Source organism: Alosa alosa, chromosome 1 (genome assembly GCF_017589495.1).
Source record: "Alosa alosa isolate M-15738 ecotype Scorff River chromosome 1, AALO_Geno_1.1, whole genome shotgun sequence".
In the NCBI taxonomy this organism is placed as follows: domain Eukaryota; kingdom Metazoa; phylum Chordata; class Actinopteri; order Clupeiformes; family Clupeidae; genus Alosa; species Alosa alosa.
In genome coordinates, this window is record NC_063189.1 from 47346972 (window position 1) to 47453931 (window position 106960).

At 41.1% G+C, this 106960-nt stretch overlaps 3 protein-coding genes, 1 long non-coding RNA gene and 2 pseudogenes across 6 annotated transcripts; 3 read left to right on the plus strand and 3 right to left on the minus strand.

The window, feature by feature from the left end:
- Positions 1–8922: 8922 nt before the first annotated feature.
- LOC125293049 lies at positions 8923–10799 on the minus strand (annotated as a pseudogene).
- A 3948-nt stretch (positions 10800–14747) lies between these two features.
- LOC125293053 (5-beta-cholestane-3-alpha,7-alpha-diol 12-alpha-hydroxylase-like) lies at positions 14748–16376 on the plus strand. The gene has a single exon (XM_048240685.1). The coding sequence runs from the start codon at positions 14748–14750 to the stop codon at positions 16281–16283; it is 1536 nt and encodes a 511-aa protein (XP_048096642.1). The 3' UTR covers positions 16284–16376.
- Positions 16377–31537: 15161 nt separating this feature from the next.
- LOC125293023 lies at positions 31538–33360 on the plus strand (annotated as a pseudogene).
- A 3752-nt stretch (positions 33361–37112) lies between these two features.
- On the minus strand, positions 37113–37805 carry LOC125293120. The gene is made up of 2 exons (XR_007193329.1): positions 37739–37805; positions 37113–37230 (listed from the first exon to the last, which is right to left on the minus strand). It is a non-coding gene; the product is annotated as an uncharacterized LOC125293120 (long non-coding RNA).
- Positions 37806–38926: 1121 nt separating this feature from the next.
- Positions 38927–70111, minus strand: LOC125293097 (G2/M phase-specific E3 ubiquitin-protein ligase-like). Of its 3 annotated transcripts, none has more exons than XM_048240786.1 (4): positions 68384–70111; positions 68074–68246; positions 67597–67811; positions 38927–39100 (listed from the first exon to the last, which is right to left on the minus strand). In XM_048240786.1, exons 1-4 carry the CDS (start codon positions 68501–68503, stop codon positions 39090–39092), a joined length of 519 nt encoding a protein of 172 aa, XP_048096743.1. In that variant the 5' UTR covers positions 68504–70111; the 3' UTR covers positions 38927–39089. The 3 variants fall into 3 exon arrangements, with proteins under 3 accessions (XP_048096743.1, XP_048096734.1, XP_048096726.1); XM_048240777.1 differs by lacking the exon at positions 38927–39100 and having other exon boundaries at positions 67407–67811; positions 68384–68560; positions 69142–70111; XM_048240769.1 differs by lacking the exon at positions 38927–39100 and having other exon boundaries at positions 67407–67811.
- Positions 70112–79938: 9827 nt separating this feature from the next.
- LOC125293040 (5-beta-cholestane-3-alpha,7-alpha-diol 12-alpha-hydroxylase-like) lies at positions 79939–82096 on the plus strand. Its single transcript, XM_048240661.1, has one exon. The coding sequence runs from the start codon at positions 80222–80224 to the stop codon at positions 81755–81757; it is 1536 nt and encodes a 511-aa protein (XP_048096618.1). The 5' UTR covers positions 79939–80221; the 3' UTR covers positions 81758–82096.
- Positions 82097–106960: the final 24864 nt, after the last annotated feature.

Below are 106960 nucleotides of genomic sequence, written 5' to 3' on the forward strand. Positions count from 1 at the left end.
TTATGTAGCTGAGGGTGGAGGGGGGAGAGAGTTCAGCATCCTTACAGCTTGGTGTATGAAGCTGTTGGTGAGTCTGGTAGTGCGGGAGCGCAGGCTTCTGTACCTCTTCCCAGAGGGCAGTAGATCAAACAGATTGTGAGTGGGGTGACTTGCATCACTCACAATTTTGGTCGCCTTGCGGGTGAGGTGGGTGGTGTAAATGTCCTTCAGGGGGGAGTGAAGCACCAATAATCCTTCCAGCTGTGTTCACTATGCTGCAGGGCTTTCCTGTTGTATTCAGTGCAGCTTCCGCCCCACACAGCGATACAGCTGGAGAGGATGCTCTCAATGGTGCCTCGGTAGAATGTGGTCATGATGGCTGGTGGAGCACTTGCTCGCCTGAGTTTCCTTAGGAAGTACAGGCGGCGCTGAGCTCTCTTAAGCCAGTGATGCAGTGTTGGTGGTCCAGGAGAGGTCTTCACTGATGTGCACCCCAGGAATTTGGTGCTGCTCGCTCTCTCCACCACAGCACCGTCGATGGTCAGTGGCAGGTGTTGGGTGTGACCTCTCCGGAAGTCAACAACAATCTCTTTGGTCTTGCTGACGTTCAGCAGGAGGTTGTTGTCCCTGCACCACGTGGTCAGATGGTCGACCTCCAACCTGTATTGAGTCTCGTCGCCCTTAGTGATGAGACCCACCAGAGTTGTGTCGTCAGCAAATTTCACTATGTGATTGTTGCTGTAGGTTGCAGTGCAGTCATGCGTCAGCAGGGTGAAGAGCAGCGGACTGAGCACGCAGCCTTGGGGGCCCCTGTGCTCAGTGTGATGCTGCTTGAGGTATTGTTGCCAACACGTTACTACTTGGGGCCTCTGACAGAGGAAGTCCAGTAGCCAGTTGCAGAGGTAGGTACTGAGTCCCAGTTTGTCAAGTTTGCAGATGAGTTGTTGTGGTATTATGGTGTTGAATGCAGAACTGAAGTCTATAAACAGCAATCTCACATATGAGTCTCTTTTTTCCAGGTGGGTGAGGGCTGGGTGGAGGGCAGAGCAGATTGCATCCTCTGTAGACCGCTTGGCTCGGTATGCAAACTGGAAGGGGTCCAGGGTGGGGGGGGAGAATGGCTTTGATATGTGACATGACAAGCCGCTCAAAGCACTTCATGATGATGGGTGTCAGTGCCACAGGGCGGTAGTCATTGAAGCAGGATGGAGCAGTTTTCTTCGGCACAGGTATGATGGTGGCAGCTTTGAAACATGATGGGACGATGGCTTGCTTCAGGGAAGTGTTAAAGATGTCTGTGAAGACATCCTTAAGCTCCCCTGCGCAGTCCTTCAGCGCCGCGACCTGGGATGTTGTCTGGACCTGTTGCCTTCACGGGTGTTGATAGCAGCAAGTGTCCTCTTCACGCTGTCGGCAGAGAGGCACAGGGGCTGCTCATGTAGAGGGGGGATGGGTCTTCTGTGGGCAGGTGCTGTTTTGTGCTTCAAAGCGAGCAAAGAAGCGGTTCAGGTTGTTGAGCAGAGGGATGTTGCTCTCACAGCTCTGTGGCGGGGCTTGTAGTCCGTGAGGGCCTGAATGCCCTGCCATAGGCTTTGTGCGTTCCTGCTGTCTTTGAAGTGGGTGGTTATCTTGTGAGTGTATTCCTTTTTGCTTCCTTGATGCCACGGGACAGGTTGGCTCTCGCTGTTTTCATGCCAGCTTCATCCCCAGCTCTGTAGGCTTTGTCTCTGGCCCTCAGCAGCCTGAGGACATCTCCTGTTAGCCATGGCTTCCAGTTAGCCCGAGTGATGATGTCTTTGTGTGGGTCACATCATCGATGCACTTGGTGATGTAAGAGGTTACAGTGTCTGTATACTCCTCTATGTCTGTCCGGTTGTTGTAAGTGGCTGCCTGCTTAAACATTTCCCAGTCTGTTGTGTCAAAGCAGTCTTGAAGAGCATCGGAGGCTCCCTCAGGCCACACTTTTACCTGCTTACGAACCAGTTTGTTCGCTTTTACCCTTTGTCTGTATGCGGGCATTAGCATAACAGTGATATGGTCTGAAAGTCCAATGTGGGGGAGGGGGGTGGCTTTGTATGCCCCTTTGTGTGTAGTGTAGACCAAGTCCAGGATGTTATCTCCTCTTGTTGGAAAATCAACATGCTGGTGTAGCTTTGGAAGGACAGTTTTGAGATCAGCATGGTTAAAATCTCCAGTGAAGATGGTGAAACCGTCTGGGTGTGCCGTCTGTTGTTCACTGACAGCCTGGTACAGTTCACTAAGAGCCGCGTTCTTATCGCTGTTGTTGTTGGTGGTAGCGGGATGTATACTGCGACTAGCAGAATCGCAGTAATTTCCCTTGGCAGGTAAAAGGGCGGCACTTTATGATCATAAACTCTGCCAGTGGTGAGCAGTGTTTGCATACTACTACAGTGTCCGGCACCATTAAAGTCACGGATGTAAACACAGATTCCTCCTCCTCGTGATTTACCTCCCTTTACAATGGCCCTGTCTGCTCGATAGCATGCTAGCTGCTCCAGTTGTACAGCAGAGTCGGAATGTTGTCATTTAACCAAGTCTCAGTGAAGACGAGCACACAGCAGTTACTTACTGTCGGTTCGTTGATCTCAGCAGTCGTATGTGATCCATTTTGTTGTCCAGTGATCGTTACATTTGCCAGGAGAATGGGCGGTATGGCTGGGCGAGTTAGGCTGGCCGCTAGCCTGGCCGGACGCCTCAGCTTTGCCCCTCTTCTGCTTCCTCGCACACCGCTTCCGGCGCTTTCTTTCGGGGGAGGAGTAGCAGGCGAGTCGGTGTTGTTGCAGGCGGGTAGTAGTCCGAGTTCCTTTAAGCGTCTCTGTTGCAAAGTCCAGAACGGCTGCAAAACTTGCTTTTGCAGATGTCAATTAAAACTGCCTGCTGTACTTGTAGTGCGGCGTAGTAAGGCAGAGGCGAACCGCGTAAAACTTTTCGACAAACACTTTTAAGCGAACAAAACACCGTGCGGTTGGGACAGAGAGGTCGCCTGCGTGTTAATGCGCGCCGCCATCTTGGAAAGAATTATCACTGAACTATCACTATTCATCTACGACAAAGTAAACTCGGTTTTGCATTCTATGACCCCTTTAATTAAGTGGTTCTAATGAGTTATTATGACCACCGCGCAGCGAAGCGGCAGTCATATAGGTTTACTCAGATTTAGTCAGTCACTGAAAGACCGGGGTACACAAAACTTGGTGGGCATGTAGCCCCACATGGATAGCATGGAACCATTGTTTTTCGTTTTCATCTGTAGCCCCCCCGCTGGACTGGACCCCCCGAAAGGAGGGTAGAGCAGACATAGTTTTCTGTGAATATCTTGAGAACCGTAGGGCCTAGGATGACCAATTTTTTCCGTATGTTTGCCTCCAGGGGTCATGTTAACCCATTCCATGTGTACACATGTGCATAAACAGATACACACGCACACACATACATTTACAGTAATCATACGTATGACACACAGTAGACATATGTACGCATGCATGCACATGCACAAACACACATACGCAGGCAAACACACAAGCACGCACATACACACACACACACACCCACACACATAAACATAAACTTACATACTTACGCACATACACGCACACATGCACACAATTCAAGAATTTTTCCCGTCATCTACTTCCTGAATTTTTGGTCAACGATACCCGGGACACCGAACCACCAGGGTACATGAAATTTGGTGGGTATGTAGCCCCACTAGACTTTTACGGAAAACTTTTGTTACCACCCCTGCTGGGCCCCCCGAACCGCAAAAAAAAACAGTTTTTCCTAAATAACTACCTGAACCGTGGCACTGAGGATGAAGAATCTTTTATGGTATGTTGGTCTCAAGGGCCCACATCAACCTGGCCCATAATCACTCATTTGTGATTTGCACCCCCTCCCCCCCCCCGGTAAAAAATTAAAATGCAATATTATTCTGCTTTAATCGCCCCTATCTTCAGTTAAGATGTTCAGAACTGCACCAAATTTTATGTGTATGATTGACCTGGCATTCTCTGGGGGTATGCCAAGTTTCGTACAATTTCATCCATGGGGGGGTCTAAAAAAATTAGGTTATGTGTACATTTAGTGACTGTACACTCATTGGCCTGTAGATGGCGGTGCACACATATACACATGCACACACACACAGGCACCCACATACTATTAGGTATTAGAACGGCCGATACATAATTACAAATTCAGTAGGATTAAAAGAAAGCCAAAATAAATATTCATCATCATCATCATGGCTGCATTTTCAGTATTGGCGATAAGTAGTCGTTTGTCCACTAGATGGCGCATCGTTGCAGTGAGACGTCATTTTGTTGGAAGTTAAAAGTGGGTTGGAAAAAAAATGGACGCTTCCTACAAGGACTGTAATTTACCACAGCGAACATCTAATAAGGATAGGACGATGTTCACATGAAGTGTAATTCCCATTTCTTCTTGAAGCCGAAATAAATCTGAGGATGTTTATCGGACATGCTTGGTTTTACTGCAGGTGCGTTAATCTTGTAATATCAATAAGGACCTAGGTAATGTTACCGTTAGCGTTGGTTGAGTGATGGAGGCCAATTTGATTGATTGCATTTGTAGAAAACTATAAATGCGGTTATACCAAGCAAATTGATAGCAGCACTGTTTGTATCTTTCGATTGTCATTTATTATTGCACGTGCTACAAAATCATTCTGTGCAATGGAAGATTTACCAACGTTACACCGGTCTGATACAGTTTTGCCTATACATCGTGAGACTGAGGCGCCTGTTTATTTTGTTTTAAGTGCGTGCAGGGTGTGAGAGGGGAATCGATGTGCTTTGATTCCAGCTTGGTAGTTGTAGTCTGTGAAATTAAAAAGCACGTGTGTGTGAAGTATCCAAACAATGACACCTTCATTTCATTATGGCTGCTTTAGCAACACACCTTAAGCTACTGTGTAGTGGGTCCCATTTAGAAGTGGCTACTTCATTCCGCGCTTTCCTTGACTCATGGAGCTGCGTGAATGTTATTACAACTTTTCGCCCCGCGATATGGCAGTTTAAGTCCGCTTGATACTGTAAAGCGTAAGCCATTGGTTTCAAAGGAGATTTTATTTGTGTAAGCCAGCATAGCCTATTGACAATTTATGTTGTAAATAGGCCTACCTTATAATCCTACCTGTAGCTTAGGGAAGCTAACAGCTTTCTAGTAGGATCTAGTTTGTTAGTTACAGTTTTGTCATAACTCCCTGATGCATTTTTGCATTTAGAATAGCCAGAGCGTGTATATCTCAATCGGAAAATTAAACAATATCGGGTGCCTATGGACTAGGCTGGGTGAACCCAGCCTGATCTGCCCGCTATTTATTTTTTGATTTCTTAAAAGATTGAGCTTGGTCTGATGAATGCCAGACTAGCCATGGACCTCAGTTACACAATGCAAGGGAACATGAATCAGCCTATATTTGCACGAACAATAACGGACAAAAGCTCTTCAACTTTGGCCCGTTAAAATGTGTATGAACAGTCTAGCGACGCATTTCATCAAGGCCCATTTGGACATGTCAGTTATTTGCACCACTGGTTAGATGTAAAACAGCATTTCGTTTCAGACTACTGTTACTTAATTTGTGCATTAACAATAACGTTTCAGACTACTGTTACTTAATTTGTGCATTGACAATAAAGTATTACATGAACTAAAGATTACTAAAATCTTATGTAGAAGAAGAAACATTCACAAAAAATCCATCCATCCAAAAATGACCTTTGTTTTTGATAGCTGTTGAAAACGGCATGGAACTGACAGAGATGTTTTTTGTTTATAAATACATAAAAAATAAATAAATAAATAACATTATGCTGATACCTTTTGCTTTTCCCAAATACAATGTAGCCTACAGGTGTAAGTGACCTTTCATCAATCCAGTTGCAATGGATGAACTGCCCTACTTGTGATTGATTAGAGATTTTAAAGGTTTTATAACAATGCTACATCTTCTTTGGCTATTCTACAATCTATTCACCTTTTCAGCACCAGTAGGCTACTTTCTGTGCAGCCGCTTTTGCACACACTCAGGCATGCCAAACAAGCATACACAAAAGTTTCAAGAGTGGGGGATGGAGTAAATATGGAGACAAATTGAAGTGTGATTTATTTTCGCGGAACGGATGTACAGGACTGAGCGGCGGTCATATTTTGTAACGCTATGCGGTACATCTAGTTATAATGGCATTGTATAACAACCCTCATAGTAATAGGTATATTTTAAATTTTCCAAATGTATTTATTTTTTGCTTTTATTTTTCCTTCAAAACTGGCTGAGGCCCCCCTGACACCCCCTCGCGGCCCCCACTTTGAAAACCACTGGGCTAGTGGACAGTACATACTCAAACATGTAGAAGGAGGAGAGGCAGACAGACTATGCAGAGAAGTCTATCTCTCCTCTACCCTTAAGTGAAGCATTGAACAGTTAGATGGCCCTGGGGAAAAATGACTTCCTCAGTCTGTCAGTTGTGCATGACAGTGAGCGAAGTCTCCAGCTGATCAAGCTCTTCTGCTTTGTAGTGCTGTGGAGTGGATGACATTCATTGTCCAAGATGTTGATCAGTTTGTTCAGGGTCCTTTTGTCTGATATTGAAGTGATGCACTCCAGTTCGGCTCCCACGACAGAGCCAGCTTTCCTTACCGGTCTGTCTAGTCGCCCAGCATCCTTCTTTTTTGGAAAAAACTTTCATGTCAAAATATATTTAATTGTCATAGCAACTATCCTCTGCTCCTCTGTTTGGCCCTTGCATTGCTGATTAGAGATATACTTTTCTTCTTCATGTCATAGCAGGCATTTACCAACTTTGCTACCCTTATCCTTAGCATAAACAATGTTTTACAAATGAAACAGTAAAGGTATCAAAGTACACAAAAACACGTACATGCACGCATGGCCACACATGCACGCGCACCCACACATACACTTAAACACACACACACACACAAATACGCACAAACACATAAAAACACACAAATGCAGGCATGCAGACACACACACATAAACACACACACACACCCCATTACTTCCACACACCCACTCACAAGCGAATTAACACACACACAGAGAGAGACACATAAAACACACACACACACATGCATGCAAGCAGACACGCGCACACACACACCATTACCCCCCACACACACTCACAAGCGAACACACACACAGAGAAGCACAGATACACAAAAGCAAACGCATACATGCACACACTCATTTACATACACAAAAAATGCAAGAGTAGGGGATGGAGTAGAAGATGGAGACAAATTGACAAGCGTGATTTATTTTTGCAGTGAGAATGTGCAGGACTGAGCAGCAGTTATATGTGTATCGATTTGCGGTACAACTAGTTTCCTTTACTAATTTTAGATGTGCTAGGGAAATGTACAATATTAATATTTATTCTGTGTATGAGGGACTGTGAAATATAACTGTTTAAGCGTGTCTTTACTCAGATTTTGTAAAAAGAATTGTGCATATTCTGTATTTGTTTTCTTTGTTTTCTGTGTTGCACTGGTTTGTGTCATATTGTAAGCAGCTATGATGTACTTTACAGACAAGACTAACTTCCCTCCTGGGACATTAAAGTTTATCTGATCTTATCTTCAAATGTGGTGGGGATGTCTGGTATATGCTGTAGAAATGTCAGACTATAGGGAAATGCAGATGTTGAGAAGATTAATATTTTGATTTGGCTAAAATTCATTACAAACTAGAACTGAGGATTTAAATCTTGATTAATGGAGTGTTACGGTTTCTGTACTGAAAAAAGTATGCAAATTATTGCATATTTCTGTAATGATGGCTCATTTACACATGTATAAATGTCAGAAAACTTGCAATACAAATATTATTGACTGAATGTGAATATTCAGCTGTGGTAAAATTGGGATATCTATTAGTTCCATTCTAGGGTAGTACACCTTGCTCAAGGACTAATGGGATTGTAGGTTTGTTATCTGGGATGAAACCTCTGAAAAATGAAAAAGCAGCATTTAAGGAATTACCTCAAAGCATGGTGCTAGTTAGCTTTTATCAGTGCCAACCATGTTTTTGTTTTTGCAATACAAGCCTTTTGGGTGTTAGAAATTGCCCATAATATGTGTTACTTAAAAGCTCTCTGTGTTATGTTATGTTACATATATATACCGGTAAATAACTAAATAAATGTGGGTGGGGAAATTGGGGGCAATTACAAATGCTTAGCAAATATGGAATATAGAAGTTACCTGCGTACCTGCAGTCAGATATTAATAGAGCAGAACACACTAACTCAAGGACACACTAACACACACACTAATTCAAGGACAAGGTCAAGGACCTTGAAATGATGACATTTTAATGACATAATTGTCATAGCAACTATCCTCTGCTCCTCTGTTTGGCCCTTGCATTGCTGACACAGAGCACCTTACCTTACAATGCACAGTGAATCACAGTCCATGCCTCAGTCCATGCCTCAGTCATTGCAAGCGCCTCTTGATTAATCACCCACTATGTGGATACTGTTTTAGAATTGATTTATATTGTGTTATTTAGTATAATTTGTATTTTAGTATATTCTTTATCTTCTACTGTCCTTATTGCTTAGTTGTGTTTTTTACATTGTATACTTTTTTTTTTTTCTACTTTTTTCTGCTGTTGGTGAATGTGTGTGTGATGTCTGTATACTACTGAGACCTTGAATTTCCCCTTGGGGATCAATAAAGTATCTATTCTTCATATCATAGCAGGCATTTACCAACTTTGCCACCCTTATCTTTAACCAGAAAAATGTTTTACAAATAAAACAGTAAAGGTTTAAAAATATAATTTCATTTATTATTTATTTTTATTTCCAAGAAAAAAATAATTGCAGATTGTATTTACTTATTTAGCTTTGTTTTTTTTAATCAAACCAATGGTGATGATTCATAATGATATTAGCAAATACATGACAACCACCAGTATCATTGATACTTGTGGTTTTATGAGCCTTCAACCCTATGAATAAAGTATATACATTTTCTGTAGATTAGTTCTTGGAAATTGCATAGATTGTTTTCATACAACTTAAGACAAAGTTTCATGATGTCAGAATTTCAGCCTGTATCTGTATCAGAAGGGAATGTTTGGGGAATGTAATTCAGACAAAGATATATAATATACAATTTGTTGGATTCAGATCTTAAGAGACAAAATTAATATTATTGTGTTACAAGGTTTCTGACAACAATTGATCATAAGAAGCACAACTCAGAATTTCAGCCTGTATCTGAAAGAAATGTCTCGGGTGGGCTGCATTGATCCAAAGCCCCAGCGCCTTACATCAATATCAGGCATCTTCTCATCAGGGTCTTTCAACTCAAAGTCAAAATATGAGAGCATGAGGAAGATAAACTGCTTCAGCTCATTGGTGGCAAAAAAGCGCCCTGGACACATGGTGACACCAGCTCCCCAGGGCATGGTGTAGTATTTCACCTTTCTGCCATTTTTGTAGAAATCTGTCTTTCTCACACCATCTGAAGCCAGGAAACGGTCATATTTGAAAGTAGCTGGATCAGGGTGAACCTCTGGATCCATATGCACAGCTGTATAGGGGAAAAGAGCCACTCTGTCTCCCTTCCGGATGCTATACTCCACCACCATCAGCCATCTTCAAGGCCATGTCTTGCAGTACAGCCTTGGTGAGGACAGGTGCAGCTGTTAAGCATAAGGTCTCCTCCACAGTGCTGTCTAGGACCGGCGTCTTCAGGAGCATGTCCCTGGTCAGGTCAATGAGGGGTCCTCCACGCTTCACTTCCTGTCCTGTCTCCCGCAGTACCTGCTCCAACTCAGCTCGCACCGCCTTCATGGCTTCAGGATGCTTCATGAGAAAGAGGAGCAGCCAGAAGGCAGAGGGGCCAGTGTTTCCCTGTGACGCCCAAAGGAGCAGGAACATAAATCGGTCTTGCATGCTTTCTTCCATTCCACGTTCAGCTCTTACTTGCTGCTGATCCAGGACCCAACCACTGATGTTGTCTCTGGTACTCACTTTCTGTACTGACAGCATATTCCAGAATAGTCTCTTCAAACGCTCTGCCTCCATCTTCTCACTGGGGGCAAGGACGCCATATGCCAGATTAGGGAACAGCTGGTCATACTTACGGAACTCATGAAACAGTTCATCTGACTCTAGACGATCTGCCTCCTTGGCTTTCTCCAGCCCCTCTGGCTGTGTGGGTGTCTTATTACCAAACAATGCCAGATATCCAGCTCGAAAAACAATGTTGTAGCTGTATTTGAACAGCCCATCTTCCTGCCAGCCATTTTGATGGTCTCGTGAACCAATACTGTGCAGCATGAGATTCTGAAGGTTGCTCATCATGGCTTCAGTCATTACAACTAGCCCGTCACCCATAAGATGCTTGTTGTTGTACTTTTGGAAGTCCTTGTGCCCACTTTCAGGGGTATAATATCCAAAAACCCTTTGAACAAGATGTTTGGCAAACTCATTGAAATCCAGTTTGGCTCTGGCCTCCTTCACCACTGATCCAAATGACAAAGGGTCCATGATGAATGTGAAATATAAACCACCGAGCAGCACTGTAAAGATATCTCCATGTTTTCCTTTCATGCGCTCTAAAAACTTTGCGGTATCTCTTCTGAATTCAAGAACATGTCCCAGCCATGGCAGAGGGCCTTTATCGAGGGGAGGCTCACCGGGACGATGTCGACGGAAAGCTCCCAGGAGGTATAATCCACCTAGAACAGAGAGTAGCAGAGCAAACAAAACTGGCACAATCAGGCCCATAGCTGTTCTCTCGCTTAATCTCTGAGCTACAGTAAATGACCTCTTGTTAAAAATCCTCTGAACACGCAGCAGAGCATGTGCTCCTCCCCTTTAGAACAGAAACACTAGTGTTACAATCAAATCATCAGATGACTTATAGGCAGAAATATTTCCATGCTGCATTAACCCTTTCAGTTGAAGTTCTTACGTAACATATGACGCAAATCAAAGCGGGAACGATGCTTTTGGGGTTGAGTCAGCAAAACTGGCAGAATCAAGCCCATAGCTGTTCTCTTGTCCACCTCCTCCAATTCCTTCTGAATTATAATGAATTATCAGTAAAAGTTCTCTCAAATATCACAGCTTTTATTCCTCCCCTTTTGGCAAATGACAGGATTGCCTAAGAGGAGTTTGTTTATCATTGTAAGTTAGGCCTTCTCACTCACGCGAGGATAAAGGTTGTGATGTTACAGACACAGATCAGTGACGTGATAAATGATGCCACAGTCAATGATTAAACACAACTAATGTCTGTGGAATTTACAGCAACCTTATCATTAAAAGATATTTGTACATCAATCTCCTCCATGTTATTTTAGTTTAACAGCTTTCCAGATTACATTTCAAGCAACATAGACATTAACCCGTTTAGGAGATACATTAAATGGTCTTTAAAAAAAGTTGTTTTGTGCAATCCTGCTTATAAAACAATAGACCTGAAAACATAACCTTCTTGAGGAAAGTAACAAGAGGAAGGATTTTGAAAGGGGCTTATCAGATTGACTGTACTGGTTGGATATCGTTTGGACAGCAAACCACTTATTTGCTTGTTGTTGTGGAATTGTACTGGGACTTTTCCATACCATTTAAGGTGGAAGATATTACAATAGAGAGTGGGCACCAAAGGAGGAATAAATTCTCCTTTTTTCTCCTTATTTTTCTCTGAAAGAATACAGCATATATCATTTATAGTTACTTAATGCAGGAAATCTATTTTTTGCTAGAACTAGTAGACTACCACAACGGAAAAATATTTTTTGCTAGAACTAGTAGACTACCACAACGTTGCTGAATGTATGTTATTTCAGGTTTGTTTGCAACAATATATAAGTTTAACCAAAGTCCTAAGCTGCTAGCTAGCTAGCGAACATTCCCATTCACTTTCTGTTTACTGTGCTAACGTTAGCTAGCTCGGTTAACGGGACAAAATCAAATGATTCATTCCGTGTCCGAAAGAGTGTTTCATTGGCATCACACACAAAGAAATGACTGTAAAATAGTATACAAAATTATATTTATATGTTATTATTGCTTATTCAGAGAAAAGTTTATGTTTTGACACGCCTATTTAGGAGTCCGGAACTAGTGCCATTTCGTTCCATTGGTGAATCGTCTTATGATTCATCTTAGTTAACTATAGAATCTTTGATTGAACCCTTTAAACTACTCAACTTTTTAACTGTTCAGCCATTCCAACTGTCACTTGACATCAACTTTGCCTCCAGTCAAACATATTAAACCACGGCCTACCTAGCAACCAACATAGCAACCATTGCAATGTAACCATTGTAGCATTGTTATCATATGGTACGGATACTATCTGGCTCTTGATAACCTGTGGAAAGGGACCTGATGAAAACCTTACTGTTTGGAAATGGACCATATGACCAAAGTATTGTTAAAACACACTACATAGCTACAGAGTATGTTTACTTGGCCTAGGCTACTCATTTCTGCATTATTCTGGCCTATAAATTAAAGCTTCCCAGTTGTAGTAGGCTACATCCTAGAGTAGGCCTACATCGTAATCTGTAGAAAAAATGTGGATGACAGACCTAGCAAGCTGTAAGCTATAGTGTAGTTGGTCATCAAGATACTTAATATCAGAATGGTCCATCCTTAAGACTTAGTTTATGATTATCAACAGCAACAACACACCCTTTGCCTACAAAGTGTTTTAAGCTGTTTACTTTAAACTGTTTGGCTATCAACTATCCTTAAACAGAAATGAATAAAACACAAAAAGTTGCTTTGTTTGCAGTGAAATACTATAGGCTAGTATATTGAACTACCATTACAGATTTATGGTACAACAACCTCACTTAAATATCTAAGTTGTATTGAACAATTGTACACATTCCTTGTTTTTGGTATAACTCTATAACTTGTTTGCTTTTGTCTTTTAGGAACCAGACCAGACCAGTGTGGTGATGACCGTGTATTACATTACGTGTGTGCCTGTCTGTGTGCACATCCTGCCAACCATACATCGCTGACATTAACACTAACATTAATTCCTAAAAACATGTGTCCATATATCAACATATCTGCACATACCTTTGAACTATACTGAGACGTAGATCTGAGATCTACACTGAGACATTCTGAGTATTATATTGTTGCAGGAGGACTATGCCGACAACTATATAAGCATGCATACATTTGAATCATACCTGTGCTGTGACATCTGTGAAACTTAGCTGTGCTGTTAGACCTCTGTTTTTAAACCTGAGCTGTGCTGTGTGAAAATTAAGATTCTAACCTAAATTCTGTCTAAAATCATCTGAAGGGCTGAATCTTATTCTTCAGTATATATAACCATCAAAAGTGACCTATTTATTACAATTAATTGATACCTCTAGCTCTTGCTGCCATTTCAGAATTACCACTGATAAATAGATCTGTCTTAGGATAATATGATTGGCATTATCAAGTTCTGTATATATATATACACACACAACTGTAATTTTTTTGACTTCAAGCTTACATTGCTTGTTAAGTGTTCATTAGTGTATTCTGAGTATCATTCTGCTGTATTAAAACAAAGAATGTTGATCAATATTGAATTAACAATTTATTTTTACTGACTGTCATATAGTCTAAGCTAACATCTAATCAAGTAAGTGGTTTTCAAGAATACTGTACACGTCTATGTAATCTGAATAATCTTAAGTAAGTAACTGTAAGTAATTTAATGTTATACACAGCAGCTTTTTTGCATTTACATGCAATGGTAATTCCCTGGAATTACATTTTCTAGTTTCTATCTGAAATTATGATAGAAATAATATATTACTTAGATTAGTATGAATGCATATGCATGACACGGAAAAGCGCAAATAGCCATTCGCAGCTCCCACGACAGGCAGTCTCTTGGCAGCTTTTTCCCTCAGTCTTGGCCTGTTTTTTTATGTGCACGTTGCGAATCAAATATGCCTAAAGTGGGCGAAAAAAAGTTAGTACATATGGCCCTCGGTCTCTCCACTCAAAAAACCACAGCTCGAACCCTTAATTTTACTCCCTACCCTGCAAGAAAGAAGGAAATGAAGGATAAACATGGTGTGCAGAGGGATGCCTGAAGTGTGAAGACTGAGAGCTAAAAATATGCACAAAGCAAGCCACTTTGAAATGTTGCTGTTTTCATGAATACAAAAGTTAGGAGACCCCCCTCCTAGACTAAAAACAGTTGGGTGACCCTCCCCTCAACAAAGAACAGTCCCTAAGACATATGCAAATATTATCAAATCATACTTTTCCAGATCTAAGTAGCCCAGACTGTCCTGAAAAAAAAACACTAAAACAACAACAAACAAAAAAGATATAACCTAGAATAAACAGTATAGTCAGCCATAACTATAACCACAATAAGATCTTAAAAGTAAAGTTAACTGCAATTAGCCTAGGGCCAATCAATGAGGTTAGACTACATAACAATTACTGGAAGAAGACGCATGTACTGACTCAACCCCAAAAGCATCCTTCCCGCTTTGATTTGCGTCATATGTTACGTAAGAACTTCAACTGAAAGGGTTAATGCAGCATGGAAATATTTCTGCCTATAAGTCATCTGATGATTTGATTGTAACACTAGTGTTTCTGTTCTAAAGGGGAGGAGCACATGCTCTGCTGCGTGTTCAGAGGATTTTTAACAAGAGGTCATATACTGTAGCTCAGAGATTAAGCGAGAGAACAGCTATGGGCCTGATTGTGCCAGTTTTGTTTGCTCTGCTACTCTCTGTTCTAGGTGGATTATACCTCCTGGGAGCTTTCCGTCGACATCGTCCCGGTGAGCCTCCCCTCGATAAAGGCCCTCTGCCATGGCTGGGACATGTTCTTGAATTCAGAAGAGATACCGCAAAGTTTTTAGAGCGCATGAAAGGAAAACATGGAGATATCTTTACAGTGCTGCTCGGTGGTTTATATTTCACATTCATCATGGACCCTTTGTCATTTGGATCAGTGGTGAAGGAGGCCAGAGCCAAACTGGATTTCAATGAGTTTGCCAAACATCTTGTTCAAAGGGTTTTTGGATATTATACCCCTGAAAGTGGGCACAAGGACTTCCAAAAGTACAACAACAAGCATCTTATGGGTGACGGGCTAGTTGTAATGACTGAAGCCATGATGAGCAACCTTCAGAATCTCATGCTGCACAGTATTGGTTCACGAGACCATCAAAATGGCTGGCAGGAAGATGGGCTGTTCAAATACAGCTACAACATTGTTTTTCGAGCCGGATATCTGGCATTGTTTGGTAATAAGACACCCACACAGCCAGAGGGGCTGGAGAAAGCCAAGGAGGCAGATCGTCTAGAGTCAGATGAACTGTTTCATGAGTTCCGTAAGTATGACCAGCTGTTCCCTAATCTGGCATATGGAGTCCTTGCCCCCAGTGAGAAGATGGAGGCAGAGCGTCTGAAGAGACTATTCTGGAATATGCTGTCAGTACAGAAAGTGAGTACCAGAGACAACATCAGCAGTTGGATCCTGGACCAACAGCGAGTAAAAGCTGAACGTGGAATGGAAGAAAGCATGCAAGACCGATTTATGTTCCTGCTCCTTTGGGCGTCACAGGGAAACACTGGCCCCTCTGCCTTCTGGCTGCTCCTCTTTCTCATGAAGCATCCTGAAGCCATGAAGGCGGTGCGAGCTGAGTTGGAGCAGGTACTGCGGGAGACAGGACAGGAAGTGAAGCGTGGAGGACCCCTCATTGACCTGACCAGGGACATGCTCCTGAAGACGCCGGTCCTAGACAGCACTGTGGAGGAGACCTTGCGTTTAACAGCTGCACCTCTCCTCAACCGCGCTGTACTGCAAGAAATAGCCTTGAAGATGGCTGATGGTCGTGAGTATAGCATCCGGAAGGGAGACAGAGTGGCTCTTTTCCCCTATACAGCTGTGCATATGGATCCAGAGGTTCACCCTGATCCAGCTACTTTCAAATATGACCGTTTCCTGACTTCAGATGGTGTGAGAAAGACCGATTTCTACAAAAATGGCAGAAAGGTGAAATACTACACCATGCCCTGGGGAACTGGTGTCAGCATATGTCCAGGGCGCTTTTTTGCCACCAATGAGCTGAAGCAGTTTATCTTCCTCATGCTGTCATATTTTGACTTTGAGCTGAAAGACCCTGATGAGAAGATGCCTGATATTGATGTAAGGCGTTTTGGCTTTGTGTCACTGCATCCCACCCAAGACATTACCTTCAGATACAGGCTGAAATTCTGACATACAGAGTCATAAGTTGCTTGACAACAATGTATAGATCTTCAAGAATTACAGCACATTCATACAAAACATGCATTCATATAATGTAATTGAAATCACACACACATACACATATATCTGTATCAATCATTGCCAGTGTTACATTCAAAAATTCAATAAAGTAAACAAATTCTACAAAAAAGTTATTATCTTTGCTTGAAAAGAACAAAGAAATAGGCGTTTGTGAACCTTTTATTTATTGGTCTTTGCATTTATCCCAGTCCGTAAATTAGTGAAACACACAGTGAGGTGAAGCACACACTAATCCCAGCGCAGTGAGCTGCCTGCTACAACAGCGGCGCTCGGGTGGGGTGATTGAGGGGTTAGGTGCCTTGCTCAAGGGCACTTCAGCCGTGCCTACTGGTCGGGGTTCGAACCAGCAACCCTCCGGTTACAAGTCCGAAGCGCTAACCAGTAGGCCATGGCTGCCCCAATAGTATGTGTCATACCATTGCAAAAAAATTCTAAATTGTTGGCTTGTAGTCTTGGGAATATTGCAGGCCATTAACAAATGTAATTTTATGTAATTTTTTCACAACATTTACTATCTCTATATTACAATCCAGTTTTCTACTGTTTTATTTAACCCTGCCACATGTAACCTTTTCAGTTAGGTGTTTGTGGTCATTTATAACATTTTAGCCACACAAACATTAAAGGACACGGAATCTGGCATATGTCACTTTGCTGTATATTATTTTACAGTGTGTTGCAACAATTGGAGCCGGTATATTAAAAGTTACTCCAGAAATTAAAGTTTTATTGATAAACTAGAGGAGCACAACTCGGCCAGCATGGTGCTCAGCCAGCAGACCAGCAAACGTCAGAAAAGGCCCAATGTTGCTATAGTACAATCAGAAGATGCAAACAAATTATATTATGTTATTGGTCTTATTTGGGCATATTAGAATTCCCTGAGCCGGTCCTCAGATCCACCCCAAGATCTAATGGGTTCTTCAATGGGTTGGAGTGGAAAAGACAAATCCTTCTCACAAGCTAAGTGTGGCATTAACTGAGCATGCATGGCTGGATGAAAACACCTAATTTTTGCTTTTTAATTTTTAACTAGGTGGCGCTTATACATGAAATAAGTGGTAATGGATGGGTTGACATGCCCCTTAAGACCAACATACAAAAAAAGGTGGACCTCCTAGGCCCTACGGTTCTCGAGATATTCACAGAAAACTGTCTCCGGCCACCTACAGGCCAGTTGGTGTATAGTAACATAAATTAATTTATTGTGTGGCCCCCATGAACGGAATTCCACGAAACTTGGCGTGCATTCAGAGGGTGTCATAATGATCCTACACTTTAAATTTCGTGCAATTTTGACCATGTCAGCCAGAGATATTGTGATGAAAACACCTAATTTTTGCTTTTTAATTTTTAACTAGGTGGCGCTTATACATGAAATAAGTGGTAATGGATGGGTTGACATGCCCCTTAAGACCAACATACAAAAAAAGGTGGACCTCCTAGGCCCTACGGTTCTCGAGATATTCACAGAAAACTGTCTCCGGCCACCTACAGGCCAGTTGGTGTATAGTAACATAAATTAATTTATTGTGTGGCCCCCATGAACGGAATTCCACGAAACTTGGCGTGCATTCAGAGGGTGTCATAATGATCCTACACTTTAAATTTCGTGCAATTTTGACCATGTCAGCCAGAGATATTGTGATGAAAACACCTAATTTTTGCTTTTTAATTTTTAACTAGGTGGCGCTTATACATGAAATAAGTGGTAATGGATGGGTTGACATGCCCCTTAAGACCAACATACAAAAAAAAAATGGTCCTCCTAAACCTTACGGTTCTCGAGATATTCACAGAAAACTGTCTCCGGCCACCTACAGGCCAGTTGGTGTATAGTAACATAAATTAATTTATTGTGTGGCCCCCATGAACGGAATTCCACGAAACTTGGCGTGCATTCAGAGGGTGTCATAATGATCCTACACTTTAAATTTCGTGCAATTTTGACCATGTCAGCCAGAGATATTGTGATGAAAACACCTAATTTTTGCTTTTTAATTTTTAACTAGGTGGCGCTTATACATGAAATAAGTGGTAATGGGATGGGTTGACATGCCCCTTAAGACCAACATACAAAAAAAGGTGGACCTCCTAGGCCCTACGGTTCTCGAGATATTCACAGAAAACTGTCTCCGGCCACCTACAGGCCAGTTGGTGTATAGTAACATAAATTAATTTATTGTGTGGCCCCCATGAACGGAATTCCACGAAACTTGGCGTGCATTCAGAGGGTGTCATAATGATCCTACACTTTAAATTTCGTGCAATTTTGACCATGTCAGCCAGAGATATTGTGATGAAAACACCTAATTTTTGCTTTTTAATTTTTAACTAGGTGGCGCTTATACATGAAATAAGTGGTAATGGATGGGTTGACATGCCCCTTAAGACCAACATACAAAAAAAAAATGGTCCTCCTAAACCTTACGGTTCTCGAGATATTCACAGAAAACTGTCTCCGGCCACCTACAGGCCAGTTGGTGTATAGTAACATAAATTAATTTATTGTGTGGCCCCCATGAACGGAATTCCACGAAACTTGGCGTGCATTCAGAGGGTGTCATAATGATCCTACACTTTAAATTTCGTGCAATTTTGACCATGTCAGCCAGAGATATTGTGATGAAAACACCTAATTTTTGCTTTTTAATTTTTAACTAGGTGGCGCTTATACATGAAATAAGTGGTAATGGATGGGTTGACATGCCCCTTAAGACCAACATACAAAAAAAGGTGGACCTCCTAGGCCCTACGGTTCTCGAGATATTCACAGAAAACTGTCTCCGGCCACCTACAGGCCAGTTGGTGTATAGTAACATAAATTAATTTATTGTGTGGCCCCCATGAACGGAATTCCACGAAACTTGGCGTGCATTCAGAGGGTGTCATAATGATCCTACACTTTAAATTTCGTGCAATTTTGACCATGTCAGCCAGAGATATTGTGATGAAAACACCTAATTTTTGCTTTTTAATTTTTAACTAGGTGGCGCTTATACATGAAATAAGTGGTAATGGGATGGGTTGACATGCCCCTTAAGACCAACATACAAAAAAAGGTGGACCTCCTAGGCCCTACGGTTCTCGAGATATTCACAGAAAACTGTCTCCGGCCACCTACAGGCCAGTTGGTGTATAGTAACATAAATTAATTTATTGTGTGGCCCCCATGAACGGAATTCCACGAAACTTGGCGTGCATTCAGAGGGTGTCATAATGATCCTACACTTTAAATTTCGTGCAATTTTGACCATGTCAGCCAGAGATATTGTGATGAAAACACCTAATTTTTGCTTTTTAATTTTTAACTAGGTGGCGCTTATACATGAAATAAGTGGTAATGGATGGGTTGACATGCCCCTTAAGACCAACATACAAAAAAAAAATGGTCCTCCTAAACCTTACGGTTCTCGAGATATTCACAGAAAACTGTCTCCGGCCACCTACAGGCCAGTTGGTGTATAGTAACATAAATTAATTTATTGTGTGGCCCCCATGAACGGAATTCCACGAAACTTGGCGTGCATTCAGAGGGTGTCATAATGATCCTACACTTTAAATTTCGTGCAATTTTGACCATGTCAGCCAGAGATATTGTGATGAAAACACCTAATTTTTGCTTTTTAATTTTTAACTAGGTGGCGCTTATACATGAAATAAGTGGTAATGGATGGGTTGACATGCCCCTTAAGACCAACATACAAAAAAAAAATGGTCCTCCTAAACCCTACGGTTCTCGAGATATTCACAGAAAACTGTCTCCGGCCACCTACAGGCCAGTTGGTGTATAGTAACATAAATTAATTTATTGTGTGGCCCCCATGAACGGAATTCCACGAAACTTGGCGTGCATTCAGAGGGTGTCATAATGATCCTACACTTTAAATTTCGTGCAATTTTGACCATGTCAGCCAGAGATATTGTGATGAAAACACCTAATTTTTGCTTTTTAATTTTTAACTAGGTGGCGCTTATACATGAAATAAGTGGTAATGGATGGGTTGACATGCCCCTTAAGACCAACATACAAAAAAAAAATGGTCCTCCTAAACCTTACGGTTCTCGAGATATTCACAGAAAACTGTCTCCGGCCACCTACAGGCCAGTTGGTGTATAGTAACATAAATTAATTTATTGTGTGGCCCCCATGAACGGAATTCCACGAAACTTGGCGTGCATTCAGAGGGTGTCATAATGATCCTACACTTTAAATTTCGTGCAATTTTGACCATGTCAGCCAGAGATATTGTGATGAAAACACCTAATTTTTGCTTTTTAATTTTTAACTAGGTGGCGCTTATACATGAAATAAGTGGTAATGGGATGGGTTGACATGCCCCTTAAGACCAACATACAAAAAAAAAATGGTCCTCCTAAACCTTACGGTTCTCGAGATATTCACAGAAAACTGTCTCCGGCCACCTACAGGCCAGTTGGTGTATAGTAACATAAATTAATTTATTGTGTGGCCCCCATGAACGGAATTCCACGAAACTTGGCGTGCATTCAGAGGGTGTCATAATGATCCTACACTTCCAATTTCGTGCAGTTTTGACTATGTTAGGTCACAGATACCTGCGATTACAACACCTCATTTTACTTTTTGTTTTTAACTAGGACATGGCCCCTTGAGATCAACATACAAAAAAAGGTGGACCTCCTAGGCCCTACGGTTCTCGAGATATTCACAGAAAACTGTCTCCGGCCACCTACAGGCCAGTTGGTGTATAGTAACATAAATTAATTTATTGTGTGGCCCCCATGAACGGAATTCCACGAAACTTGGCGTGCATTCAGAGGGTGTCATAATGATCCTACACTTTAAATTTCGTGCAATTTTGACCATGTCAGCCAGAGATATTGTGATGAAAACACCTAATTTTTGCTTTTTAATTTTTAACTAGGTGGCGCTTATACATGAAATAAGTGGTAATGGGATGGGTTGACATGCCCCTTAAGACCAACATACAAAAAAAAAATGGTCCTCCACATAAATTATTTGATTGTAAGGCCCCCATGAACAAAAGTCCACAAGACTTGGCATGCATTCGGAGGGTGTCATAATGATCCTACACTTTAAATTTCGTGCAATTTTGACCATGTCAGCCAGAGATATTGTGATGAAAACACCTAATTTTTTGCTTTTTAATTTTTAACTAGGTGGCGCTATACATGAAATAAGTGGTAATGGGATGGGTTGACATGCCCCTTAAGACCAACATACAAAAAGGTGGACCTCTAGGGCCCTACGGTTCTCGAGATATTCACAGAAAACTGTCTCCGGCCACCTACAGGCCAGTTGGTGTATAGTAACATAAATTAATTTATTGTGTGGCCCCCCATGAACGGAATTCCACGAAACTTGGCGTGCATTCAGAGGGTGTCATAATGATCCTACACTTCCAATTTCGTGCAGTTTTGACTATGTTAGGTCACAGATACCTGCGATTACAACACCTCATTTTTACTTTTTTGTTTTTAACAAAAAAACTTTTTGGTTTTTTACTTTTTTGCTTTTTTGTTTTTAACTAGGACATGGCCCCTTGAGATCAACATACAAAAAAAAAATGGTCCTCCTAAACCTTACGGTTCTCGAGATATTCACAGAAAACTGTGTCTGCCCTACCCTCCTTTCGGGGGTGTAGTCCAGTGGGGGGGCTACAGATCAAAATGAAAAATGATGGTTCCATGCTATCCATATGGGGTTACATGCCCACCAAGTTTCGTCTACCCCGGTCTTTCAGTGTCCCGGGAATCCTTGACGGAAATTTGGACATGCGAAAAAGAACCTTTATGAATTTTATTAATAGCATAATAAAATTAGATTAAAGATATACTCAGCTGTACAATTGAAAGTAGAATGTGCAATAAGCAGTGTGTCAATAGGACAGGCCCGTAAGACACAACTACTCCCTGGGTAACTACCTCATGCATTTATTATCAAGGGCTTTTGCAGAGGTGTGACTTCCTGCATGACAAACCCAATAGGCATTTCAAAAGACTGTAAGGTCATGCCACGTTGTACAAAATCATGGTTTTCACTTTTAAATCATGTAAAAACAGTGTTTGCTCCTAAGTAATCTTGGAATGAAAAGGTTACCCCAGACCATGAGAAACTGGGAGACATATGGCACCTGTCCCACCAGTTGGTCTGTAAAGGCTTGACATGTAAAACTGGCAGTTTGTATTACACTGTAGACTACTTTAGCATGCATCTACAATATAGTTTCCAAAGAAAAGATTGAAAGTGTATTTTCACTTTTCATTAGTGGTTGTTGGTTATAAATGGCCACACCAAACCAATTACAGTTTACTGCTTAAACCCTAAACCGTGATTCTTATAGCACAATTTCTAAAACTGTTAATACTTATAGCAAAACTACTCACTGAGTTTGCAAAACTAAAAGCACAAACACTGCTTTTCACTCAGTTTGCAATTTTGTGACACACACTTTGCAAAACTGTAAGTACAATTCACTGCACACAGCAATCTTTGCGGAACTGTAAACACAACTCAATGCTTTACACTCAATGCTTTACACTCAATGGACTTTGCCTCTTTGACTTGTGATGACTTGACACGTGTCTCGAATCAAAAACTTAAGGTTACTCACGTAACCCCGGTTCTCTGATAGCATGAGTGAGGTATCTCACTATGGGACACGCCCCCTCGCCCGAGTTCCCAGAAGCCATTATTTCATTCGCCAGCCACCATTGGCTGGACGACTGGCGATATCTTGACGTGGAGGAGGTACTTCCTCCTCCCTTATATTCTGCACGGCGTCATTGCTTCAGTCTGGCTAACCAACCTCTTCTGCGCCACCGGCAAGGAGGGTGGTCTGGTGAGATACCTCACTCATGCTATCAGAGAACCCGGGGTTACGTGAGTAACCTTAAGTTCTCTTTCAAGCATTCATTAGGGTATCTCACTATGGGATATCGTGACTCGGATTGCCAGACAAGCTTGCGATCCCCAACAACATCAGCGCCCCCGGCCCCAGTGCCTAACACTGAATGTGCCAAAGTCGGGGGCAGTGACATCAAGTCTGTAAAACCTGACAAACGTTGTCGGGTTTGCCCAACACGCTGCCAAGCATACATCCTCTATGGGGAAGCCCTGAAATAAAGCCCATGATGTCGACATTCCTCGAGTGGAATGGGCTCGTAAACCGACTGGGGGTTGTAACTCCTTAGTCGTATAGGCCAGGGCAATAGCCGCCACAATCCATTGTGATAGACGCGGCTGCTTAGTGAGCGGTCTACCCAGATGTGACTTTGCACAAGACACAAACAGCTGTTCCGTTTTTCCTTAACTCCGCTGTTTTGTCCACGTGCGACGCAACCCTGACCGGACAGAAGCATTCAGCCGCCCCTGCTCCGGGGAGGCGAAAGGCGGTGGGTTAAATGCAAATAGTTCAATCGGCCGACACGACAGTGACGGGTTGAAAACCTTCGGAATGAACTCTGGGTTGGGTTTTAATACAACCCTCGAGTCACCCGGGAAAAATTGCATACAGGCTGTATTCACAGATAGGGCATGAATATCGCTTTTAGTGCGTTTAGGTGGCGTTTAGCCGTAGCCAAAGCCACCAACAAAGCCGTCTTGAGTGAGAGCACTTTAAGATCCAACTGTTGTAATGGCTCGAAGGGAGGGCGAGACAGAACATCCAAAACCATCGGCAGATCCCATGAAGGGGCCAGTGGTTTAGAAACCGGACGGAGGCGTCGAGCCCCTTTCATAAATTGATGTATGAGAGGGTGCTGGCCCGCTGTTTTGTCCCCAAAGCCTACATGGCAGGCCGAGATGGCAGCCAGGTAAACCGACAGTGGAGAAGGACTTGTTTTATCCAGTAAGTCTTGCAGAAACGTGGGATAACGTCCACAGAGCACTGGAAGGCTATCGTCCCTGTTTTAATACACTAGTCATTAAATACACGCCATTTGCTATCATACAACGTCCTAGTTGATGACGCCCTAGCGCTCTGAATGGTCGCTATGACATTGCAGGGCAGTCCTGCAGCTGTCAGATTCAGCCTTTCACGGGCCAGACCCAGAGGGCCAGGCGCTCTGGATGAGGGTGAAATATTTCCCCGTTCGCTTGGGACAGCAGGTCCCTGCGGGGGGGCAGCGGCCACGGTGGGGAGTGGAGTAACGGGATTATTTCTGCTAGCCAGGGTTTCCCTGGCCAGCGTTGGGCTTCGAGAATGAGTGAGAGGCTCTGTTCCCGCACCCTGGCGAGCGTTGGAGTGATCAGTTCCAACGGAGGGAAGGCATAGAGCAGGACGTGTGGCCACTGGTGTGCCAAAGCATCTATCCCTAACGGGGCTTTCTGATCGCGCAGGGAGAAAAACATCGGACATTGCGCATTCTCCTCTGAGGCGAATAAGTCCACTTTCGCTCGACCCGTTCGCAACCAGATTTGAGCCACCACATCGCTGTGGAGTTTCCAGTCTCCGTAGCGGGGGTTGCCCCTGGATAATAAATCTGCACCCAAATTCAATACACCGGCGACGTGTGTGGCTTTCAACGACAGGAGCCGTGTGCTGCTCCATAAGATCAGTCTGTGTGCCAACGTGTGCATATGACGAGACCTCAGTCCCCCCTGCTTGTTGACATAAGCCACCACAGTGGTGTTGTCTGTTCTGACCAAGACATGATGCCCTCTCAGGATGGGCAGAAAATGTCTGAGTGCGAGCCAAACCGCCATCAGTTCTAGACGGTTTATGTGCAAAGATTGCATGTGTGAGTCCCACACCCCGTTTATCGACCTGCCCTCGTGAGTAGCTCCCCAGCCGCTCAGCGAGGCATCCGTCGTCACTACTTTCCTGTGTAGGACAGCACCCATCGTAGTTCCCTCTGTGAGGAAGAGTGGGCGTTTCCAGGGCCTTAGCGCAGCGCAGCAGGCTGCTGAGATTGCGACAGGGCGATGGCAGTGACGCGAGGGATTCAATCCCAGCGACGCCACCCATCGCTGAACAGCCCTCATGTATAAACGGCCGAGGGGAACGACCACCAAGGCTGACGCCATGAGGCCCAGGAGTCTGAGGCAGACCCTGAATTTCACAGTAGCCCCCCTGCGGAAAAGCGTGAGGCATGCGCGGAACGCTTTGACTCGTTCCGCTGACAGGCGCGCTCTGAATGAGACGGAGTTTAGAGACAGCCCTATGAAGGTGGTGATCTGACACGGGCGCAGCACGCTTTTCTCCCAGTTTCATCTGAAGCCTAGTAACAACAGGTGCTCCGTTAGGAGAGCCGTGTGCTGCTGCGCTTCCTGGTATGAGTGCGCGGCCACCAGCCAGTCGTCGATAAAAGTAGCCAGGCGTAAACCTTTTTCCCGAGCCGGGCGCGATAGCAGCCGGTGACCTTGACGAAGACTCTGGGGCTGAGCGCAAGGCCAAATGGGAGGGCAAGCCACTCGTAGGCCACACCTCGAAAGGCAAACCTGAGGAACTTTCTGTGGGGCGGATAGATCGGGACGTGTAGGAACGCATTGGTCAGATCCACTGAGGTGAACCAATCGCCCGGGCGCACAAAGCGCATTAATGCGTCGTTGGTTAGCATCCTGAACCTGTACTTTCTTAGGTATCTGTTCAGTGCACGCAGGTCCAATATCGGGCGCAAGCCCCCCCCCTTTCTTTGGGACCAGAAAATACCTTGAGTAAAAACCGTGACGGCTTTGCTCGAAGGGGACTACCCTGATCGCTTGTTTGTTTAACAGGGAAATTATTTATAATAATTGAAAATAACGCTAGCGTTGCCCATCGCCCCCGGTGGAGCTTTGGCTCCGCCTGGTTGCATTATTAGGGAGTGATTGCACGCCATTGCCACTGAACATGGCTCGTGACTTTTGTTCATTTGACAATTTGTTGCATTCTTTTGACGGATACACCCTCGGCCCGGCTGCGCACCGAAACATTTATTTTTGAAGGGGGGCACTGGTGTGTGCTTGTGAGACTCTGTTGGGGCTCGAACTGGCACTCCAGGTCTCTTCTCCGCTTCAGTGGGCTGTGAACTGCGAGCGCCTCTGTGGCCTCTGCACGCCTCTTGGGGGGCAGTGAACATGCCTCTTTGAACAGGCCCAGGAACGGGGCCGGTGTGAGTCGAGGAGGGGGGAGCGTCTGACTGGATCCGTCCCCCCTCGCCTGCAAGGCGCGTACTAGGCGCGCTTCTTCTTCCTCGCCCCCCCTTGCGGGTGGGGGGTTTGCTGACCTCCCTGTGTCGCTAGCGTTAGGGTTAAAGGCCCAGGCACCTTTGAGCTCGGGAGTCTTACCAAGGCTCTGAGTGGCAGTCTGGGTCGGGAGCTGACGTCTCGGTATCTGGTACTGCGGCGGGCGTGCCGCTGCCTCGGAGAACGTCTGTCTGGGTGCTTTGGGACCTTTCTGGGGAGGCACAACTGCAGCGCTTCACCGTCCCGTTTCTTTTCCTCACACCGCTTTTGCATAGTGGCCACGGCTGGTCCAAAGAGGCCTTTGGGGTCCACGGGCACATCTAGCAGCTGGGTCTTCTCCTTGTGGGAGAGGCTGGAGAGGTTGAGCCAGCTCTCTCTCTCTTGAGAGACCATGAGGGCCATAGCCCGTCCCGCCGTTTGCACCGCACACCTGTGTAGCCGTAGGCAGAGGTCTGTGACCACACACATTTTGTCCCACACAGCTGGCTGGTTGGGGGCGGACGAGAAGTCTTCCTCCAGCTCGGCTTGGTAGGCCATGAGCAGAGATGAGGCGTTGAGAGCTCTCACCGCCGACGCCACTGCTTTGTAGCTTTTTCAGTCACGGGCGGACTGGAAATTGTCGGCTTTGGAGGGGAATGCGGGTTCGAGGGGTCATCGCAGACTTCTGGGTGGGTGGAGATGGGAGGCCAGGAGCGGTTCGACAGGGGCAGATGGGAGAATCCACTGCTTTCCATGTCGAGCCATTCCAGAGCCACGAGCCCTTGAGCTGGGTTTTCCGCTGAGAATGGGCTGCTCCATGAAAGTGTGGCTTCCTCGAGGCACTCGGGGAAGACGGGCAGTAGTTGTCTGGTGGAGCTTTTAGCCTTCGGGAGCCTCTTTCCCTCGTAGCGAGAGGACACGGTCTCCTTCTGGGCCTCAGGCCAGGGAACGCCGAGCTTTGCAGCTGCTCTCTTGCAGACGTCGTGAAGGCCCACGCTTGCGGCTTCATCAGCCTCAGTGGCGGTGCTATCACTTCTCACGCCGCTCGGGCGAGCAGCCTGAGTGGCTGGGATGAATAAGTTGTCGCCATCCTCATCCCCCAGGGATAGTAGGTCGACGGAGTCATCCTCTGAGATGAGTTCAGCTTCGCCAGTCGCACCTAGCATCCCCATTTGGCTGTCTTCGGTGTCGGATATAGGAGATAGAGCGTCGAGCTGGTCGCCCCAGCTAGCGCCCAGTTCTCCAGCGCCGGTCGGCTCCTGGGAAAGGGTTGCTGACTCAAGGGGAGGGAGGTCATCCGCTCCTAGCATGGGGTCGTCGTCGGTGAGACTAGCTAGGCGTGCTAGCCTAGGTCAGCGAGACCGGAGGGAAAGTCGGGCGCAGTGTTCACACACTTCCAGGGATGTTAACGCGGTCTGTGCGTGTTGCAGCCCCAGACACGCGGCACACACCTGGTGGGTGTCAGCGGCCGAAAACTTGTTCCCACACAAACACATCCTAGCCGGGGCTTTGCACTTCTTCGCGGGGAGGGGGGGCACTGGCGTCGACATGTTGTTTCGCTACTGTTTGAGGACAGGCTAGCGGTTGCTACTGTTTGGTGACAGACTAGCTTTGGAGCTACTGTATGGAGACAGACTAGCTTTGGGGTTTGTAGGCTACTGTTTGGAGACAGGCTAGCGGGCTACTGTTTGGAGACAGGCTAGCATGCTACTGTTTGGCGACAGGCTAGCAAGGGAGAGGCTACTGTTTGGCGACAGGCTAGCCAAGTCCAAACCAGTGCTCTTCGAAGATGAAGCGGCGTTAAGGTAGCGTTCGGGGAATGAACAGTTAAGCCACCAAGCCACAGCACCTGTATACGAGAGAGCAAGCCTCTGGGGGCGAGAAGAGGTTTTAGACTAAAGCAATGACGTTGCGCCGTAGAATATAAAGGAGGAGGAAGTACCTCCTCCACGTCGCATACGTCAGTCGTCCAGCCAATGGTGGCTGGCGTAATGAAATAATGGCTTCTGGGGAACTCGCGAGGGGGCGTGTCCCATAGTGAGATACCGAATGAATGCTTGAAAGAGAACTAAATTTTCTGATCGTGGACCAGTCACCCCAGAGACGCTTTCCCTCCGCGACTAAAAAAAAAAATTAAAAATAAAAATAGCGGAGACAAGTGGCCAGAGCACAGTTCAGTGCTGCCGCTACCCCCACACGCGTTACGCACTGTGTGTAGGGTACCAAGACCGAGGAAGGACCAACATTTAGCCAATAAATAGTAGCTTTACTGCAAACTAATTTGCACTCTTGTTAGAGAACGTTTAATGTTAAAATGCACCAACAGCATGTTACATAAAGATGAACATAAAGATGATACTTTTCGAGACCTCTCCATGAAGATCCAAATTGAACTTATGCTAGCCTACTGCATTTAATTGAGAACGCATCTAAGCATGCACGAGAGGGAGAGAAAACGAGTAGGTTCCAGCTGGCTTGTCATTGTTGATGATAATTGATATTTTCTTTTAAAAATATAAAAAACGTATAAAAGGAAATCGTGAAGGCAACAAACGAGATTAGAGGAGATTGCGAATTTATCCGGTTCTCACTAGCCTACTGTTATAAACTATGAGATCCAGGTCACTATGACATACTAGCTGCACTCACTGTGATTTGGAAAGTGGACAAGAATATGAAGAGTTGTCTTTGCCTTTGTGTAATGGAACTGGTGAGTCTTAAAGTATTCTATAATTTATTTACATGAAGCACATGATATGCCGATTGAAACACATTCCACTTAGCTACTGTAGCTAGGTGGCTACTGGCTACCAGGCTCATAGGCTAATTCACTTTTAATTGCAAACAGAAAATGTCAAGCAAGCGTCATGTCATACATGCTTCTCTTTCCAAAGAAATGAAAGCTGTTTGTGCCAACTTAATATCATGCTTATCATTGTTAATATTGTGCTATACATGTGGCACAAACAATGTTTGAGTTTTGTGGACTAGCCATAGGCTGAATGGAGCTGGTAAAAAAAGATCATTATGAGAACGTGTGGTGTGGACAGTGGCACAATGGGCTTAAAGTGACAGTGCTCATTACAGTGGGCTCCACAATTTGGGAAAACAATATATATATTAGCAGCTGTGCTGAGTGTCATGTACGTTTTGTACAGATTACTCAGGTATGCACATGTGTATATTACGCAGGTATGCGCATGTCGTAAAAGATTGCAAGACAGAAACATTGAACATGTTTTAATCTGTATTTATAAAAAAAATACTGTGGATTAGATGTAAGTGCTAAAATTATGAGCGATAGTCTAATAATGGCATTATTAAGTGAAGAGTGCATGAGCCTGCAGTGCTGCATTTGTTTTGTCTTGTCCAGAGAGTGATGGAGTTAGAGGCAGATGTCATGGGTCATGAGCTGCTTTTTGTGGATGAGGCAGGTTTTACAGTAACTTCACTAAAACAAGGAGACGTGGCATGAAACATTTCTGGACACTGTGCCATAATCAATGTCCCAGGACAACGTGGTGGTAACATAACTATGTGTGCAGTTACAGTACAGTATAAATTCAAAATGGTGTTGTTCACCATTATGCAACCCTAGGCCCATACAACACTGCACACATTATTACATTCCTGGACACCTTACATGACATGCTCACTAATGTTCAGAGACCAGAGCAGACCAGATACATCATCATATGGGACAATGTTAGTCTCCATAGGGCTGCTTTGGTCCGCAACTGGTTTACAGAACACCCACTCCTCACTGTACTAAACCTTCCCCCATACTCTCCATTCTTGAATCCAATTGAAGAGTTCTTCTCTGCCTGGCGCTGGAAGGAGGAGGCATGTGGGGATATTGACCAGGCATCATGTCAGGCCTGGATACGGCATTCCAGAAGATATTTTTCCCGGTCCCTTGATGCACACGGAATTTTGTGGCAGGACCCAGGGAGGCGACACGAGGACTGATTTTTTTTTTTTTTTGTCTCAGTGAAATTACTATTTTGTGTTTCGACTTGGAAAAAAACACCTGTGTTTGTTTTGATGTGTGTAAATAAACACCAATACTTGATGTTTGGATCCATATGTTTACAGAACTATGACAAAAGTATGACCTCAAACTGACATACAGTACCCTACCATGTGCACAGAGAAAGCAAAAGCCATATGTGTTTTTTATTCATACCATCAGTGTATAGTTGGAGCATAGTGTGCTTATTAATGTGATGGCTTGTGTTGACTGTTTGTTATGAAAATACCATTTTTACGAAGGTGTGAAGATTTAAGCAAGGTTTATTAGCTTTGTGTGTAGAGTTTTGCAAAAATAGCCAATAGTTACAAAACATCTGCTTAAGCAATCAGAAAAAAACTGTAAGTAAAGATAAATCTCACATGGGGGCGCTGTGGTGCAACTGGCTACAGCGCCCGTACCACGTGGGTCCAAGTGCCCATGGGAACGGGGACACCCCGGGTCATTTCCTCATCCTACCTCATCACCTGCTTCCTGTCTGCCTCTCCACTGTCCTATCATGATAAAGACAAAAAAGTCAAAAGCATATTCTTTAAAAAATAAATACATTTCACAACACGAGTGGGTAGGTTATGGATGAAATATACTAGTTTATCAACTGCAGAAAATTACAGAGCCGCTGAAGTGTCAAATTGTGCTCTCATTTTAAGATTTGTAAAATGGGCTTGTGGAAAGTATAGTTTCTGCCAGGGATGAGCAAAGACATTTTGTGGGGCCATTGCTTGTACCTGAAAGAGGGCACCCCTCCCCCTTCTTGTGTGTGCGGGCAGGGGTGGAATGACTGAACCCCAAAGGCATTCTTTTCCGTTTTGATTTGCGTCATATGTCACATGAGAACTTCAACTGAAAGTGTTAATGCAGCATGGAAATATTTCTGCCTATAAGTCATCTGATGATTTGATTGTAACACTAGTGTTTCTGTTCTAAAGGGGAGGAGCACATTCTTTGCTGCGTGTTCAGAGGAGTTTTTAACAAGAGGTCATATACTGTAGCTCAGAGATTAAGCGAGAGAACAGCTATGGGCCTGATTGTGCCAGTTTTGTTTGCTCTGCTACTCTCTGTTCTAGGTGGATTATACCTCCTGGGAGCTTTCCGTCGACATCGGCCCCGGTGAGCCTCCCCTCGATAAAGGCCCTCTGCCATGGCTGTTCTTGAATTCAGAAGAGATACCGCAAAGTTTTTAGAGCGCATGAAAGGAAAACATGGAGATATCTTTACAGTGATGCTGGGTGGGTTTTTATTTAACATCCATCATGGACCCTTTGTCATTTGGATCAGTGGTGAAGGAGGCCAGAGCCAAGCTGGATTTCAATAAGTTTGCCAAACATCTTGCTCAAAGAGTTTTTGGATATTATACCCCTGAAAGTGACCACAAGTTCCTTCAAATGTACAGCAACAAGCATCTTATGGGTGACGGGCTAGTTGTGATGACCCAGGACATGATGAGCAACCTTCAGAATCTCATGCTGCACAGTGTTGGTTCAGGAGATGATCAAAATGGCTGGCAGGAAGATGGGCTGTTCAAATACAGCTACAACATTGTTTTTCGAGCTGGATATCTGGCATTGTTTGGTAATAAGACACCCACACAGCCAGAGGGGCTGGAGAAAGCCAAGGAGGCAGATCTTCTAGAGTCAGATGAACTGTTTCATGAGTTCCGTAAGTATGACCAGCTGTTCCCTAATCTGGCATATGTCCTGGCCCCAGTCCTTGGCCCCAGTGAGAAGATGGAGGCAGAGCGTCTGAAGAGACTATTCTGGAATATGCTGTCAGTACAGAAAGTGAGTACCAGACACAACATCAGCAGTTGGATCCTGGATCAGCAGCAAGTAAGAGCTGAACGTGGAATGGAAGAAAGCATGCAAGACCGATTTATGTTCCTGCTCCTTTGGGCACTTTTCCCCTTTGGGGAAACACTGGCCCCTCTGCCTTCTGGCTGCTCCTCTTTCTCATGAAGCATCCTGAAGCCATGAAGGCGGTGCGAGCTGAGGTGGAGAAGGTACTGCGGGAGACAGGACAGGAAGTGAAGCGTGGAGGACCCCTCATTGACCTGACCAGGGACATGCTCCTGAAGACGCCGGTCCTAGACAGCACTGTGGAGGAGACCTTGCATTTAACAGCTGCATCTCTCATCAACCGCGCTGTACTGCAAGACATGACCTTGAAGATGGCTGATGGTCGTGAGTATAGCATCCGGAAGGGAGACAGAGTGGCTCTTTTCCCCTATACAGCTGTGCATATGGATCCAGAGGTTCACCCTGATCCAGCTACTTTCAAATATGACCGTTTCCTGACTTCAGATGGTGTGAGAAAGACAGATTTCTACAAAAATGGCAGAAAGGTAAAATACTACACCATGCCCTGGGGAGCTGGTGTCACCATGTGTCCAGGGCGCTTTTTTGCCACCAATGAGCTGAAGCAGTTTATCTTCCTCATGCTCTCATATTTTGACTTTGAGCTGAAGGACCCTTATGAGAAGGTGCCTGATATTGATGTAAGGCGTTTTGGCTTTGGGTCACTGCATCCCACCCGAGACATTCCCTTCAGATACAGGCTGAAATTCTGACATAGAGTCATAAGTTGCTTGACAACAATGTATGAATCTTCAAGAATTACAGCACATTCATACAATATATTCATAGAATGTAATTGAAATCACACACATACATACATACGCTTGTAGTCTTGGGAATATTGCAGGCCATTAACAAATGTAATTAAATGTAATTTTTTCACAACATTTACTGTCTCTATCACAATCCAGTGTTTTCTACTGTTATACAGTTTTTTCTGATTGCTTAAGCACATTTTTTGTAACTATGGCTTTTTTTTACAAAACTTTACACACAAATAGGAAAACCTTTCACCCAATCAGCAAAACATTGTAGTTCTCTTGCAAAAGCTAACACACCTTGCTTAACTCTTCACACCTTCGTAAAAATGATGTTTTCGTATCAAACAGTAAACACAAGCCATCACAATAGTAAGCACACAATGTGCCAACTACACACTGATGTATGAATAAAAAACACATCTGGCTTTTGCTTTCTCTGTGCACAAGGTACAGTAGACTATGTCAGTTTGAGGTCATTCTTTTGTCATAGATCTGTAAACATACAGGGATCCAAACTTGTAACTATAAAGCATTGGTGTTTATTTACACACATCAAAACAAACACAAGTGTGTTTTTCCAAGTCAAAACACAAACTAGCAATTTCACTGAGACAAAACAAATCAGTCTACATCGGGTCGTCTCTCTCAAAATTTGATCTACATCACATGCAATGTCCTAGTCCAAGGCACTGGGGAAAATATATTGGAATGCCGTATCCAGGCCTAACATGACAATATCCCCACATGTACTGTAGACTGATTTTTTTGCCTGTAAAAGGGCTATTTCTTTCTCTTCTTACCCTTCCTCTTCCCCCTCCTCGTCCTCCTTTTGCTCCTCCTTGTCCTTATCCTCTAACTTCACCTCCTTGTCCTTGTCATTCTCTCCCTATCACTTCTTCACCTCTGCGTCCTCTTCCTCCTACTTCTTCACCTCCTTGTCCTATTCTTCGGCCTCCTATAATTCTTACTCTTCTCACTCTTCCGCTCCCTCCATTGTACCCATTGTACATTACCTGTGGCTTATTTATAATGCTTAGGCTGACTGCAAAGTGAACTAATTATCTGAAACAGTTTTCACACGAGAAAGTGCGCCACAGAGTTATAGCCATACATGTGTATAGATTTGTGGAGTGTGTTGATTATTTGGAAATTGAGTGTAAAACATGAGTTGTGTTTACAGTTCCGCAAAAAGAGTGCCGTCAGTGAATTGTGCCTACAGTTGTGCAAAGTGTGTGTTACAAAATTGCAAACTGAGTGCAAAGCAGTGTTTGTGCTTTTAGTTTTGCGAACTGAGTGAGTGGTTTTGCTCTAAGTATTAATAGCTTTAGAAATTGTGCTATAAGAATCACGGTTGTGTTTAAGCATTCAGAAAAAACTGTATTTAACCCTGCCACATGTAACCTTTTCAGTTAGGTGTTTGTGGTCATTTATAAACATTTTAGCCACACAAACATTAAAGGACACGGAATCTGGCATATGTCACTTTGCTGTATATTATTTTACACTGTGTTGCAACAATTGGACCCGGTACATTAGGAGTTTCTCCAGAAATTAAAGTTTTATTGATAAACTAGAGGAGCACAACTCGGCCAACAGATGGTGCTAAGACCAGCAAACGTCAGAAAAGGCCCAATGTTGCTATGGTACAATCAGAAAATGCAAACTAATTATATTATGTTATTGGTCTTATTTGGGCATATTAATTCCCTGAGCCGGTCCTCAGATCCACCCCAAGATCTAATGGGTTCTTCAATGGGTTGGAGTGGAAAAGACAGTTTGAATGAAGTTTCTACGTTAAACGGTTGAAGCTGCATTAAATGCGTTAGAAGAAGAATAATAATCAGAAGAAGAAAAAGCCTTGGAATAACAGTACAGTGCATTACATATTACAACATACATAGTACATAGTACAGTGCAGTACAGTGCATTACAACATATTACAGTAATAACAAGCCTAGGAAGAACAGTACAGTGCATTTTCATGCACTGTAATAATAATAATAAGAAGCCTAGGAAGAACAGTACAGTGCATTTTCATGCACTGTAACTAGAAAAGCATTTCCTGAAGGAAATACAGTGCATGAAAATGCAAAAAATATGATGTAAAATATCATACAGAGTAAAAACAAACTATATTGGTTGCTAGGTAGATGAGGTTTAATATAGTTGGAATGACTGAACAGTTAAATAGGTGGATAGTTTATATAGTTAAATGATTTGCTTGGTAGATAAGGTTTAATATAGTTGGAATGATTGAACGGTTAAATAGGTGGATCATTTAAATGGTTAAATTATTTAGGTAAATAATTGACGATAACTGACAGTTGGAATGGCTCTAATGTTTGCTAGCAGTTATGCTAACTATGTTATCAAAGATAATAATGTTAACCAAGTTACTTAACTTAGTTAACTTAGCTAATGTTTTCATTTTTAGTAGTTATGCTAACTAGCATGTTAGCAATGCTAACATGTTAACTATGTTAACCATGTGACTTAGCTAACCTAGCTAATCATTTTTAGTAGGTATGCTAACTATGCTAACTAGCATGATAACATGTTAAGTATGCTTACCATGTGACTTAGCTAACTTAGCTAATCATTTTGAGCAGTTATGCTAACTATGCTAACTAGCATGCTAACTATGTTTTAGCAGTTTTGTTAAAAATGCTAGCTAACATGCTAACTATGCTAACCATGTTACTTAGCTAACTTAGCTAATCATTTTTAGCAGTTTTGCTAAAAATGCTAACTAACATGCTAACATGCTAACCATGTTACTTAGCTAATCATTTTTAACAGTTTTGCTAAAAATGCTAACAATGTTAGCAATGCTAACATGCTAACTGTGCTAACCATGCTAACTAGCTACAGTGGGTAGGAGTCATAGTTGATGACAAGTAACAGTTACAGTGGCTGAACAGTTAAAAAGTTCAGTAGTTTAAAGGGTTAAATTGTTTAACAGTGAAATATTGTAGTGAGGACTTTTATTTTGAAACAGTTTTTGGCAGAGGAAGCAGTTGAAAAGGATGTGTAGTCTTAATAGGGCCAGTTTGTATGCTTAAAGCCTGAGACTGGCAGTTGGGCCAGGTGGCCTGAACACCTGCCATAGGATTCTAATTGCTGTGATGTCATAAAGGGCAATGTTAAGTCAATGGGGAAATTTTGATAGTTTTTAATTAATAGTTTAAAAAGTATAAAAGTTACAAAGCTGAAAAATACATAGCACTCTTGTCCCAGATAGCAAAATGTATTTGGCCCGGATCCGGCCCAGATCCACCTTCAGATCTGGGCCGGATTCGCAAAACGGACCTGGGCCGGTGTCTTTTGGCACAACGGGCCAATACCGCTTCGATCCGTTTTCATGATCTGGCCCAGCTCTGAACCGATGTGTTTTATTTGGCGGATCCGGGCCAAATGTGCAAATTATCGTCATGATCTGGGCCAGATCCGACCAGATAAGTGTTCGATAGTGGCGATTAAGGGCCCTTATTTGGGCCAAATGTGCACTTTAACATAATGATCTGGGCCAGATCCGGACCAGATGAGTGTTCGATAGTGCCGATTGCGGCCCTTATTTGGGCCAAATGTGCACTTTATCATAATGATCTGGGCCAGATCCAGACCAGATGAGTATTCGATAGTGCCGATTATGCCCTTATTTGGGCCAAATGCGGACCAGCTCATTTTACGCCTGGCACCCATTTGTACTATATAGTCAATGTCACTAACAAATCAAGGAGTTACAGTATTTGTTCAGAATTTCAAGCTTTAAAAAGTTAAGATTGTCAAATGTATAAAGGATTACTAATAAAGCTTTTTAAACAGTAACATCCAATACCCCTAGTTGAACTCAGTAGCCAGTAGTTTGATCATGTATATTGAGTGTTAAATTATCAACATCTTGGAATAAATTATCTAAAAATCAAAACCTTGTACTAATGTATTTCAGAAAAGAAGCACAAATTCAAAATTTTACTTACTTTATTAAATTTCATTTATCACACACACTTTCCCTCTCAATTTATTACACACACATATGTAGCATGCACTGGGTGGTGGGTGGATCTTGTCCTTACTGCCCCTTTTGAGACAAGAAAGGCAAATCAGCACACATGACAATCCTTGGTTAATGCTTCCTTTACAAAAATGACATTACTCAACATTATCAAGATAGTTAATTAATGATTTGAGTTGAATTTGAGAATGAATGATTTGCAGTGTGTAATGCTTCCACTAGATTGGAAATGTAAAAATCTTGTTTGAGAAAGATGACAAGTCTTAGTCTTGGAACAAGAAAATTTGAAAAATGTGAAAATGGAGGGTACAAATTAGAAGACAAAGTGGAATGTCTATTTCTATCCCTGTTCAAACAATTTAAGCAAAAAAAACAGCGTTCCACATTCAGTTTTTAGAGAGACAGTTATCTTTGATTATGAGTGCATCACCGGGACTCAATTTCCAAATGACGCATTGTCCGTCATACTTAACGAGAATTTTAATCCTGATAACACCTTTATGTAATATATTTTGGTTTTGAGTTTTAAATGTCAGAAACATAGGCTAAACAGGGCTACAAGACTTACACTTACCTTACTGAAAGGCAGGATTTGCAGACAGGGCACGCCGAATTCACGCCAGTCACGCCACCTCAACGCCTTGGTCCTGGGGCTGAAGACAGACATTTTATTAAATATCTTTTATTTTATATCCTTTATATTTTTCTGAATGACTGATATTTATGACAGCACACTTTATGCAGATTAGCCTATAGCCTAGGCCTACTGTTTTTTATTACAACTCTACCTCTTTAATTCAGCTGTCTGGTTGAAGCCTGGAAATGTTGTAAACAAAGTAGCATAGTTGGCTGGTTTAGCCCATCATAGTCTACTGATTGGACTGTTCAGTTTCCCCATGTGTGTAGAAGTTTCAAGATAATACTTGTTCTCCTTGGGACAGGCCCTTTTGGGAAACGTTGGTATTGAGATGATCAGTCAACTTCAATGCAAGAGTTTTAAACAAATATGTGCAGCAATGATAGCGAATGATGCTAAGCGGATTTAATAGTAATTTAGCTAGTCGTCTTCTATGCGATTCTGCCTTTTCACACCGCGAGATTCTAAAGTGAAGCATGTATCCAGCGTTCCACGTTCAGCTTTTAGAGAGACCGTTATCTTTGATTAGGAGTGCACCACCTGGGATTCGAATTTCCAAATGACGATTGTCCGTCGTACAAACGAGAATTTTAATCCCTGATAACACCTTTATGTAATATATTTTGGTTTTTGAATTTTAAATGTCAGAAACATAGGCTAAACAGTGCTACAAGACTTATCACTTACCTTACTGAAAGGGAGGATTGCAGACAGGGCATGCCAGTCACGCCACCTGAATGCCTCAGTCCTGGGGCTGAAGAGATGGGGGCGGAGGGAGAAGGCATGATTCATTTGATACTTGGATACACGCCTAGACTGCTAACTGTATAAAATCATTATTTTAACATACAAACACGTATCTCACTACATAGAACACATCTCAATTATTTTCTGGCTTACAGAGGATGCAGTAGCGGTTAAGGAATCAGGCTAGCATGCTAGCCTGGAAATTGTGAGTTAAAATCTCAGCCTAAGTTGCTCTAAGGGAGACTAGCCCTGAAGTAACAAGTAAATTGACCAAATTAAGTCGCTTTGGATAAAAAGCGTTGCTAAATTAATTTGTACATGGATAAAATTTCATTAACCCTTGCTTACCCCAAAAGCTAACGTTAACTAATTGTCCAAGACCAGTTTAAAGTAGCGTAAACGTCAAAAGGATCCATTAACATTATATGAAAGCAAAAATAATGTATTTCATTCTAATATAGTTGAAGCAAATAGGCTTACCTGAAACAAATCAAACAGTTTGAAGGTGGAGTCTGTCCGGAGTCTACTGCTATCTGGGGTCCTAAGTAAGACCTATGTGACAATGTTTGAATGAAGTTTCTACGTTAAACGGTTGAAGCTGCATTAAACGCGTTAGAAGAAGAATAAGAAGAACTAGAAAAGCATTTCCTGAAGGAAATACAGTGCATGAAAATGCAAAACATATGATGTAAAATATCATACAGAGTAATAACAAATAATGTCGATATAGTTGCAATAGTGTTGCTATGGTACATATGTTGGTTGTTATGCCAGGTTGAAGCTGCATTAAACACGTTAGAAGAAGAAGAATAAGAAGAACTAGAAAAGCATTTCCTGAAGGAAATACAGTGCATGAAAATGCAAAACATATGATGTAAAATATCATACAGAGTAAAAACAAATAATGTCGATATAGTTGCAATAGTGTTGCTATGGTACATATGTTGGTTGTTATGCCAAATTAAGTGGTTGCTATGCTGGTTGCTAGGGTAATCCTGTTGGTTGCTATGGTGGTTGCTAGGTTGAAGTTGTGATGGTTGCTAGGCTGTTGCTAGGGTGTTTGACATGGTTGCTATGTTGTTGCTAGGGTACATGAGTGGTTGCTAGGCTGTTGCTAGGTTAGTTGTGGTGGTTGCTATGCTGGTTGCTAGGTTAAACCCATTGGTTGTTATGTTGGTTGCTAGGTTGTAACTGTGGAAGTGGTTGCTAGGCTGTTGCTAGGGTATTTGACATGGTTGCTATGTTGTTGCTAGGGTACATGAGGTGGTTGCTAGGCTGTTGCTAGGTTAGTTGTGGTGGTTGCTATGCTGGTTGGTAGGTTAAACTCATTCGTTGCTATGTTGGTTGCTAGGTTGTAACTGTGAAAGTGGTTGCTAGGCTGTTGCTAGGGTATTTAACATGGTTGCTAGTCTGTTGCTAGGGTACTTGAGGTGGTTTCTAGGCTGTTGCTAGGTTAGTTGTGGTGGTTGCTATGCTGGTTGCTAGGTTAAACTCATTGGTTGCTAGGTTGTAACCAGGGCTTTGAACCGGTTCAAGGAACGAAAACGAAAACCGGGAACTTTTTGTATTTTACAGGGAACAGGAACGAAACCGGAAACGTTATTATTTTTTATGTTCTGGAACAGGAACACTTATTTAAAAATAATGGTAACCGGTTAATACCGGTTTTATTTCGCTCCTCAAAGTTTTCGCCCTAAAAAAAAAAAGTAATTATTTTCCCAAGACGCTACCATGACGGCTGAGGTTCACTTCCTGTGTGACATCAGACATTCGCTGACTGAATGGAGAGAGAGCGGTGGATTACAAAGTCTCCACTCCACATCTTAAATAAGAGGTAAATTACGATCCATCGTTAATTAAAACGCTCATTCCAAACACAATAACAATAGATATATTTGTCGACTCCATCGCTAATGATGGACTAGCTTAACATTTGGCTAAATGGCTTTTCAACACCTCTGTTTGCCTAATGCACAGATGGCTTGTTACTGGTATGAGTAGGCCTACTGGATGGTCTTTCCCCGACAGTTGGAATTTGTTGTTGCCCGAAAGTGGCATAACCACGGTCTTAATAATGTTGTTACGTTTGTGTGGAAATTTTCTCTTTAACAATAAACTACACATTTGAAATAATTGTAGGCCTATTTAATTATTATTATTATTAATAATATAATTATTATTATTTAATAATGGTTGTAATATTATTACATTTGGTTTAAGCTGGATGAGATAGATGTGACATAATTCTATAGCATTAAACAGCTGACAGGAACGAAAATTAACCGCCCGAACAGTATTTTTTGTTCTAACCGGTTCGGGAACGTCAATTTATTGGTGGTTATAATTCCGTTTCTGTTCGGAACGAACCGATTGGGGGAAAAAATCGGTTCAAAGCCCTGGTTGTAACTGTGGAAGTGGTTGCTAGGCTGTTACTAGGGTATTTGACATGGTTGCTATATTGGTTGCTAGGTAGATGAGGTTTAATATTTGGAATGACTAAACAGTTAAATAGGTGGCTAGTTTAAATTAGTGTTTTTCAACCACTGTGCCGGCGCACGCTAGTGTGCCGTGAGAGATCATCAGGTGTGCCGCAGAAAATTACCCAAATGTCACTCACTGGTCCAGAAAAGCAACTGTTGCAACAAAGAATTTATAACCACATGCTCTCATTGATTGTATGATTGCACTATTTGTGGTATGCAGGCATTGTACAACGGGGCCCCCATATCCAGTATTCACAGAATCATCACATATCCAGTTCATAACAACAATTAAATTTTAGATATAGTCACCTACAAATGAAACAGAGGGCGCTTGTTTTATTGAGCAGGTCTTGCATAGAAGCCATAATAAGGCCGTATCTGTGTATTATTTTAAATTTTAGGCTATGGTATGTTTATTTTTTCTTCACACAGGATGTTAGTGTGCCGTGGGACATTTTAAGTGTCAAAAGTAAAAAGGTTGAAAAACACTGGTTTAAATGGTTAAATTATTTGGCGAGGTAGATGAGGTTTAATGTAGTTGGAATGCCTGAACAGTTAAATAGGTGGATAGTTTAAATGGTTAAATTATTTGAAAGGTAGATGAGGTTTAATATAGTTGGAATGACTGAACTGGGTAGATGAGGTTTAATATAGTTGGAATGACTGAACAGTTAAATAGGTGGATAGTTTAAAAGGTTAAATTATTTGCGAGGTAGGCCTAGATGAGGTTTAATATAGTTGGAATGACTGAACAGTTAAATAGGTGGATAGTTTAAAAGGTTAAATTATTTGCTAGGTAGATGAGGTTTAATATAGTTGGAATGACTGAACTAGGTAGATGAGGTTTAATATAGTTGGAATGACTGAACAGTTAAATAGGTGGATAGTTTAAAAGGTTAAATTATTTTAAGGTAGGTAGGCCTAGATGAGGTTTAATATAGTTGGAAATGACTGAACAGTTAAATAGGTGGATAGTTTAAATGGTTAAATGATTTGCTAGGTAAATGAGGTTTAATATAGTTGGAATGACTGAACAGTTAAATAGGTGGATAGTTTAAAAGGTTAAATTATTTGCTAGGTAGATGAGGTTTAATATAGTTGGAATGACTGAACTAGGTAGATGAGGTTTAATATAGTTGGAATGACTGAACAGTTAAATAGGTGGATAGTTTAAAAGGTTAAATTATTTGCGAGGTAGGCCTAGATGAGGTTTAATATAGTTGGAATGACTGAACAGTTAAATAGGTGGATAGTTTAAATGGTTAAATGATTTGCTAGGTAAATGAGGTTTAATATAATTGGAATGACTGAACAGTTAAATAGGTGGATAGTTTAAATGGTTAAATTATGTTGTGGACAGAGGAAACGAACAAGATGTGTAGTCTTATTAAGTGTGCTTGCAAAGCAGCACACTTATTGTTAAGTGTGCTTGCTGCAAAGCAGCACACTTATTGTTCTTCTTAAGTTTTATTATTATTATTATTTTTCCCGTCTCCCTAATTTTTTGTCAGCTCTAGCGCCTAGGCCCTTTGAGACAGACACCGTTCCAACTTTAAAACGTCCGGTCAGTACCGGTGTAAGTTGGTCGCGAAGATGACGTCAGGTGGGTGTGCCGTTCGTCCGCCATATTGGATTGAACAGAAAGCGAAACTAAATTTTCACAGGTCACAAATTTGATCTGAACGCCACGAAACTTGACGTACATTATCCTTGGACCAAGCCTCACAAAAGTTACCGGAAGGATTTTTGATTTTCAAAAGCGTTTGCCCGTCACAGCCAAACAAAATCGGACAGAAACCGAAACCGAAAACCGAAACAGGAAGTCGTCCATATCTCAGGAACACTGTCACATATCGATACCAAATTTTGTATATGAACTGGGGACTCCAGTGTGAGGGTGCATAAGCTAAAAAAAAAAAGAAATATTCTAAAAGTTTCCATCATTTGGCAAACCACCCATCCATTTTTGGTAATTATCACCTTTCACATTTGCAGTTGTACTGCTATCACAATGCCTTTCAAGGATGCACAATCTCTCTGGAGAACCACAATATCTCCAGGTAGCCTTACCCAATCATGGGATAGTATGGACTTACGAACTGAAATAGCAAGGAGAACAGTAGCTATATATAGCTTACATAATAGAGTTGTTTTCACATTGACGGCATTCAAATAAAATTTTTCCTTATTGTTAAATGTCATGACGGGAGATTATTATTAAAAATGTTACAAGTATGCAAATTCATATGTTTACGGGAAATTAGGTTTTACTCAGAGGTGGAAAGTAACGAAATACATCTACTCACGTTACTTTATTGAGTAGTTTTTCTGTGTATTTTGTATTTTTTAAGTAGTTTATAAAATTTGTATTTTAAATTTTACTTGATTACATTTTGAGTGAAGTATTGTACTTCGCTACATCAAAAATCCCATCCGTTACTTGAGTAAAAAAAAAAAGTTAAGACTAACGAAAACAGAAAGGGAGAGAAAAAATCGCCTACAACAGGACATGAATCAAGCTGGCCCATGCAGTCTTTCTGAAAGTGATGGAGATGGAGCTGGATCACGAGATGCCTCAGATTACATGTGTAGCCTAACCTATGAAAGTGTACAGTATTTTCCGCTATTTCAATGGGTTGTCTCAGTTCGTTTTAGCACTAATGATTGCGGAGATAGCCTATTCAAGCAAACACCATGGGATTTCGTGTTTTGACGCTTTGTGCTCACCTTTATTTGGAAAGAAGTTTATTAGTTGTTTCCCCTCATTTTGATGTCTATTTTTCCTGTTTCGGCCTTTGTTTTTGGTAACCTGACTTGGCTTTCTTGGAGAAAGACATTGCACCAGCAGCACAACAATTAGCGGTCCACTACTAGCGATGCTCAACTAAATAAACAAAAGATAGACTATCGTGCAGGCGGACTAAACCATTTAGCTCTTTAGCAAGGGGAGAGTGAGAGTGACCTTAGACAGTTTTCACTATGTTTTGTATACAAAATCCAGTCAGTCCTGTCATTTTGACATTTAATTTGGAAGTTAAAATATTCAGGTAAAATAAATATATGGTGGAAATAAGTATTGAACACTTAATTTTTTTTTTCAGTAATTAGCCTGAACTTCCTAGGGTTAGGGTTAGTGAGTCTATTCAAATTTTTCACTACACATTATATTAACACATATAAAAAATCCAAACATAACAGTTATGTGTAAAAAAGTGGAATGACACAGGAAAAAAGTATTGAACGTGCCTACTGAAATTTCTTCAATACTTGGTGGAAAAGCCTTTGTTTGTAATGACAGCTTCAAGACATTTCCTGTATGACAAAACTTATTAGTCGCAGTATCAGGTGTGATTTTGGCCCATTGTTCTAAACAGATTCCAGGGGTCCCTCTTGTGAATCCTGATCTTTAGTTACTTCCAGAACTGTTTAATTTAATTTAATTTAATTGGCTGCCTTCAAGTCTTTCTGAAGCTTTCTCAGAGTGGTCCTTGGCCCTTGGAATTGACTATCCTTCTGACTCCCTGGTCAGAAATATTGCGAGGAGATCCTATGCATGGCCGGTTGATGATGCAGTGATGTTCCTTCCACTTGCAGATAATGGCTCCCATGCTGCTTACTAGAAGATTCTGAAGTTTTGAAATGCATCTGTAACCAGTTTCATTGATATGTTTTGCAACAATAAGGTTGCAAAGGTCTTGGGGGAGCTTTTTGCTTTTATCCATCATGAAATGTTTCTTGTGTGACACCTTGGTAATGAAAAACCTTTTTATAGCCCATCAATATGTAGGCTACTAACCAAGCTTATATTAATTTGCACAGATAGAAAGGATAACTACTCTCTAACTACTTACAGATTCCAGCTCGTTCCTTCCCTTTCCTTGCCTTAGTGCTTTTTCTTAGCGTGTTCAATACTTTTTCCCTGTGTTATTCCACTTCATTACACATGACTCTTCTTATGGAGTTGTTTGGATTTTTTATGTGTGGATTACCTGAGTTATTACTAATGCCTGGTGAAAATGTTGTGCCCCCCGTATTCCACTTTTCAAGGGCCCTCTCCTCCATTGGGGCCCTATACTTCCCACTTTCCCCAGTCTGACGCCCTTTAATGTGCTGAACCTTCTGCTCGTTTCCAAATCTAAAAAACTCTGCAACTCAACATTGGCCTGCCTGCCTCAGCTGCCTGTGAGAGGCATTTCAGTTGTGCTGGATTACTGTTCACTGCAAAGCGAACAAAGATGAGTGCAACTAACTTTGAAAATCAACTACTACTCAAACTTAAAGGAGAAGTCTTTCACATTTTTTCACATAGATCTCCATTTCTCAACGCCACTGAGTACTGTCGGGTATGAACAAAACTCGATTTTACCTAGCTCGAGTTGCTCCAGCTACAGCGCTACATACTGGGAGCATGAACATTGCTGCCTTAGCTGCTGGCTGCAGCAACTCGAGCTAGGACCAAAGTCCTTTTAGGCAAGTCCCTCCACTCGGCAGGCCATATTACAAACGCTTTTTGGGCACTTATCGTTGCATCTATTTCAGCAGAAATGCGTGTGCGTGGGCTTCACGACACCAATCTTGCTCCAGCGGCAAGATCACAACAGATGACATGATTGGCTCAATGTATTTTACAACACACCACATGATTGGCTCAATGTATTCACATGTCGACGTTTTGCCGTGGAAGGGTTGTGATATGTGTAGACAACTGCCATATTGGCGTTACAAACCCCCATGCATTACTATGGAGGATTTTTTGAGTGCTATATCTCCTCATTAGAAAGTCTCTGGTAAAACTGGTTGTTCTGGTACCCCCACCCCCCCTCAAAAAAAAAAAAAAAGTAACTAAGTAACTTTTACTTAAAGTACATTTTAAATGAACTGCTTTTTACTTTTACTTGAGTACAGTTTCAGATCGGTATTTTAACTTGTACTTGAGTAATATTTAATCAAAGTATTGGTACTTTTACTTGAGTACAATATTTTCATACTTTTTCCACCTCTGGTTTTACTGGGTTGTTTTGTTGTAAAGACATGCAAGGCATTCTGGGCCATGTAATAGACAAACAGTTGTCGGCAGCGTTAACTTGATTTCCATAGCCTATGTATTAATATTAATAGGTGTTTCTGTAAACCTAGGGACAATAAACAGCCATCTCTGTTACAAAAACGACCAGGTAATCGCTCACTGAAGAGGAAACTATGATAAAAAGATTGTTTTCCTAAAAGCATGGTGTTGACAAAAGAATAAGCAGGAAATGCCACGTTAATCTTAAATAGCCTACATCTGAACACTAGGTGGCAACGTTGTATTACATTTCACTAAATGCGGTGGAATTAGTAGGAAGTAAGGTGCAAATATTATGTAATTTATCATGGGAAATTATTGGAAATGTTATTTCTTGTTTATTCTAATTGCAAACCACACACATCCATTCGTAATCACACGTACACATTTAATACTGGAAGACTCATTTCGTTTATTTGATTTTGCCTAGCAACGGGAACAGACTTCAGAGCAAAGATTCTAGAACAGAGCTTCAGAGAGACAGGTTTTGAGTTCGTGGCTAAGTACCTAAAATATCGGTTTCCATGTGTATGTGCTGGATGGTGTGCTTCCTTTATGAAAGTAAGTGTTTTATAGAGTTACAGACATAATGAGTCATGTTGTAGTGGTCCACATAAATGTGCCCCTTCTGTTATTAGAATGCTAAGCGGACATTTTAACATCATTCATTTCTTGTGTGGCTAGAAGCTAGCTAGCTAGGTCATAGGGAGGAGATGTTGTAACGTTATGAGATTTATGTTGCTTAGCGTAATGCCATGGTCATTTGATATGAGATGCTTGTACTCCGTCACTCGTAACTTTAGGACTCCTATTTTTTTTTCTAAGAGTAATTCAGGAAGCATTTTAGCCCTAAAAGTAGCGCCTGAGTCTGTGACAGCTTAAGCGAGGACTCCTAATAAGACCGATTCCCAAACAATGTTTTGTGGTGGCATTTCACGTCGCGAGGGAACAATTTTGCATTGTAGGCATAACTAAGGGATGCAGTAACACCACCAACAACAACCAAAACTAGCCTACTCATTGTTTACATGTACATTAAATGTAACGTTTCATTGTGAATCAAATTAAAAGATTCTCCTCTTTGCAAACGTTGGCATAGGCATATGGTGACAGATTAATTTAATAATGTTGCTGCGTGAATCACGGTAAGCTGAATGAAGTGGCCACTTCTTAATAGGAGTCACTGTATGGAAGTAGGCTAAGTAAAATAGAGATGTTTAAAATAAGATAAAGTTAGGATATGCCCGCTTGACAACGGCAGAGATAACTGGCCTTTGGCCATAGCATTCAACCATCCATTTAGAACGACTGGCCTTCATAGCAACCAAGGATCTTAGCTGTGATTCATGTAGCTACAGTATGCATACAATGTGATGCAAAGTATAGAAAGGTGATGAAATATACAGAGACAGGTCAAGAAATATAGTGCAATGTAGACAGTAGTATACAGTTGATTTACAGAAGGTGGTTTAGAGTAATATGAATTAAATATAAATATGTGCAGTGTATTAGCAGTTATCTCATACAATAAGTAGACTAATGTATGTAGTAGTAACATTATAATAGTAGAAATAATAATATAGATATATGCAGTGTATTAACAGAATATAATAAAACAGAATAAATATGGATATTCAATATGAAAAATATATAACAGATATGTACATAACATACAGCTATGTGCAGTGTGGAAACAGTGTCATTGTAGTGCAGAAACAACATTATAAGAGTAGTAAGAATAAGTTTATGTGCAGGATGAATAGTATAAAGATCAGTAGAATAACTATGTATAAATGTAATTACAGTAGGCCTATGTACATTTGTAAATAAATAGAAAACTATGGGTGAGAGGGATAAATGAATTTTATTTAATCGTAAAAGTAAATTGCATTCAATTAAATTGCAATTAAAAATCTTTCCAGTAGGCTTTAATGTCACGCAAAAAGTACAACCAAAGCTGAGCTTGATCAACTAGAACGTCTAAAGAACCAAAACTTGAGTGTAGTTTTTTGCTGGGTCCCAGGCCATGTTGGTCTGAGGGGAAATGAGAAAGCGGACAGTGCTGCTAAGCAAGCCCTCAATGAAGAAGTCACAGAATGTCAAATCCCTGCCCCAGACCTTAAACCTATACTGAACATCTCAGATAAGTGGCAATATGAATGGGATTAATGTACCAACAACAAGCAAGGAATGTGAATTTTGGCACATTTTCATGATCCACTGGGTCGTTATGGGCCACACAAAATACGATGTTGCTAAAATTACTCCTATTGTGGCTACATTCACACACAAAAAAAACCCCATCACTAATGTTGTGGACATTCCTTTATTCTGAGATACATCAATAGGCTCTCAAAACAATCCCAAACATACATAAGGTCTTTATAGAGCAAATCCATATAGATTATTTGTCAAATAAACCAGTAAAACAGAATTAGGGGATGGAATATATAACATTCTCACTCATAGCTCATATTTCTAAAATAAATCAGTGAAAAAGTATCCTGACAAACAAGCAGCATTTTAATGCCTTAGTCATATTTCATAATTTCACATTTTTAATTTCTAGGTTACCTGATAGCCCAGTTTGAGAGGTGCAAGACGTGTGACATTATTTATTTTTGCAGCCAATCACTGCTGTTGTTTTATTTTATTGATTTGATTTTAGTCATAGAAGCTAAATTCGAAGGCAGGCCACAGGTAAAAGCCAACGAACCGCATTCACCCCGCAAGGCAATAGTTGAATAGAGCTTTTGAGGTATTGCCACTGCTCCATCGCTGAAAGGCACTGTTAGAATGCTTGGATCAAGCCAGGTTCAGCATAGCGTATGTCACTGTCTGCTCACGTTGGTGACCGGACCAGGGCAAGCACACTTTTGCAGTTCCCGCCGGAAATGCAGTCTAGTTAAGAGCATGAGACTGTATGCTTAAAGCCTGAGAAACTGACAGTTGATGTAGGTGGCCGGAACACCTGGCCTAGGATTCTAATTGCTTAAGTGCTCTATTATGATGTCATCAGCCCATGTTAAGTCTATGGGGAAATTTTGAATAGTTTTTAATTAATAGTTTAAAAAGTATAAAAGTTACAAAGATGAAAAATACAAAGCCCACATGTCCTTAGTAAGACCTACGTAACATAGTTTGAATGAAGTTTCTATGTTAAACGGTTGAAGCTGCATTAACTGCGTTAGAAGAAGAAACAGAAGAATAAGAAGAAGCCTAGGAAGAACAGTACAGTGCATTTTCATGCACTGTAACTAGAAAAGCATTTCCTGAAGGAAATACAGTGCATGAAAATGCAAAAATATGATGTAAAATATCAGAGTAAAAACAAACTATATTGGTTGCTAGGTAGATGAGGTTTAATATAGTTGGAATGACTGAACAGTTAAATAGGTGGATAGTTTAAATGGTTAAATTATTTAGGTAGATAGTTGACGATAACAGTTGGAATGGCTCTAATAATGTTTGCTAGCAGTTATGCTAACTATGTTAACAAAGATAATAATGCTAACCAAGTTACTTAACTTAGTTAATTTAGCTAATGTTTTCTAGCAGTTTTTTTTAAAATGTTAATAATGTTAATGCTGTTAACTATGTTAACTATGCTAACCATGTGACTTAGCTAACTTAGCTTATCATTTTTAGTAGTTATATTAACTATGCTAACTAGCATGCTATCAATGCTAACCATGTTACTTAGCTAACCTAGCTAATAATTTTTAGCAAGTCAAGTCAAGTCAGTTTTATTTGTATAGCGCATTTAACATGCACAGAGTGCAAACCAAAGCGCTCCACATATGAGACATTGTCATTGACACATACTAACAAAGACAATAGCAGACGGAGCGGCGTAGTCGCCAGCGTACCTGTGACACCAAGACATACAAGACAACAAACAAATTAATAAATAAAATAAGTAAAATATAAAAATAAAATTAGTCCAATTTCCAGCCGGGTTGAAAATGTCCAAGGGCAATGATGACTCAAGGTGGAAACTGCGCGACAGCTGTGTCTCCACAACCGATGCAACGCCAACAAAGTTCTTTACACTCACTGGCAGTCTGGAGATAACGTGAACGTTAGGCCTTGTTAGTCTGGAGATTACTGGAAGCAAACCAGTCCGAAAGTCGTGAGCGATTGGCAACTCGGTGGACTTAGCTGCTATAACAGCGACAGTTTGTTGGTCCGTAATGCAGAGTTCTTCAACATTAACGTTAACGTTAGTCTGTTCAATCCAGACTCCAGTTGGCATGGCAGCTTACAGGTCAGAAACAGCTCGGCGGCCTCGGTAGATCTTTTGCAGAGTAGCTCCAGCTACTGTCCCGAGAAATCCCCGACCAGACAGCCGGGTGCAGCACCGCTCACAGATGGATTTGAAGGATGTAAGAGGCCCAGGGCAAAAGCTAGCCATAGCAAGCTCCCAATGGACAGACGTTAACAACATCAGCCAACTGGAAAGCAGTAAAAAGGACTAAGAGAATAACACGAAAACTATCAAAAATAACATAAATAAAGAGAGAAAACATTTAACTAGACAAATTAATACAAAAAATAAACATGACATTACATAAAATTACGAACATTACATAAAAACAAACAAAAACCATGATGCCAGATCCTAGCAACAATCTAGCATAGCAACTATCCTAGCAGTTATGCTAACTAGCATGTTAACATGCTAACTATGCTAACCATGTTACTTAGCTAACTTAGCTAATCATTTTTAGCAGTTTTGCTAAAAATGCTAACTAGCTACAGGGGGTAGGAGTCATAGTTGATGACTAGTAACAGTTACAATGGCTGAACAGTTAAAAAGTTAAGTAGTTTAAAGGGTTAAATTGTTTAACAGTGAAATATTGTAGTGAGGACTTTTATTTTGAAACAGTTTTTGGGAGAGGATGCATTTGAACAGGCTGTGTAGTCTTAATAGAGTCAGTTTGTATGCTTAAAGCCTGAGAGGCCGTTTATACGAGAACGATTGCGAAGGAGGACGACAAAATATTTTATCATAAGTGCCTTTTGTTTACACGGCGACCCCGCCATCGGGGCTTGAAGATGCAAAAATCTGAAGACTCATTCCAGAGTGTAGAGTTTTGAAGATGACCCGGGTTGCGTCTCCGTCTAAACGGCTAAACCAAAGAACCTTGATTAACTCTCTGGCTAAACTGTCAAATTCGAATGTCTGCGCTGTGGACGCACCGGGTTCTATCACACCACCACCCAGCGGTCTGGAATGCATATCCAATCGAATATCACATACTCTTAGCGCCTTCATATAAAACAAAGATTTCCCCTGAGAAAGCTTGTCTAAACGCCAATAAAAAATGAAGACGTGACGCCACTTCTGCGTCTTCTCTTTTCATCGTCACCGTATAAACGTAGCCTGGCAGTTGATCCAGGTGGCCTGGCCACCTGGCAGAAGATTCTAATTGCTGTGATGTCATAAAGGGCAATGTTGAGTCAATGGGGACATTTTTATTAGTTTTTAATTAATAGTTTAAAAAGTATAAAAGTTACAAAGCTGAAAAATACATAGCACCCATGTCCTAAGTAAGACCTACGTCACATAGTTTGAATGAAGTTTCTATGTTAAACGGTTGAAGCTGCATTAAACGCGTTAGAAGGAAGAACTAGAATGTAATGCCAAAGGAATTACAATAGTGGATGGAAAGCTGCTAAAGTTGGTGGGGAAATTCTTGAAAAAAACCCATTAAATCACTTAATCTTTGAGTTGATACAAACCCTCGTACCAAAAGACCTTGTGTGTCAAGGCGTTCTTGAGATATAACACTCAAGGTGTTTTTCACCTTGACATTTGACCTCTGACCTCCAACATCAATTCACTTCATCTTTGAATCCATACAAATACTCATACCAAATTTCAGGCATGTATGTCAAGGCATTCTTGAGATATCGCACTCAGAGTGTTCATTGACTTGACCATTGACCTTTGACCTCCAACATCAACTCACTTCATCTTTGAGTCATACAAACACTTGTACCAAATTTGAAGCACATGCGTCAAACCGTTCTGGAGATATAATGCGCAAAGCATGAGATATGGCTGTGACTTTTATTTTGACACACGGGAAACACTTGAACAGGATGTGTAGTTTTAGGGCGCACCAGATTGTATGCATTAGAAGCTGAGACAGTTGATTTCACAGGTGAGACCTGTGTCAGTGTTCTAATTAGCCCGGGAACTACTCTGGGAGCTTAACAAGCGCAGCTGCCTTTTGGCCATTATGACATCACAGCCTTTGAAGTCTAAGGGGGAAAATTGAGCTTTTTAACATTTTTAATCCCCTATTTCTCAAAAAGTATAAACTGTATAAAAAATCGGAAATAATAACTCTCTTGCCCCACTCCAGACCTTCAGAACGGTTATTTCAACATGTCTGTACGTTAAGCGGTTAGGGTCGCATTAATTCTTGAAAAGGTAAAAAGAAAAGGTTATAATAACTAGAAAAGCATTTCCTGAAGGAAATACAGTGCATGAAAATGCAAAAAATATTATGTAAAATATCATACAGAATAAAAACAAACTATATTGGTTGCTAGGTAGATGAGGTTTAATATAGTTGGAATGATTGAACGGTTAAATAGGTGGATAATTTAAATGGTTCAATTATTTAGGTAGATAATTGACGATAACTGACAGTTGGAATGGCTCTAATGTTATCAAAGATAATAATGTTAACCAAGTTACTTAACTTAGTTAACTTAGCTAATGTTTTCATATTTAGTAGTTATGCTAACTAACATGTTAGCAATGCTAACATGCTAACTATGTTAACCATGTGACTTAGCTAACCTAGCTAATCATTTTTAGTAGGTATGCTAACTATTCTAACTAGCATGCTAACATGCTAACTATGTTAACCATGTTACTTAGCTAACTTAGCTAATCATTTTTAGCAGATATGCTAACTATGCTAACCATGTTACTTAGCTAACTTAGCTAATCATTTTTAGTAGTTTTGCTAAAAATGCTAACTAACATGCTAGCATGCTAACTATGCTAACCATGTTACTTAGCTAACTAGCTACAGTGGGTAGGAGTCATAGTTGATGACAAGTAACAGTTACAATGGCTGAACAGTTAAAAAGTTCAGTAGTTTAAAGGGTTAAATTGTTTAACAGTGAAATATTGTAGTGAGGACATTTATTTTGAAACCGTTTTTGGCAGAGGAAGCAGTTGAACAGGATGTGTAGTCTTAATAGGGCCAGTTTGTATGCTTAAAGCCTGAGACTGGCAGTTGATCCAGGTGGCCTGAACACCTGCCATAGGATTCTAATTGCTGTGATGTCATAAAGGGCAATGTTAAGTCAATGGGGAAATTTTGATAGTTTTTAATTAATAGTTTAAAAAGTATAAAAGTTACAAAGATGAAAAAGACAAAGCCCCCATGTCCTAAGTAAGACCTACGCAACGCAGTCTGAATGAAGTTTCTACGTTAAACGGTTGAAGCTGCATTAAACGCGTTAGAAGAAGAACAAGAATCAGAAGAAGAAGAAAAAGCCTTGGAATAACAGTACAGTGCATTTTCATGCACTGTAATAAGAAGAAGCCTTGAAAGAACAGTATAGTGCATTTTCCTGCACTATAATAAGAAGAAGCCTAGGAATAACAGTACAGTGCATTTTCATGCACTGTAATAAAATGCCTTGGAATAACAGTACAGTGCATTTTCATGCACTGTAGTAAGACATTTTGGAAGAACAGTACAGTACATTTTCATGCACTGTAATAAGAAATTTTGGAAGAACAGTACAGTGCATTTTCATGCACTGTAATAAGCATAAGAATAAGAAGCCTAGGAAGAACAGTACAGTGCATTTTCATGCACTGTAATGAGCTATTCATTGTCGAAGGTGCATGGTGAAGTGAAATTCTTACTTTGGAAAACAAACATTTGCCGATATCATCACGATCATCAGAATATTGCAACAGATTCTGTGTTCTGGACTGCAGGTAACTTGTTAAGCCAGTGGTTCTCAAACTTTTATTTCATTCCCCACTTTGATCAAGGGGCATGACTGATGATAGTGGAGATAACGTGTTATCCCGAGGCTTTTGCAAGTCAGCATCTATTAAAAATATAAGTTTTCGATGTCCCAAACGGAGAGCCATACTTTATTGTTTTTAACAATCTCTATGCTACTCACAAAAATGTAGGCATGGGGACATGATGAAGTAGGCTATCCAACTGTCGTGTGTTAAATTATTGTGATTACGAGCCAGTGGTTTTCAAACATTATGCGTCACTCGGACATCTAACTAAATGCAACAGGCTCATATCGTCCTCGCATTCGCAAAATGAGGACCAGTGTTTTGTCAAATTGCAAATGCTATTCGTTTTAACGATTTTTTTATGATAGTATGAAGTGCTTTTTGTATAGGCTACTATCTTAATCTTGGAATATGGGGAGGGAAGTGGCGCTGGCAGTCAGCCAAATATGAATGTAATTCCGCGGCATAAAGCAGATGTATTTGTTTATTGTACAGAAAAATAAAAATGACATGTCAAGCAGTCAATTGACTACATTGCAGTCAAGAAGTAGGGCAAATTAAGACACTGTTTTGATTTGCGTAGTTACAAGTTACCCCCAACACTGACAATAACATAGACAGCAAATTAAGATATTTTTTTTTTTGTGGAGCGGCACCGGTAGGCTATCAAAAGCAGATTTCGATTTTCGCTACCACCGTGTAGTCAAGCCTTAAGCCATACCCAAATAGCCTTAATCGAGGTAATGTTTAATTAACAAGCACAGTTTAATTTGCAAGCACACTTAATAATAGCCTATTGCTATTCCTTTTTTGGTTATTCTTTGGTTATTTAATAAATAGAGTTTAACCGTTTAAAACCTCTCCTGCACCTCCTTTTCCACCTACAACCCCAAACTCACATCCCAACTGGTAGTACAAGAAAGCAGCAAGTATGGCTACAATTTCTGTAGTTGCTGCACCCATTCATTCTCTCTCCTGCTCAAACGAATGTTGTGCGTGCATTAAGTTGATGATAAAGTGTTTGCAAACTCTACTTAACAGAAAATATTGTAAATAGCCTACTGTCATGCAGTTAATGGGATATACTGTGCGGAGTTGAAAGTTAGGTCAATTTGGAAACTGTTTCTCACAGGCCGCCTGTGCTGCGCAACGCACACTTTGCTCCACTCATCTACAACGTAGTTCCCATTTTGGTAAACCATACATAATTTCAAAGAAAATATACCACTCGAGGAAAATCAGTGTGGTGTCCATTAAGATGTGAAAAATAGGCATACATCTAGCGTACACATTTTCACGAATCACGGATGTGTTGATGTAAATTAGGAAATATTAGAGGACTTAAGGAGACGTGATGTTGAATTGCATGCCGATGCCATTTAACCCAAATGCCACAGCGGCAGCACGGGAGAGAAGAGATTAACTGACAGAAGATATGCATTGTCTATAGAGAGGTAATGTTAGATTACATTGTACATAGCAAAAATATCACCATGCATTCATAATCTCGTGATTCAGTGAGAGTGATCCCAAAACATCGGAAAGTATGTCTTTGTGACAATTCTGTATTACATTTTGTCAAGAGGAAAAATCAATAGCTGACAGTTCCTAACTGAACAGTAAAATTATAGCGCTGTGAACGCTCCTGGCTGCGCCTGGCAAATACGCCACCATAATAGCAATCAGCTATGGAACAAGCGTGCCTGTTGTTAAAGGCAATGTGATATGACGCCCTGATTGGTTTATTGCATGTTATGCCCAAACCACACCCATGATTAATGTAGCTACTTCAGACCACCCCATTTTAGATTTGCGTCGTGCGCAACAGTCAAATATCCCGCCGGTAAAATAGCATCAGTGCCCAAGATCCGCCCACAAAGTGACTTGCGTTTTGCACAAAGACACTTCCGTTTCAGACCGTTAAAATATAGCCCTTACTTTCATAAAGGACGCATACCATCCAGCACATACACATGGAAACCGATATTTTAGGTTCTTGGCCACAAACTCAAAACGTGTCTCTCTGAAGCCCTGTTCTAGAGTCTTTGCTCTAAAGGCTGCGTTGCTAGGCAACATCAAATAAACAAAATGAGAGTCTTTTCAAGGTATTAAAAGTGTACTTGTGATTACGAATGGATGTGTGTGGTTTGCTATTAGAATAAACAAGAAATAACATTTCCAATAATTTCCCATTATAAATTACATAATATTTGCACCTTCCTTACTTGTGAAGCTCACACGTATTTAGTGAAATGTAATACAACGTTGCCACCTAGCGTTCAGATGTAGGCTATTTAACATTAACGTGACATTTCCTGCTTATTCTTTCGTCAACTCCATGATTTTAGGAAAACAATCATTTTATCATAGTTCCATCTTCAATGAGCGATTACCAGCTCGTTTTTGTAACAGAGATAGCTGTTTATTGTCCCTAGGTTTAGAGAAACACCTATTCATATTAATACGTATGGAGTGCTGCCGACCACTGTTCATTACATGGCCCAGAATGCCTTGCATGTCTTTACAACAAAACAACAAAGTAAAACCTAAATGCCCATAAACATATGCATTTGCATACTTGTAACATTTTTAATAATACTTTCCCATCATGAATTTAACAATAATGAAAAATTTAATTTGAATACCGTCAATGTGAAAATAACTGTACTACGTCAGCAATAAATAGCTAATGTTCTCCTTACCATTTCAGTTCGTTTTTTCGGATTTCATGATTGGGCAAGGTTGCCCGGAGACATTGTGGCTGCCCAGAGACATTGTGCATACTTGGAAGGCATTGTGATAGATGTACCAGTACAACTGCAAATGTGGAAGGTTACCAAATACGGGTGGGTGGTTTGCTAAATGCTGGAAACTTTTGGAATGTTTTCTTTTTTTTTAAGCTTATGCACCCTCACATTGGAGTCCCGAGTTCAAATACAAAATTTGGTATCGAAATGTGACAGTGTTCCTGAGATATGGATCTACTTCCTGTTTCGAGACTTAAGCGCCCGATTTCGTTTGGCTGTGACGGGCAAACGCTTTCGAAAATCAAAAATCCTTCTGGTAACTTTTGTGAGGCTTGGTCCAAGGATAATGTACGTCAAGTTTCGTGGCGTTCGGACCAAATTTGTGACCTGTGAAAATTTAGTTTCGCTTTCTGTTCAATCCAATATGGCGGACGAACGACACGCCCACCTGACGTCATCTTCGCGAGCAACTTACACCGGTACTGACCGGACGTTTTAAAGTTGGAACGGTGTCTCTGTCTCAAAGGGCCTAGGCGCTAGAGCTGACAAAAAATTAGGTTGACGGGAAAAATAAAACTTAAGAAGAACAATAAGTGTGCTGCTTTGCAAGCCTATTGCTATTCCTTTTTTGGTTATTCTTTGGTTATTTAATAAATAGAGTTTAACCGTTTAAAACCTCTCCTGCACCTCCTTTTCCACCTACAACCCCAAACTCACATCCCAACTGGTGGGCTGGCTGCCTCGGTCGCTCACAGCACTATTTACTAAAATTAGATTTTTTCATCAAGTTCATTTCAAATCTTTTAACCAGCACCCTAGGCTATGCAGATTGTGCTGTTTAGCACATTGTTACCATGTGAAAACTCTGACAAACAAACCAGACTTGATTAGAAATACATTGTGGACAATGGCAGCTGACTGTATATGAAAGCAGGCTTTAAGGACGTTTTGGTCGATAAAAGGATTTACTTTCCTCCAGAAGCTATCAAAAGGGACTTAATTATGCTATGGAGGGGTGTATTCAAAACTTTAGAATACATACAAGGTGACAAGCAGTTGTGGCGAGTAGCCGTGCAAATCCTACTGACGTTAATGCTAGCTAGCTAGCTAGTGGAAGATTGATACTAAGATATGTTAGGTTACGTTAATATTTGATGTAGTAAGAATATAGTAGTTGGTTAATGAGCATTTTCATCTTGGGATTTAACAGGGAACCTGTGCCCACGTTGTTGGCTTAGTTGCCTACATTACGTCGAGCTGTTGCAAACGCGAGAGACGTCCTGTAGGCTACTTTTGATGAAAATATACCCCGCTTTCTAGCCTCTCGGGTACCGCTATCAGTATTACACGCCCCCAATGCAAAACGTTTGACCATGGTTATCCGTCGGGGTTTTTTGAGTTAATAAACTCCATAAATAACCATTAATTTGTCATTTTATGCCTGCCCCCTGTTGTTTCCTATGGAGTTGTCCGAGCTGATGTCCGAGTCCCGTTGAGGCTGGACTGTCATTGGCTCATCAGCGTTCTAAGGGTAGCGCTTAGCGACAGGTCAGTTGGGCAGCGCGGCGCTATCCGTTCGAACTAAGTTTATGCAAAACAGGACACCACCCATCCAGCTGAACATAGCGAGAGATCCAACTGGGCAGCGCAGCGCTATCCATATTGGAACGTTTGACCATAGCGAGAGATCCAACTGGGCGGCGCAGTGCTATCCACATTGGAATGTTTGAACATAGCGAGAGATCCAACTGGGCTGCGTGGCGCTATCCATATTGGAACGTTTGAAATGAATTAATAAACTAGACGTCATTTCCGGCGGGAACTGCGAAAGTGTGCTTGCCCTGGTCCGGTCACCAACGTGAGCAGACAGTGACATACGCTATGCTGAACCTGGCTTGATCCAAGCATTCTAACAGTGCCTTTCAGTGTTGGAGCAGTGGCAATACCTCAAAAGCTCTATTCAACTATTGCCTTGCGGGGTGAATGCGGTTCGTTGGATTTTATCTGTGGCCTGCCTTCGAATTTAGCTTCTATGACTAAAATCAAATCAATAAAATAAAACAACAGCAGTGATTAGCTGCAAAAATAAATAATGTTATATATTCCATCCCCTAATTCTGTTTTACTGGTTTATTTGACAAATAATCTATATGGATTTGCTCTATAAAGACCTTATGTCTGTTTGGGATTGTTTTGTGAGCCTATTGATGTATCTCAGAATAAAGGAATGTCCATAACATTAGTGATGTTTTTTTTGTGTGTGTGAATGTATTTAACTCATTGAATGTAGCTGGATACTCATGAACGCATGTCTCTAATAGCCACAATAGGAGTAATTTTAGCAACACCGTATTTTGTGTGGCCCATAACGACCCAGGATCATGAAAATGTGCCAAAATTCACATTCCTTGCTTGTTGTTGGTACATTAATAACTGCTAATTGTAAGGCCCGTCTTTTGCCCAAACCATATGCATTTCTAAAGAATGCCTTTTTGCATTCAATTTACATGTGTGGATGCCTGTGTTTGATCTGTATTGTCTTAGCTGGCCATGGCCAAAGATCCCCAACACCCGCTCATGCATAAAGTGACCATTTGCCCCTTGTTCTGGCCCCTCTACTGAGAGATAACTCAGTCCTGGGCCTACTTGATGTCTTGTGGTGAGATAGGCCAACCTCATTATCATACAGTATTGCTCTGTAAATATGTGTTGTGAATAATACATTCATGTTTGGTCTTGAATTAATACTTGTAATGTGGGCAAATAGTCTGATTATGGTTTTGGTACAATTGAATGTATCTGTGCATAGTTGTAGATTAAGAATTAAACTGTAGCATAAAGTTATGATATCCACCTGGGCCACACCCATCCACCTCAGACAACAAAGGCTCTGATGAGTCGGGGGTGGCCCAAGTGAATGATAAAAGTGGAGGCTCTGGTCCTCCTGGCTCTTCTGTCTTCTTTCCCATCTTGGGGCTTCTTTTCCCATCTTCTCTTCTTCTTGGACCTCTTCTCTGGGTCTCTCTTTTCCCCCTCTCTCTCTCTTCCTCTCTCTCTCTGTCTCCCTTTGTCTTTCTCTCTCTCTCTTTCTCTCCCCTTTTCTCTATCTCTGGGTTTGTATTGTTTTATCTGGTGTATCAGTTATCTCTAACTTGTCAAGTTTACCTCTGTGAATTGGTTAAGTTTCCTTTGTTACCATTTGCTACTTTGTTACAGTAGACTATGTGAGTTTACTTGTACATTCAACTGAAGTGATATGGGTTACATTTACCTTTAAGACTTAATGCCTATTAAATTGTTCATTTGCCTACCAATCGGATAACTTCAATTCTCGTAGTGTGCCATGCCATTCTCCTCCATAGCTGATAAACTAGTTACTTGGTAATTGATTGGTGATACAAATGGAGTCAGATTAACGAGTATGTAATAACATCATTGCCATTTAACTCTTCACCCTACTTGTCCACACAAGCTCCTTCAAGTGAGGATATAGCTCGACGTCTCTATGTTTCCGAGGCTATATATATATATATCATTACGGAAGGCTTCTTACATAATACACTGTACATATTTATATTTAATTGATATTACTCTAAACCACCTTCTGTAAATCAACTGTATACTACTGTCTACATTGCACTATATTTCTTCACCTGTCTCTGTATATTTCATCACCTTTCTATACTTTGCATCACATTGCATGCATACTGTAGCTACATGAATCACAGCTAAGATCCTTGGTTGCTATGAAGGCCAGTCGTTCTAAATGGATGGTTGCTATGGCCAAAGGCCAGTTATCTCTTCCGTTGTCAAGCGGGCATATCCTAACTTTATCTTATTTTAAACATCTCTATTTTACTTAGCCTACTTCCATACAGTGAGTCCCATTAAGAAGTGGCCACTTCATTCACGCTTACCGTGATTCACGCAGCAACATTATTAAAATATAGCTGCAAGCAGCAATGTGGGGGCCAAGCAGGCAGTTCAGCAGGCCAGATTTGCCATGCAACTCAATGCTGTGGTATCAGGCATATAGAATTAAGCAGTCACAGCAAGTTCCATGCAAAACAACCCAAGATTGGCTGAGTTACAAGGTCAAGTTTCGCATCAAAACATAACTGATTTTGTGTGACTGAACCAGGGCTGAGTGTCGCCGCCCCCTCAACCAGCCAACTCACCGCCGCAATCACCCCTGCCCCGTCCCACCCTTGCACGCACGCATTAGAATTAATTGAATGGAACTCGCTATATCAGTTTCACATCAAAAATAAAAGATCGATTGAGATATGATCATGCTTGCTGTGATTTCAATGCCCCCATAGAGGTCAAAGGTCACCAAATTATTTGTGCATCATCAGGATGAACCAGACGGTTCTATGGGCTGCCATTGACCTCCAGTGCAGAATAATGCAGCAACTACAGGCCAAAATACATTTTTGCCAATTACAGAGCCCCCTAGAGGTTAAAGGTCACCAAATTTCTTCCCCCTAATTGGGTCCTGAGTCCATGCACCAATTTTGGCTTTGATAAATGCAAGGGTTGCTGAGATATGAGCTCACTTCCTGTTTGGCGGCTTCGCAGCAAGTTTCGATTGGCTGTTACAGCCGAATGCTACTGTCAAATGTTCCAAAAAGCAATGCACTGATAAGGCATGGTCTGAAGATGGTCTCTGCCAATTTTGGTGAGGAGCCGCTGAAATTTGTGACCTGCGAAAACTTGTATGTGTTTTTGATTAAATCCAATATGGCGGCCGAATCAATTACGATGACATCACAAATTGGCTCGGCCTAAGGACATTCAACAGTACTACCAGACACCACTAGTGCATTTTAATTCTAAGCAAAACTGCTGCTACAGGCCAAAAGGCATGATTCTTAATTACAGCGCCCCCTAGAGGTCAAAGGTCACCAGATTTCTTGAGCGTCCCCCTGATTGGGTCCTGAGTCCATGCACCAATTTGGGCTTTGATAAATGCAAGGGTTGCTGAGATATGAGCTCACTTCCTGTTTGGCGGCTTCGGCCCAAATTTTGATTGGCTGTTACGGGCGAACGGTAATACTTCCGAAGACTAAAAGTGATAACTTTTGTGAGGCTTGGTCTGAAGATGATCTGTGTAAAATCTGGTGGGAATCAGAGAAAGTATGTGACCCCTGATACATTTTAAGTGTTTTTGATGAAATCCAAAATGGCGGAAAATCCATCATGGCGGAAAATGACGTCATAGGGTGCGTTGAACTCGGCTTGGTCTAAGGATTCCAACGATACCTGACTTTTGAAAATCAGACTTACGGGTCAAAAGTTACGTGAGTGAACACACTTCCAAATTTGGCCTGTTGGTGGCGCTAGAGGGTTCGAGTTGCCGACTTGAAACTTGGCATTGCATATAATAATAATAGGAAAACGTAGAAACACAATGAGGTCCTCGCAGCTTCGCTGCTTGGCCCCCAATTAATCTGTCACCATATGATGCCAACGTTTGCAAAGGGGAGAATCTTTTAATTTGATTCACAATGAAACGTTACATTTAATGTAGCCTGCTACATGTAAACAATGAGTAGGCTAGTTTTGGTTGTTGTTGGTGGTGTTACTGCATCCCTTAGTTATGCCTACAATGCAAAATTGTTCCCTCGTGATTGTTAGACGAATTTCAAAACATCGCAACATGAAATGCCACCACAAAACATTGTTTGTGAATCGGTCTTATCAGACATCCCAAGTCTCCCGGAAGTTCCGGGAGTCTCATGCATATTGATAGCGTCTCCCTGACGCCCGCAAATTAGAGAAAAACTCCCGGAATCTAGAGCGAGCGATCAAGAGCGTGCACGCGAGAGGGAGACCTAAAATCGCATGTGCATCTGAGTGTAGCGCGCGCACGACAGGGGAGAGAGAGAGGGGTGGTGCGCATAGATAATATTATGTCTATGCGTGTGTGTCTGAGCACATCCAAGACAGAGAGCATCCTGATTGGTTGATTTAGCGAAACAGGCCAATCAGTTTTCAGTGTAGGCGGTCTTTTTATCTATATTCTCCCGAACTAAATCAGTTCAGTGTATCTAGGAACAGGAGAGTCACGACAGAGTCGGTGCCCCCAAAAAAGGAAAATGTAAGACCCATTTCAAAGTGTACCCTTACCCTTAGTAAAAAATAATGATAGGCCTAGTCTTGCATGCTGCACTGTTTGTAACAGTGTTAGCATTGCCCATGGTGGGTTAAATGATTGCAAAACTAGTGTCAATTCATGTGCATTATTCAGGCCTATACTATATGGCTAGTTGCCAAGGCTACATGAAAAGACCAAACTGCAAGATCTACATATTTTATTTTCACAATTACTTTTTTGGTGTACTGACTTTTTAGTATTTATTTATTTTATTATATATATATATTTATACCATGGTCTAGGTTGAAAAGGGTATCGTTTAAAAAGTGATATAGGCCCTACTACACCTATAAAAAGACGTTCCGTTCGAATTGCCTGATGACAGTTCTAAATCACTGTGCTGGCTCAAACGCTAGTTGGTAACCAAGGCAGCATTATCAACGATTTTAGCTCTAAAACTCATTTAGTATTAATAATTGATTTCATATTTATTTATTTCATAAGTGACCATGGTATAAACGGGATAATGCCCTTTGATGCGTCCATTATCAGAAATAAATGGACTTCGCGGAAGCAACTGTCCTCTGTTTTGCGTCGGACAGTTCACGCCTCCGCGTCGTCCATTTATTTCTGGGCATTATCCCTTACGACAAATAAGCCTGAAAAAAGGAATTTAAAAAAACTTCAAATATCATCCCTAAAAAGTGTTTATATGTGTTGCTGTATCTCTAAACTTGACTAATATACATTTTTTTTTTTTCAAAAAAAAGTGAAATATATATTTATATGTCAATTTGTCATGTTAGTGCCTAAAATTGTCATATGGTGTGACGTGAAAATAATTTGAAATAAAATGAAAATTAGATAAGTTTTTCTACTTTAATTTATGTCACTGTACATTTTAATCACGTTTGCTTTGATTTGCAACATTTCCTTGTGAATATTTAGAAGAACAACCTAAAATTTAACAAGTTATTTTGTCAAGGTGGAGAATGCTCCTAACTGTAACCAGATATTTTAGCTTAATTCTGATATTTCTTGTAAGAACTCACTCAAAATTCTTGAGATTCTTGCAGATACCATTTCCTTTGTGTGCTATTGATGTTTTAATGATTTTTCAATTATAAAGTATTTTTTGTGACATTATTTAATGTCACACCAAATGACATGGTGTCACGCCATATGATGAACTGCACCACTCCACCATGTGTCAGAGCAAAACAGGGTTTTAATGACAATAAAATCATTAACAATGAATTTTTGAAGTCACTCTATGAATGGTGTATGCGTGTCACAGCAAAATAGATGAAAGTTTAGTATTTATTTTTAAACTTACATGGCATGGTAACATAAAAGAAAAAAAGTATGAGAAATATGAATTGTACAGATACATTTTTTTTCCAATTATCACAGATTTAACAAAAACATATAATATCTGAATTTAAAACATGTTTTTACAAGAACTTTTATGTAAAAATGCAATTTGGTCATATGGTGTGACAGAAATGTCATATAGTGTGACTTGAAAAAAGCTGTCACACCATATGATGCAGCGTCACACTATATGACATTTTGACAGTTAAGCTAATTTTCTAGACAGTTAAATACAGCTAACTATTATTTAGCATGCAACTGACCACATGGCAGCAGTGCTTTTTAAGAATTCATGAAGAATATTTGTGGAAAATAGCTACTTTTTAGGCAAATGATGTCACACCATAAGACACTAAAATTTGGCCACGATTGATGATGTCCAATTCAAAGCTTTTTATATAAAAATCTAAAAAGCAGAACTCACCTCTTGACCATGCCAATTACTCCTGACATTCTATTGTTACTTCCTGATTAAGCAGGGTCCTCTTCACAATAATAATGTCCAAATGAATGCCCAGTCAAAATATACAATATAGTGTCACGCCATATGACAACCATTTTATGGACAAAATATATTTGATTATAACTTAGTTGGACAGCATGCATAAACATCAAAACTTTCTGTGGTTGTAAAAACATCCAATTATTTTATATGCATGGTAAAACTTTAAAAGTAATTATACCTTTTATGGATATACACTCTTTTTTAGGAAGTTCGCACACATGGTGGACAGTCACACCATATGACATTTTTTATGTTTGGATGATTATTTTAAGTCAAAAGTGAAATACAAATCCAATAAATTTAATATGACAGAACTTGAACCTACCAGACCTACAACATTTCCATATCAATTCTTAACAATTGCCATTTTTTATAAGTGTGTGACACATGGACAGTCTGAATTCTGCTATTTGTCATCTACCCATATATATATATATATCCTGCTATATATATTCGCTTCGTGATACCTCCCTGAAATGACTTTTTGCAGGTTGAGATGTCTGCTCACAGGCTCAAATGTGTAACCCATGCCATTAAAATTACTAGTTTTCGTGTATACATAATATGCTGCAGCTGTTGCCAATAGAACTTCTCAGGTCCTACCATGCCAGTGACGTTATTGAAACTGGCAGCGTTCTAATACTAACAAACGCAATTTTGGTGTTACTTAAAAAAGGCTACGTATTGATTTTTAATTACATTTTTTAGTGTCATTTATTTTTAATTGTCATAATCAACACATTATCAATGTTGATTCTTTCAGTTCAGTTCATCTTTAAGATAAGATAAAATAACACAGAGTAATAATTACAAACATTATAGACGTAAAAAATGACGTTAGTCCGCACACTGAAAACTCCTTATGAAAAAGATTTAATCACCACATTAGTGTTAATTTTATCACCTATTTTTAATTTAGTCTTAGTCTTAGTCTTGTGACGAAATGTCCTTTTTAGTCTTTGTCATATTTAGTCATTCAAATATCATTTTTGTTAGTCAAGTTTTAGCTCCAATTAAAAAGTCTCTGTCATTTTAGTCTAGTTTTAGTCAAAAGAAAACTAAAGGTATCTTAGTCTTAGTCAGTTTTAGTCAACACATTTTAGTCTTTTTTTATAACAAATTATTTCTGATTACCATTTGAGTCAAATAGTGTTTCACACATCTCAATTGTCCAACAACATTGTGTGTCCACAGGGCTACTCGTCTGTTATAATTACTCATTGTGATTTTTTGTCAGTCAGTATGTTTACATGCACAGGTAAGTCGAGCTACAGTTATAGCTCGGCTGGGATTTGACCATAGACAGTAAAAGATTTGACTGGACCACTGTCATATTGTCATATAGACCAGTGTTTCTCAAAGTGTGGTCTGGGGATCATTGGTGGTCTGCAAGCTATCCCAAGTGGTCCGCGAGCAGACGTGGTAAAATATAATATAGATGAGTTGTTTGCAATATAACTTGTATGTAAATCCAAACAGTTCTGCAACACTGTCTATGTAAGATATGCCAATTTAAATCATACAGTATGAATCCTCTGACACAATAAGCAAAGTGCAAAGACAATAAGCAAGGTGGTTCAGTGAATAGGCCTATTGTGTAGACTAATTATAGGCCACTGTTGAAGTATAGTATAGTATAGTTTTTTTTAGCTAGGGTTATTTAAGTGGTCCTGAAACTGAAAGAGTTTGAGAAACACTGTTGTAGGCCAAACTATTAATGTTTTACTCCGCCTCGCTAAATGGCGATATGCGCCCAAACACAACACATTCCCCAAACAGACTCTCCATCTTAGCCATAGCTAACTTGCTAGCGAACTTTCCATATTAGCTTACTTGCTAGCAAACTTTGCATCATCAGTCTAACTAGATGAATAGTTGACATTACATGCTGAACATTTTCGTATGGACATTCTGGGGGATGTTAATTTGTATGAGAGAAGCTTCAACTTCTGGGTATGTAGCATTGTGGCATAAAGCTTAGGTAGTTAGCTTGCTAACTCTGGCAGAAATCTCCAGTGTTCTTGTTCCATGTAGTTTTAGTGTTGCAGCCACAGGGTTGCAGCAGCAGCACGACTAGCCTCCAGGAAAGCTGTTCGCATTATAAACTCATTGAATATTTTGAAAACATAACAGCTAGATATTCTGTCTTCTCATTTTGTAAGCGAACATGAAGGGAGATTTTATCTTAGTTTTATTTCATGCAAAACATTTTAGTCTTGTCTTTTTTCGTCAACAATAATGCATCTTAAGATAGTCTTAGTCAGTGTTTCAGGACATTACTGCCGTCTCGTCATCGTCTCGTCTGAGTCATGAAAAAAAAAGGTAGTTGACGAACATATTTCCTCTCGTCTCGTCTGACGAAATTAACACTGCACCACATGTGACGTTTTGGGCTGAATGCCTTTCTTCAGACATGATTATCAAACATTATAGACTTGACAAATAAAATGGTGTTCACCGATTGTGTTGTAACCACTTGGCTCGGGGTGAGCACGACAGTGGAGACCATACCAAAGTATATTTTAAGCAAAAGTATATTTATTAAATGAGATATTTACAAAGTCAGTATATGTAAGGCAAAGCAAACTGTGGTGTAGGTCAGCATGTGGATGTGTAGTGCAAAAAAGTACCATGGTAGAGCTGGGGCGTCACAATTGTAACTGTAATTGACCATTGCAATTTTATTCAAATAACTATCTGTGATCCCCATATTTTCCTACATGTGCCATAGTGAATACATAGTGAACACATGTTTACCTTCAGTATCCTGTAGGAAATCCCTCCAAAAGGTCACAATTTGACACTCTACATTTAGTCTGTTGCTTCCTTCCACTGACCATTGGATTTCAAACAAGTCATCCAACTTGTCCGCAGTTAAATGAACAGGTTGGTGGCAAAGGATGGGATGGAATGCTTGTGGATGTTCTTGTATCTTCGAAAGTATGCCCAAGGTCTTCAGTCCTTCTCGGAATCTGAAAACCAGAACCATACAAAGATTATGTTTTCTCACCAACATCACTCAACATGAGCATTACTATCATCACACAGGCTCATATCCAGTTAGCCATGTTAGATTACTTCAAGCAAGGCTCACTCTAAAGAACGGAGTAAAGTGAGTGTTTTCTGTGATGAAATAATAATAACTTGATTTGTGAGTGTTGAAACTTGAAGTACAGTAGAAGTAGTCCTTCCAAAGAAAAAAACCCTGCACATTTCCCTATAGTCACAACACACCTTTCAAATGGTGCACGGACTCTATTTACGACTTGGAAGAGTAGAACATCCTCCACCAGCCTTTCCTTGTGTGAAATGTTTGTCAGCTGTCTCAGACAACCTGCATTGGCAAGGTAGTCCTGTAGGGGTCCTGTGGCATTTTTGAGGTCCTCCAGGGTTTCAGACTCTGAAACCTGAAAGACTTGGTTAAACGAGTTAATTACTCATATACACACATACACATTTACAAGTAGAAGATGCTGATATGTTGGCGCCAAACTAAATAAGTTAAATAACACAAATAAATGAAGAAATTACAGTGCAAACTAACCCTTTTCAATTTTCCACGTAGCTCAAAATCAGCTATATCCTCCAACACAGGTTTGCCCAGGGCCCTTGACAATGCTTTCAAACAATGTGTTTGACAAGAAATTTGGTGGAGGTCCACCATGGACCAGGTACACAGCAACAGCCCTTCCAGCTACAAAGTACCTGTCTTCCCTAAGAGCTGGAAAAAAATAACAAAACAAAATAAGATAAGGGTGGATGCAAAGTTCTAATGTACATAAGTGCTTATGTTTTTAAAAATGTACCTGTTGCGTTTAGTGCCAGGTTCAGGTTGCAACTACACGCTAAAAACGGTAATGTTAGCATGGGCTGAGTTGCTCTTCTCTCTTGATTTGGCACTCAAGAGCGCAACATGACATTTTTGGGGATCTGGGAACTGGTTCACACCATAGACTGTATACATGCTTCCATTTAGAATGTAATTGTGACGTCTGCTTGCGAGTCGACCCCCAGTTTTTCGCGGTCTGAGCGTGCGGGTGTGTGAATGTAAATGTGTGTGCGCAAGTGTTTGTGTATCTCCCGCTCCCTCTCATGTCAAAGAACGTGTCAATCATTTTTGATGGGTTTGTGATTGGGGGGAGGTGTCCGAGGGGTGGGGTCATTGAAGGGAGTTAGACGTTAAGTAAAGTTCTGATCAGAGTTGAACAGAAGTAACTAACTGCCCGTTTCCTTAGAGTAGACTTTTCAATGACGTTACATTACCGAGTTACTTCCCAAGTCGAGATGGAAATAAAAACTTACTGTGTATATTCGGTAATTTTTGTCTGAAAAAGATGTCGGATGTGCGCCAACACCTGTGCCTCATCCCAGTCTTTCTTGAAATTGACCCCGGAGAGGATATGGCCATTCTGAATTAGTTGAAGCCTCAGCTGTCCCCTTGGCACTGTGCCATGGCCAGGTGATGGCAGCAAGCATACTTCTCTTCTCTTGATGCTCCATCACTTCTGACACGTCTTCTGTAGACATGTTGAAAGATACAAAAAAAGTAAATAAAGCAACTGATCATTCATATCTATAACCTATGTGTTGTTCTAGACTAGCGTCACTGCTTTGCTAACAGGTACTAGCTTCAGGTTAACATTGGCTACTGGTCTTTTTCAAATGTCTTTTTCAGTGTGATTTCAAACTTTGAGCTAGCTCGAGCAATACGCTTATGTGATGTCACTAAAAGGCTGATGTCCGGACAAGGGAGCGAAGATTTACTGTTTATCGAACACTTTCAGCATTAACATACAAGGACATTTAGCCTACTGTGCACCGGAATATAATTTAGTTACACACTATCTAGCCTGCTGCTACATATTTAACGTTAACCTTAAGCCTACATTGACATCTACAGGTCATTTATTTTATGACAGTCCCACTAACGTTAAAATGTATGCCAGCTATCAGACTTCATAGCAAGTCACTTCATAGAAAATAATGTTAATGGACTTACCTTCTACGGGAGTTTACAGCGCCAGCTGAGGCTTCGCAGGAAAAATTCCTGGCAAATTGAAATCTTGGTGCTGGTCGCTGGAAGATCTGGCGTACTTCGTCCACGCATATCTGAGGAGTTGTACAATTGGCTGCTGATGGTGATCGTGGTGGTTGTGGTGGGGTAAAAGATGACGGCGAGGATGATAAGGCTGTTTCTAATGACATTAATATGTCATTGTTGTTTAGTATACTCTCAATGACTCGTCATGCCATCCCCCCTGACATGTCTAATATACAGTATATTCTAATGAATAGCTTATTACCTAATAACGTTCACCAACTAACTTTGTGAGTGACAGATATATATATATATATATATATATATATATATATATATATATATATATATATATATATATATAGCCTATACAGTAAGTTCTATTTCTGCTTCCATGATAACGAGTTGTACGGAAGTTGACCTGAAGTGGTAAAACGATAACAGATTAGCCTACTCGAACAACATCCTACAATAGGGCTATAGATTAAAAACTGTAAATTCCCCCACTTCATTATGAGTTGTTTTCATTGATAATAATAACCTCCTGGGAACCAAGAAAAAAGTGTCCAACAATTTATTTTTTGTTGTGATTTCCTTTCTATTTAGGATTTAAAAAAAAAAACCTCTTACAATTTTTATTTTTTAAAAATGTATTTTTATTTTACATTTTATAGCATGTCCCCTGTGGTGGACAAAAGGACCGTTTTAGTATGAAAAGGTAGCCATGAAAATAGACAAAAATGGACAAATTATGCTTTTAGTAGTATTAAATAGGGTAAACTTAACCAAATATAAGGGAAAAGGTTATTTATCCTTCTAGACTACTTTATTTGCCTTTTTGGACAGTTGTATTTATTTTTTCATTTCATTTTCATGTTTTTCTTTTATCTGCGATAATTCATTTTTTAGTCTTACTCTTCCACGCTATCTTCTTGAGGCACAGGTTCATAGTCCTCATCTCTGTTTCACTCACTCATCACCTGAGAGCTCCAAATCTGACCCCCCCCCCCCCATTCATCCTATACAAATGATCTCCTAAATTTCCCAGAAAATCTAAATATTTTGGTCCTGGTGTCCATTATAATGGACATTCATAAAGTCACTATTATTTCAAAATTTAAATAACTTAACTTCTTTCAAAATGAATCATGATTCCTGACATTTTCATTAACAAGACCATATATTGCAATCATAATGAATGCTTAATAAGGAGACACTATTTGACTTCTCCTTCCATAAAATGTGCTTGTTTTGATGTCAACCATTTTGAGAACAAGAAAGAGGAGGTTCCCAGCAACCCAGCCAATCACATGATATATCATTAGAAAGCCCAGGATGTCCTCTATAAAAGACCACAGGAATTGATAGAATAGCTCAAAGGTGTAAAGGGGTATGCATCTAGAACTTATGTCCACTACAGAGGACATAGGTCTATGGATTCGGTCTCAGGAGAGATCAGTTTGATGTGAATGTACTTTGTAGCATGTGACTCTACACACATTGAAAACATTGCAATCCTGTTATTGATATTTTAGGCAGCGCGAGATGGTTATAGCGCAACTTGACTAGGCGGTGTCTGTGTTTGCCAACTCGATAGCGAAGTTGTTGGACAGCGCGCGATGGTCTCTGGTTAGCGCAACTTGACTAGGCGGTGTCTGTGTTGGCCAACTCGATAGCGCAGTTGTTGGACAGCGCGCGATGGTCTATGGTTATGTTAGCGCAGATTGAATAGGTGGTGTCGGCCAACTCGATAGCGCAGTTGTAACATTGGACAGCGCGCAATGGTCTTAGGTTAGCGCAGCTTGACTCAATAGCGCGAAGTGCAACTGAATGGGTGGTGTCTGTGTTGGCCAGGCTTTTGATTTGTTTGGCTCGCCATAGTTTAGTTTGTTTAAAGTAAACCTAATGTTGTGAACTGTGCCCTTCAAAATAGTCAGTCGGATTGTAGGGACACTCCAGAAGAGGCTATTTCGAGGTTTCTGCTATAAATGACATTTTAGCTACGGAGCTAAAGGTGACATGGAGAAAAAAAAACATGGAGGAAAAAAAATACAGAGCCCCTAGAAGGGGAATTTTTTGTGGCATACTTCTGCGAGATCTCACAAAAGTTTTGCGGGATCCCGCAAAAGTTTTGCAGGATTTGGAGATGTGGAATTTTTTTCTCCATGTCACCTCGGGGACGAAAAGTAGCCAGTGAGTTCTGTGGACAAATATTTATCATAAGTTCTGTGATTAATCATCCAGAGAAGCATCTTTTCACAGTAATTTCCCGACAAACACGGGACGTCCCCCGGACCTCATGCCGACATTCACAACATCCCCGATTGGTCCCGAACGTCATGTTCTCTAGCGGACGTTCCGGTGACCTTATTGACGTCCGGTGCAGGACTTTCTGGGGATGTCACCGTCAGGTCCCTTGGATGACATTTGCATTTGGTCATTTCAAATACCTCCTAAGGACCCGACAATAACGTTATACCGGGGACATGGGGCGTTTGTTTATTCACACATGGCAACGGAGTTGAGAGCGCTGGCTGCCTGCAGGATGGAGACATCACATCCATGCACGACTTCACGTTACACGTCTGGGGATCTAAAGTATCTATCTATCTAGTCTCTAGCAGTAGCTGCATTAGCGTACCGTAGTCTAAGGCAACATATCATACAGTTTATGAAGTTCTGCGTCTATGAGCAAAGTATATGTCTACTTTGCTCATAGACGCACAACTTCATAAACTGGGAAAAAGGTTACGTTAAACTCAAAATGTTTGAGTTTAACGTTAATGTATAACTAGTCTTACAAACTAGGGAAGGGATTTCATCAAAATCAGGTAGCTGATGTGATGCTTGGTGTAACGTTAGCAAAGTCGCTGTTCTTAGCTTGTAGCTTAGCCTACAATGCGCATTTCTTCAGATAACCGTCATTACGTGATGCATGTAACATGCTCTAAATAGGCAGTGGTTTATTTAACGTAGTCACATACTTATTATCTGTTTTATTTTCAGAAACACACAGACGGCCGAATTGGGACTGAACCGGCTTTTGGAGCTGAATACGATGCAAAAACTACAGAAATGTTAAAAACAGACCACGTAGCATTTGTTTAGGGTTGTCTAGCAACAGAAGTGACTACCGTATTTTCCGGACTATAAGTCGCACTTTTTTTCATAGTTTGGCTGGTCCTGCGACTTATAGTCAGGTGCGACTTATATATGAAAAAAATTATATAATTGAACATGTTTTTAAATGTTAATTTATATTAACTGACATGAACCCTACATGAAACATTATCGTCTACAGCCTTGAGAGAGCGCTCTCAAATGCACAAGTCGTGAAACACACGTGCATACTTAAATCCTCAAATTACTGCCGGGATTCTATTTATAGCTGGGCCTCAGATTCGGACAAATAAAAGCCAGTATAATTTTGTTTCAATTTAACTCATAAAATAGCTCTTCTTAATAATTTATATTGTTGGTTGGTTTAATATTGTTGCCAACGAAGTCATTGTCCTACACCATGAGTCTCCAACACATTGCTCTCAAGCTACCAGTAGCACGCAGCCCCAGGTTAACCTACATTTAAACACAATTGTTGCTGCCAGGCATCAGCCTACGAATTTTATAAAAAAGTAAACCATGCATAATTTAAAAAATAACTAAATTTAGGCTATCTTAGACCTCTTTGGCTATACGGAATAAGGTTTCCCTTGCAGCACAGCACACGTTCCATGAATGAATGAATGAATGAATGAATGAAAGCGGATGCCTTATCTCTCAATAAGCGGATGGACATGCCGACACTCTTTCATACATGAAACTTAATAGTGACCCAATGCCATTGATAGCCTACCGTATGCTGCTCCAAACAAACAGTAAAACGCAAGAAATGAAGGCCTATAGCTGACTCGAATAGGCTACAAGCCATGGTCCAAATAAAGGTGCTGTGCTTTGCCCAGCCATAAATTCAGGATTCACAATAGTCTGTCCCCTAAACATTCCTCACCCGTTATCTGGACATGCATGAAAACATTAGAAAACAAAACTCACTGCCATGTAATATTTGATCGCTGTTTTGCTACTAATTATCTTTTACGTGAATACGCACAGAAAGTGAAAGTAGGCCTATATGCGCTCCGTGTCTGTAGCTGTCTGTTCACGTCCGCAATCGATTATAACGTTCCTCAAATGGAGAACACATCCATGTTCTCTCGCGTTATATTATAGGCGGTCATGCTTCTGTGTTTGCGGTTCCTGATCGCTAAACGTTTGTTTTCCTTTCCTGTCGATAGCGGTTGATATAGAAGCACATAATAGGCTATAGCCTAATAATTTGACTTTAGCGGTGACAAATCCTGCTGAGAGAGAGAGAGCAAAGAGAGAGAGGCACCCCCAAAGTGGTCCTGCGTGTGTGTGTGTCTCTGCATGGGGTTCAATTGAAGTCAGAGTTGGTCCGCTTTCAGGCCGCTCCATTATTAGATTAACGTCAGACAGCGCTGTAAAATGTGTGGGAATTTATCGCATTATGATGGCTAGCGTTGCGGGACTTTTATTAGTATGCTCAATACTTAGTAATAATTTATGCGCAATCCCACGCTGAAATTTAGGCCCTGGTTTTAAATGTGCATCTTTTTTTCTCTCACTCTCTCGGCGAGCATTTGTTCTGCTGCCAGCTTGTGCCAATACTATATCGTCCAAAATGCTTGATTGCATTGCATTCTCCACACATTTTTAGCTAAAATTTCATGTACCACATCAGCATTTTTGTTCAGTGAATCTTTTGTAAATTGCTTTACAATTACCGTCGGGCCTATATGCCTATTGCCTGGCTTGCCTCAGCTTCGGTCACGTCCTTTTAAAACTGTCTTTTTCTCTATCGTGAGCATTTAATCTGCTGCCAGCTTGTGACTCCACATCGCCCAAAATGCTTGATTGCATTGCATTCTCCACATTTTTAGCAAAATTTTCATGCATCATATCAGCATTTTTGTTCAGTGAATCTTTTGTAAATTGCTTTACAATTACCGTCGGGCCTATAGGCCTATCGCCTGGCTTGCTTCAGTCACGTCTAAAACTGCATCTTTTTCTCTCTTGTGAGCATTTAATCTGCTGCCAGCCTGTGACTCCACATCGCCCAAAATGCTTGATTGCATTGTATTCTCCACATTTTAGATACATTTTGGTGTACCACATGGTATTTTCTTTCAGTGAATCTTTTGCTTTGCAATGACCTTCCTGCCCTCCTCTTGGCTGCCTTCACTCCTTCGTCTTCATTGGGGGCCAAGCAGCGAAGCTGCGAAGGCACCCATTGTGTTTCTAGCTTTTCCTATTATTATTACACATCTTTCCTCTGCCATTGAAGTCTATGGCAGCCCATAGAACCGTCTGGTGAAAAGTTGTGAAATTTGGCACACTAATTAGGCTGCGTCCCAGAGTTTCGAATCCGCACCACGAGCGCTCTAGCGCCACCAACAGGCCAAATTTGGACATGCGTTCATGCATGTAACTTCTGACCCGTTGGCCCGATTTTGAAAAATGCCATTGGAATACCATTCCATTCCAGTACCATTGGAATCCTTGGACCAGGCCGAATTCAACGCACCCTATGACATCATTTTCCGCCATGATGGATTTTCCGCCATATTGGATTTCAGTGAAAGTGAAACTAATTTTTCACAGGTCACAAATTTTGTCCGATCGTCACCAAACTTGACATACATGATCTTCAGACCAAGCCTAACAAAAGTTGTGGTGTTTTGTCTTCGGAACTTAAACCGTTCACCCGTAATATCCAATTGAAACTTGCGGCGAAGCCGCCAAACAGGAAGTGAGCTCATATCTCAGCAACCCATTCATCTATCATAACCAAACTAAGTACATGGACTCAATCAGGGGGACACTCAATAAATCAGGTGACCTTTGACCTCTAGGGGGCGCTGTAATTAAGAAACATGCCTTTTGGCCTGTAGCTGCTGTTGTGTTTGGAATTAAAATGTACTAGTGGTGTCTGGTAACACTGTTGGAGGTCCTTAGGCCGACCCAGGCCAACTTGTGATGTCATCGTTATTGATTCGGCCGCCATGTTAGATTTAATCAAAAACATCAAAAAGTTTTCACAGGTCGCAAATTTCATCTGATCTTCATCAACATTGGCACAGACCATCTTCAGACCATACCCTATCAATATATTTTTCTCTTGAACAATTGACAAAAGCATTCGCCCGTAACAGCCAATCGAAATTGGTGACGAAGCCGCCAAACAGGAAGTGAGCTCATATCTCAGCAACCCTGCCATATATCATAACCAAACTTACTACATATATTCATGACCCCATTAAGAGGACGCTCAAAAAATGTTGTGACCTTTGACCTGTAGGGGGTGCTGCAATTAGCAATATTGCATTTTGATGTCTAGTTGCTGATGTGTTTTATCAATCTTTTATTTTTTGATGTGAAACTGATGACAACATGTTCCATCCAGTTAATTCTAATGCGTGCGTGCAAGAGCAGGGCAGGGCAGGATGGGGTGGGACGGGCTGGGGTGATTAGGTGGGGGGGGGCTGGCTGGCGGAGGCAGTGGCGGTGGCAATACTCAGCCCCGTTTCAGCCCTGTTGATCCCGGGTGTCTGCTGAGTTCTATCTTGTCGCCGTGGCTACTCCGGCCTATTCTGCTTGGCCCCCTCATTGCTGCTTGCAGCTATATTTAACATTAATCTTTTTGGCCTCAATAATCCAGTTACGTAGTCTCTGTTTTTGGTTTTGGATTTTGTGAAATACATTTCTAAATAAATGCGACTTATAGTCCTGTGCGACTTATATATGTTTTTTTCCTGTTCATGACGCATTTTTTGACTAATGCGACTTATACTCAGGAGCGACTTATAGTCCGGAAAATACGGTACTTAATTGTAAAGCAAAACGATCTAGCTCTACATTGCAGAAGAGTTAAGGATACTGCTTCTTCATAACTTGTTTAAATGTCAATTTATTTGACGCATGCTCGGGTTTAAAAGTGTCACGCATAGGCCTAGCTGTCCCCGATGTTACAGCAGCTCCTTGTGGAGTGCACATATCCGATGAGATTTCTAACGAGGAGCAGAAGCTCTCTGCCTCACCAGAGCCTTACTGTTTATTAATAAAACAATTATAGAGAATAGAAACATCTGGAATCTATTTATTTCATCTTAAAGTTGGCTACAAAGAGCATTCATAGCCTAGAGAAAACGATACATTTTTCTTTATCTGCAATGTTCAAGGAAGATAGGCTTACATTTATAGGCTGTCCCTGTTTGATCACAGGTCCAAGAAAACGAGTGGATATAACGTCAATGCATTCTAGTTATGTTTCATGTACTTTATTTCATGTTGAGTTTTGCTTCCCAGCATGCATTGCGATTAATTTAGTATTTTTGGCTATTATTAGTTTTTAATATTTTGAAACAATATGGTTTGAACAATTTATCTTAGGATAGCCTAGTCCTAGCCTACTCTGATGATGTTTGGAACAATATGCTACGGGATATGCCCATTAAAACGTCGTATTAGGCCTAGTTTATTAAGAAAATGACACCGTAGATGTGAAAGCAGCATATCCTAGCCCGGTATAAGTGTCCATGTCTACTCATCATTAGTGTAGCCTAATGCATTCGGAGGACGTGATTTCATACATGCGTGAAAATATGAGGTGAGTGAAGTTTATTTCTGAGTTGTAGAACAATTCATTAATGCGTGTTCATGTTCCGTCTACCTCTCTCCTATCAACGCTGAGACTTACGGGATGTAATACCATACCAAATCGCGCTTCATTTTTTTTTTTACCATCGCGGAAATATAAACGTTGCGCGCATAACGTCGCGGTGACCATTACAGGACGTCCTCTCAAAGTCTCGTGGACGTCTTTTACACCATCGGTCCCCAACCACCGGGCCGCAGGATATTCCTTACCATGTTGGAGGGATACTCTGGGGCTGAGCAATTTACAGAAATATGTGGTGTGTGATTTACAGAAATAAATGCCATTTTTTATTTAGCGATGAAAAATGACCATTCTGCACTCCATATCTGTGACACGAACTGATCTGACCTGACTTGACCCAAGTTTGCCTGTTAGGATGTGTGACTATGGTGTATGCACACATGATGATTCTCAACTTTTTACTGCATTGCCATGAACAAAGTAAAGGCAAAAAAGGTGTTTCTTTGTTTAACAAATTGGGATGCAATGTGAGCCTTGAATTGGATGCCATGCAGGAATTTGCTAGGATCTCAAAACCGGATTATGAACATGTTTTGCCATAGAGAAACACATGATAGCGTTGGATTATAAACATGCTTTGCCACAAAAACAGACAAAAACGTGGGGTAAGTCCAGCTATATGAAGTTATTATTTTGCTGTCACTTCGTCTGTTTTATAACCCAGAAAGATGTATTTGGTATCAAATGATAGCTCTGTGTCTCCTCTTTCATCTAACATACGTTTCATATATATCCGATCACGGGTCCGCGAGTAATTACTCCGAGAGTAATGGGTGTGCAGCGTTGGTTTGTGTACATGACGTTAATATTTTGCAGTCACTTCGTCTGTTTTTATAAGCCATGAAGATCGATATCCATGGTACCAATGGATAGCCCTGTTTCTCCTCTTTCATCTGATATGCTTGCCATATCTATGCGATCACGGGTTCGCGAGTAATTCAAACGAGAGTAATGGGTGCGCAGGTGAGCATGAAAGTATAGACTGTAAATATGATGCAATTTGATTTAATTTCATGATTTTTTTTTATTTTCATACTTGATCGTACAGACAAGTGCGTAGTCTCTTTGGAAAGCCCTACTTCTTCTCTGTCATGCAATAAAGGTTTTATCTCGTTGCGATGAACAGTCGCGGAGCAATGTAACAAGGAAGAGAGGGTGTGTTTTTTGGGTTCTAAGGGTTAATGACCTCAACCTGTCACTCCAGGGGAGAATGACGACTGTCTTTAAACTGGCAGATAAAGTCGCTGCATTTAAAGCCAAGCTTGATTTGTGGGGACGACGAGTGGACCGGGGTGTATTTGATATGTTCCAAACAGTGGTGGGGGTTTTGGGAGAGACTGAGGCAGGGCCCTTTCTCTCGCAGCTGGTGCGCGATCACCTTGTTGCGCTTTCAAATGAGTTTGAGCGTTACTTCCCATCCTCCAAAGATCCACGGCAAACCAATGAGTCAATTTGTCAATATCCCGAATAGTCCTAACTTGTCAGCGCAGGAGGAAGAGCAGTTGATCGAAATTGCAAATGACGGTGGTCTTAAGAGTGTGTATAAGGAAACCTCTCTGGCGGGTTTTTGGATCAAAACCAAAGCAGAATATCCCGAGATAGCCGTAAAAGCGCTGAAAAAGGGTGTCATTGTCTTCCATCACCCCCAGATGGAACTTTCTTGTTGCAGGGAAACAAGCACAGGGCTCCCACTGATTATATTCGTAATGCACGTTTAGTTCCCATGTTTTGTTCCCAACACATATGGAACATGGAACAATCCGCACTAGGTGGCACTATACATGAAATGAGTGGTTATGGAATGGGTTGACATGGCGCCTTGAGATCAACATACAAAAAAAAAATGGTCCTCCTAAACCCTACGGTTTTCGAGATATTCATAGAAAACTGTGTCTGCCCTACCCTCCTTCCGGGGGGTCCAGTCCAGCGGGGGGGCTACAGATCAAAACGAAAAACGATGGTTCCATGCTAACCATGTGGGGTTACATGCCCACCAAGTTTCGTGTACCCCGGTCTTTCAGTGTCCCGGGAATCATTGACGGAAATTTGGGCATGCGAACAAAAAAAATAAAAAAAATCTGACTAAACCTATATGACCGCCGCTTCGCTGCGCGGCGGTCATAATAATACATAAATGTTTAACTTTGATGACTTTGAAGGCGAAGGAAGTGTGAGAAGAATTTCTGTGTATCTATCATATGAGTTACAAGATTCAGTTCGATGGCTAACGTCACGAAGTTAAGTGTGAGTCTGCGCAGTACTGGGGGGGACCAACTGAAAAATCGTTCTATTTGACTCAGTGCCTTCCCATTGAAAACGACGGAGTCTGTTCGTCCATTTCTTTTACTGTCTATGGGTTTGTGTCACCCACCTCATAAAGGTGGACTTGAGTCATTTGAGCACTTTAAAGGGGTTAATTCAGTCAGGAAACTTTGCTCTTTGCAGACACTCTTTGCTCTTTGCAGACACTCTTGATGTTGTTGCAACATTGGTGTTTATCTCCCAAAGGGGAGGAGCATATGGTCTACTGTTTGCACAAAGGATAACAAGAGTTCAGTGTAGCTCAGAGACTAAGCAAGAGAACAGCCATGGGCTTCATTCTGCCAGTTTTGCTTGCTCTGCTACTCTCTGTTCTAGGTGGATTATACCTCCTGGGAGCTTTCCGCCGACATCGTCCCGGTGAGCCTCCCCTCGATAAAGGCCCTCTGCCATGGCTGGGACATGTTCTTGAATTCAGGAGAGATACATTAAAGTTTTTTAGAAGCATGAAAGGAAAACATGGAGATATCTTTACAGTGCTGCTTGGTGGGTTTTATTTCACATTCATCATGGACCCTTTGTCATTTGGATCAGTGGTGAAGGAGGCCAGAGCCAAACTGGATTTCAATAAGTTTGCCAAACATCTTGTCCAAAGAGTTTTTGGATATTATTCCCTTGAAGGTGATCACAAGTTCCTTCAAATGTACAGCAACAAGCATCTTATGGGTGACGGGCTAGTTGTGATGACCCAGGCCATGATGAGCAACCTTCAGAATCTCATGCTGCACAGTTTTGGTTCAGGAGACGATCAAAATGGCTGGCAGGATGATGGACTTTTCAAATACAGTTATAACATTGTTTTTCGAGCTGGATATCTGGCATTGTTTGGTAATAAGACACCCACACAGCCAGAGGGGCTAGAGAAAGCCAAGGAGGCAGATCGTCTTGAATCAGATGAACTGTTCTATGAGTTCCGTAAGTATGACCAACTGTTCCCTAATCTGGCATATGGCGTCCTTGGCCCAAATGAGAAGATGGAGGCAGAGCGTTTGAAGAGACTATTCTGGAATATGCTGTCAGTACAGAAAGTGAGTACCAGAGACAACATCAGTGGTTGGGTCCTGGACCAGCAGCAAGTAAGAGCTGAACGTGGAATGGAAGAAAGCATGCAAGACCGATTTATGTTCCTGCTCCTTTGGGCGTCACAGGGAAACACTGGCCCCTCTGCCTTCTGGCTGCTCCTCTTTCTCATGAAGCATCCTGAAGCCATGAAGGCGGTGCGAGCTGAGGTGGAGCAGGTACTGCGGGAGACAGGACAGGAAGTGAAGCGTGGAGGACCCCTCATTGACCTGACCAGGGACATGCTCCTGAAGACGCCGGTCCTAGACAGCACTGTGGAGGAGACCTTGCGTTTAACAGCTGCACCTGTCCTCACCCGCGCTGTACTGCAAGACATGGCCTTGAAGATGGCTGATGGTCGTGAGTATAGCATCCGGAAGGGAGACAGAGTGGCTCTTTTCCCCTATACAGCTGTGCATATGGATCCAGAGGTTCACCCTGATCCAGCTACTTTCAAATATGACCGTTTCCTGACTTCAGATGGTGTGAGAAAGACAGATTTCTACAAAAATGGCAGAAAGGTGAAATACTACACCATGCCCTGGGGAGCTGGTGTCACCATGTGTCCAGGGCGCTTTTTTGCCACCAATGAGCTGAAGCAGTTTATCTTCCTCATGCTCTCATATTTTGACTTTGAGTTGAAAGACCCTGATGATAAGATGCCTGATATTGATGTAAGGCGCTGGGGCTTTGGATCAATGCAGCCCACCCGAGACATTTCTTTCAGATACAGGCTGAAATTCTGAGTTGTGCTTCTTATAACCAGTTGTTGTCAAAAACCTTGTAACACAATATTAATTTTGTCTCTTTTAAGATCTGAATCTAACAAATTGTATATTATATATCTTTGTCTGAATGAATCTTTCTGTTTTTTGTTTTTCATGAATTACTGTAATACATAATAAACATGTAGCCTACTTTTACTTTCTCCAGTTGTTTTGAAATGACCGAAATTATATTTTCTGCAGCTGTAGCATTTAAATTCACAACCTATGATGCAATTTCTGGACATTTCTGGTAATTCAGTAACTGAAAAAGGCTGTGTCAGAAAGAAAATGAAAATTAAAAAGGGAGTTTATTTTTAATTGAGTGACAAGAGTGATATTCTTGCTTATTGTAAGTAGCAGTTTTTTCTGAATGCTTAAACACAACTGTGATTCTTATAGCACAATTTCTAAAACTATAATACTTATAGCAAAACCACTCACTGAGTTCGCAAAACTAAAAGCACAAACACTGCTTTGCACTCAGTTTGCAATTTTGTAACACACACTTTGCACAACTGTAGGCACAATTCACTGCACTTACACTATTTTGCCAACTCTCTGGCACACTTTCTCATGTGAAAACTGTTTTAGATAATTAGTTCATTTTGCAATCAGCCTAAGCACTATAAATAAGCCACAGGTAATGTACAATGGGTACAATGGAGGGAACAGGAAAAGTGAGAAGAGAAAGAAATAGCCCTTTTACAGCCAAAAAAAAACAGTACATGTGGGGATATTGTCATGTCAGGCCTGGATACGTCATTCCAGAATATGTTTTTCCCGGTGCCTTGGACTAGGACATTGCATGTTGTGATGTAGACAGAATTTTGAGAGAGACGACCGATGTAGACTGATTTGTTTTGTCTCAGTAAAATTGCTATTTTGTGTTTTGACTTGGAAAAACACACTTGTGTTTGTTTTGATGTGTGTAAATAAACACACTGTAAAAAATAATAAGTAATGGTTACTTGAAAAAAGGGTGGAAACTCGTTGCCTTAAATAAGTTAAGTAAACAAAACTTTTCTCTTCCAAGTTATGTTTACTTGATGTCTACAAGTAATGCTTACTTAGAAGAAGTTATCCTTACTTAAGACTTTAAAGTTCTGGTTACTTACTTCCAACTAGTAAAGTTTACTTCATGCCCTCAAGTAAAGCTTACTTGAAACAAAGTTGTATTTACTACTGTTAAATGAGTTACCCTTACTTTAAGTTGTAAAGGGTACTTTTATGTTGATAGTAAAGTTTACTTGCAGAATATACACAAATAGTTGGCACTATTAGATTAGATAACTTTATTGTCATTTTGCAGAGTACAAGTACAAAGACAACAAAATGCAGTTTACATCTAACTAGAAGTGCAAAAAAAGCAGAAAAATGCAATCTGATATACAAAGACAGGTGGTGCATAGACAGTATAAGAAATATGCGGTGTAAACAGTAGTATACAGTTGGTTTACAGAAGGTGGTTTAGAGTAATATAAATTAGGTATAAATATGTGCAGTGTATTAGCAGAATAAATATGGATATTCGGTATGAACCATATAGACATATATGTACAGTATACAGCTATGTGCAGTGTGGTAACAGTACTGTAGTGCAGAAACAGTAACATTATAACAGTAGTAAGAATACGTGTATGTGCAGGATGAATAGTATGAAGAGCAGTAGAAAATGCCATGTATAAGTGTAATTACAGTATGTACATTTGTAAATAAATAGAACACTATGGGTGGAATAGGGTAGTGCAATTGTCGGCGGGGGTTGGGTGTCCCCCGTCAAGGTTTCCATGGTCATGGTGGACACCTCAACAGGCACAGGCAAGGAGGCATTGGGCGGGGGCTTAGTTGGTTGGTTGTCACCGGGATGCAGAGCTAGAGTTCAGTAGGGTGACAGCCGCAGGGAAGAAGCTTCCTCTGAACCTGCTGGTTTGGGTGCAGGGAGACCTGTAACGCCTCCCAGAGGGGAGTGGGGTGAACAGTCTGTGGTTGAGGTGAGAAAAGTCTTTGATGATGCTGCGGCGCCTTTACGCAAGCATCACTTGCCCTGGATGGCCTTGATGGAGGGGAGTGAGGAACCGTGATCGTTGGCCAGTTTTCACCACCCTCTGCAGTTTTTTTTTTGGTCAGATTCTGGTGTAACCTCCATGTTTCAATCAGTAGTGTTTGAGCAACTGACCTCTGACTTCACATCCAAACAAGCACAACTTACATGTCCAGTTCATTGCTCTGCATTTTCAGTTTTCCAACTGCAAAAAGAAAAAGAGGGCAACATTATTATCAATATGCATCTATTGGCCATGTTTAACAGCTGATTAAGTTTATCACATTAAATGTTAATTTAAATTATTTCTCCAGAGACCTAATTAATACTGTTAAGCTAAAAATATTATGATTTGGCAACTTAATTTTCTCTATTGCTTCAGGCCTAGTACATTTATCACAATAGAATTCAAAATGTCAATCATACCTTGGAATTATTAAGGTTTTGCACCTACGTCATAATGTCATGTGACCGTTTGTTTACAACTAGAGTGGTAGGCAAGAATGGTAGGCAAGGCACTGCAGAGAGTGGTAGGCAAGCCTACAACAGTCGGGTTGCATAGGCTACACATAGTTATAAATAGCTTCAAAATTGAAATTTTAATATCAAATATTGACCGGGATGCCGACCACTTGTGTAGGCCCTAACAGTTGGTTTTACAATAAGAAGCAAAAAGGCGAAGCGAATCGTTTAGCCTACCTATCCCTCGTGGTTGTGGAGGATGATCGTTAGCAGCTGTGAAGTCTTTTATTTTCAAGATAGCCTAATGGTGTAGCCTACTGCCTACGAAGACGTAGGCTAAAATACAACTATCTACAGTCATCCAAAAATGAATTGCCAGAGACAGGCTATGAAGGGAAAAAGTGCAGCATTTTAAACATGGCAAGATTATTTTACCGAACAGTTTGTTCTAATTTGTCTGGTGAAATACGTGCTTGTGGACATCAATCACCTATCTTCTGTCCTTCTATTTCAAGTTATCATGTGTGTCATTTGATTATATAATCACAACAAATGCTAATAAATGAAAACAGAATAGGCTTTTGTGCTATAGGCTAACGTTACAGGTCACTTAGGCTAACTCCGTGATGTCAAAATAAACTGTTTTGATCATAATAGTTTAGCGATCACACACAACTTAACACAGCAACCTCAAACACCACTGTTGAACCTAGGCTACTGCTTCAGTCATGTAAGAAATAAGCAGTTTATGAATTATCTTTACCCGCTTAATCAAGTCCACATGACCAAAATAACAACATATTTAAAGGCTGAGCTAGCATAACAGCTAATATAGGCTTATGCTGCAATGGATAACTAATAAAAAGTTTCACACAATTAATGAACTTTATCACTCATTCTGAGTTTTCTGGGTGGTTATATATCCATGCAGATCGCCTTGGAATAAGCCATCGCTGTTATATGATATAATATCTTACAGGATTCATGACTAACGCCATTAATGTTATGATGCTGACTAACGCTGGCTATACCAGTAGCTTCTAGGCTACCGTTTTAAAGTCTACTGCCTACCAAAACCTGTCGCTGTTCAGTTGAAGTTAAATGATCAAATATTGTTTGATTTTGTGTCAGCTTTCAGAAGGAAGACATGTTCCTTTCTGGTCAAATTTCACAGCTTCTAAGAAAGGCTATCGCCTAAGAAAGGCTATCGCCTTCGTGTAAACCGAAGTTTTTGAACAGAGAAAAAAAGTTAGGCTACATGCAGGTTCTCGATACAGATCAATGCACCAAATCAGGGCGATTTTAGCGAAACAACGTTCCTGTGACAGGCTATCAAATATTGAACAATGGGATAACGTTTCATCATCACCTTTATTGATGCCTGAAATGTTGACAATGCTGAAATACAGAGATGTAGCCTACTGAGAGGCAGCTGCAGACAACGATGTTCAATGGGTTCAACTTGTCCCTTGCCTACCAGCTGGATGTAAACAAAGCTATAGAACCTAGAATACGTCACATGAAAAACGTTAATATGGATGCCATTTTGCACCTCAATAATGGCACATTCGTTCAAATTCCACACACTGCAACCTAAGTCCTCTTGCTAAATCACAACGAAAGATTTTAGATAAAAGACCATGGCTTTCTCAGTCAGTAAGGTTATGAGTCCAATTATCCTAATTGTTTTATCAATACAGTAGGAATATCGACGTAAACCATACACAGTTTAATCTTTACACGTTTTGAATCAACTTAGCATGCTAGCAAGCGTTTCTCATGAGAAATGGCTAACGTTAGAACTAAACTTCATTAAGAGAGCTCATGAAGACGACTGCTATTGGCAAATTTATACAGCCTAGTTCTAGACCCCATGCGCCACCACTTCCTCATAACTTCGATAACATAAAAAAAATATCAAAGGGCTTGAATACCTAGAATATTTGTTTCTGCTCTGCATGGTCTGAGGCAGTGTTAACAAAGATCTTTGGTGTTAACTCGCGATAGCTGCTATCAGTTAGCTGCAAACTGTTAGCAGCTAGCGATATATCGCCACTTAGCAAGTTGAACTTAACATTACCCCAGCTGTTAATGAAACCGAATGTACAGTTTTGCACAAATGCTGTTAGTTAAACCTATACTGTAAACATTTGACACATTAATACATACTGTAAACTTACCGGACAGAGCAAGTCACTGGTGAAGCTGCGTTACACTCCCACCCCAAAAGTCAGCCACACCGTAACACTGCCGACCGTTGGCTGTGGAATCCAGAATGCTCCCTCTGCTAACTGTGCTGCGCGTGTGCACTGTGTGAGTCCAGTTTACTCAGGTCTGAGTTGTGAAGCTTTACGTGTATCTCAAGTTTTAGACCCCATTGTTGCAAGTTCGGCACATTACTAATGTTACTCTAGTAAGAACACTAGGTCAGCCTATAGTAAGTAAAGTATACTTGTGTTACTGCAGTAAGATGTAGTGTTATTTTTTACAGTGCACCAATACTTGAAGCTTGGATCCCTGTATGTTTACAGAACTATGACAAAAGTATGACCTCAAACTGACATAGTCTACCTTGTGCACAAGCAAAAGCAAAAGCAGGCACGTGCATAGAAGGGGGGCTACAGGGGCTCTAGCACCTGCCCTTTTGCCCCTTTGATGTCCGTGCCCTTTTGACAAGACCCGTTTTTTACTTAAAATTTGTAATACTTCCGCTAATTCCAACGTGAATATTCGCTAAAATGTCTCATTAATAGTTTGTGAAATTAGAAATTTACAAAAATAAAAATGTTCTGTGTTAATTGAAATACCTTGCGTCCACCAATCGGTGACGTCATACATTCATTGAACTCTCAGAAGGTGCACGCAGGCACAGTGCTGCAGGAGACGTTTGGGAGCACGGTACGGTAAGGTCACTTGGCAGTTAGCCTATCTGAACATCTGAACATGCAATAGTAGTCAACTTAGAGATAGAGAACAAAATGTTTAAAGTTGTTTCATGTTTAATGAAGTAGGCTATCAAACCCGTTTTAACCATGTCATGGCCCATCCATTTCAATAACCTGGCAGCTTCGAAAATCTAAGGCTGAACGTTCATAACAATCCCATTATAGGTTACTATGTTATAGTAGCTTAGGTTAGTAGACCTAGTTCATAAAAGAGAGTAGGCAAAACTTTTCTAAATCGTCATAAGCCAATGACATAGGCTATTAACTAACCCAATTCCACAAGTCGTTCTCTGTTTACAGTAGGCTACATTACGCGTCATTTCACTCAGTGGCCACCATAGACAGTAAAAGATATGGACAGAGTCATCACGTAGACGTCAATCGAGGCGGGTGAAGCAAATTTCAACCATTTCCTGTTGGTCGACGAGGCTTTCTGCGCATGCTCAGGGGACGTAAATTTAACGTAGGCACGTAGTCTGACTCGTGTAACTCTTGTGATAGCTGCACCCGAGAGATTGGGTATGTAGCCACTTACTTCGTTACCACCATGTCTACATTACTGTTCTAAATGTCCTAGTTGTTCGTAGATAAATGTGATTTAATATAAACAGCACTCGCCACATTCATAGCCTAGGCTACTGTCAATCCATCAAAACGAAATGTTATGCTCCGATGCTTTCGTTCTTATCCAGAGAATACGGTTATTTTGCTCGTGCGACGCTTTCACCCGCTCTGGCTGTATGCTTATTACGTCACTTTAGCATTGATTTCGGAAAAAAATGTATTACTGTCTGTAAGTCAGTTATGAGGTTATGACGCCAATCACACAATGTTGTATTACTCCGGAAATAGAAAAAGTTCATATAAAGGCTTAAAACGCTTCAGCTGTAACGTTATTTGATGTCAAAGTGGCGCCAAAATTGAATGGGCTTCAATGGGGATGGCTAGGTGAACTGGTCTACTATTTAGCCTCAGATCCGCCATAGTGTCTACGCTCTCCGAACGTTCGCCTGCCCCCTTGGTGGCCACACGCACAGCACGTGAATCTGTAAGACACCAGCTTGCTAATGGTGCTAGTTCACTGTCATAAACATTACAATTATAGCCTGACGGCCCTAGCAGTGGCGCGACTGGCTGGGGCACCTGCACCGTACGCCGGCGACCCGGGTTCGATTCCCGCCCCGTGGTCCTTTCCGGATCCCACCCCGACTCTCTCTCCCACTCACTTCCTGTCAATCTCCACTGTCCTATCTGATTAAAGGCATAAAAAAAAATATATATATATACTTTAAAATTATAGCCTGACAAGCCAGACTAGGCAATAACATATTTGCTGCCGCTAGGGTGCATCTAGATTTCTAGGCTATTAAAATTACCTTTGAATTTAATCAATAAGATGGAAGATGTTTTATTTTGATATAATTTGCATGTAGCCTATGTATTCTCTATTGGGTTGTAATCAAAATTAAGTTTTAAATAAAGTTTTAAAAGTTTAAAGGTCTCATCTCATCGTTTTTTCATTAATTTTGCAGTGGTCTGTAGTGTTGATGAATGCCCTGTGAGCCGGTTCTGGTGAAAAAAATGCTGTCCTGCATCTGTTTCATGCTGTTCTAGTTTGGTGGGGAAGGTGGGCGGGGAGGAACGACTGGATTTTGCCTCTAGTCATGAATATTAATGACATGCTAATGAATTCACCTCTGATTGGCTAACAGTACTGTGACGCTTCCTCCAGTGCATCCTCATCCGATTCTGCCTGTGCTATGCTCCATATTCAACTTTACAGTGCTAAAACCTGGCTAAAACTCGAGTCAAAACTGTTGCACAAAATCTCTTCAGAGATACAACTTCATGTGTTTGATCCGAGTAGGAAGAAGCGCCGTTTTCTGATCGTTTGTCGGTGAACGTTGGTTTAATAGAATGGTAACAATTGCATGTCCGCTTAAAATTTCTCCTAAAAGAGGTAAACGTTTGTGGCAATAGTCATCTTGCATTCAAGTAATAAACAGTTGGAAACGTTTTAAAATAAAGACCTATTTCTTTACACAGTCAAAAGTCTTTGCAATCTTCCTAGTAGATATTTTACTTCACAACACAGGTTATAAGCACCCTAAATGCAGTTCAGCCACTGACCTAGCCTGCTAATTGTATGCTATCGGAATAGATAGTTATGGTTTGAATTCCATGATACTATCATTGAAAGACCACTTGGTTATAGCTCAATATATATATAGATCTAAATGCAAACACACTTACCTACTCCTAGCTATATTTCGCTGGAATTGCACCGGCAGAGAACGTGTGCTGCAAGACTTCTCCAGTAATGAGTATAAACTATGGCTTTGATAGCCTACATTGGCAGAGGTTAGGCTACTCAAGTTGTTTTCTGTCACGTATGACCCTTAGGAAAAAGTACTATAGGAATCTTATATTATAAGACTACTATAGAAAAACTATAGCAGTTATAGGATATTATAGAGTTATTACTTCTACAGTATGTCCCAAAATACGTATTCCTATAAGATTACTATAATATTTTGTCCCAAAATACTATAAGATTCCTATACTACTTTTTCATAAGGGGATTGCTCATGTGGTTAGAAAAATGGGCAACACCAGTACCCCTGTTGTCTGTATGACCCTGTACCCAGGATTAGAACCAGTCTGCCTTAACATAATGTACTCCCTTCAAAATGCACTAAACATTCAACTATGACGACTATGGCCCTCTGTGAGACAGAAGATATGAAATGTAAGAAACCTTTAGCTTAAAAGGGACAAAAACTGATGAAACTCCTAAAACAAATATACAAAACAGGTCAATTTTCAATAAATAACTTTATTATATTTACATACAGCAGTGGTACTCAATCTCAAGTGTTCCACAAGTAGATGTGGTAAAATATAATAGATGAGTTGTTTGCAATATTGAACCAACTTGTATGTAAATCCAAACAGTTCTGCAACACTGATGTAACCTATGCCAGTTTAAATCATATGAATCCTCTGACACCATAAGCAAGGTGCAAAGACAACACAAGCAAGGTGGTTCAGTAAGAAGGCCTATTGTGTAATATACTGATGAAGTAGGTCTACTGTTTTTTTTTTTGCTAGGTGGTCCGTGAAACACTGACAAATATTGCAGTGTAGTAATATTGCAGTAATATTGCAGTCTATTAAAATAATGCAAACACAAAACAAGAACATCCAAACTATGCACAGAATTAACAATGTCCTCTTTTTGCCAGACGATGCAGACATCTGGCCTACAGATCCTTTGTAAGATGGTGCTGGGATTATTTAGGGAAAAAGGTCTGAGTTGCTGTTTCGGCTTGTATTGTCCTGGGGATCTGAAGGGACAACACACAAAACACATTCGTTGGCTGTGATGATTCTATTACATTGCTCTTTGATTGCGCTGGGCCATAGGTGGAGCCATCAGGTGTTATTGTGGAGATGTCGCTTTCATCCTCCTCCTCCTCTTGATCAACCCGAGGTCTTCTAGCTGGCCTTGGATGAACAGGCTTGATGGCAGTAGGTAGGTAGGAGGTAGCAGGCCCCCATGCCCATGGTGTATGCGAAGTGCTTGTATCAATACTCATACTTTTCATTAAGTATTCTGTTTGGGTACCTAAAGTAAATAAATGTGTATTACTGTCAAGTTACAAGATACTAATAGTACACAGGACATTCACTATCTCACACAAAACTATCCTGGCACAATGGAAACAAAAATATTTTAGTCACTGTGGTAAGGTGTATGATTAAGTAGCACACCCACAAGAAGACATTCGGTAATATCAATTCTATCTGTTATGCAATTCATGGGTTTCATCAGGTCTATTTACACAGGTGTATTAATCAAGCACCATGCAGTCTACATTCATATTCGAGGTGCTTGATTTTATACACCTGTGGAAAATGACCTGAAGAAATCCATGAATTGCATAACAGATAGATTGCCTTTATCACGGCAGCCCACGGGCAGCTGAAGCAGGGCTGTTCAATTTTCTGTTGGCAGGCAAACCACAGGTGTTCCTAAAAACATTAACGAGGCCTCTGGTTGAAGTAACTGTGGCCGAATCTGACACTTAATTAGAAACACACCTGTGCTCACACAGGAACAGGGCTGTTCACTTCCTACTTCGGCAGTTAGATCACAAACATGATGACCTAATGTAGGCTAGAAAGCTGTGTAGCCTGACATGAGGATGTGCTCTGGAAGACATACAAAACACTAAGTAAACAGCAAGTAATCAAACAAAACATCATTGTAGGCCTACAAAGGTCAATGTAATAATGGCAAGAAGACATAAATTAGACTGAAGTGTAAATACCTGAGCTCTAGTGATAGCAACTTAGCCTAATAGTGCACGGGTATTGTGTTTTTGATTTTCCCTGTTTAGACTAGAACAATACCCATACTTAGTTGAGCATAAGATATTGTTGCTAATATTATTATTTGTGGTTTAACACTTAGGTTAGAAGATTATAGCTTCAACAAGCTAAATCTCTGGGTAGTGTGGTCAGTTTCTTATGTGTAGCTACACCAGGCACGTAACTGAAGCATTCCGTTCGCGTTATGTACTGCAACAATTAGCTTCCAATAGGCCTAATCAATGGAAGTAGCTACACCTGGCGTGTTAGTGGCCTGTAGGCTACGTTCGGGAAAATAGACCATTCCTCTAATGGATTTTACCAGAGCCCTTCCTATTAGACATTCTCTGATTTTACACGTCGCGAACAGAACACTTCGGTTACGTGCCTGGTGTAGCTTCCTGTAATATAGGCTAGCCTAAGCCTAGCTTGTACCCTTTTCATGCATGCTAACGTGAAGAATATGAACATGCTATTTTGTAACAGACGTTAGGTGGAAAAGTTTGTTTGTACTAACAGCCTGTGAGCTGGTGGTCGATCATCATGACGATACAGAACCAGGTTTTCAGAACATCGATGCAAAACCACTTTCTAACTGTAGGCAGTGAGTGTGGTCGAAATGATTGGAACACAGAACTAATGTTGCACTACTTTGGTGGTGGTGTTCCAACGATAAATCCGAACCATTTCTTCCTCAACTCATGTTTCTAAGGCAAGACGTGCAACATTGATTTGTTATTGCCACAAATAACACCGGCACGATTTTTTTCCACCATGTTAGCAACTTGCTGTTAACTCCTACTAGCTGCAGAGAGACAATCCCCTAGCCGCAAAATCTTCCAGTCTTCCTGTAGGCGGTCACAAGCCAAGGTGGGCGAGGCCAAGAATAATCAGTTTCCCTTCGGCCTCATTGGGAAGGGCTCTTTCTGATTCGCTTGTTTTTCCGTGTATTTTCTTTCATTGGCTAATGCGGGCAATGGGTGTAGAAGATCATTTTCACGTACAGCATGCATATGCAACTTGGAGTGAGCTATAGTATTTCGAAAGTAACAAGTATAGGCCTTTATCACGGCAGCCGAAGTAGGAAGTGAACAGCCCTGTTCCTGTGTGAGCACAGGTGTTTCTAATTAAGTGTCAGATTCGGCCACAGTTACTTCAACCAGAGGCCTCGTTAATGTTTTTAGGAACACCTGTGGTTTGCCTGCCAACAGGAAAGTGAACAGCCCTGCTTCAGCTGCCGTGATAAAGGCCTATTAAACGGTTTCTCAGTGAATGAGACCTTTAAGTTTTTAAGTTTTCTGAAAATTTTGTTCCATGTGCCTTTTTTTTTTATTTGAGCCCCTGCCCCTTCAAAGGTCTCTGCACGCCCCTGAGCAAAAGCCAGATGTGTTTTTTATTCAGACCATCAGTGTGTAGTTGGCACATTGTGTGCTTATTATTGTGATGGCTTGTGTTTACTGTTTTATACGAAAACATAATTTTTACGAAGGTGTGAAGAGTTAAGCAAGGTGTGTTAGCTTTTTCAAGAGAACTACAATGTTTTGCTGATTGGGTGAAAGGTTTTCCTATTTGTGTGTAGAGTTTTGCAAAAAAAGTCAAAAAATGTGCTTAAGCAGAAAAAACTAATCCACTGGACTTATACAACAGAACAAAAGAAAATATGTATACAAACACATGACAACAAAATAAAACAGTAATAAGACTATGCACCAGACATACATGTCGAAGAGTTAGTGCATGTGAATCCACAGTCACGTTGATGTTTAGCGGTGATGATGGCCAGTTGTTGGACCAGGGTCCTGTTGAAGAGTTCTAAGCCATCACTCTGCGGGTGTAGGGGGGTGGTGCGAGTTTTGTTTATGCCCAGTCTATGACACAGGTCCACAAATACTCGTGACTCAAAGTTTCCCTGGTCGCTGTCGGGGGCGTCCCAAAACGGCAGACCATGCCCTCCAGTAGGGCCTCAGCCAGTCTCTGCCTCAGGGAGGGCATAAGCCTCTGGCTATTTGGTGTAGTAGTCCATGACTGACAGCACATACCTGGGAATTCCGCCCCCCTCTCGCCAGCCAACCAATCTTCAGCGTGCCTAGGGCGACAGTACTATGCCAATGAAATTATCACATTCAAAGTCAGTCAGATTTTACAAAAATGATCATTACTGATTAATGATAATTGCAGTTTTTGCCTATTGCTTACACACGTTTTGCAGAATTTGGCTCATTATGTCAAAATTCTACACACATCCATATAAGACATAGCACTTGGGGATAAACAACTCACATCTATGCCAAAATGAAACACTGCAATTAAAACTCAACAATCCTTTCTAAAAATGTAATTATTGCAACAAAACCATGAACACATGCACCGTGTAAATAGCCATAGTTACAAAAAAAAGTGCTTAAGCAATCAGAAAAAACGGTAACTGACATTTTATCTACGGAGCCCCCAAGTGACATGGAGAAGAAATAAAACGGGGAAAATATCACCTTGTGTGCCATATGCACCCTTGAACTGACCCCACCTCAGTGTCTCTGCATTCAACTTCCATTGCTTGCAAAAGAGGCATGTAGGTATGTGGTTGGTGGTCATATACTTTTCATTGGCACACTGAAAATAATTCTTCGATAGGTTTTAGAAATGGGGAGTAAAAGGGCAAATATTAGTGTGTAAGCAACGGGCAAAAAAAAATAAATAATAAATAAATAAATAAATGGGTATTTAGCCATGTGCCTTCGTTCATATGAATCTGTAATTCATACAGTCTGTCATTCATCTTGATTCATATAAATTATATAATATGATATAATGCTGTCTATGCAGCCTGGCAGCCTACTCAACTAACGTTGGCTTTGTGACTGCAGTTGCATAGACCAACATCAATTGCATTAGTTAGCACTGCTGTGGGTCAACCAACCAAAACAATCAAAAGATCTTACCACAAGGGAACCAACAGAGCTATTCCTTGAAAATATGTGGTAGTTGTGGTAGGAGACGTCTACACAAATAGACAATGCAACTCATTCTTCGTCATTCAATAATGAGGCAACAACAACCTGTATGTTGGAACCAGTTTATGTTAGGGGATGTGTTGAAACGGATGGTGTGTGCATGGTAGCCTACCATAGTGCACATGAGCGCACCATGGCCTAGACCCTAAATGTGCTAAACACATCTTGATGAAGTTTGGGATGGATAGAAATACTAAAGATTGGCCCGTCTTCTGTTCTACTATGTGTGGTGTGAGTTAGTGAGATACAGTATTTGTCAATTGCAAAATTTAGCAGCCTTGGTGACACTGTCTTTCCATTGTTCCTTGTGCCTGTCCTGCATAGGCTATTGAAAACGCAATGGCACAAATGCTGCTAGTTTTTTGAACGACAATGATAACTGATAGTGTAGACAGCCTACCGATAGGGCCAAATGAAGCATATTTATTTGGAGTGCTAGACACTAACTAGGCTACTTGGTTGTTGTGGCTCAGCCATGGAAACAGAAATGAGAGGTAAGAAGACTTACTTAATTTGTTCACATAAGTATATAATGTGTTTAACAACTAAAGCTAACACCATCCATTTTCCATAGCAATAAGGACAACCATTACCGCATGGCACAGTGAATGGACGCATTTGAGGAGAAGATGGATGAGCTGCTCATGCTCTTAAGGAGCTCCCAGTCACCTCCCTCTGCTCCAGTTGATGACATATTGCTGTCGTCCTGCTCGACAGTTACTGAGCTGCAGGAGAGGAGGAACAAAATGCCCTCCCACCAGGACTTGTACTCTGGGACCCAAGCAGGAGGAGAACATCACCAAAGACTCCACATATCCTGCACACACACTCTTGAACTTCCTCCCCTCTGGCAGGCGCTACAGATCCCTGCACACAAAAACAACCAGACACAAGAACAGCTCTTTTCCCACTGCCGTCACTCTCCTGAACTGCAGATAAGTGGGGTCATCCCCACTTTGACCATTCACCTGCACATTACATACTTTATCATTCCAATATGCATCTTGCACACTACATTTGCACTATTACTTTGCACTCTACATCACACTCCATGTGTACTTGTACTGGTATTATGTCTTATTTGTATAGTTGTTTTGTATATTGTGTTGGTATCTGCCACAATGTATTTTGTTCTCTCTATTGTACAGTATGTCTGTCTATTTGTTGAATGTATAGAGCACCTACCAAAGTCAAATTCCTTGTGTTAGTATACTTAGCTAACATGGAGTCTGATGTTTATATATATTTTTAGACCTTTTTATATTTTTTTTGTATTTTGATTATTTTATGTTTAAGTTATAAATCCCATCAATTTTGCCTTTTCATTAATTCTTGCTAATATATAATAATGCATTCCTGCTCATGCAGTTTAAAGTAGTTTAAAGTAATAATAAAATTGGTATGCAAAGGTTGCAATGTTAGGGGAAGGTTCCCTAAAGGTTGCAACGTTTAGGGAACATTAGGGGAAGGTTTCTTTTTTTTTTTTTTTTTAGCAGTCCACATTTTATTTATTCCTCCGGTCACCTTAAGCTCCATTCAGATGGCAAACTACTAGCAACAAGATACCATGTGATGTTAATGTATTCAGGGACTATAGGCAAAATAACCACTGGCAATATGAAATGCTTTACAGATGATAAGCGAAGAGTGAGCGGAGGACGGAAAAGAATGATTCTTTTTTTTTTTTTTTTTTTTAATGCAACACTACGACATGCACATGAATACTACATACGACAAACAGACGTACATTACATAAACACATACTGTAACTTAACAAGACATCACATTGACTTGGCTTCCACAAACATAACACAACATAACATTAATAAGAAAAGGCTAAGGATGATTTATGTCCAGGATGATTACAGATATGATTATCAGGGATGAAATTGATGACCGGAATGAAAAGAAGGGGGATGGGGGTGGGATGGTAGCTCTAAGAGTGTGAATGAGGTGGTGTTGGGATGGGGGGGGTGGGGATGGGGTGAGGGGTAGTGAGTATGTGAGGATGTATGTGTGTGTGTGTGTGTGTGTGTGTGTGCGCATATGTATAAGGCTGGTTTGCTGTTGGGCCAGGAGGAGAGAAGCTGGAACATAGAGAGGGAGAGTTTCAGAAGAGGAGTTGTAATTATTCTATTAATGATAAGTATAATAATAGGAATAACTGATTGCCTGGTTGATTGCCTGACTGATTGCCAACCTGGGCACCCATTAATGGCCACAGTTCCACCCAGCCCCTGCAGTTATACTGCGACGAGCTGACAGAGGGGAGGACCTGCGTGCCACCCATCGCCTCAGGCCCCAGCATATGCACACATCCCCACTACCACGACCAACCACACCTCGCCCCCAGACCTTCACCCAACACGCCACTCTTGACCTAAATATGTACAGTATGTGAATGGCTAGGTTGAGGGATCTATCTAGAATGTAGCATTAAAAGAAGTGGGCATGCATGGTGAATATCTGTCAGGATTTCCCCATGCACACCACACACTTACCCTGTGTAAGATGTATGCCTCAACAATGTGTGCATTAAAATAAGTGAGGCATGCAGATAGACACCTGATGAGGCATCTACCTGCACTCCACTCTTAACCTAGCCTGTTTTGTAGTTTTGTTTATGTATGTCACCTAACATGTAGTGCGATTAAAGAGAGTAAAGCGTGCTGTGTGCTTCCAGGACAAGGCGTGTGCATGAGCTGTATGAGGAGGGTGCACACACCGGGGCCCAGGGCCAATAGATAACCCACAGGACCCAACCACTGCCAAAACCACACAGCGACCCGCCAGGACCGAAGTCTCCCAAGCCATCCAATGGGGCCCCGAGCAGAATAACGATGGGAGAGGCAGAGAAAAGAGTGAAATTAGTAAAGTTATCAGAGAATGTAAATAAAAGGGGAGGGAAAGAAGGGGATGCTATTTATATTACTACTACTACTAATAATAATAATAACAATAATAGTTCCAGCTACCCTCCCCCTGCCTAGTGTTCGATGATATGTGTATCTGTTGATGAAGTGTGTTATGATGGTGTGGAGATGGAACTCAGGCAAAGAGGGTCAGGACTGTAAGTAGGTGATAAAGGGGTACCAAGGAGAGGTTGTATCCTGAGTATTGATTAAGTTTGTAGTTGATAGGTTTTCTAATGATATATAGTCTGTTAACAAGTTTTTCCAATGAGTGATGTGAGCTTTTTTTTCTTAGATTTCCAGTTCATGAGGATTGTTTTCTTGGCGATAGTCAAGCGCTACCAGTAGTGTTTTATTGCGGAGTTGCTTAAATTGACTGTGGATGTATCACCAAGTATGCATAAGGAAGGGGATGCTGGGATGTGACAGCCAAAGATGGAAGAGAGAGATTTTGTGACACTCACCCAGAAGTGGTTGATTGGAGTGCAATGCCAAACCGCATGAATGTATGTATCTGGGTTATTTTGTGTGCAGTGAGTGCAAAGATCCGAGCCAAACCCCATTTTGCCAATTTATGTGCAGTGAAGTGGAATCTGTGAAGAACCTTGTATTGTATTAGTTGTAGATTACTATTCTTTGTCATGAGGTAGATGTTTTGCACATTTTGTCCAGAAGTCGGCACCGGGAGTAATTGATAAGTCTGATTCCCATTTGTGATATGGCAGGCCAATTGTTTTCTGAACAAGATATAATTTTGTAAATTTGGGAGAGTATTTTTTTGGGAGGGAATATTAAGCAGCTCTGAGATTGGTGGGGAATGTCAAGGTTAGCTGTCTGGATGTTAATTTTTCCTAGGATAGATGATTTAATTTGCAGGTATTGTAAGAAGTGTTTACTCTCGATGCCGTGCTTCTGGACCAAACAGGAAAATGAGGCCAGATTATTGTCTTGAAAGAATGTGTTGAAGGTGAGTGATGCCCTTTCCCATCCATGTGTGAAAGTTAAGTGTTTTTTTTTTGACGGTGAAATCTGGGTTATTCCAAATCGGGTGCGAATTGATGGTGCTATAGGTGAATCAGTGATGTGGTAGAATCTCCACCAGGCTGTCAGAGTAGCTGAAATTGTTGGGGCTTTGAAGGATGGATGTTTTTGACCGACTGACTGCAGAAAGGGAGATCTGAGATTTTAATTTCTTTACAGATTGTTTGTTCTAGGTCTAACCAGGTGTTGTCTGAGGGGTGGGGTGTAGCCATTTGTGGATGAAGTGGAGCTGGTTGGCCAGGGCATAGTGCTGGAAGTGTGGGGCCTCTAGTCCTCCCATTGCTTTTTTTGGTTTTGGAGGTGGCGAGTTTGATCCTTGGGGTCTTATCTTTCCAGTAGAATTTAGTGATTAATGAATCGAGAGACTTAAACCAGAGGGTGGTGGGCTGGGTTGGAATCATAGAGAATAGATAGTTTATTTTGGGCAGTATTGTCATTTTGATTACTGAGATTCTGCCCATGATGGATAATGGGAGGTTCTTCCAGCGTTGAAGGTCATCATCTATTGAAGTGAGTAGAGGGAATAATTTAGGCTAAATAAGTCTGACAGCCTGGGGGAGACTTTTATCCCTAAGTAAGTGATATAGTTAGTGCAGAGTGGGATAGGTGAAGAGTTGGCTGTCACATCCCAGCTGTTGGGATGTAATGGGAGAACTGCAGATTTATTCCAATTGATTGAGTATTCAGAAATTTTAGAGAATGTGTCAATGAGTTTGATGGTTTCTTCTACTGATGTTGTGGGGTCTTGAAGAAAGAGAAGAATGTCGTCAGCATAAAGGCTGATTTTGTGATGCATATATGGAGTCTGGACACCTTTGATGAGGGGTTCTGACGGATGGCAGCTGCTAGGGGTTCAATGAAGATTGTAAATAGTGAGGGGAGAGTGGGCACCCTGTCTAGTTCCCCCCCGTGAAGAGTGAAACTTTGTGATGTTAGTCCATTGGTGATTACTGTGGCTGAAGGAGAGGTATATAGAAGTTTAATCCAGTTAATGAACGACTCCCGAAGCCAAACCTCCCTAATGTGGAAAACAGGAAATTCCAGTTCACCCTATCAAAAGCTTTTTCTCGTCCAGAGTTGCTATGATGGTATTATCTTGAAAATTTGTAGAGTGATACATTATATTTAACAGTCTCTGGGGTGTTGGTGGATGAAATTCTACCTTTAATGAAGCCTGTTTGGTCTGGGTGGATAATGGATGGGGTGACCTCTGCTAATCTGTGTGCTAGCATTTTTCGCGATTATCTTATTGTCCACATTGAGGAGAGAAATTGGTCGGTAGCTGGATGGCAATGTTGGGTCCTTATTGGGCTTGAGGAGCAGTGAAATTGAGGCTGTGGTGGAACTAGTTGGCAGACGTCCTTTCTGTTTTGATTCATTAATCATTCTGATGAAAAGTGGAGCTAAGATGGTCCAAAATTGTTTGTAGAACTCAGCAGGAAAGCCATCCGACCTGGTGCTTTATTATCGGGCATCTGTTTCAGAGCATCAAACAGTTCTTGTTGAGTTATAGGTGATTCTAGGTTTTATTTTAGGTCTCATTGAGTTGTGGTAATTGATGCTGTTTAGGAAAGAGTCTATGAATTCCTGGTTGGGGTTTATTTCTGAAGAATATAGTTTATTGTAAAACTGGTAAAAAACATGATTTATTTCTTCAGGTGAGCTGGTTAGCTTCCCTGCTGAGTTCTTTATGACCGGGATTGTTGATTTTTCTTTGTTACGTTGGATTTGATTTGCTAAGTATTTACCTGATTTATTGCTATGGTGGAAGTTTTCCTGCCTTAGACGGTGAATCATAAATTGAGTGTGTTTATTGAGTATTTCATTGAGTTTGAATTTATGTTTCCTAAGTTTTGCCTGTGTTTCTTCAGTTGGGTTGCTTGCATTGGTTTCTTCTAACTGTTTAATTTTATTGTTGAGTTCTACTTCCTGTTCTTTTTCCTTCTTTTTTTTGTATACTGAATATGAGATGATTCTTCCTCTGAGTACTGCTTTTCCTGTTTCCCACAGAAGGGAAGGAGATGATTCAGGGGAGCCGTTCATTTCTAGAAAGAATGCCCACTCTCTCCCAACAAAACTGATGAAATTTGGGTCTTGTAAGAGGGATGTATTAAAACGCCATTTGCTAATTGGTCGCTGTTGGTTCGTTATGTTCCATTTAATTGTAACTGGGGCATGATAAGCTAATGACTATGGGATGAATAGTTGAATCAGAGATATTTTTCATTATAGAGTTGCTGGTTAGAAAATAATCAATACGGGAATAGGAGTGGTGGACCGAGAGAAAAAAAAGAGTAGCATTTGGAGTCTGGGTGCTGAAGCCAACAATGCCAAGGCCAGAATCGCTCATGAACTGTTTTATTGTTTTGTGGATTGCCAGATTCGTTTGCTTTTAGAGTGATCAGATCTGTCAAATGTGGGGTCTAACACTGTATTAAAATTAAGCCTGCAATTATGATGGGACAGCCTGATAGAGTTGAGATGGAGGTGAAGAGGTTCTGAAAGAAAACTGGGTTGTCTGTATTAGGGCCATAAACATTAACAATTGTTACAGGGTATTGTGAATTGAGATGTTTATGATGACAAAACGTCCTTCTGGGTCTGTGATGGTGGCGTTATGGATGAATGAGATTCTTTTGTTAATCAGAATGCAAACTCCCCTTTGTTTTGTATTGTAATGAGATGAGAAAATGTGATTGAATTGTCTTGATTTGATGCGGGTGTAGTCTAATTCTGAGAGATGAGTTTCTTGTAGGAGACATATGTCAGCTTTTAAACTATCCAAATGATTTAAGATTTTCAGCCTCTTTGCCTGAGATCCAATCCCACGGATGTTCCAGGTCAGGAATGTAAGTGTTACCATGTTGTGATTGTACAGTTATGAAAATGTTTGATAAGGTGGGTATTGTGTGTGTGAGAGTGTGTGCAGGTGTCAGTTAGATAGGAGAGGGGAAGGGGGTGGAGGAATAGGTGTGTAATGTGGTGTGCGAATGAGATGTAAAAGGGTAGGGGCTGAGAAGAATATAGAGCATAAAGAGGTAGGAATTTGGTTCTGGAGTGGTGACAGCATGAACATTTCCTGTTTAGCATTGAAAACATACAGATCATAATTTGACTTTAGCCTATAGACATAATAAACAAAACAGACAGGACACACAAGAAAACATGTATAGACAAAACACCATGAATAACATTAAACATTGAGAGAGCAAAAAGAGAATGGGTGGGTAGGGGAGCAAAAGGAATGAAACATAAGAAGAGAGAAGAGAGAGGTGATCCAAGCATCAGTAGGCAGTGGGTTAGAGAGAGTTGAGGGTGACAATGTTATAATCAAGATGTATGTTGGCATGATGTATGATGTGCTATAGCCAGGTGGTGATATTGGGGTTGTTGATACAGAGTTCCATTGACATACAGTTTATCGACTGACAGTGCTGCTCGTTTGCCCTCTTGCCTGAGTTGTTTCATTATGGGCAAGAGGGCTCTTCTTCTTTCCTGTATTACTTGTGGGAATTGGTCGTTTAGTCCCGGAATGAAGTGCCTTTCAGTTCTTTCCCTTTGCTTTTGATGAGTTCTTTGTGTTTGAAGTGTTCGAACTTGGCGATAATTGGAGGAGGTTTTTATTGTCTTTGGAAGTGAGACGGTGTACACGGTGGAAGGTAATCTTGTCAACTGTTTCTGGCGGTAGTTTGAGAGATGACTGCAAAAAGAATTCTTTAACTGCTTTCTCTGGGTGGTCGGGTGTATCTTTAGAAGTTGGCAGGGGAATTCCGGAAAAAAAATGAGGTTATCAGCATGCTGCGGCACTGGAGGTCTAGGATTGTTTCTTTCATGATCCGATTTTAGCTGGTGAGTTGATTAACATGGTCGGATAAGTTTGTAATATTTCCTTTGAGTTCACGGTTTTCTAATGCGAGTGTGTCGATCTGTGATTGGGAAAATTCGAGGCTGGCTTTAAGTCCTTAATATCTGCGTGCAGATGTTCCAGTATTACAAGTTTGTTGTTTATGGATTGTAGTAAACTGACCTCGATGGATGTAGAAGTAGCGCCAAGCGTAGGTGATTCTGGTTCAGTCTCTGTTGAGTAGTCACGAAGTGCGTTTCTTGCTGGGTTCAGATGACATAACGTCCAGAATGAAGAGGTTGCCGTTGGAAAAGGTGGAGAATATAATCCGGTTTTTGATGAGAGTTGTAGAGAGGTAGTGGTTGTTTTTAGTAGAAGAAAAATAAAGTTTTGTATTTCTGTTTACAAGCGTCAGTGTTCAGTGCGCTGCCATTTTGGATCTCACCCAAAGTCTCGCGATGTTCAGTCTGATCTCATCCTGATCTCCAAGTAGCCCGAAAAGAATGATTAGGGGAAGGTTTCTAAAGGTTGCAACGTTTAGATAACGTTAGGGGAACCACAATCTACTCAAAAACTAACGTTATGGGAACCATAAATTGTTAGCTGGGATTAATGTTACATGATGCTGACTGACGCTGGCTATAACTGTAGGCTACCGTTTTAACGTCTGCGGAGTCTACTGCCTACCAAAACCTGTCCTGTTCAGTTGAAGTTAAATTATCAAATATTGTTTGATTTTGTGTCAACTTTCAGAGGGAAGACATGTTCCTTTCTGGCCTAATTTCACAGCTTCTAAGAAAGTCTATCGTCTTTGTGTAAACCGAGTTTTGAACAAAGAAAAAAAAGTTAGGCTACCATTACAGTAGCTACATGCAGGTTCTCCCATAACGTTATAGATACAGATCAACGCACCATATCAGGGCGATTTTTAGCGAAATAACGTTCCTGTGACAGGGTATCAAATATTGAACAATGGGATAACATTTCATCATCACCTTTATTGATGCCTGAAATGTTGACATTGCTGAAATACAGAGATGTAGCCTACTGAGAGGCAGCTGCAGACAATGATGTTCAATGGGTTCAACTTGTCCCTTGCCTACCAGGTGGATGTAAACAAAGCTATAGCACCTAGAATACGTCACATGAAAAACGTTAATTGGCTCCCTATGTCCAAATAGAACATGACAACCAATCACAGCGTAGAATTTCATGAAATCCCACCCACAACATTATAGAGAGGAGCTAAAGGGCCGCAGGTTGCTTACCCCCGTCCTAGGTCCTACAGTTCTCAAGATATTCACAGAAAACTGTGTCTGGTCATCTACAGGCCAGTTGGTGTACAGACACTAAATGTACACATAAATACATGTATTGTGCCCCCCACCCCGTGAACGGAATTCCACGAAACTTGGCATGCATTCAGACGGTGTCAGAATGATACACCTCCAATTTCGTGCAGTTTTGACCATGTCAGCCAGAGATACCTACTATTACAACACCTAATTGCTTTTCATTTGTAACTAGGTTGTGCTTTACATCAAATGAGTGGTTATGGGATGGGTTGACATGGCCCCTTAAAGGAACACGCCACCCAATGTCAGTATTAATATATGTTCTTACCTTGACTTTCACGAGTTGAGTCATACCTCTCCGGTGTCGGTACGTGCACTCAAACGCTCTGGCTTGCGGCGCGACTGTGTTAGCATGTTGCTATGCTAGCGGGCCCAGACGTAGCCGTAGAGGGAGGAGGATAGCATTAATCAAATACATCCACGTTTTCCCTACTTAAATACAGTTGAACGAGTAGTTGATAAAAATGTGTAAGGTCACACAACATGAAACGTGGCGATTTTCCAAGCGAATAAACAGGAGAACTACAATGTGTGGTGCAATAGCACTTAGGAGTACTTGACCTAGCGTAGTAATATTAATTAACACCTAATTGTAGATCCTATCCACCACAGAGTTTAGAATCCATGCTTGATCGACCCCTCAGCCTCCCCCTCACCTCTGAGCGAGAGAGAGGCACACACACTAGAGATGCACTGATGGGCTATTATTTCAACCATAACTGCATAGCAAAACGTATCATCAATCCGCCATCCATCCCACCAACGTTTTTTTAACAATTTTCAAAACCGTACCCGCCCGCCATCCGCTGGTTGTTTTAATGTATGGGTGATGCGGCGCTGCTGACGTGAGGCTAGAAAGCTCTTGCCTGTTCTAGAAAGACTGATCCAATGCAGCAAATATATTAAAAGGCTAAAGTCCTACATTGGCTATGTTGTAGCCTATCCCCAGAATATCAGCAGCAAACTCAGTCTCTGTCTCGTAGAACAGTCTCCAAATAAAACGCACATCGGCCTGTTGCCTATTCTGCTTCTTCAGCTTGTGCCGATTTATCGTCCAAAATGCTTGATTGCACTGCATTCTCCACATTGTTAGCTACATTTTCATGTACCACATCAGCATTTTTGTTCAGTGAATCTTTTGTAAATTGCTTTACAATAGCGTCGGGCCCTTGTCAGCAGCCTTCGGCTTGCCTCTTGCCACTATTCACTCCTTCATCTTCAACATTCCCTTCTCAATAGTTTTGGCCTCAATGTGTCCAGTTACATAGTCTGCCTGTTCTTAGTCTTGGATTTTGTGAAATAAATGTCTAAATATCACCTGCTTGCTGCAGCTTCCTTTTAAAACAGCATCTTTTTCTCTCTCGAGCATTTAATCTGCTGCCGGCTTGTCTCTCCACATCGTCCAAAATGCTTGATTGCGTTGCATTCTCCACATTTTTAGCTACATTTTCATGTACCACATCAGCATTTTTGTTCAGTGAATCTTTTGTAAATTGCTTTACAATAGCGTCGGGCCCTTGTCAGCAGCCTTCGGCTTGCCTCTTGCCACTATTCACTCCTTCGTCTTCCGATGTCATTTCTGAGTCATCTACGAGATGTTTACACACACTCACACATTCACCCCCGTAAATAGAACCAACTTGACGTTGACTTAAACGGACATCCCAACTTGCAAAAAGTCATTTCAGGGAGGCATCACGAAGCCCCCAAAAAAACTTTTAGCCTATACAATAATGTCAGTACAACAAATAAGGAAGGCCTATAGATAGAAATTGTGAAAATAAAATATGTAGATTTTAGTAGTTTGGTCTTTTCATGTAGCCTTGGCAACTAGCCATCTAGTAGGCTATAGGCCTGAATAATATGCACATGAATTGACACTTGTTAAACTCACCTCAACATGTCTTTTGCAATCATTTAACCAGCTGTGGGCAATGCTAAAGTCACTGTTTACAAACAGTGCAGCGCAAGACTAGGTCCATCATTATGTTTTACTCTTATGAGACAAGGGTAGCCTACACTTTGAAATGGGTCTTACATTTTCCTTTTTTGAGGCACTGACTCTACCATGACGCTCCTGTTTCTACTGAACTGATTAATTAAGTTCGGAGAAAAGACATAAAAGCCGCCATACACTGAAAACTGATTGGTTGATTTAGCTAAACAGGCCAATCAGGATGCTCTCTGTCTTTGATGCTCAGACACACATGCACCACCTCTCTCTCTCTCTCCCCTCGTGTAATGGCTTACACTCAGATGCACACGCGGTCTGCATGCGCTCTTGATCGCTCACTCTAGATTCGGAGATTTTATTTAATTTGCGGGCGTCAGGGAGCCGCTAACAATATGCGGGAGACTCCCGGAACTTCCGGGAGACTTGGGATGTCTGCTTAAACCTGTGCTATATCCTAGATGAGACTGCCTGGGTTATTTTGTTTCGATATTATATATAAAACACATAGTAATTGTAGCCTACCATTCAGGGAATAGGCATTTAAAAGAGAGACAGAGAGTGATATGACTCAGAAATGACATCGGGCGATGGCAGTGCAAGATGTTCAGAACGTAAGAGCTAAAACTTCTACAAGCTCAGTAACATCCACAGCGGAAAAAAGAAGGTAAGAAAAATAGTCGGAAAACTTAGATGTGTAAGGCAAGCAAGCAAGTTTGGCGGTTGTTACTAAAAATGTGAACATGCACGTTGCACTGTTGTGCGGTGGACTTTCGGAAGGAATGGAGTCGGTGTTTCTTTAATATCGAGGCGCCATACCCGACAAATACGGGACGTCACCCGGACCTTATGCCGACATTCACGACGTCCCCGATTGGTCCCGAACGTCATGTTCCCTAGCAGACGTTCCGGTGACCTTATTGACGTCCGGAGCAAGTTATCGTTTGGTTATTGCGTGACGTCCGGTGCAGGACTTTCTGGGGACATCACCGTCAGGTCCCTCGGATGACATTTGCATTTGGTCATTTCAAATACCTCCTAAGGACCCGACAATAACGTTATACCGGGGACATGGGGGGGACGTTTGTTTATTCACACATGGCAGCGGAGTTGAGAGCGCTCTGGCTACCGCCTGCAGGACGGAGACATCACATCCATGCACGACTTCACGTTACATGTCTGGGGATGACTAAAGTATCTATCTATCTAGTCTCTAGCAGTAGCTGCATTAGCCTACCGTAGTCTA

Coding starts and splice junctions, on each gene's coding strand:
- LOC125293097 (XM_048240777.1), bottom strand. CDS start 68,503: ATGGTGGACCTCCACCAAATTTCTTGTCAAACACATTGTTTGAAAGCA. Junction 68,247..68,383: donor TACGTGGAAAATTGAAAAGG/GTTAGTTTGCAC, acceptor CAAGTCTTTCAG/GTTTCAGAGTCTGAAACCCT. Junction 67,812..68,073: donor GTCCGTGCACCATTTGAAAG/GTGTGTTGTGAC, acceptor TCTGGTTTTCAG/ATTCCGAGAAGGACTGAAGA.
- LOC125293040 (XM_048240661.1), top strand. CDS start 80,222: ATGGGCTTCATTCTGCCAGTTTTGCTTGCTCTGCTACTCTCTGTTCTA.
- LOC125293053 (XM_048240685.1), top strand. CDS start 14,748: ATGGGCCTGATTGTGCCAGTTTTGTTTGCTCTGCTACTCTCTGTTCTA.